Source organism: Eptatretus burgeri, chromosome 11 (assembly GCF_056783735.1).
Source record: "Eptatretus burgeri isolate ZD-2024b chromosome 11, Ebu_testis_v1, whole genome shotgun sequence".
NCBI lineage: Eukaryota > Metazoa > Chordata > Myxini > Myxiniformes > Myxinidae > Eptatretus > Eptatretus burgeri.
Genome location: NC_140971.1, coordinates 47616686 through 47741250, shown reverse-complemented (window position 1 = coordinate 47741250; position 124565 = coordinate 47616686). Strand labels below are relative to the sequence as shown.

Sequence of the window (124565 nt, the reverse complement as noted above, 5' to 3'; positions counted from 1 at the left end):
GAGAGAGAGGAGAGAGAGAGAGAGAGGAGAGAGAGGAGAGAGAGAGAGAGAGAGAGAGAGAGAGGAGAGAGAGGAGAGAGAGGAGAGAGAGAGAGAGAGAGAGAGAGAGAGGAGAGAGAGGAGAGAGAGGAGAGAGAGGAGAGAGAGGAGAGAGAGGAGAGAGAGGAGAGAGAGGAGAGAGAGGAGAGAGAGGAGAGAGAGGAGAGAGAGGAGAGAGAGGAGAGAGAGGAGAGAGAGAGAGAGAGAGAGAGAGGAGAGAGAGGAGAGAGAGGAGAGAGAGGAGAGAGAGGAGAGAGAGAGAGAGAGGAGAGAGAGGAGAGAGAGGAGAGAGAGAGAGAGAGAGAGAGAGAGAGAGAGAGAGAGAGAGAGAGAGAGAGAGAGAGAGAGAGAGAGAGAGAGAGAGAGAGAGAGAGAGGTCGCCTTACTGCAAATAGAGTGTCACACTGGCAGGCGAGAGAAGCACAAAACTCACGTTCCAGCTTTCTATGTCCGGGTTTTGGCAGGACATCAAGGACAGTTTCCACTGCTGCTTGAAACATTGAGTGGCTCAAGGCCACCTTCAACTATGACCTCTCTGAGGATTACGGCAGCATAAAGCCTTCCTTCCATAAATCTGAGGAATAAAAGAAGCCTTGATAATTTTCTCAATACAACTAATGCCTCAGTTTAACTTGCGTGAGGATAATAGGGCAAATTTCCCGGGTATTACCGGGTACTTCAGCTAGATATTAATAAATATACTGAACATTTTCATGAGCGTTTCCATTTTTTACTTACAAAATCTTTATGACAACTTCCATCCTCTGTTTGTGTGTTTGTTTGTTTGTGTGTGTGTGTGTGTATGTGTGTGTGTGTGTGTGTGTTTGTGCGTTTGTGTGTAGGCACGATAATTCGAGAACGATAGAAGCTACCAATGTCAAATTACACCACCACGTGATTCAGGACGGTGATGGCTAGCGATGATTAGATTTTGGTCAAAATCGGTCAAAGGTCAAGGTCACAGTGAGGGCAAACATTCGATCTTTGATGGTTTGGTACAGAATCATCGTAGAAACTTCTGGTTTGCGTCGCTACCTTCTCCAGAGACAGCTTTTATTAGACAAGGTCAGAGGTCAAGTTGACGATTTCGTAAGTACCAGTCTATGACTGCTTTTTTTTTGTCCAACCCCTGAGCATCCTCAAAGGGTTACACGATTATGGAATATGAGTTTTTAACAGGAATTTGAGACTATTACAGGTTGTACCAACGTAAACACTACATGACTTCAATGAGAGTTGGTTTACACAATACGATGCAAGAAGAATACCTGTACTTGCAAAATTGTTGTGACAAACCAACAATGTTTTTGCAGATAGGTCGAACAAACATAAATATTGGTCTTAACTATGTAAAAATAAAAAGTTTTAACAATGTGAGAATACAGTGCCTGCAAAAGTATTCACCCCCAACCAATAATGCCATATTTAGATGAATTGCAAATTACGTGGAAACAATTTTTCCAATTGAACTTTTTATTCATAACTGATGAGATCAAACTAAACATTGTTATTGTTGTAGGAAGTTGCATGTCAGAAATTCCGACAAAAACCATGCACAAGTAAAAATTCATTGGTCGCAAAAGTATTTAGCCCTGAAGGTCAGTACTTGGTGGAAGCATCTTTTGCAGCAATGACTGCATTGAGTCTTTTAGGGTAGGTCTCCACCAGCTTTGCACAGTGAGATGGTGAAATCTTTTCCCATTTTTCATGTGAAAATTGCTCTAGTTCTGCCAAGTTTAATGGGGATCATCGATGGACTGCAATCTTCATGTCTCCCCATAAATGTTCACTTGGGTTCTCATCAGGACTTTGACTGGGCCGCTCAATAACATTTATTTTATTCTTCGGCCACTCCAGTGTAGCTTTAGGTTTGTGTTTCGGATCATTATCCTGCTGAAATGTGAATCACCTACAGTTTCATATACATAGCTGACTCAAGCAGGTTTTCATAAAGGATTCTCTTGTACTTTGCACCGTCCATTGTCCCTTCTATCCTGACAAGCTTGCCAGTCCCTGCTGATGAAAAGCAGCCCCATAACATTATCCTGCCATCACTATGCTTGATAGCATGGATGGTGTTGACTGGGTGATGTGCAGTGTTAGGCTTGTGCCAGATGCAACGCTTAGAATTTAGACCAAAATGTTCAATTTTTGTCTTGTCCCCCTCACAAAACTTTTCTCCATATGCCTGCAGTATCATTAAGATGCTTTTTCGTGAACTTCATATGACCTTTCAGAAAGATCTTTTTTCAGTAAATGGCTTCTTTCTTGCCACCTGTCCATGGAGGCCAGCTTTGTGAAGGGAATATGATATTGATGGATGAACACTGACCCCCATCATGGACATAGAACCTTGTAGGTTTTTCATAGTCATTGTGGGATTTACACTGAAACAGTTTCCTGCTTGCCGGGCTGCTGCGTTTGGATGGGCTACATGATATGGGTTGAATCGGGGTGGAATGATACATCTTCCACTTCTTAATGATACATTTCCCCATACTCAAAGTGATAAGGAGTGACTTTAAAATCTTCTTTAGAACCCTCTCATGAACAATGCTTCTCCACCACTTTATGTCTGACTTATTTGGAAAGTTCCTTGGTCTTCATATTTGCTTTGTTGGTTGATAAAGTGAGTTACACCTTAAAACTCCTTAGATTAGTGGGGAAGCTTAATTCGCTCACCTGGAACATAGTTCCAGGAAGCTTATGGTATGGCACGTCGTCTGTCCATCCACAAACACTTGCAACCTCTTCTCTGAAACTACACACACATTTTCGATGAAACTTCAACACAACTTTCACCAACTGTGATGTACCAAATATTGTTCATACCATTAGAAAAAAACCCATAAAAGCTGAGGTCTAAGGAGATCTATGGAGTGTGGGGGGGGGGATTGCCCCCCAAAATAAGTATTCGCTTTCTTCTCAGAAACTACACATGCAATTCTGATGAAACTTGAACACAATCTTCATCACCCATGATGTCCCAAACATTTTTCACGGCATTAAAAAAAAAGAAAATCCATATGTTTTTTTATCCGTTACATATTTTGTGGGTCATCCACGCCGAACAGTGTTTCCCTGATTTTCTTATCCAGCTGCTACCAAGTGAGCACCCATGGGCATTGCTCCTTTTTTTTTAAAGTTAAACCACTGATTACATACAGGTGAAACCTATAACAATTCTTTTGTAAGCAAACAAATAATTTACTCCTGAAGTGATTTTGGGTTAATTAGGTAAAGTGGTTGAATACTTATGCAACTGCAACTAAGAATCATCTGATTTTTCTCTGTTAATTTAACTTGTTTACATTTTACCTACATGTGATTTTTAGCTTTATCACTTTGGAGTAGTTTGTGAAGACTAGACATTAAGTTTGATTTGAAAGTGCCATGAAATAAGCTCAAGTGGCATCAAAATGTGAAAAACTTGGAGGAGGGTGAATACTTTTGCAGGCCACTGAATAAATTCTTAACCATGTAAAAATTGACATTTTTGTCATATAATAACATGGAAGCTCTCCAAAGCACTAGAGTTATCCACCACATTTATTTAAACTGAAGCAAGCATCACACTTCAAAAATTGACAATTCATACATCTGGTCATTGCAGAACTTATAGCTTCACATCCACATGTGACAAAATGCACAATTAAGCAGAAAATCCAACTACTGTGAATTTCTAGGCAATTTGTGTGGACAGCCATTGTCTAATCGCAGTAATTATAGCAACTGATTGCCCAATTACAAGTGTAGATACGACCTTCAAATAATTGAAATAAAAGTACATTATAGATATTAGATCAGCAAATTCCAAATGAGAATGAAAAAATTAATTAAAGACACCAAAACTATGAACCGATCAATTTTTCGTAATTAGTCTTCACAGTCCGTTGAAGGGTTGAGACAGTATTATAATCGGTCTGCGTGTGTGTGTGTGTGTGTGTGTGTGTGTGTGTGTGTGTGTGTGTGTGTGTGTGTGTGTGTGTGTGTGTGTGTGTGTGTGTGTGTGTGTGTGTGTGTGTGTGTGTGTGTGTGTGTGTGTGTGTGTGTAGATGTGACCCATATATGCGTGTGTTTGCGTCAGTCAATGTATATCGGTCAGTGTTTCCACACGCAGACCAATTTTAATATTGGATCCTGAAGTGAGCTAAAGCAGACATCTATTTTAACCACAAATTGAATTTGTACCTTAAATGTGGATCATGTCAATGATATCCATGCCTGTTCCTGAGTGTGTGTTTGCCTGTCCTTCCTGTGGTTTATGATAAGTTGCAAGGCCTGTGGGCTCGACTTGCTTGGCTAATCAGCCTGGAGGTACGGTTCACCAAAGTTTTCCAATGTAACCTGAACGCTCTGGCCTCTAATTTAAGCACAAGTCATTTTTATATGTTGAATGGGCATCATGTCCAAGTTTAAGACTACCTTCTGGAATCTATATAATACATATTCCTGTGTTGGCTTCACAGTTAAGGTGGTTGGCGTAATATCTTAGAGTCTCGAGTTAAAACCCAAGTTGTGCTTAAATAAAACGAGATGGGTCATCTCAGCCTGTCATCCTTTAAAGATCAGTAAATGGAGTACCTTTTTGAGGGTAAAGAGCTGATCTGGGGGGGGGGGGAATGGGGGAGTAGTGGTACACCCTCATACCGAAGTGGTAGAAACATACCTTCAATGGCACTTAAAAATTGCATCACATGCCATTTTGCACAACAATGAAATGCAATTTTAAAAGGATATGAATTCTTCATCATACCAAAATACGCAATTGGATGTCTCGTCTGTTTGGGTGTCTTTTTGACCACAATACATTCGGTCATTACTTATCCAAACTCAAACTTGACAAGAGAACTAAGGGTCACACAATGGAGGTTGTAGCAACTTCATTTCCTCCCCCTCCCCAAGGGGTTTTTTTTTCCACCTTGGGTGAAATCTGTGTTGCCCTCCCAAAAATCCATTTTGTTTTGGAGACCAAGAAGGTCTTACACTTCAAAGTGAAAACAAGTTTACACCTCAAATCAAATACAAAAACATGCATGAACATTTTGAATGGTGTATATCAGTGTTAAGATAGCTAATCATGGTGTTTTACCAAGGCCACTTCGAACAACAAAAGTAATAACACCAATGATAATAGATAATATTAATGTTATTAATAATAATAATAATACCATTCCTTTCATGCCGTAAAAATGCATAGGGATGCCGCAGCAGTTTCATTGGCAAGGAGTACAGTCCTGGATGGGTCGCCACTCCCACGCAGGTTACGCTGAATGGTTATTACCCCAGTACACTGGTCACTGGTACATATTTTGTTGACCTCAGAAGGATGACAGGCTGAGTCAACCTTACCTGGTGTTAATTTAATGTCCGACAAGGGCTCAAACTTAGGACCCTTAGGTCCCAAGCCAGCCACCTTAACCGTGAAGCCAACACCAAGCTTATTAAATGTTATCACAAAACAATGTTAATGTCCCCCCCTCCACAAAGGGTTTTCCTTCTTGGAGAAACTACGTGTTAACGTGCATAAACAGCTTATTTTGGGGCACCCCTACTGGAAGTAAAAATATTATTAACCACAAACACATATGATACCCTTTTTAAACAATCGCTTCTGCTGTTGAGCACTCAACTGAAAGGGAGTAAATCTGATGTTCTTGAGGCCTGAGTCTCGATCTACTGTAATCGATATTCCCGAGAGAGGATAATAACATGACCATTCCTGACGCTCCCTTCGGAAGTGGATGTACTGGTCTACTTAATGTCAAAATGGGTTGACTAGGGTAGCCAAAAATAAATTTGAGAACTGCTGTCCTCAGGGGTTTCCCATTCATTTTCCTTGAGCCAAACCCATTTCAGTAGAGTTCTGTGAATCAGTGAGGGAGTGAGTCCACACTGGTTCTCAGATCTATTGTAGTCTATGTTCAAAGTGAGGCTCGACATTGCTAAATGATTAGTGTTGTTTTGAGAACGTCATAGTAACTTAACCAGGTTTTTTGGAGTGAAGTGGGGGAAGGGGGAAAATGCAAAAAAAAGTTTAATTCAGACATAATTTATCTACAAATGAAAATGGAAAAACTCATTTTGATATTTAAGGAACTTGGCCAAAATAACTCGAATTGTACAAAACAGTGAAAGAAATTGTTTATATACAAATATATTTATTTAAAGCAATTTGTCAAACCACAACTACACAGTGATTTATTTATTTATTTATTTTTTGTGATGTGAGGCTCATGGAAGAGCTTGTGCATATCATCACATGCAGAACAAAGACATTTGGAGACATCAGTGTACTTTAACATGAATTACAAGGGCATTAGACAATGGACAAACATAAATGATGTATGGGATTTGAACCTACACCATTAGTCAGGTATTCTCATGAGAACATCAACAGGCCAACCCAAGTTATAGAAGCTTCTTTTTTTTGCATTTTGGTTTGACATCCCAATGTCATTAGCATCCAGTTTGGAGGCCTGTTGTTAGCCACGGTTCATTTTCAGGATCTGCAGAAGAGCTTCCTGAACATCTGCATCCATTTCCCCCTGAAAATACAAAGCATTACAACCGTACACACATCAGAAGCTACAACTGGAGCCACAAGTACTCATTTCAATGAGTAGAACCAATTGGCTGACCTTCACAGCACAGAGTAGATGCTTTCGGTAGTTAAGGACAACATTCCTGTGGCGCTCTTCCATGTCCTGCGGCAAAAACAAAACGTTTAATTGATTAACAATGCTGCACATGAACTGAAAAGCAAACAAACAAAAACAAAAAAAACAATCTTGAAGCATCTAAAAAAAAACAAAATATTTTTAAATCCCCAAAAAATGCACCACAAATTTTCAAGAGGAAACTACTATCCTATATCTCACCCTGCACACACTATTACACAATCAGGCTTGATGGCCAACCATCAAGACCCAAAATCTGACCATGGGAGAGCAGTTTGTTCCAAGTGCAGGAGCCTGGATCACTAAGCTATCGGTCCATCTCACTCGAGCCTTGGCATCTCAAGGCAATCACGACTCATAGCATGTCTCTCTGTGTCTGTCTCTAGCGGATGATAATGAACCACAGAAGCACTCAGTCAGTGCAGGCCAACGATTTGATGCACGAACTATGGCACAATAACTCTCGTGGCTTGTAGTAAAATAATTGCTGGGCACTCCCTTTCAACCTGGTGCCCTTAGCTTTTATGTGGTGCCATCCATCATGCAGGAAATGTAGTATGATGCATCCGATTCTTAAATCGGATGAGTAATGATCGTATAGCATAGAACTAAAGAGCAATACCTATTCGAGCATTGAGACTGCAACACATAAAAGCCATTAGCTGAAATAAATTTGCTTATAGCAGAAAATGGGTACAAAAACAATGACCAATGACTGAAGGCAAATGGCACGCAAACCGATTAGGCTGTATTTGGTGAACTTTGCAAGAATTAAGCAGGGATGATAGCAAGAAAGCTTTTCATGGCATGCAAACATCAAAACAAGTTTAAACTTCAAATCAAATCAAATATCTTCTGAAAAACACCCAGGTATCATTAAAAACAACAAAATGCTGAAATAAATAATATTGGAGTTAAAGTAACATGACTAAATAGAACAGCAATTGGTTGAGCGCATACCTCCGCCAGCTGAACGGTTTACATTTTGTATCTTGCTGTTCGACCGGATCTGAACCGAAATCGAATCAGCTTGTTCTCGTCACCAAACCAACTCATCCGCCTAGATTTGTCACAACATGTCCACAACTTTTTGAAATATCATGCAATACAGTAAACCCTCAAATATTACGGGTTCTAATATTGTTGCGGAAATGGGCCCTTAGTGGGTTATTAAATATAGGATTAGCCCAGATCCCCCCTTAAATGCATGTTTAGCCAGGTTGTTCGGTAATCGGACGTTACATGTGTGTCGGGAGGTGTAGCAGTCAATTGTTCATACAGTGGTGGTGTGCCGAGAGGCGTATTCTTCTTCCTTCCCCCTCCTAACCAGCCCCCCCTGGCACCCTGACAGTCAGTAAACAAGACGTGCCAGCAACCCATTGGTGGAGAGCTGCTGCAATCTCGAACGATGGACCAATCACGGGTCCCCGGAGGCGGTCCAAAAGGCCGGCCCCGAAAAGCAAAGTAAGGGACTGCTGTGTCAGTCTGGGAACAGCTTGAGTGAGTGGCATCTGCTTTATGAGGAGTGACTCGATGAGCTGTTGCTCCTCGGCCATGGATTCAGCCTGCAGGACCTCCACAGGTTCATCCTGAGTCTAACCACGGAGCCTCTGACTGTCCTTACTCCCTGCACGGCTCGACACGTCTTTTCATCCCATCGATCCACCTGCGGAGTCCAACACCTCGATTTGGCCGAGTCTGGTGTACAGGCCAGGCCAGGATTCGCATACTGGACCTTGTGAGAAACCAGCTGGAACATACCATAGATCTTCCTCTCCTGTGCCGTCGATCTTACAGGGGCTGGACGCACCGACGCTGCGTGCGCAAGCGGTGCCGATAGGAGGACATCGCGGCCATCTTGCCACACGGCGTGCTCGAGCTGGGCGCTCGAATCTGATGACATTGGCTTGTCACGAGCCGCATTCGTGCCTTTGACACTTTTCCTCTAGTCCATGAGGCATCACCAAGTACTCCGTGTCTTGTCTGCATGTTGGCCAGGCCTAAGGTTTTTCTCGCTAGGGCTCCCTTCGAAACCCGTATCCATAGCTCCCTAGTTAAGAGTGGGTTATAGATTAATTATAACGTTTGTGAATGCTTTGCTTGTGCTGTGTTTTCCTCGATGTGTCCACAATAAATCTGGCTGATTTATACGAAAGTTGCCGCCTTGAATTTATTCGTGCCGTGCTGAGGAACAATCGCTCGATTTGTAAATAAAACCAAAACGGGCTACGGACTGGCAGACTTCGCTCGGTCTCTGACAAACCCAGTCTATAGCCGGGGTCTATATCCCCAACTGGTAAGGGTACTTTGGTATCGTGATCTGAGGCACGTGACCCGAGACCTGTACCGAACTAGCCGGCGTTATAACCCCTGAGACGGCGGTGCTGTTAAGCACCGCTGAATCTTCAACAATATTGCGGGTTTCGACCAATCGAGGAAACCTATTATGTTCCGATTTAGTTATCACAGTCTTTTATTTTGGCCAATCGTGGTTTTTGAGCTGAGGTGAGTCATTGTTTGTGTTTGCGTATACGATTACCTTCGATTATGAGCCTTTTGTTTTTCCTCGCTCACCGTTAATTGGAGTAATTAGACCAGCATCCTGGAATGAAGCTAAATTTAATGATGAATCGTCAAACAGGAAATGACATATGGAGATCCTGTACTACGATATCTACAAGATCTTGTAGAAATACAACAGTAAATAATGGCGACCAGACATTAAACAAAGGACAAAATTAATCGTGCCAAAAGGCAGAGAAAGGTTATGACAATATAATAAAAAAAAATTGAGTTGTGAGATTGGCAAGAAGTGAAAGTGCGGCATCTGTCGGCCACCATTATGAGATCAATGAATCAACTACATGGTAAAACAAATGTGAGTCAAATATCTGTGCAACAGTTCCTGCCAGCGAAGCACAAAAGGCTCATTCAAGTCCCGTGATCATCATGTTGAAAGGATGGAAAAGCGCTCAATGTTTGGATCAAGGACCAAACAGAAAAAAAATGCCTTTGAGTGAACTGGTGTACAAGAGAAACCATTGCAGATTTACTAATGTTTCTATGAGGCAACTGGGACTGAAGGCTACAGTTCAACCATGGCTCATGGAACTAATCGAGGTGAAAGAATTTTTGCCAGAGCAGGTTTTTTAATGCTGAAGAGACAGGATTATTTTGGAATACAATGCCATCTTGTACCTTTCTCTCCAAGCAGGGTAGATTTGCTCTGGATCAAAGTAGCTAAGGATCGTTTTAACCTTCTTCTATGTGGCAATGCAGCAGGTGACTTTGTCGTGCTCCCAAAGCTGTTGCGAACAGCCATCGCAAGTTTGACATCCAATTCTTTCTAGCCTCCACCCTTTCCCCTTTAACAGCATCATCATCATCCCGAGGTAATTTTCTCTAAACACGGCAGAGTACAGGTCAAACAAATACATAATAGGTTTACCCTCATCCATGTCACTGTTTTGTAATAAACTAGCAGAGTATCTGTTGTAATAAACTGGCAGAGTATCCATCCCATGGACAATCTTGGTCCAAGCATGCAACACGTTTTTCTGATGCATACCTTTTTTTGGGTGGTCGATCGGCAATTAACAGCTCTGATTAGGCAAAAAAAAATTTTTTAACCCGGGTTACGTGCATGGAGCAAAAACATACCTTCTACTTATTATTCAAAACACCTCACTACACTGGAAAACATGGGGACAGGAACACTGTACTGTAAAGGGTGGGACGTAATACCCTCCCCCACATGGAGGCGGCGCTGCACGATACACATTTACATAGAGAATTTGCAGCCCACCCACCCACCCTCAAGACCACTGGCAAAGATTAAAAAAAAACAACGCTATACATTAACTGAGACCATGCTGATCCCATGTAGCTAGTTTGTATGTAATCAGTCGAGAACTGTCGAAGTAGGACGACAAACAAACAAAAACACAAACACTGGTCCATTAATTATAGTAATGATTGAAGTCGTAAACTCGTGTTTTTGCTTCATTTTCACTATTTATTGCATTTTCATGTTTATATAAATGTTAACATGATTTTATATATATAGATAGATAGATGGAAAAATTATTACACATTTATTTCAATTGCGATGTGTATATTTCTGGCTACCACCGATATTCCTCTACATTTCCTCAAAGCCCAGGAACTGATCCCCCCCCCCCTTTCCCATTGGCCCTTGGTTTTCACAATTGCAGTTTTAACTATCGCAGTATTTTCCAGGAACCTAACCCCATGATATTTGAAGGTTTACTGCATATCGTTTTTGGCCCCATCTCTCAATGGTGAAGAATCACTTAAAAAAAAAAAATTAACATTTTCGGATCCAGATCTGGGTTTGGATCTGAACCAAAATCAAATTGGTTTGTCCTTGTTGCACACCCAATCTGTCCACCAAGTTTCATCTGAATTGTTCATAACCTTATGAGATATCGTGCTATTTATCGATTTTAGCCCCATCACTCAATGGTGGTGAATCACTTAAAAAAATTCTAGTATGCGGATTTGTATCCGGACCATCACCAAAATCTAATCAATTCATCCTCGCCACCAAACCTCCACCAATGTTCAGCAAAATCTGTCCACAGCTTTTTTTTTAGATATCCTGCTCACCAACAAACAGACAGACAAGAGTGAAAGCATAACCTTCCATCCACCTTCGGTGGTGGAGGTAACAATGAGAAAGGGGAACAAAGAACAGAAAGAGGAGAAAGAGGAATAATAATTCAGAAAGTTATGCAATAGTTACAAGAAAAGTAATTTATTATTAAATGAGCCTTTTTGCGGTCATTGAAACAGTGCAAGATGTAAAATTGATTTTGGGTAAGCATTAGGAGTTGGTATCGATCCTCCAATTATCGGGTGTGTCCCATTAGCACACCTGACATGTAGGATGCAATCATGGATAGTGAAGCATAAATAAAGGAAGAAGATTGACAGTTTTGATATGTGGTGCTGGAGATGAATGTTAAAAATTCCCTGGACTGCAAGAAAAACAAAAATCAGTACTTGAGTAAATTTAGCTCTCAATGTATATTCGAAGCGCTGATGAAAAAATAGAAACCGTCATATTTTGGACACATGCGTGCAGGAAACGAACATCTGGAGAAGGTTGAGAAGGAATAAGAGGAAGAGGCAGACCTTATATGTGCTGGATTGATGGGGGTAAAGGTCGCAATCAAGCTGTCCATCTCTATGAGAGATTTGGGAAGCAGTGCAACATAGGAATGTTTCGATAAATCTGATCATTAATGTCACCAGAAGTCGGACACAACTCGACGGAACTGGATGGAGGGATGACACCTAACATTGGCTGTAATACCAGCTCATGCTTATGTTTGAGCTGATGTTACATACAGTCAATGGCCAAATGATTTACTGAATCTGCTCATATTCTACTGTATGCACAACCTCATCATTGTGCTTCAATGACAATGGGTCAAGTGGGTGTTCCACATCACCATGGAGATACAAGAAGAGGCCACCAGGGAGAAGATCTTTATCTATCTATAATTCCAGCAATCTCTGTGTGTGTCTGTCTGTCTGTCTGTTTGTCTGTCTGCGACCGCCGTTTCTCGACGACCGCCAGTCCGATCTCATTGAAACTTGCCAGGAATATTGCCGGGGACCCGCGGATGTGCCTTTTCGAGGTTTGATATCGATCGGGCAAGTGGTTCCCAAGTTACGGCCATTTTACTGCTTTTTCAGTGTTGAAAAGGTGTATATATGGCAGCTGAAGGTGTCGTTCCACTTTCTCACCTTATCATGCCAATTTTTTTCCCAAATTATTAATAACCGGATGACCACCGGTCCGATCGGATTGAAACTTGCCAGGAATATTGCCGGGGACCCGCGGACGTGCGTTTTCGAGGTTTGATATCGATCGGACGAACGGTTCCCAAGTTACGGCCATGTATCTATGAACCAATGACAGGACACGGTGCTAGGACATCACGAATGACGTCACAATTAATGTAACTTTAATTAATAAATTTTTTTTGAAGGATTGACGTCACAATTATTCTTCTTAGTTTGGTATGACGTCACAATCGACACTGGGGACCTGGGTATGTGCCATACCTGGGTATGTGCCAGACTCCAAAGGTTTGATTATTATTCAAATTATTAATTAATCCCAAGGTTTGAATTTTCCCGAGGGAAACAGCTGTTTCCCAAAGGTTTGAAAGCTGTTTTTTCCCAAGGTTGGAATTAATCGTTGTGCTTGGTAGACATTTGTGAATATATTTACAGAGAGAGGGACGAGAGAGGAGGGGGAGAGAGGAGGAGGGAGAGAGGAGGAGGGAGAGAGGAGGGGGGAGAGAGGAGGGGGAGAGAGGAGGGGGAGAGAGGAGGGGGAGAGAGGAGGGGGAGAGAGGAGGGGGGGAGAGAGGGGCAAGAGAGAGGGGAAAGAGAGGAGAGGGAGAGAGGAGGGGACAGAGGAGGGGAGAGGGGGCGAGAGAGAGGAGATGGGGGAGAGAGGAGGGGGGAGAGAGAAGGGCGAGAGGGGGGTCAGAGGGGGGCAAGAGAAGGGAGAGAGGAGGGGGGAGAGAGAAGGGCGAGAGAGGGGGTGAGAGGGGGAAGAGAGGGGAGGGAGAGAGGAGGAGGGGGACAGAGGAGGGGGAGAGAGGAGGGGAGGGAGGGGGAAGAGGGGGGCAAGAGAGGGGAGGGAGAGAGGAGGGGGGGAGAGAGGGGGCGACACAATTCTTCTTCTTCGTTTTATAAGACGTCACAATTGATGCTGGGGACCTGATACTGCAGGCACGAAGCTGCACATACTGGCACACACCTACGGGCCCGCACTAGTATTCACAATACGCATAAGCAGAAGCCTCTTGCATGCATCATCTGCCAAGGATGATCTTCATTGAGATTTTTGTCGACTTCACCAAGTATTCCCATGCACTGCCAAAATTAGGTGCCTAAAGTGGGTTGTAATATTTGACCCTCTGCTTTGAGAGTCTATTTACTAAAAACTCTGATTAGTCTGGTGTGTTTTCTTATGATAAATATACCTTCAGGCAATAGAAACTGAATGTCTGGTCATTCAACTCCGGAGCATTACCGTGCTAACACCAAAAATGTCATTATTTTTGATGCATGCCAAGTGAAAAAAAAGGAAAATCACATTTTCTGCTCCTGCGATATAAAAATGGGCCCACGGTGCACATGTTGCACTGAAATGATGCTTACACATATCCTCAACCGAAGCTGGGGGTCTACAGTATATTAGCTGGTAACTTTTTGCAATTTCGGAAGTACACATTCCTGACCACAATCATTCATCTCAGCTTTGTTCTACCTTATCAGTGGCCTGCGTAGCTCCGAGTCAGATCAGTAGAATCAATTGTTACTATTGCTGTCGACTTCATTCAGCTGACCTTCAAGCAATGAACCATCACAAAACACGAATAAGTCCACTTCAAGGCAGCACCAGCCTTGATGTATGCTGCATATTTGGAGAAACGGGTGAATTGACAACCCACCGCTCTTCTTGGCATTAAATATGCATGAGGAACATCACACCAAGGTAGTCGACCTCGATTAATGATCAAGAAAAAAAAAGAGGATCCACAAATTCAATATATAATGGGAGAAGCAGACTTTGTTCTGTGGTGTTGGCAGTGGATTGAGACACTGATGAATTGCTCAATCAATGTACATTCCTTTATAATCCAGAATCATTGGCACAGGTAGGCAACAAAATGGTTGAAACCATTGCAGACTGACTAAACACATGCATCTGCAGCCATGAGTCATGACCATGGGTGCTTGTAGAGAAGCATCAACTGATGGAAGACCACAAAGAGAAGAGAAGCTCAATCAATCCAGCCACCGTCTGCCACCCCGTGAGTATCAAACACAAATGGGGTGTGCAGAGCCATGAGAGAGTCCTCAGACTCCTCTCAAACTACCAATTGTATCAACTCGACTGTACCACAATATCCAAATTACCAAATAAACGTAACTTTTGGAGATACAAGAAAATTTAGAGAAAATAAAGTTGCTAATGTCCACTCAACTCTATACATGCGTGTATATATATATATATATATATATATATATATATATATATATATATATATATATATATATATATATATATATATATATATATATATATATATATATATGTCTGTCTAAATCTTCTTCTTCTTCTTCTTTCGGCTGCTCCCGTTCGGGGTCGCCACAGCGGATCATCCATATGAACCGCATTGTGATTTGGCTGAAATTTAATCTTACATTTTATGAAATGTATTTGGCTTAAACATTATTTATCTTAAATTTAAAGTACAAAATCGTTTTTCATTTTGTCAACCACAATCAATCCATCATCGCAGTTCACTGACCCAGAGCAAGTTGGGAGTGATGACCTGATAATGCACAAACTTTCACCACTCCAAGGAAAAAAAACTTCTGTTTTGGCAAAATACAGTAATTTTAAAACAAGCTACAGGGCACTCACAACCAGCTTCTGCCGTGTGACAATGAGTTGCCGCTGCAGAGTGTCAGCCTGTAGAGACTTGCGTGTACCAGCCGAGTGACATGCAAGCTGAGACAAGCTGTGCACTGCCCCACGTAGCCGACTCATCTCGCACTGCAGATCTTCCACCTGTGTAGAATCACAATGTGAGAGTGGGGTAGGGCCAAAGTGAGTGTTTTTTTTTCTTGCAGATCAGTGGCATTAAATCCACTGTCATATCAAGTAATAATCAGAGGTTTAAAGGTCCTGCAGTTTATCCACCAAGAAAAAGACTATAGACCCGTTTTTGCTTCACATTGGCATCAAAAGAAGCCAAAAGGGCCCATCAAAATGGAGCATCGATAATATATCTACTTTGGGACTTTCAAGCTTCCCACCCAGGCCACTCACTGTATGGTTATGTCAACTTGTAGGTCAGAGTGGCGAAAATATATGGCATCTCATCCCCAAATTTGATCACACATCGTCATGCAGCCTTTTTTTCCAAATCGTGAAGCCATGAAAATGTGAAAGTATCTTCCTCTAAGCTTCAAATCTGTGTTGATGAAGTATCATTAAACACAAAGCCACATGCTGTTGTATTACCATTTCCCACACAAATAGAAAATATTTCAACTCGTTCAAACCTCATGATGAGAGCATGATGATCTCACAAAATTGTGTGAAGCAATTCCATCAATTGTTCACTTAATTACAAACAAGCGAGGCTCAATACGTGAAGAAAAAGTTTGCTATTTACGTGCAACACAATTCCTCAAAACAAGCTCATTTGCATGTAAATGGAGAAGAACTGTGTTGCATTTGCTTTATTGCCACGTATGGTCAAAATGTCAAAAGCATCTAGACAACACAAACATCTCGACAAATTACACTTTTGAAAAACAGCCTTGCATGTACTTGATAAAACAGACATTTTTACAATGAAAGATGTATCATTTTTCTGAACCCAGTCATTAACGTCACTTTTTTTTGGCATTTAACCGAGTCTGATCGGCTCAAACCAATCTCATTTAACAAAATCCGATTTAGACAGATGGATATTAAAGGCCGAGAATGATATCACATTATCATGTTTGAAGATTTTGCAATGATAACTTTTTGAATCATGGTGCAGAAGAACTGACAAAGACAAATCAACAAATATTTCATTTGGGAAGTCTTTTGCCTTATCTTCAGTAAAAAGAATCCACTAGATGTCACCAGATCATTATTATTAAATAACGAATCATGTGGGTTGTATGGCTGATGGGATGTACCTCGAGGTACTCAAATTTGAGCTCTCTGGCCTGGGTTCGAATCTCGACCCAACTATATACTGTCAAAATGGTGTTTTGAGGGCTGTGTGATTCATTAATCCTGCATGCTATCTATCAGAAGGATGTTAAGCTGCAGCACCCATCTGATAGCACAGTGGACATGAAAGATTCCTTTTATTTTGTGAAGAGCACATGAGCTATCGCTGGCATCCGAGCTAAACCAAATTCCTGCCTTGACTGCTTGGGAGGCATTGGAAAACTTCCCAGCATACCCCTAATCCAGGAGTAACATCAGCGGCACTGACACTGCCAATAATATTGTGCATTTTATTAACTGAAGGATTACAAAAAAACAAAAAACAAAATCAGAGTGTATCGTCATAGTAACTTTCAATATCATCACAAACAAACAGGAGTAAGCTTTGGGATTGTACTGATTGTTTGAGAACAGTATTGAGTGCAGGTGCTACCTATAATGCCAGTGGGAATTCAGATCATGAATTATGCTCTGCACAATGCGTCAGTGCTGCCGATGCAGTTTCTATGGCTCAGGTTACATTCCTGGATGGGTCCCACTCCTCTACAGTAAGTCAGGGCAGGAATTTGTTATTTGTTCATGGAGCCAGCAATACCTCACATACTCTTCATGAAAGACACCGTGGGATCTTTACTGTCCACCAACTAATGCTGGCAGATGGGAATGCACACACATTGATGAATCACCAATGAGAATTGGAAGGGAAAATAAATTGAGGCATATGGGTACATGAGTTAAAGAAACACGAAAGATCACTGGAAATTATCAAGTTGTCCACAATATGAATTTTCAACATTGATTTTTACTTTAAGAGTGCTTATCCATCAGTGTAAACAGAGCATTAGTGAGGTGGAATCATTTGTATTCAAATTAAAAAAAATAATGATAATTAATAATAATAATAATAATAATAATAATAATAAAAAGCCATTCCAGGCACATTCAACACAATGATATTTGTGAAACGACCGGAACTTCAGTCTTTTCAAACCATCATACAATCTTCACTAGATTTTTTATCAAGGTTGAAGAGGTCCAGGCAATGAGAGGTCAAATCATGTATTCAAAGTGACAACTTCTCAAAAGTATATGGATCCCTGAGAACTGTAATTTCCAAAATTTCATCTATTTTTAATGAATCTTTCAGCACCTTTAGACAACGCTTGGAAAAAACAAGATTGAATTGAATAAAATCTTGACATTAAAAATAAATATATTTTTGTTGTGTAATCCCAACCCCACTCCCCCCCCCACCCCCACATACACTCAAAAGGTTAGACTCCTTTGGGACAAAAGATGACAAATACAACCTGCCTCCATTTTTCACAAAATTGTTGATGACATTTGGAACCATTCATCCAAGATTGCTGAGCAGAATTGTGTCAAGCGTGATAGTATTTGAGGGTTTTGATGACATGGTCTAACACACCCAATTTTTTTTTTCGATTGCAGGAAAACCGGAAAGATTGTCTTGATTGACACTTTCATCAGTTCAGCAATTTTCTTGAGTGATAACTGAGCTGTTCCTGCTATCAATCCCCTTAAACAAACATTCTCATCGAACCTCTGTTTCCACATGTTGGGAAGTGAACAGAATCCTCTTTATATATGCTAACTAATCTTATATATTATTTCTGAGTTTGTGGTTTCATGTCGCGCTATCATCGACTTTGTTCTGCGCTCGAGTAATGTGATATTCGGCTTACATGATCTCAAAGACCATATGAGGTGCATGGTACAAAAAAGTAAATGAAATGGTTCTTAAACAGTGAAATCGTATCTTATATATTATTTCCGAGTCTGTGGTTTCGTGTCGCACTATCTTCGACTTTGTTCTGCGCTCGAGTAACGTGATATTCGGCTTACATTATCTCAAAGACCATATGAGGTGCATGGTACAAAAAAACGTAAATAAAATGGTTCTGAAACAGTGAAATCGTATTCCACATACTGCATTAAAGTAAAATTACTACTGATACTCTGCATCAGTTCCTTTCTCAAACACACCCACCCCAACATGTCGTGCAGATCGCGGGTTATGCTAGTCCCTATAATGATGCACATCATAAAATATTCATGGGGTAATCAATTTTAGCAAGATATTTAATTCTGCTCTTTTATTTAGCCTCTCAATATATGTTTGATCTCAGATTATTCTAATTTAATTTCATCAACAGGGAGATCCTAATAAAATGATTATGGTGAAAATGTACAGGACATAATATATAACATGAACACGCATATTGCCTGCAAACGAGGAAATGTCCTTGTATTTCCGTAACCAATGTGATTCCATGTTCCATAACCAATGTGATTACACAAAGCAATTCCATTATTCAAAGAGAAGTGAGAGCAGAAAAGATACAGGTACTCACTTCTCTATCTCGACTCTTAAGTGCATCACAAGAGTCTTTCTTGATCTTGAGGAGTTCTTGCACAGAATCCTGGGCCTTAAGGCTTCTTTGCTTCAACAAGGTCTTCTCTTGCTCGATAGATCTGATAGTTTCTTGAAGCTGACGTTTCTCCTGCTGTCCAACTTTCGACACTTGCTTCAAGTGATCCAGTTCATGACACATTTCCTTGTACAACCTTTGCGTCTCCATGAGGTCTTGTTTTAACGAATCAAGCTCGACTTTCAGTCCATGCACCGCATTGTTCCGGTCCTTGGAGATAAATTCTTCCTTCCCGTGTAGCAAAGTTCCATCGGGGCTTTCCGGAAGCAAGCAGCACATCTGTTGTAGTGTCCGTTCATAAGCTTCAACCTTATCTTTCAAGCATTCAATGACCTTGGAGTAGCTTGATGATACTGCTTGGTTCTTTGAGTCCACTTTCTCATTCTGCAGGATCAAATGTTCAGCCTCACACAATTCACAATTTCTCCCTCGATGAGCACACAATGATTCACCTGCACTTTCTTCTGGATATTCAATCTTGTTTTTATCCTCTTGAAATCTTGCAGGCAGAGATTGCTCAAATTTCCCTGCATTATCTGAAAGCATTCTGATTGGGACATCATCCGACCTTTCTCTGATTGGAGTGTCCACATGGGAACGTTCCCTACTATTGCGATTTGAAACGATTCCAGAAAGACATGTTGCACCGACTGGAATGTCGCCAGTATTCTGAACAAGTTGGCTTTCAGTGGAACAGACTGCCTTTGTTGTGCTGCCCTCAGCGACACCATGGTTTCCATGCACGCCTGCATTGCTGATATCACATAATCCCATTTTACTCTCAGTGTCTGCAATACGTGGTTCGGACACGGCTGGGATTCTCAGTAGTGGGCGTCTATTTTTGTGTGATGGAACTTCTGTATTAACCCGATCAAAAGCTTGTTTAGCATCACGTGATTTTTCTTCAATATTCACTGCATCATTGGAGTCTTTTGTATTTCCCAATTCCTGAGCAATGTTGGCTTGAACGTCCTGTTTTGGAGATTGCTCATTGCATCGCATACATTCAACTTGGCTTTTCAGCATCTCATTTGCTGTTTGAAGCATCTGTAAGGAAAAAAATACAGAATAGTAATGACGACTCACTAAACAACTACAGATGAATATTCTTGCAGGACCATATATATTATGCCAGAATATTTCTGCAGAGTTTCACCGGACTGAACTTGAATAATGTGGCCTACAACATGCCTGCAAAAGTAGAAGTATATTTTCCTTGAATGATTAGGAATATTCATCAGAGGCTCAACATTCATTGAGGACTCATGAGGCTGCTTTAACTGTAATAGATAAGGAACGTTCCTCGAAAGAGGCTAACCTATTATTTTATCAGAAGATTCCCTTTATTCACCCCATAGCACAATGGGACAGAAACGAAATTAAATAAGTTGCACAGAATTAAAAAAAAATAAATAAAAAAATAAAAATCTGTCGATCAAAATATTGCTGTTCTCATAAAGAAAATATTTAATTCCATACATTATTGTCAAAAACCATGCATATCCCTCTATTTTCTCGCAATAAAAACTTTGTGTACAGCACATGACTGATGGGGGTATGACTGTGCCACTGATGCTGACCCCCTGGGGGTTGGAGCAGGAATTGGTAATTTATTTAGGGTACTGGTGATAGCTCACCCACTCTTCACACAAGACACCATGCCATATTGACCGTCCAACAACTTGTGCCGTCAGATGGATCACACAGTTTAACATCCACCCAAGGTACGGCATACATATTGATGCCTCACCCCAACTGTGAAACACCAGGATGACAGTATAGAACTGGGTTGGGATTTGAACCCAGGATAGACAGCTTAGAGTTGAGTGTGAATACCTCTAGGCTATCCTGCCGGTTGATTACTTTATAGTGATCCGAGCTTTAGGGGACGAGTTAATACATAAATCACGTGTTGGAAAAAAGGTATGAGATATCAGTGTACATTAGCATGAATTACAAGGAGATTGGTCGACAATGGTCAAGGATCTCAGCTTCGTAAATCGTATGCTCAATTAGGAACATGAAACAGGCCAACTCAACATTTTCCTAAACACATTTTCCAGATGTTGGTCCGAATAGTTCTCTGAATTTATGAAAATGGCAATAATTGACCGCTGCTTGTAACTTAAAAAGCTTCCCAGCCTTTCCCAATTTCCATTTGCTTCGTTTTGGGGAACTTCTTATAGATCTCAATTCTTTGGAAACATTGCTTGTTAGTTTGCAAAAATTAAACACAAATTTGAAATGAACTAGAAAGAGCAATCGGAGATTGCAGACCCTCACCAGAACTTGTATCGTGTGGTGTTTGTGTAGTTTTGTGTGGTGTATTTTGTGTGGCGTTTGTCTGCTGGTATGTTACTTAATTAATAAGACATAATTAGAACTGCCACTTCATAACTCCTGGCAGTGATGACCTGGTACCAAGATGTCCTGCTTTGATGCAAACCCACTTTGATTGGAAACCTGACCCTGACCCTGACCCATGACATTTTTAATTATTATTCAATTGAATTTAGAAGGGGATTAAAATAAATTGAATTCAAATCAAATGGAAGACCAAATAGGTACAGTCCTGCATTGGAGTAATCAGAAGGAACCCAAACAAGCAAAAAGCAATGATGAAGTCATCAAGAGGAACCTGGATAGGATTAGCATTTCAGCTGCTACTCCTCTACCCTCAAACTCATCCAGGCAAAGACAAGTGAGCCTTATAAAAATAAATAAATAAATAAATAAATATGTATTTTAATAATTCTGGATGCCAGACCATGTGTCTGATCAAGTTGAAATTTTAAAAATATATTCCATATCACTACCAGATCACAATTGTGAAGTTTCATGTGGATTGATTAAGCAATTCCAGAGAAAACATTATTTAATTATTTCTTAAATTTAAACCGATCACATGTAACGTTCTACATATGCATTATGACGTCATAACAAAGGCACCAATGACATCGTGAAAATAAAAATAATCACACATTCCCCATGACAAGTACTTGCTTGTGTGCCAAGTTTGAATTGTTTCCTTGGTGCAGTTTCAGATACAGAGGTCAAAAGTTTTTTTTTTCCGTTTTTCCATCATGGCTGCCACACCACGTGACCAATTGACGTCATAATTATGATCAGTACATCCCACATGAGTAGTCGTACCAATGGTGAAAATTTCGTCTCAATCCTCCAAGCAATTGTGTAGAAAAACACGAAAGTTGTGTGTGGACAAACAAACAGACAAACAAACGGACAAACAAACGGACCCCAACGCCATACCCTCTCCTTTGGTGAGGGTAATCATGACAACTAGTTGTTACCAAGATTAACTGCAAGGCATTTTTTTATTTTATTCATGACAGCAAACTGAAGGATTTTTGGTCAGTCACCACAGAGAAGCTCCTCATATACGTGCCAAATCAATTAAATCTCCCTCGAGTTTGATTAACGTCCTCGTAGTGGGCGAGCCACTCAGTCAAAATAGCACCAGAAAACGTTTGAATGAAATTTCATGTGAAAAGCGGTCATCCGTGTTCAATATGCTTTTTATGGGATGGCGATGGAGATATGACTGGATGACATTCACACTTTTTTTTACCTTAAAGGCCATTTTTATATCATTAAAGGTCACGCTGCGTCAAACAACGAAGATTGATCTCATTTTTGCAATAGCCTCAGAATGGAAGACGAATGATGGCTCAAACTTTGTGATTCGATTGCTTCTTGCACTGTGTTTATTTTAAGACCATTTTCATATTAATAGGCAAAGAGAATCATGGGTAAATTCAAGATGGTGGCCAAAAAAAAACCTCGCTCTAAATTCGTGTTATGTACCATTTGTCTTGCTCTAAATCCTAATGCATACAGTTTGAAGTTCAAGCTCATCATATTTTGTAGCTGGATACAAGGCCATTCAGGACCACATTTGCATAATAGTCCAAGCAAAGGATCATGGGAAATTCAAATTTGCACTCATATAGTATTCACAGAATTTTGTATCAGTGGGTTTTACGATAAGTATTGAATGTTACATACATGCATGTCTCTATGCTATGGAACTATCTTACACACTTTTATTTCTCATCAGAACAGAGCTCAGGCCGATGGATGCAGTAGCTGCGTTTAAGCGTAAAAGGCAATCTGGCTACATACATCGTTTCTTCTGCCAGCAAGGTTCAGCAACATCTGCTGATCTGCAGACAGCGACTACAGACGAGAAACGCCGAACTCTGTGTTGGTTCACAGAGAAGGAGGCAAGATGATATTAACAATCTGGATGTGCTCGATTGATTGAACACAGTGTTGGAAGCTAATTTTCTTGCACAAAAAACAAAATGGCACAAGGCATGTTATGGTACCTTCATGTCAGAGACCCCAGATAACCATGTTTAAATCACATGTCAGTCATGTAAGCCTTCCAGTACCTGGACCTTCATTAGAAACTGGACCTATCCAGAGGCATAGTTCTCAACCTACAATTAGGAGGCGGAGCAAGCAGAGAAAGATTACTTCGGCATCACGGCTTGTGAGGGATGAGTGTGTATACGTCGTCACTGTATGGAGAGTTTATAATGGGATTCTCTCGTGGCCATATGTATGGCATGAGTGGTGTATGGCACAGATACGAGTGCATGTGTAAGGACAGTAGTACGGACATTCCTCAGATATACCTATCAAGGAGAAAGACATTCTATGAAGATATTCAGCAGTACATTGGGCATTAGAGCAATTATGTTAGGCCTTTGGACCCAAAGAAGTCAGATTTCATCATCTCTAAAACCCTTACAAAAGCAGCAATACAACCCATAGACAAGTCCTCCGATGATGAATTCACATTATCCTTTGGGCCTAGCAGTATATTCCAGGTGTGGGGTGCATGTTGCTTTGTGTGTCAGGCAAGACCAACTGGATAACCTGGGTCATTCAACTGCATGGCAAGATGTTGATCAAGTTCAGGTTGAAAGGCTGATTCCAGATAGTTTGTACATGTTCCTACGTTTGCATCGATTCTTCATGCATGTGAGGCAGCAGACTGTGGCTGTCAAAGACTTGGTTATCTTTAGAGATACTTAAGTCCTTGTGATGCATGTGTATTTATTTGCTGGCCAGGCAGTGGAGATATGGATAGTTTCAGGGACAGAAAAGAGCAGAAATTGCTACCCAGCATATCACATCGTCGATAACTTACCAATGAATGTGAAGGACATCATCATTGGCTTGCACGCAGACAGGTTGTGATATAACTTCATCATTCACTGGATATGGGAAGAAAACCTGCTGGAAACTATTTCAGAGAGAGCCTCATCTTCTGAGCATGTGGGACGTGGTGGGACAGATGCTGTAACTGAAAAGTTTGTCTGCCAGTTGTATGGTTCTTCTTAAAGAGTGAGACATTGACAAATTCAGATTCAACCTCTTCACAAAAGGGGATAAAAGACTTGGAAAAACTTCTGACTGAGGATGTCCTCCAGTCCATATTGCGATAGCTAACTACCAGGCGAAAATCTGGCTACAAGCCCACAATGAACAGATGGATGTCAACTATCCTGTTAGTGCTAACACATGGATAGCTGAAGCAGGTACCCTTCAAATTGTATGGAAGACACTTCCTTCTGTACCAGATGCCAGTCTGGAATTGATTACATATGGCTGTAAAGAAAATGTTCTGCATAGTACAGTTGTTTCAAGAAAAATTTAAGTTGCATTCCTACTTGTGGTTGTGATGCAGAGAATTGTAGCAATCCTGCAGGACACTTGACTGAATATGTGACTGAGTCAACATCACCCATTCACATGAGGCAAGAAAATAATAACTTCAACATTTTCCTTGGTTTGGCTGAAATTGTAGCGGGCATGCAAACAAAACTTTTGATGGCATTTCGTGTTTGAAGTTGTCATCCTGGTATTTAATCAACCTAATGACTCATAAATGACCTTTATGACCAAAAAGTGACCTCAAGAGTCTTAGGATGACTAATTATTAGAAATATCCTCAAAGGTCAAACGTTAGAATATCATCGACACGTAGTTACATGATGGTGGCTTATCGCTGTGAGAAAGTACACACATTTGCATGGCAAAGAACACCAAAACAAATTTTTGAGGACACTATATGACCACCATTGTGAATTTCTCATAATCCTTTGCTTGAATTATAATACAAAAAGGATTCCTAATGGCCCAATGTGATGAGTTTTGGAGCTGGGATGTTTCAAAATTGAGGGGTTTCAAATTTACAGCAAAGCAAATCATCATTATGCTACTTCAGAGTGAGTTTGTGATGGCCCCTTGTGGCTACCATATTTCATTTACCCATGATACTCTGCATCTATCAAAATGAAAATGCATTTAATATGTGAACAGTGAAATAAGCGATGAGGTCAGAAAGTTTCAGCCGTAACTTATCTTCCATTCTTGAGCTATTGGAAAAGTTAGATAAATCATGATGTTTTTTTTACCCTACGTGACCTTTAAGGCCCGGTCACACCTTGACGTTTTAGCCAACGTATGCCGATTTTTGATTTTTTTTTCTAAAACGTTGGCACACGTTGAATACGTTATGGGTAAGTTTTGATAACATTGAGAGCACGCTGAAAAACACTGCCATACGTCGTTGTACGTTGGCTTTAAACGTTGTACTTTTCGGTTGTCCTCAAATTTTTCATGCTTGAAATTTCATGACGCATGCCGGTGTATGACTCACACGTTCCGCTACGCTGGCCACAGGTTGTATGCACGGTCTGCGATCGTTGACAGACGTCAACACATGCTACTTGTAAGTTAATCATAAGTTGAGACACGCCGAGGTAATGTTTAGCGTACCCGAAACTTATTTCTAACCTATGATTAACGTGTTGTTGGCACGTTACGCGATCGTTGCCACACATCGACAGACGTTACTTTTAAGTTACTCATAGGCTGAAAGACGTCGGTATAATGGATCGTCCTTGTGTCAGCGTCCACGGCCATGGCCAGGACACTTATTTGCAGCATTCTTCAAACTTTTCTTCGGCATGACGAGGATGTCACACTTCGATGTCTAGCTTGGCTATGATTCCAATTGTCCATCGGCAGCGTCTATTTAAAATAGTCGAGTTTGAGCGTTTTAACACGTTCAGAAGAAACGCTTCAAATTTCCAAACCCCAGCGTCAAAAAACAAAGGCGAGTGACAGTAATTTAAATCGTTCATTGTAAACAATGAAAATGGCTGGGTGGTTCCGTTTAAAAGTCGTTGAGTGTAAAAAAAATCCAATTGTTGAGCGCAAGCGTCTACTTTCAATGGTGGGGTTTGAGCGATTTAGCACGTTCAACAGAAACGATTAAAATTTCCAAACCCCAGCGTCAAAAAACAAAGGCGAGTGACAGCAATTTAAATCGTTCATTGTAAACAATGAAACTAGCTGAGTGGTTCCGTTTAAAAGTCGTTGAGTGTAAAAAAAAATCCAATTGTTGAGCGCAAGCGTCTACTTTCAATAGTGGAGATGCAGCCATTTAAATCGTTGAGTTTATCATTTAAATCGTTAAATCGTTAAACGCAAGGACGATCCATCATAACCCACACCCTCCCCCTCACACTCACCTACTACTGCCAACATGAACAAACTACTACTAATACTAATACTAATACTAATACTAATACTGATACTGATACTGTTACTGCTGACATGGACATCGACTCAAAAAGGACTCGAAAACACTGTTGGGTTCCCCTTTTATGAACACCATTTTTATATACCAATTCCCAAAACCGGTGGGAACACGTCTTTATATGGCAGTTGTAAGCTAGAAACATTCCTTTTTTTTTGTCGACCGGATGACGTCATTGGAATACGTCTACATACGTCGATGTGTGTTGGGACTACGTAAAGAATTGGTTCAAAGCACGTCAAACATAAGTTAGAAATAAGTTTCGCGTAAAAAAGACATTACCGCGACGTGTTTCGACTTATGAGTAGCTTATAAGTAGCCTTTGTGGACGTGTGTAAGCGTCCGCATATCGTGTGTAAAACTTATCCCCATCGCATGCGGAACGTGTGTCATACGGCAAGTACGTCGTAAAATTTTGAACATGTTTAAAATTTCTTGACGTACTCTACTTACTACGACATATGATAGCATACTTTAGTGTTCTACTCACGTATACCAAACTTACTCATACCGTATTTGACGTGCCCCTAACGTTTTAGACACATTTTTCTTAGGTCGGCATATGCTGGCAAGATCGCCAAGGTGTGACCGCGATGTTGACACTTCCATTTCTACGGCAGTTATGATTCGAATCGTTGTGCGTCAGCCTTTTAATAGGCTACGTCACAACATCGTCGGCGATGCGTGCAACGCGCTATGCCGAAGTTAGACTATCGTTGGGCATAGGTTGTGTAGGCCAACAACAGGTTCAGCATTCGTTGGTATAAGTTATCTATAACACAACGAAACGTTCTGTGTCCATTACTAATATGTTATGCATACGACCAACTCGTTATGAATACGTCCGAATCTTAAAAAAAACATCAAAAGTTCAACGTCAGCCAGCGTTTTACATACATTTTAATACGTTGCCATCGCTGGCTAAAACGTCAAGGTGTGACTGGGCCTTTACTGACCTAAAAATGGCCTTTAAGGTCAAAAGTGAGTGTCACCTGGGCATATCGTAATTGCCACCCCATGTAGAGTTGATAAAGCATTGATGACTACCTTTGAGCACAAGCTGCCATCAAAAGTTTTTTTGCATCCCCAGGCTGGCCCACTATAGAACTCCCATTGACACTTTCAAGTGCAAGTTGTCTTAGTAGCTTCTCAATTTTTATGCCTCTGGTGACAGTCACCAGTGACATTATGTTTTCAGGTTGTCCGTCCGTCTGTAATAGAGTACGTAAGTACATGAGAATTTTCTGTTTTCTCTGCAACCGCTTATCCGATTGACACAAAATTTTGAACATTGATGCGAATCATCATGCAGAATTTTTGTTTAAGATAATGACGTCATAGATCACGTAGAGTGGCAACCACATTTTGAAAAACGGAAAAACAGGATCTCTGTATCTCCTAAACTGCAAGATGGAAAAAATTGAAACTTGGCACCCGGCAATTAATCTGCATGGGGAATAAGAGCGATTTGACGATGACATAATCGGTGAAGTGGTATCACGGTCAGAATTTGACAAATCGAATGCTGCATTCGATCAGCATGAAAATGTTAGGTTCATCTCGGTAAACATTTCAACACAGAAAAAATGACATTATCTGTCACATAGTTTGGCAGCCATATTGTGAAAAAAACAGGAAAAAAAATCTTCTCCAGAACCGCTTTACACATTAAAGTGAAACTGCACACAAATGATCGACTATCCATGCTGAATAAAGTTTGATAACTATGACATCATAGGTCACATGGTCTGGCAGCCATTTGTTATTTACCCTCAAACTGCAAAAATCTTCTTCTCCAGAACAGCTGGACAGATTGAGGGGAAACATCACAGACATGTTCCCCATCCATCCATCCATCCATCGTGACCATGCTCTGTACAGAGCGTTGGTGCTGCCTAAGCAGTCTCCTTGGTTATTGGACACAATCCTGGACGGGTCGCCACTCTGATACAGTATACCAGCATGCCGGCGCTCATTTTGCCGACCACAGAGGGATGACAGGCAGAGTCAACCCCACCTGGTATTAATTCAACAGCTGAGTGGGATTTGAACTCAGGATCCTGGGATCCCAAGCCCACCACCCTAACCATTAAGCCAACACCAGGCATATGATCCCAATGACTTGGGGATATGAGGATAATAAAGAATAATTAATGTCACGTGGTTCAGTAGCCACATTGGATTGAAGAAACATATTAAATAATGTTTTCTCTGGAACCGCTTGTCCGATCGGAGCAAAATTTACCAAGCATCATCAAACCATATACGTGCACACAGTTTGGAAATGATGCCATTGGTCACATGGTTTGGCAGCCATGTTGGTTTGAAAACCAAAAATTTTAAAACTGTTTTCTCCAAAACCACTTATCAGATCAATATGAAACATTTTGCTTTACATGGAGTGAGGGCAGTGAATCACAACTGCAAAGTTTCACATCAATTGCTATAGTGGTTTCTGCAATTAATTTTTAAAAATATTTTCCTTGACACCAATGTGGCTGCCACACCATGTGACTGATGATGTCTTTTTTAAGTCAAATGTTTGCAGCAATGGCAGTGGATCACAACTGCAAAGTCTGGTATTGATAGATTAAATTGTTTCAGAGAAATAGTTGTTTAATTATTCCTTTAAAACCAACGTGACTGCCACATCATGTGACTGATGAAAATATTTGTAGCAACAGTAAAGGATCATCACTGCAAAGTCTCACATCGAAAAGCTAAGCGGTTTCAGCAAAATAATTTTTCTTAATGCGATCGACTCGGCATGGAATATTGGTTGAATTTTTTTTTTACTTCATCGGTCACATGTTCTCCCAGCCATGTTGGACAAAAAGCCTGATCCTATCAATGCGAAACTCCAAAGACGTGATCGGCCACCCATTCTGAATTTGATTTGACAAAGGGGATGTCATGGTTCAGGTGTCTGATCAAAGCAGGACGGCATTGTTTTGATTTTTTTCCACCAGTGAAATTTCACGAAATTTTCACCCGAGATGCGACTACTCATGTGGAATGTTTTTGCGATAGCTTTATGATGTCATGGGTCACATGGTGTGGCAGCCATGTTGGAAAAAAGGAAAAACTTTGGACCTCTATCTCTGAAACCACTCCATGTTAAAAATAGAAACTTGGCACATGTGAAGTATTCCCCATGGGAAACAAGGGTAATTTTTGCAATGACGTCATATGTGGGTGGCTTTCTTATGACATCATAATTTCATATGTCAAATGCTTTATCTGGTCAGTATGAATATTGAGGGTCATCTGAGGCTAAATTGTAATTGGGAAAAAAATTGATGAAATCATCCGTCACGTGGTTTGGCAACCATGTTGCTTTTAACATAAAACCTTCAAAAATCTTCTCTGTAATGGCTGAACAGATCAGGACGAAAAACTTTACAGGTATGATCGCCTATCCATGAGGAAACAAAAGTTCTCCACCTATGACCTCATAGGTCACAGTTTGTCAGCAATGATTTCTTGAAGAATAAGCATTTTAAAATCTTCTGCAGAACGGCTTGACAGATCAAGGAGAAACTTCAATTACACATTCCCCAAGCCTTGGGGATACCAAGGCGTTCACAAATAATTAATCGGTCAAATGGTCTGGCAGCCATATTGGTTTGAACAAAATTCTTTAAAAATCCTTCTCTTGAACCACTTCAATCAATCGAAAAGACAGGGTTAAGATCTGATGGACATGTGGAATATTATATATATATATATATATATATATATATATATATATATATATATATATATATATATATATATATATATATATATATATATATTTTTTTAATTTCAACTTGATCGGACACATGGTCTGGGGGTCAGAACTATTTAATATTTTAAATCTGGGTTCAGGGATTTAAATCAAACTTGGTACAATTATGTATAATGATGCAATAATGTGGGTGGAGCAGGGCTGGCACTACCATAAGGCCAACTAGGCAGCCGCCGAGTGCACAGACCTCAGAGGGCCACATTACTGACCTTTAAGGGTCACAGTTTAATGCAAATTATTGTTTTAATTTGCAAAGGAAAAGGCATGCAAAGTGAGAATTTGGTGTGTCTGAAATTGACACTTTTATGAGACGTTTTTAACTCTGTCTGTTTTTTGTTTGTTTCTCTGTCTGACTGTAAGCAAAATATTGTGGTAAAATAAATTTAGCAGTTTCAAGTTTTGTGCTTTTCATTTTTTTCTACAAAACATCTGTTTTTAAAAATCGAAGTTGGAAATTTTTGGGGGGGATGCAAGTAGCTGGCCTTGACTTGGGCGCAAAATAGTCTGGCACCAGCCCTGGGGTGGAGGCATATCTGGTGACATCGTAGGTTGTTGTTCCAGTTTTTAATGTCCTGACAGGGGTCATGTAGAGGTATCACATTTACAAATGAGGTGTCTATACTCTGACTTCGATTGTCAGCCCAGCTACCAACTGTCTGATTAGTACTTTGCTGGGAGAGCATCTCAAAATGAGCCATCCCTCAGATGGACGTTAAGTTGGGGAAATATCTCGTAGCATTAGCTTGTGGTTGTTAAACATCCCATATTGTCTTTCGATAAGTCAAGGAGTTATTGCCAGCCACTGTTAAATTCCTATCATAACCTACAGAGACGACTGCATCAGCGTGAGAGTCACCGCTCTGGAGAACTTGTACAGTAATTAACTTCTGGTCCATTATGTATTCTGGATCAATACGATAGGCAAGTTTTGGATTATTTTTTAGTTTGAGTGTAAATAAGCCAAGTACCAAGGTGTTTTTCAAATTTATCATTCGTGTTTGAGAAGCATAATAGCTTTTTCAAAGACATAAGACTTTTGGCCAGCTTTTTAAATTTGAATAACTGTGCACAAAGTTTTCAGAATCTGGAGAGTGTTAATCTCCAAGCATATTCTTTGGAAATATAACATGGCAAAGGATCTTTAAAGGTCAATGGAAATTGAGCAGCTGAGGCCCACTGATAAGATTTTGGGGTGTAGGATCGATTTGGATTTGGAAAAATAATGTATCTTTTTGAGAATACTTTTAGTCAGTGTACATCACAACTTTATGATTTATTCACATCTGAATTTCATTATTGAGCTTGCTTTTGACATATGACACCTTTTATAAGAATATGTTTTATTGGTTTGATTGTATTTTTGGGAAGTAGTTAATGTTAAAAAGATTTTAATACAAGTAAAATGATCATCTGTTCCTTAGTTGAAATAAAGAAGGTCAATGTGGGGTTTTTTTTTAATATTTGGGAGAATTTAATAATAGGTAAACTGGATTTTCTTTATCTAATCCCAAGAAATTTACAGATAAATCATTCTGATTTTCAAACTTAGAAATATCATAATTGAACTGGATATTCTATTCCTTCCATATGCAATTTGTTTTCATCCTTTTTATAATTACCTGTTTATATTACTGAGAAAGGGGAGAATATAAATGGGCTAAAACAGACCAGAGGAAACATTGTTGTCCTTATTTTGTGTGGTGACTTCTGCCTATTTATAATTTATGGTTTTTAGGAAGGTCAATTTAAGACGATGCTGATAATGGGTTTGATTTTAAGATGCGTAAATCTACATGTTTTGTGTGTTTTATTACAAATCCTGAGACTTCTGTTTGGTCCTCTAATCTCTCTCCTAATTTAATCATTTTTTGTAAATGTAACTGTATAAAAAGTATGAAAATGTTGCTAAGTTGTATGGCTGAATACACATATAGACATTCTTAGAATCTTCCTCATTTTACAATTGTCTCAAATCTAAAGGTCTTAATATGTTTAGATTACATTATATTTATTTTTTTCTATGCAAGTTAGCTTTTACTAGAGCATGTGGAAGTTGCATTGTTGTTTTTTTAGGGATAAAAAAAAAATACATAAACATTCCCATTGTCGACACTATCTTTATGCTTTATTTCTACTTCAGGGTTTTTGTGTATTCCTTTTTGGTGTTTGTCACTCTTAAAGCTTAATTTCCTAATATATTCATTGCAGATGTTGCAGTATGTCATTTTGAAGGGAGGATGGTTTTCTCCAATGTTGATTTTGTGTTTCTGAGAAGAAATGTGTGTTGTTGTAGTTGTCATCCTTATTACAGACATCATAATGAGTTAAGTTCACCATATTTATAGAGGAGAATACTGTTTAAAATGATTTTTAGAGTAGTTTTCTCAATACTTATACACTCTCTGCCAGTAGAAAAACCGAACACGCGATTGCAGTTGTTGCAATTTATGTGACAACATTGGCCACAGATAAGGTGCAAACCTCAGACAGAGATAAATGCTGAATAATTACATGTCCATTTCATTGTGACCTATTTACATAAGGCTAATTTTGGTGAAAGTTTTCACATAGGGATCCAATGTGGAAGTAACAATCTCAGCATACGGTACATCTACATTTGGCAGCAATCACTGTATCGAGGTCCAGCCATTGTGTTTGCAGTACTCTGGGCAGCTTGTAACCAATTACGTCGATAGGTTGTGCGAATGTATTGGTTCAGAGTGAGAGTTATCCTGGGACATCCACTTCTTGGCATATTTCAATTTTAGGCAATGATAAGGTCTTCTGAGGTCATACATGGTTCCCTTCCTCAAGTTAAAGAGCCATGCAACATGACTAATGAAACACCCTGCTTGAACATGTCCAATGTTTTGATTACTCTCATTTTCTAACAGACGTGGAATTGGAATGGATGGTTAAAGAATGTAATCAGCGTGTTTTTTTGGATGCTCCACATGTTGGTGTCTCAGAAAGACCATTTTGAATTTGCTCAGAATGCCTCATGTTGCCTCTAAAAACCTAAGGGTGCAAAAGTTGCAGTTGCTGAATGATTATTGCAGGAGGTAATTATGATACGTGGAAACTTGCAATCCGGTGTTCTGCACATCCCTCATGTCGAAAAGGAACTTGGAAAGAATGCTGGAACAGTCCTTCAACAATTTCATAGGTTTGGTTTTTTTCTGGTGGAAAGTACACAAAGAAAGATTTTTTTTCATTATTGGAGTGATTTTCAATTGGCAGGATGGCCTGGAGGTATGTGCACTCGCCTTTAAGCTGTCTAGTGTGCATTCGCCATGTTCAAATCTCTGCCCAGTGATATAAACTGTCATCTCAGTGTTTCACAGGCAGGGTGATTCATCAATGTGTGTGCCGTCCCTCAGATGGACGTTAAACTGGATGTCCTGTCTGCCGATATTAGTTGGTGGATGTTAAAGATACCACAGTGCCCTTCACAAATAGTACATGAGCAATCTCTGGCACCATGGTTGAATTCTAAATTCATGCCTTAATCTTGGCAAACTGGTTAGTGAAAGACTTGAGCCAAGCTTCCACTGGGCAACCCCACACGAATGTGAGAATAATTGTGGCAGTTGAAGAAGATATTTTATTTCTGCTCCCTCTGGGATGGATTGTAATAATTCATTAATCAATTTCTTTAAAGAGCAGGTTGCAGGTCACCAAACATGTTATGAAAATTTATCAATATGATTATATGTGCATTAAATAGTTTGATACAAACTATTGTGGTTGCCCAACTATTGGGAAAATTAATGAAATTTAACTCCGAAGTTGTTATTTCTCGAGGCTGTTGAAAAAAACAGCCGCATGCCATATATGGATGTTGACATCACGTTCTCCAAAACAAAGCGGATGCTCACTTGTTCATTGAGGAAGTGTCCAGTTCAGCGGGCCGTTCTTTTGCTTTTTTTGAGCTTGCAACTGTCTATATTATCCTTTTTTATTTTGAATTATTGGAGAACAAAGTTATTTGGATATTTGTATATCATGCCTCATACGTGTCATGTTTTGCGAAAATGGCTGGAAAACGGGTAATCGCTCCCATCGATTCCTGAAGGAATCAAACATTCGCCGGCAGTGGATAAGATTTGTACAAACAAAACGGGCGAATTTTCCCCCAAAGAAAATGGGTAAAGATGACCCTTTGGATAGACTTGTCATTTGTGGTGACCATTTCACAGCCGAGGATTACGAAGGCATAAACACATCTGATCACCACTCTGTGAATGAGTTGTTGGTTGGCAAGTCCTCCAGATACTGCTCTGTCACAGAATCAATTGTTGAGTTTAAGTGAGAAAAACCTTGAAATGTATTCTTAAAGAGTACATGGAAAAACACATAAATAAACTTTCTGAAAAACACAAGCATGAAAAAATTTCTCAACAAATCAACTTATTGTTGATTAAATTACTTCTTTAACAGTATCAGCAAATTGGGCTATTTCATTTCAATTGTAAAAAATTCATCAATTTTCCACTTTTTTTTTCTAAATTTGGTAGAATATTTCCCAATGAGGCTAAATATGTTTTGGTATTTATTTGCCACAACAGTCTCTTGAAAGTTGGGGTTTGTTCAAACTGTTCACTTTCGCTGGGGTCAAGCTCAGCTGTCATAAAGACTTTAATGCCAAGGCTACGGTGTATAATATATTTGGTCCATTATTTATTCATCCTATTTCTGACTCTTGAGTGACTCGAGGGTTAAAAATTATTATATGAAGTCACAGACGAATCACACTTTACATTATTTTATGCATCGAACAAGAAAATGAAAATCTACAAACCAATCTGTCTGGTGGAGGCCCGTGTGAATTTCCGGGCAGTCAGTCCTGCCACTTGTACACGAAATAGGCCGTTTTCTGGCACTTGTAAGTTGCTCAAATTTATATGGCTCAGGGATAGAAACTCCATAGTATAAATTCCCATCATCCTCCGACTCGTCCTCGGCAATATCGGAATGAAAATACTCAATTTCATCGCCGCTGAAATCACTCTCTGATTCGCATCTCGCCATTGTTCACACGCTGTTTCCGAATGTTCACGAAGTTTTCGGAGAACGTGACGTCATAGCATCTTCGGTAAATTCCGGTCTGTTTTTCGATCACTGACAAAAGTTTTGACTTAAAAGTTAATTTTAGCATATTTTGAGTTTAAAATGTAAGAAAATAATTGCCCAACGATTATTAATGTGATTAGAACCTTCGAATCATGCGAAGTCATCAGCGACCCAAAACCTGCTGTTTAATGTATATCTCATAACTCTTTCATATTTTGTCTCTTCTCTGCTCTCTTTTACTCTTCTCTTTGCTGTGATATTGGTGTTCCATCACCCTTTAATTGTTTTTTTACAAGGTCAAACTATTTCACCTTGTTTTTTGCCCCAATTTATAGAGATTATAAAGAAATGATTTTTTGGTGAATGGGTATTTTGGCATAAAAGTTCTTGACTAATTCAGAGTGTGTATTTGGGGATAGTATTGATACTTTTAAAATCAATCTCTTCAAAAAAAATATTTAAAAAAAGTATCTCAGAAACCAACTCTTAATTATTACTGAAAATATCATAAAAACCAGTGATTCTTGAGAAGTGCATCTCAGAAACTGGTAAAGGGGGTGGGGGCAGGGGGGGTAGGGGCAAATTATTCAACTAATTTTGGTAGAGTGGCTGGAACCAACATTATTGGACAACTAACAGCAAAGCATTTTTGCCTTTTACTGAAATGGGTGAGCATTGAAAGAGTTTAAATGTTTTGTTTTTTTTAAATAATCAAGTTCAGTCCAATCTCTGCATTTGTTTTATGTGGTGAGATGTACTTAATGCTTGGTTGGTCTCCCATTTGATCATGTCAAACAGCATAGCTTCTTAATTCAGTCAAAACTCAGGCGAAAAATTGGAAAAGATCATAACAGTACGATTCTCCTGCTTCTTTTTCTCAAACAATTATTTTGCCAACAGCAAACCTGTAGAAGGGCACAACATGTGGAAACAGAACTTTCATTCCCGATAGCACACCCCTCCCTTGATGCAAAAAAGTGCAATTTATTGCTCTCACCCTGTTTTACTTGTAGCATATCATTTTATTACATTTTAAAAGGAGTCAAAAGTGTAGCGAATGATTCAACAGCATCAAGAAGCCTTGCTTCGCCAGCTTATCCACTCACAGTTTACCTTAATGGTTTCTTCGTGTTCACAAACCCCACACTCAGAGGAAATGCATGAGCCCTGTGAAAAAATTAATGCGCAAACCAACGTGATTAAGCATCGAGTGATGATTAAGATCACCACCAATGATATTTGTTATTGTTTATAAGTGCAAGCCTATCATTGCACAGCTTTCATATCAAGAGTAAAACAGACAAAACAGCAAATTTACAAAGCAGTGGAAGAGATGAGTGACAAGCTCAAATGACAAGCCCAGCACCAATGCCAAGACAAGAAACTAAAGGTGCAATTAAAATGAGGCAACATAAGCATCAAAATAAACGGGTATATATATATATATATAAGGGTGAAGATGGAAAAACGATCAAAGGATAATGGCAAAAATAAAATTCATACATCCAGTAATAATGACATGGCAAGCAAATTGAAATCACCTCCATGAAGGTATATCAACAAACAAACAAACGCAAAAGGAAGGATACTGAACCCTCAAATATCATGGTGTCCAATGTCATGGGTTTTTACCAATCGAAGGCATCCCATTGTGTTCCAATTTCTTTATCACAGAATTTCATTTCGGCCAATCGCAGTTATTGAGCTAAGATGAGTCATTGTTTGCATCTGTGTACATGATTACCTCTCATGAGCCTTTTCTTGTTTCTCATACACTGTTAATTGTCACAATCAGACCAGGATATGGGAACCAGCAATCAGACCAAAGGGCGGAGGAACTCCTTGTGAGCCAACGGCCATCCATATCTAGTGCCCAACTGTGTCTGCGAACGTCCTCCTGCAGTTGGGTTACTTCTTATTAGGAGGTTGGTGGCAGAATTTGCAGTCTGGCCAATGTAAAACCCTTCATTCCGCAAAACAATCCAGAAGCATAAAAAAACATCTGAAAACCCACTCGATTGGGAGTACCTCCTGTGCAGCTACCCTTCGCAGGGAAGCTCACCGGATGACATGATTGGGGCAAAGCCTTCGGGATCCCCAATCTTTGATGACAGGAGGAAAACCACGGGGTAACATTCCCGGGTCAGATTGCGGGAGAGTGTGGCGGGGTGATGCTGAGGTGTCATCTACCAGACAGCGGTCTCCTTGGGTTAAATCCTCCAATATCCAATAAACCCGCTGCCATCATAATCAATTGCAACCGTGGCCATGGCCGTAAAATCCCATTAAATATAAACTTCCATCTAAAATCCCGCCCTCCCCCCCCCCCCCCCCGTCGGAGGGCCTTGCCATCGAACCTATAACCTTCCCGGGGCCCGTCCCGACATTTTTTGCTGCAGAGGTTTCCTCCTATCTTTCACCATTCAGGAGATTCGTGCATGCAGACAAACAAACAAACAAAAACTTAAAATTATATATATATATATATATATATATATATATATATATATATATATATATATATATATATATATATATATATATATATATATATATATATATATATATACATACATATATACATACATATATATACACATATACATATATATATATACATATACATATATATATATATATATATATATATATATATATATATATATATATATATATATATATATATATATATATATATATATACATATACACATATACATATACATATACATATACATATATATAAACATACATATACATATACATATACATATACATACATATACATATACATATACATACATATACATATATACATATATATATATATATATAGTACTGTATGGGCGTAGCCCGAGTCGCGGTTGGTGGTGGTCACGTGGTTGGGGCTTCATATGTCACGACTCGCCCACTGGGGACTTGTAGCACGAGTAGCGTCAGAAGCAGCATGTACTGTCATTTGCAGTGGCCTATAGGTCGTGTGCCTGTAGAGTGCATCGATTACGTAATAAAGCGGAGTTACGGGCATCGTACGCTCACACTCTCGCTCGTGGCAATAAAGCAGGGTTGTGCTATCCCCTGGCTCGTGTCTGCCTCCGCGCACCTCTACAACGACATTACAGTTTGGCGACGAGTCTGTTTCGGATCGACGTGTGCAGAGTGCCTGGTTCTCATCGGTATTGACTTGGAGTCATTGCCGGAGCAATTGGATTGCAGTGCGCGCGGAGCGCCGGGAGAATAAGCACAGCTCGTGCGGTTGGAGTTCGACCACCTGGCGAGGAGCCCAGGGAAGCGCATCGCGAGTTTCGCGCGGCCGCACGCACAGTCTTCGGTGCGGGTCGAGTCCTGTAGCCAGACGTCTCGCCGTCGCCTGCGGCTCGCGTCGAGTGAATGACAGCCGCGCTTGGAGTTCGTTTTATTTCTGCTTTGCAAGCCTCGGGAATGGTTTCTGCGATGCCACGGCTAAAGGACGAGGACATTAAGTTCAGCTCAGACACGGCGTCGGCTGTCGCACAAGCTCTGAAAGATGTCCGGAGCCTCGATGGTCAATGCACGGCAGATGATCCGAAGGTCAGCGCGAGGTGTCAAGCGCGCACAGCCGCACGCACAGTCTTCGGTGCGGGTCGTGACCGAGCATTGCAATGCAGTCAGTCGGACGGCGGTCTGAACACTCGGGGACGTCTACGGTGTGTGTGCCGAGGGTCATTGCCCATCATAATGGTCATGAATGGCGGTGTGCGAAGCGACCCCTACGTCCCGGGTCGAGACCTACTGCCGGTACGGTGTTTTGTGCATGGCGTACACTTTTACGCTCCGGGTCGAGTTTGCAGCCTGGGCATAGTGATCTCGGCAACCCGGAGCAGGAGATGCTGCCGATGTTGAACCTGTTTTCAATTGGTCCGAAGGTGACAAGACCAATGACAGTGGAGGTCGAGATGATTGGGGCACCGATCGTGTTTCGAGTTGAGTGCGCTCGTGCACTCCCCAGTCTACGTATTTTTTAGGGCTACCCTCGCATTGCACACGTATACCGGTGAAGTGCTATCGGCAGTTGGCAGGGCACACGTCTTGGTCGCCCATCAAGGTCAGCGAGTTGCGCTCTCGCGGTTCGTGGTGCGAGGGGAGAGACTCGCCCTTTTGGGCCAGGACTGGCTGGCTCGCCTCAGGCTAGACTGGATGGCGACAGCTGGTGGCCTTGGACGGCCAGGCACAGGGGAGGGGGAGGAGGTTCCTGTTTCAGAGTTCGTACCTCCAGGTGCACATGTGCCTCCTTCGAGACCCGAGGGCGAGGTCCTGGCGGCAGGAGCCGCGACGATGCAACATGGGCTGCCGTTCATTGCTTCCGGCGACGACGATATACGGGTCTGGAGCAACGGGAGCCATGCCAGCGGTGACGGGCTCTCGCGCTCCCGCTGCGCTCATGATACAGTGCACACCCGTGTCGTGCAGGCGATTTCAGCGGGGGATTGGAGCGAGCCAGTTGCGTTCAAGAAGTTCGCGGAACGCGACCATCGACGGTGTCCTCTGCGACGTTTGGATGGAGACCGGCGAGCAAGTTGTCTCAACGTCGTGACATCCAAGAGTGGTACACACGATGTGATTCATAAATTGCTGATTGTTGTACGTTTGATTCTCACTACATGAGTGATTCGATTTAGCATTGTTAAAGCAAATGCCGACAGTCCACGTATGAGCATAATATGTTTGGTTGGGATCAATCAATGGGATGACCGATATGATCGATATGATGTGAAGGGCTTGCGGACGATCGTTGCGAATAAAGAGGTCTTTCTGATCTCCAGCTGCGAGGGCAGTCCACGGTTCACTACCCTCTCATGTGTGCGAATTATGCTGGGAGAACGCGCTGTACGTGAGGGGAAGGTTGCATCGGAGCAGATGATGTTTTTGCTGTTGTATAACACTGATATGTCTCCAGGCTACACTGATCGTCCGTGTGGACGTGCATGGTTTTCTCGATTGGGTTGGATGCGCGGTTTTGGTGTGGGACTGAGATCGACTCGGAGCCGGGGCAGGTTCGCTGTTCAGCGTCACCCCCACCCCTGATATTGCCAAGGTCAGACGGGCCTGGCGCCATGGAGCGCACACCTCTGTTCTCGCCAAGGTCAGACACGCTGGTGCCGCGGGGCTTGCAGGCTCAGGATGTTTACCTGATTCGGTCCTGTCTTAGGGAGATGTGCCAACTTGTCGACCGGGGGCATTTGTTGGTGCTGGGGGAGGGTCGCTTGGGGTGTCATCGCGACCTCGTCGGAAGGCGTGTAAGCATGAGCCGCCTGGGGACACTTCTGCTGCGTAGTGATGCTGTGCCTCCCAACTTACTTCTTTATATCTTTAACACGGCCAGGGTTTTGTGGACTGCAGCCATCAATGGGTTCGTCGTGCAACTCAGTTCTCGAGCACCTGTCCACTGCATTTTGGGATTCAACTCGAAAGGATGAATGATGGGCCAGGTTAACACAGCGGCATTGGGGTTGCAGGTTGTGCAGATGAAGCACGTTTTCTTTTGTGCCGTCTCATCTGGGTTTGATTCACGGCCACATGGTTGATGTCATTTTATTCCTCTTTGCTTGTTTATGTCATAGTTTTTTTCTTTTTGTTCGCCAGTTGTTTTTTTTGTATAATGGTGCCAGTGCGTTTGCTAAATGCCATTTTTGGCACTGGTTGCTTTCCGTGTTGTGGTGCCTATGATTTTTGATTAATGTCGTTTTGTTCCGCTTTGTTTTTAGTATGCCAAAGTTTAATTTGCCGATTTTGCTTATCATGATAATAGTCATTTTATACTCATGTTTTTAGTGGGGAGGAGTGTACTGTATGGGTGTAGCCCGAGTCGCGGTTGGTGGTGGTCACGTGGTTGGGGCTTCATATGTCACGACTCGCCCACTGGGGACTTGTAGCACGAGTAGCGTCAGAAGCAGCATGTACTGTCATTAGCAGTGGCCTGTAGGTCGTGTGCCTGTAGAGTGCATCGAGTACATAATAAAGCGGAGTTACGGGCATCGTACGCTCACACTCTCGCTCGTGGCAATAAAGCAGGGTTGTGCTATCCCCTGGCTCGTGTCTGCCTCTGCGCACCTCTACCACGACATTACATATTATATATATATATATATATATATATATATATATATATATATATATATATATATATATATATATATATATATATATATATATATATATATATATATATACACACCTCTTCAAGGGAATGCAATGGCGTGGCGATTGTGAATAGGAACGTACTGTACACCACTTACCGTAGCAGATAGCTTTGGCTTACCTCAGCACAAAAACAGTGAACATATTATTTATTTACCAAGGTTCCAATTGTGCTTGGAGTCAGGCCAGCTGTGCAGTGAGCCAAGGGGTTGAAGACACAGCTCGACTAATTAGGTATGCTGGTCTTTGGCAGTGTTATGTCACATGATACGTGTTAATCAATTATATTGCGTATAAATGAAAAAGCCAGAAAAGTGATCTTTAAAGACTCAGGTAGTGGATGAAAATACCCTGAGGATAATCCCCGGATAGGACCTTGGGCTGTGTGTCAAATTTGGTGGTTGTCTGTCCAGCAGTCCTTGCAAAAATCGGGGAGACAGACAGACAGACAGACAGACAGACAGACATCTGATGAATCTTATTTATTAGATACATTTACCTCTTTATTTCAATTGTAATGTGTTCATTTCTGGCTGCTGTCGATCTTCCTCTATATTTTATGGAAGTCCAGGAACCGAACCCCCTCTTCCCATTGGTCCTTGGTTTCCACAATCGTGGTTTTAACTATCATGGCATTTTCCAGGAACCAAACCCCCGTGATATTGGAGGGTTTATTGTACGAAGTAGCAGCCCAACCTAAAATAGTGGCTTGAAGAGTAATGTTGCAACCCAGGAAGCTTCCACAGATGTATGCCGGTCGAGTACATTTCCCGAGGTGAGGTGAATCCAAGTGAAAATACCAATGATAATTCCTGAGATGAGGTGGATGCAGGTGAAAATAGTGTTGTGGGAATGATCCTGAGGGGTTCATAAAACTGTTTTGTAGAATGATATTTATTTTGTAGCATTTGTTTAAAGAAGCATGATATGCGTTGTGTATGTACAGTGAGAAGTTTGTCTTCCCCACCTTAATGTTTTGTGCTCCTCAATTTAAACCTATTATATGGCTGTATGTTTTTAATGTTCTTATCTTCCGTTTACATGTCTTTACAAAGCAAACACGAGAGCTTTGTAGCTCAAGCCATGAGAATGTGCAGGTGGTTTAAATCTGCATTGAAGTAGCCAGACATTAGCTTCATTATGCCTGGTGTTGGCTTCATGGTTAGGGTGGTGGGCTTGGGATCCTGGGTCCTGAGTTAAAATCCCACTTTGCTGTTGAATTAATACCAGGTGGGGTTGACTCAGCCTGTCATCCTTCCGAGGTCAGCAAAATGAGTGCCAGCTTGCTGGTATCCTGCGTCGGAGTGGCAACACATCCAGGATTGTGCCCAATAGCCAAGGAGACTGCTTTGCGCCCTGTCACACCTCGACGTTTTAGCCAGCAATGGCAACGTATAAAAATGTATGTAAAACGTTGGCGTACGCTGAAATTTTGATGGTTTTTTTATTTTTGGCGTATTCATAACGTGTTGGTCGTTTGCATAACATATTAGTAACGGGCACAGAACGTTTCGTTGTGTTTTACATAACTTTTACCAACGAATGCTTACCTTGTGGTCGGCGTTCAAAACCTATGACAAACGATAGTTTAACTTACCCTTTGCGCGCTATACGTATCGCCGGCGAACTCGTGGTGTAGCCAGTTAAGAACTTGCCGGACGCCGATTGAAATCAAAACTGCCTGAGAATTTGAAGTGTCAACATCGCAGTCACACCTTGACGATTTTGCCAGCGTATGTCATTCTATGAAAAATGTGTTTACAACGCTAGGCACACGTCAAATACGCTATAGGTAAGTTGTGTATACGTTTAGAGTATGCTGGAAATCATTGAAGTACGCTGGCATATTACTTAGTCCGTTTGATACGTCGTGAAATTTCAAGCATGCTGAAAATTTTAAGACGTACTCGACGTAAGGCTCACACGTTTCGCATACGTTGGCATATGTTCCTAGCACGTTCCGCGATAGTTGAAACACGGCTAACACACTTTACTTGTGGGTTACTCATAAGTCGAAGCACGTCAAGGTAATGGCCAACATACTTGAAACCAAATTTCTAACCGATGAGTAACGTGCTTTGAACAAATGAGTAGCGTCAGCGTAGCCTATGTTTAACGTGCTTGGAAACTATGAGTAACGTGCATTGAAACTATGTATAATGACTATAAACCAATGACTAGCGTGCTATGAACGTAAGAGTAACGTGCATTTTCCCAATGAGTAGCATGTTTTGAACCTAAGTAAAACGTGCCACTAACCTTTGAGTAACATGCTATGAGCCTATTTGTAACGCATGTAAAACGCACATTGTCGTATGAAGACGAATTAAATTGACGTCTTCCGGACAACCATAGAACTTACTGAAAGCGTTTCTAACTTACATCTACCATGTACTGGTGTATTGGCAGCGTTTAGGGGAATTGGTATATACAAATGGGCTTCACAATAAAAACCCATCATTGTTCCAGACTCCATGGTGAGTAGATGTGAACGCCGGTAGTATCAATAGTAGCAGTACTATTACTAGTAGTAGGTGTGCATGACAGTAATAATAGTAGTAGTAGTAGTAGTAGTAGTAGTAGTAGTAGTAGTAGTAGTAGTAGGAGCATTGGTAGTAGCTGTATGTCTATGTCAGTAGTAGTATATGTGAGCGTTATGTGGAAGCTGTGGGGGATGATGGATCCTCGTTGCGTCCACGAATAGGAGAATACTTTGCACCATTGTTCGATGTTCTGTAAGGGCTAAATTTTTTTCCTCATTTCGAAGATGAAATATTTCTTTGTTTTACGATTGAAGTTATTAAAAAAGACTTTGACAAATGCATAATGTACTAGGAATGAACACAGAACGCTTCGATAACTTATCGATTAGTTATACCAACGATTGCTTATCATGTTTTAGGCGCCCACAGCCTATGCTCAACGATAGTCTAGCGTATGCATAACGTGGGAGCGCATCGTTTACGATTACGTGACGTTTGCTATCCATTGACTGCCACTAAACTATTTAAATAAATGCCTGTCACTCGGCAATTGTTTTTGGACGCTGGTTCTCGGCAATTGAAATCGTTTCCATTGAACGAGTTAAATCGCTTCCACTAGACTATTGAAATGATTTAATAATAATGCTTGGTTATCCTTGGACCCACTCTGGCTAGCAGCTTGTCGAACATCGCTGGGGGCATTTGCAGGAAGTTGATGAAGGATGCATGGTCCTCGTTCCAGAGTTCCACCATGAGCTGGTCATATATGCCATAATGGCATCGCCTCCCGATCCATGGTCTCACCCAGTTCCTTCTCCTCCGCTCACGTCTTCTTCTCCCGGCTCTATTGCACGCAACTGGTGCAGTGTCAACTCGATGAGGTCATGTTGATGTTCGAGGACAGGTCGGTATTGTCTCAGCGTTGCCGTATCCTCCATCTCTCGGAATGACATCGACATGTACTCACCACGAAGTCAAAAAAAAAGATGGGGTCTTCCTGCGAGGGCCCTTTTGATATACCAATTTCCCTAATCGCTGCGAATACGTCATTCTACGTCAGCTGTTTGTTAGAAACGCGTTCAGTAAGTTATGTGGTCGTCTTGAAGACGTCAAATACGTCGACATACTTATTTGTTCGTAGGACATGCTCCACAACTAATTCCCAAGCACGTTACTCATGGATTATAAATAAGTCACGGGTTCCCTAAACATTACTTTGATGTGCCTCGATGTATGAGAAACTTTCTAGTAGCGCGTTGCGAGCTGTGAACAACGTTCGTGTAGCATGCTTATAAAACGTCACCTATAGTTTATGAATAAGTTTCGGGTACGCAAATGTGACCTCAACCTGTTTCCACATATGAATAACATATAAATAACGTGAGTCAACGATCGCATAACGTGCCTAAACCTTATGGCCAGCGAAGCGGAACGTGTGAGCCAAACGCCGAGTACGTCGTAAAATTTTAAGCATTCGAAAATTTGAGAAAAACCACAAAGTTCAACGATTAAAGCCAGCGTACAATGACTTATGGCAGTGTTTTTCAGCGTGCTCTTAACATATATAAAACCTACCCATAACGTATTCGACGTGTGCCAGCGTTTTAGGCAAATTTTTCATAAATCGGCATAGGTTGGCTAAATTCTCAAGGTTTGACAGCCCCTTTAGGCAGCACAGAGTATGGCCCCACTGGATTGGATTGGATTAGTCTCATTGCAGCTGACGTCTTGTACATGTCAAATGTGTTCGACATAATCGATGATGGTAAATGCTGAAAATAACACATCCTCTTCAAGTGGTTGTAAAAAAAAAAAACAGACAGAGCTCGACCTCCATGGTGGGAGGACATGTTCTATGCAACAGCAGATAGTTTTGAAATCCATGGGAGAGTGAGGTACAGGGAAGACCTTGAACAAGAGTCATTTAAGCAACCTTTCTTTTCATCTCGACCTTTCAAGCGTTTGATCAACCAAGCTCTCCTTACCACAAGTCCTTAGGCCAATTCTGCACTCACATCTGTCTGTTCGAACCGTGAGAGCCACTAAGCAGAAGCTTGCACGTGGTCCGAGTTTACATGCCTCTGAGTTAGGTGGAAACGAGCCGTACCCATGCTCTGCTCTGCGCTCTATCTACTGTCTTCTTCCTCTCTACATTTCTCTTATTGTGATTCTGATTGCCCCGTGGCTCATGTGTTGGATAATTAAGATTGTAGAAAGAGCTCATAAGTGTAAAAGGAACAAGTTCTGCTCAGTCACTATTCTATTTGCTGTACACACATGCCCTACGAATTCCTCCAAGGTATGTGTCGCACCCTCATAAACACCCTGCATATGTGCTTTGATGAATATTGTGAATCTTTTCATATTTATGTGAAAGAAAGCTTGTGATTAAAAATAGGGGCATAATACCCGTGGGCACTCACTTGGTAGAATTATGATACCGAGGAGGAAGTCAACTTGGAACTGAATCAGAAAAATGTACCAATGAACCAATGCTAGAGCAAATACCTATTTTGTGGGGCAACCCCGATAAACCTCCCGAGACCCCGATTTTTTTAATGGTGTCAACAAACTTTGGTACATCATGGGTGATGAAGGTTGTGGTGAAGTTTCATTGAAATTTGTATGTGTAGTTTCAGCAAAGAAGTTGTAAGTATTTGTGGACGGACAGACGGACCATCCCATAAGCTCCCCAGAATTCCGTTCCATATGAGCTAAAAACTGAAGTAGCAAATCAAATTTACATTGCTTATCCCACCCTTGTTCGACAAAGCCCTGAGATTCTCTAATAATGACTCTCAATGACGACAAGCTGTTTAGGTTAGTTAGGGATTAAATAGGTAGTACAGGGATGGTAAGTGTGTGATTACCAAGTCGGTGTTAGTATGTAAATATATTTAAATTGAATAGATAGGAGATAAATAAAAGTTAGGATATAGAGAGTAAATAGAGCTGCAGAAAGTACAGCCATCTCTTGTCACAGAAAATTTTTTACAAACAGCATCACAATTCTGAAATTCTGTCTCGTCCATCCATTACATCATGAGATTCTAAACAATTGTATCATTGAGAAAATGCACAAAACTCACGAGTGTTCAAATGTTGCTGGCATGAGACGTTACGTAAATGCACACAAGGGAGAATTAAAAAAAAAATCAAAAAATTCAGAGTGAACTGCATGAACTCCCACCGCCCACCATCCGCACCCCCCACCCATCCCTCTGGAAGCCAAAGTTTATCTCCAAAACGAATCTGAGTTAAAAAAAAAAAATCACAGACTTTCATTCCTCCACTACAAATAAATTAATGTCACCTGACAGCAGCAGAATGTCTCGCAAAACATTCGTTTACGTACCTTGTTCTCACAGAGATCTGCGCTTTCCGACCCTGCAGATGAAAAACAAAATGGGGATCATATTATAATATAACGATGGTGAAGTTTTACCGTCACTGGTGCGCACTCAGGTTTAGGTGAATTATTATAATTTTTTGAAAACACATAAAAAGCTGAAGTTTGATTTACCAAGTGTTCTCGTATAAACGTTTTACAAAGTTATGATGCAGACATAGGCAATCACTTTTACAACTATTCAGATTCTCACTCAGACAATAAATGGTATGCGCGAATCTTTTTTTGACAACAAAATTAAACTAAACATCTGATTTTGTGTGCAAGTTTTGCACTGAACAACCAAGTTTGTCCCTGAATGGTTAATGATTTCCAATGATCAGATATGAGCAAAGATAATGTCTCCATGGTCTGAGAGTTACAGCCTGCAAAATAGTTTGAAGCTTTGAAAAGTACATTTGCTATGTAGAGAACTAGTACTACTACTACTACTACCTTGTGGGGTCAGCAGCAGAACATTTTTGGCTCAGGTATATTATAACCAGCTGGCCAGGCCTAAAGATGGTAGGAATCTGGAATTTATTCTACGTGCCCGCGATGCATCGCCTAATCTTCAGGAAAGATGCGGTCTGAAGATTAATGTCCACCAATGACCATTGTCGACAGACAGGTTCTCTGATGCAACGTCCTTCTGATGGATAGTGCACACATTGATGCTTCACACTGCTTGCGAAACACCTGGGTGGCGGTTAGCTGGGTGGAGATTCAACCCCTCTTTGAGCATTTTGAGCAAAGTTCAAAGGTGTTGCTGCGTAGAGAAGGAACTTATTGATTTCACCATTAAATAGTCTACATTCCAGAAATAATAATAGTTACAAACGTGTCATAAATTATGAGCTGTTAGGGATAAGCTGGGATGATCTTGTTGTTCTACCCAAGGCATGCAGATATAATTAAAGCTTTTCCACAACTTATGAACAACAAATTTACTTTTCAAAACAAATATATTGTGGAAGACAAATTGCACAAGTAGCATATAATGAACATTCATAATCAACAGGCAATCTGATCTTATGAGACCCAACACTGACATTTTCGTGCAACTTTGTTTTATCCACCGACAAGGCCTTCATCCGCAGCTTGTCGGAGTACTGCTCTCCCCTCTGGGCTGGCGGCCCTCCCTCACACCTTGCTCAGCTTTGCACCGTGGAATTGAATGCCTTCAACATTAGTGGAATCTCCTGTGATGAAGCTGAGTCTATGGGTTGATCAGTTTCACGTCACAAACAGGGTGGTTGTCTCTTCATATTCTACCATCTCCTTTCTGTTCTTGCACACTCTGCTATTTCCATGCATTTCCCCCCCCCTCCACCACTTCCTCCACCCCACCCCCAACCAGGCTTTTTTTCAGAGCACACGGTTCACCAGCAACCCCTTTCTGGTAAAACTCCCAAAACTGAGAATCACTGCTCACCTCAACTCATTTGATCCTAACCACCTGTAGAGCCAATTTCCACATTCTCTTCAAACAAATGATCATTCTTTTTTTTCCAACTTCAGTGCCAACTCACCCCCCTCACCCCTCACTCTCACTCTCAAAGCAACCATCCCACTCTTTCCCTCCAAGCCTTCCTCTCAGCTCTCTCAAAAATTCCCCCCTCACCTTTCTCTCACCTTTCATCCCCCTCACTCATCCACCAAGCTGCCTCCCTCCACTGCCCTCTCACCTCCATCTCTTCACTCCACCTCCTCAAATCCTCAACTGCCTTCTTCCTTCTCTCTTGTCCCCCCTCTCCTCCACCACCACAGAGCCTTTTCTCCTCCACATTCGGCCCCCTCCCCTAGCTCTTCTGCAATACCCCACACTCTTTCAACAATGCTCGGTACCTCCCCCCCTCGTCCCTTGTCCTACCCTACCCCTCCCCCTCCACCTCCTGCACCCAAAGCCTCCTCCCCTACCTCTTCATTAAAAGTGTGGACCTCAAATATTCGGGACCTTCGCTCAAACCTTTCAGATCTTTCCATACAGGTTGCCACTGACAAACCAGACATTATCTGCCTAACAGAAACTTTCCTCTCCCAAGACGTGTCTGACTCCCAAGTATCTCTCCCCGGTTACTCCCTCTTATGGTATGACAGACCTGAGCCTCGTCCTGGTGGAGGTGTTGCTCTCTTCATCAAAGACTCTATTCCTCACTCTCCATGCACTGCTCTCACTCCCCCACACTTCCAGGAACCTCCAGGAATCCAGGCTTCGGCTTACCCTCCATTCCACCTCATGTTTATATGTGTACTGTACCCTCCACCGAACAGTGATGACTCCATCTACACCTCACTATCCGCAAACATGGACCATCTTCTATCTTCTCATCCAAACTCTCTCTTCCTCTTATGTGGTGACTTCAATTGTCATCACGCCAGTTGGCTAGGTGTGGGTACCTCTCTCACCTGCCACGACACCTCAGCAAAAGCTTTCTGCGACTCATTAGGACTGACTCAATCGGTCAACTTCCCGACCCGGATCTCAACCAATGGTACTCCATCTCTTCTGGATCTGATTTTGACAAATTTCCCTGACAATATCTGCTGCTCTTCCTTTGCTCCAATCGGTTCTTCTGACCATGTCCTTGTCAAAGTCGACATCTCTCTGGCTGTTATCAGAGAACCACCTCACTGCCGTCGAGTCTGGCATTTCTCTCAAGCCGACTGGCAGGGTCTCCGAGCAGCCATCAAACTTACAGACTGGTCTCCTATCGCTCCTTTCTCAAACATCAACTCATCCTGGAAATTCTTTCAAAGAAACTTGCTCTCCCACATGCACAGATTTATCCCCTCTCGTCTTCAGTTGTCCTACGCTTCCTCCCGCCCTTGGTTTACTGAAGCTTGTGGCGAGGCAGTTGTCCTGAAACAACTTGCCTTTGCCTCATGGAAAGCAAGCCAAACTGAGGGCAATCTCAGTTCCTTCCACAAAGCTCGGAACAAGTGTGTATCTACCCTCAGGAGAGCCAGAAAACAACATCTTTCTCATCTGAAGTCTGAACTCTCAAACCTCTCTCCCTCCTCAAAATCCTGGTGGCATTTAATCAAATCTGTTTCTGGTGTGTGTTCCCCCCTCCATCCCTCCCTTACCTCAAATGGCCGCACTGCTGATACCACACGTGATAAAGCTGAATGTCTAAACTCGGTGTTTGCAGCTAAATCTTGTGTCCTAAACCCATCACTTTCTCTACCCACTTTACCCAGTCGCACCCAACTGTCCCTGGACTCTGTATCCTTTTCTCCTGACAAGGTGGAGAGCTTCCTTTCAAGCCTCGAGTCAGATTCTGCAACCGGTCCAGAGGGTATCAGCCCACGTGTCCTCAAAGCCTGCTCTTCTGCTCTTGCTCACCCTCTCTCTCTTCTATTCACCCTCTCATTTGCCCAAGGTCATCTGCCATCTGCTTGGGAATCTGCTAACATCACTGCCCTGCATAAAAAAGGTGCAAAAACAGATCCCTGTAACTACAGACCAATCAGCCTTCTCCCAATCATCAGCAAGGTGATGGAATCCATCATCGCCTCAGATATGAAATCCTTCCTCTTCTCCAATGGCTTGATTTCCGATCATCAATTTGGCTTCAGACCAGGTCACTCTACCCTGGATATGCTGCTTCTGCTCTCCCATCAATGGATGGAGGTCCTCAATGTCAGACAGGAAATCCGAGCTGTATCCCTGGACATATCACGTGCTTTTGATACAGTCTGGCACCCTGCACTACTCACCAAATTCTCTTCCCATGGTATTCAAGGCCATCTCCACTCATGGCTCACAGACTTCCTCTCCTATCGCAGTCAACGTGTGGCCCTAAATGGAGTTCTTTCATCCCCTCTTCCTGTGCAGGCTGGAGTTCCTCAAGGTAGCGTTCTGGGCCCTGTTCTTTTTCTGGTTTTCATCAATGATCTCTCCGACTCTCTGGAAAATCCTCTATTTCTCTTTGCCGACGACTCCACCCTCTGCCGTACCATCTGTCATCCCTCAGACCGGCAAGCAGCAGCTTCTTCGCTCACTGCAGATCTGGATAAAATCACAAACTGGTCCAACACGTGGAACATGTCTTTCAATCCAGACAAATCTCACACTCTCACTATGTCTCTTCGAAAGGACCGTTTAGAACCCCCCCCCATCCACTTTCTCAACAATCCTCTGGAAGAAGTCTTTTCTTTCAAGCTTTTGGGTCTCACTATCTGCCATGACCTTTCCTGGGAAAGTCACATTTCCAACCTCGCCTCAAAAGCCAGTCACCGACTGGGAATTCTCCATCGTGCAAAGTCCTTCCTCGGCCCTCTTGAGCTCCTGACCACTTACAAAGCTTTTGTCCGTAGCCTGATGGAGTACTGCTCTCCCTTCTGGGCTGGTGCTCCTGCTTCCCACCTTTCTCGGCTTCATGCTGTCGAAACCAGGGCATTTAAGATCATCGGCATCTCCCGCAATGAAGCTGAGTCTTTGGGCCTCTCACTCAATCACCGCAGGTTGGTCGGTGGTCTTTCTGTCTTCTACCGACTCCTCTCCAGCCTTGCCCCCCCCTGCTCTCTCTGCGATTTGTCCCCACCACATTTCCACAGGGCGCTCAAGGTCCGCCAACAACCCCCTTCTGGTAAAACTACCAAAATCACGAATCACTGCTCATCTTCATTCTTTCATTCCTCTTTTTTCCCACCTTTGGAATAAACTTCCTCACTCTATACTCTTTCCCATTCTTCCCTCCAGGCTTTCAAAACATCTGTTCACCACCACCTCTTATCTTCCCCCATCCAAATCCTCGATCTTTTCTACCCCGATAATCCACCCAAGCCCACTTCCTTCAATTCCCCTGCTTTCCTTCCTGAAAGTCCCTGTAATGTCCATCTTCTCTTCGCCATGTTCCCCGTCCCATCCCCATCCCTCTCCATTCCACAGTTCACCTAATGTGTCTGTTCCCCACTGTTTTGTCCCTTCCACTCCCGCCCCTCTTGTCTCATGCCCCCTTGCTGTGAGTTGTGTTAGCTCTCATACGAGCCTCGACAAGGTATACGAAAAAAATATAAAAAAATTAAAAATTAAAAAAAAAAATCTACAAAAATCAGAGAGGTTATCAGAGTGACCCTGAGAAAGGGCCTTGTCAAAGATAGCTCCCAGAGATAGTGAGACTGTGAGATTTGTCAGAATGAAAGTCATCCAGCAATTGTTTGACCATCTTGTGATTTTTTTTTCCAAGGTCTGAAGATAAGGAAGAGGGTGCATCCTGCCTGTATGATGGATTAGGGATGTCATGGCAGAGGGTGAAGTCATATGCAAAGACATAAGGAGGATTTTCTAGAGAGGCACAGAGATCATTGATGAAGAATAGGAATAGAACTGGTCCCAGAACACTGTTTTGGGGTACTCCAGCCTCGACAGGAAGAGGAGATGAAAGTAATCCGTTGAGTGACACACACTGGCTTTGAGAGTAGAGGAGTTGGCCTTGGATGATATAGGCAGACAGTTTGGAGAGCAAGATAGGATGCCAGACTGTATCAAAAGCACAAGATATTTCCAGAGAGACGGCCCTGATCTCATTTCTAATGTTGAGGGCTTCATTCCATTGGTGGGTGATGAGAACCAGCATGTCAAAGGTGGAATGACCTGGTCTGAAATCAAATTAGTCATCTGAGATGACGTTGTTGGAGAAAAGGAAGCATTTAATAGTAACTGTAATGATGGATTCCATGACCTTGCTGATTGGTAGTAAGCCGATAGGTCTGTAGTTAAGGGGATCCGTTTTTGCACATTTTCTATGGAGTGCAGTGATGTTAGTGGATTTTTCAGCAGACGGAAGATGACCTGGCACAAATGACAGGGTGAAAAGGGCAGAGAAAGGATGTGCAAGACCAGCAGAGTAGGTTTTTCAGACACGCGAGCTGATGCCATCCAGTCCAGCAGCAGGGTCAGAGTCGGGGGTTGAAAGAACCTTCTCCACCTTCTTCGGTGCAAAAGACACCAAGTCCAGGAGTTTAGTATGACAGAGAAGGATGGGTACCAAGTGTGAGGGGTTGGGGACACAGGATTTGGAAGCAGACACAGAATTGAGGCATTCAGCCTTCTCAGGAGCGGAGTTGGCTGTGGTGCCATTTTAAGTTGGAGAAGGGATGGAGGTGGAGCATTCGCGAGAGACAGACTTGACAAGGCACCACCAGGTTTTAGAGGAGGTTTTAGACAAGTTTGAAAGCTCATTCTTGAGATTGGGACAGATGTTGTTTTCTGGCTCGCCTGAGAGTGGGCACACATTTGTTGTGAACTTTTTGGAATGCACTGAGATTGCCTTAAGTTGGATTAGACTTCCAGGAAGAGAAGGCAAGTTTTTTCAAAGCAACTGCCTCACCACAGGATTCAGTGTACCATTGGCAGGAAGAAGGGTAGGATAACTGAAGATGAGATGGGATTAATCTGTGCACGATAGAGAACAGGTTTCTGTTGGCAGAATTCCCAGGCTGGATTAACATCAGGAGCAGTAAATAATGGAGACCAGTCCTGAAGACAGATGGCTGCTTGCAGTCCCTACCAATCTGCTTGAGTGAAATGCCAGACTCACCTGCGTTGAAGCAGCTCTCAGAATAGTCAGAGATGTTGACTTTCACAACCATATGATCAGATGAACCAATTAGAGCCGAGGAAGAGCAGGAGAAATTTGCAGGAAGGTTAGTCGTCACCAAGTCCAGAAGAGAGGATTTACTACAAGGAGAAATCTGGGTTGGAAAGTTCACAGATTGTCAGTCCCATGAAGTCACAGAAGTCCTTCGCTGAAGTGCTATGGCTGGTGAGAGAGGTGCCAACACCCAGCCCAGTTGCAAAGTGACAATTTAAATCACCACATATGAGGAAGAGCGAGTTGGGATGAGTGGCTAAGTTTGTCCATGTTGTCTGAGAGAGATGGAGATGGAGTCGTCACTGTTTCAACAAGATGTGGGAGTGGAGGGGAAGTTGCAGCCAGAGGTACTTCTGGGTGTGGAGAGGTATGAGATCAGTACAAGAGCAGTGAGAAATTGAGTTATTGATGTAAATTGTAACTCCACCACTGGAGGGTGGTTCAGGCCTATCAAATCAGACGAGACAATAACCGGGGAGAGAAATGAAGGAGTTGGGGACGTCCTGTGGGAGGAATGATTTTGTTAAACAGATGATGTCTGAATTATTGACAGCGGCCTGGATTGAGAGATCTATCAGGTTAAAGCGTAGACCTTGGATGTTTGAGGTCCACACAGTTACAGAAAGGGGGAGATGAGCCATTGGGATGGTGCAGGATGAGGGGGGGGGAGGCATTGCAGGGGAAAGGTTTGAGTGCGAGGCTTTGTGTGGAAGGTTTGAGTGTGAGGCCTTGCGGTGGAAAGGTTCGAGTGTGAGGCCTTGCGGGGGAAGGTTTGAGTGCGAGGCCTTGCGGTGGAAAGGTTTGAGTGTGAGGCCTTGCGGGGGAAGGTTTGAGTGTGAGGCCTTGCGGTGGAAAGATTCGAGTGCGAGGCCTTGCGGGGGGAAAACTGTTTTTGTGTAAATAGCATAATTAAAGGGTGTCAGTGTTATGCACACTCGCCTCTCTGTCTAGTCAGAGTTTGAATCCCGATCCAGCTATAACCTATCATCCCATTACATGCATGTTTTGCTTCATGTATGTACATCGGGTTATTTAAAATATCACATCGGTAGGGGACATGTATTGCAAAGCAATTCTCGCTCTCGTTATTTCTGCATTTCCTCTCAACCTTTCATGAGTTGATTGTTCTTTCACCTTGTCTCCCAATCCCTCACACTATATATTTTGTCCAAGACATGTACAGATTCAACACCAATATCACAGACAGGTCAGTGGTCTCTGTTTTTCACCGTAGATTCTGATATTATTACTGCACACGCGCAAAGCGAAAAGAAGGATTAAGCAATTGGTTTGTGTCTGTCCATCCGTCGTATCAGTTTATGATCAAGGAACAACTTGAAATGAATGTTATATTTTGAACATGGATTGGAACATGAAGAGGAAGAGAAGTTTGCCATTTTACAGAACCGGTACTTTGTTTTTGATTTCATTCCAATCACACGTGCGCAGATCGGAGTGAGATAATATTTTTACTTTGCCTGTCTGGCAATCAAAATTGAAATTCATTCAAAAGCGGAAACTTGCTGTTTTTAAGGACATTATAAAGAGCAGGGTTGGGTAAATATGATTGAAATTTTGCGCGTAGCATTTTCTACGGCCGGTTTCCATGCTGAATCCAAATCCGGTCGAATTTTTTTTACCTCCGATGACCTTTGATCCCCGGAGCCTTAATTTATTCAAAATGGCGGCCAAAATTGACCTTTTTCATGTTTTCCTTCGCTAATACGAGTAATAAGGCTTGTAATATATCATTTCATATGTTTTTCAGGTCAACGAATACGCTAATCAAATTTTCAAATTGATTGGATGTTGCATAGGACTGAAATCAAATAATTTAGGGCTGAAAATGTGATCTAAAATGATTTTTGACAAAAACTATCCTGATTATGAATATTTTAATTATCCATTTTGTCTTTCCAGATTCGGATGCTAACCAAACTGTTTAGTAAACACAATAAAAATGAAGTATACTTTTTTATCATTGCAGAATCATCAATAGTGACTGATGGACCAATATCCAGTGTTTCAAAAATGAGGAGCAGCGCTCAGAAAGAACTGTTTGGTGAAACGTACAAAGAAGTGCCTGAATATTAACTAAAATCGAAACTTCCCCCTGGAATATACTTGCTCGGTCGAATGATTCATTTATGCAGGACTGTAGAAAAGCGACAGAATCAAATTAGCAAGAATGATTCAAGTAATGTGGTAGCAGAAGAAGTGTGTGATGATTGGATTTCAAAGAATGTATGTCCCAAAAATTTACGTAGTGGGGCAAAACAAATCAAATCGGACTATGATACTTTCCTAACGATGGCTAAATATGAACGAAATAAAAGTAAACCAAAAACAGATTCGTGGTGTGAAAAGGCAAAATCATTTAATGATAGAATGACAATGAAGGCATATATTAGATCAAAAGCTAGAGATCAGCAAAAGAGTTTGGAAGAGCAATATGGTGTGAAAATGACCCAGGATGATGAGAACTTATGTTGATCTGAGAATGACAAAAACAGTTCAATTTTCGCAAAATATTGTGCTGTTTTCAAAAATTGTTTTAACAATCATCAAATCATTGCACAAGTGTCATTTTCGTATTTCCTGATCGGAAAAAAACCTATAAATTGATATATTACAAGCCTTATTTTCTCTCATTTGGTCAGAAATTCATTAAAAAAATATCATTTTTTTGGTCGCTATTTTGAATAAATTAAAGTTCCGGGGGTCAAAAGTCATCGGAGGTAAAAATAAATTCCAACGTTTTCAGATTCAGCATCGAAAATGGCCATAGAAAATGCTATGCGAAGACACTTAACCGAAAAAAAAAAAACTTCACTGTTTACCCAACCCTGACAACAGGCACGAACAATTAATGTAACATGTTGGATCAGGTGGTGTAATACAATGTGTAAAACCCAGAATTCATATTTTATATGCCACGAAACCTCTAAACATTTTTAAAAATTGAATTATTTACTTGAACACAGGAGAACACAAATCTCCTTAATACTTCCAAGAACCTCCAGTTTTGGAGCATTTGGACATGTTATATACAGTGCCTTCAGAAACTATGCCTGGTGATGGCTTCATGGTTAGGGTGGCAGGCTTTGGATCCAAGGGTCTTGAGTTCAAATTCCGCCCAGCTGTTGAATTAATACCCGGTGGGGTTAACTTGGCCCATCATCCTTCCAACGTCGGCAAAATGAGTGCCAGCATGCTGGTATACTGTGTCGGAGTGGCGACCTGTCTAGGATTGTGCCAAATAGCCAAGGAGACTGCTTAAGCAGCACCAACGCTCTGCACAGAGTATGGTCCCAATCTCCTCCTCCTCCTTCAGAAAGTATTCACACCGCTAGAATTTTGTCACTTTTTTGTGTTGCAGCCTGAATTTAAAAAGGATTAAATTTATTTATTTTTGTCACAGATCTCCACAAAATACCCCATAATGACAAAGTTATTAAAAAAGAAAAGCTGCAATGTCTTGCATCAACAAGTATTCAACTCCCTTGGTCAATACTTTTTAGAAGCACCTTTGGCAGCGATTGCAGCTTCGAGTATTCTTGAGTATGTCTTTGTCAGCTTTGCACATCTGGATTTGGGGATTTTATCCCATTATTCCTTGCAGAATTGCTCAAGTTCTGTTATGTTGGATGGGTAGCATCTGTAAACAGCAATCAAGTGTTTCCACAGATTATCAATGGGATTCAAGTCTGGGCTTTAGCTGGGCCACTCAAGGACTTTCAAATTCTTGTTCTGAAGCCATTCCAGTGTTGTTTTGGCTGCATGCTTGGGTTCATTGCCCTGTTAGAACCTAAATCTACAACACAGTTTAAGGTCTTCTGTACTCTGAAGCAGGTTCTCCTCAAGGATTTGCTTGTATTTGGCTCCAGTCATTGTTCCCTCTATCCTTGCAAGTCTCCCAGTCCCTGCCACCGAAAAGCATCCCCGTAGCATGATGCTGCCACCACCATGCTTCACAGTACAGATGGTGTTTGATGGGTGATGAGCTGTGCTCAGTTTCCGCCAGACATAGCGCTTTGCATTCAGGCGAAAGAGTTCAATTTTCATCTCATCAGACCACAGAATCTTTTGCCTCGTGCTCTTAGAGTCTTTCATGAGCCCTTTTGCAAACTTCAGGCATGCTGTCGTGTGCCTTTTTCTCAGGAATGGCTTCTGTGAGGCCACTCTCCCATAAAGCTGAGATTTGTTAAGTGCTGCAGAGACTGTTGTCCTTTCTGCAGGTTCTCACATCTCACCCAAGGAACTCTGGAGTTCAGTCAGAGTGGTCGTTGGGTTCTTGGTCACCTCCCTAATCAAGGACCTTCTTGCACAGTTGCTGAGTTTGGTTGGACGGCCAGCTCTAGGAAGAGTCTGGGTAGTTCCATATTCTTTCAATTTCCTTTTTTGGGAGGGACAGGAACTCACTGTGTTCTTGGGAACTTTCAACACTCGAGAAATTGTTTTATACTCTTCCCCAGATCTGTGCTTCCTCACAATTCTACAGACAGATGCTTGGACTTCATGGTCGAGTTTCTACTCTGACATGCACTGTCAACTGTGAGACCTCATACAGAAAGGTGTGTTTCTTTCTAAACCATGTCCAATCAATTGAATTGGCAACAGGTGGACTGGAATGAAGTTGTAGAGACATCTCAAGGATGATCAAAGGAAATTGGATGCACCTGAGCTCAATTTGGAGCGTCATAGCAAAGGGGTTGAATAGTCATTGACTCAAGACATTTCAGCTTTTCAGTTTTAATTAATTTGTAAAAATTTCTAAAGATATTTTTTCACTTTGTCATAATGGGGTATTTTGTGTCGATCAGTAACAAAGGAATATTAAATTTAATCAATTTTAAATTCAGGCTGGAACACAACAAAATGTGACAAAAGTAGAGGAGTGTGAATACTTTCCGAAGGCACTGGTGTAGAAGGTGGTGTACAAATGATTCTATAGTGCTAAACTTCCAGATTTTTTTTTTTTAAACAATCTTCAAAATCATTACTTTATTGAAATTTAAATATGTACATTTTAACACTGCAAAGGTATCATGTACTATGAACGTTCTAGTTCATTCTATTCTCTCACTCCTCCATCCATCCCTTTCTACTCCAGGATGCACAAGTTCTTCCGGTAACCCTCTCCTGGTTAAACTGACAAAATCCAGGCTGCCTGCACACCAACTCCTTTGTTTCTTGCTTCTTCCATCTCTGGAACTGTCTTCCAGAGGTAAATCATTCTCATCATTTCTTCCAAGGCTTCAAGCAAGCATTCCACCACCACTTCACGTCATCCCCCATCCTAACCAAATCTACTTATTGCCCCATTAACTGTTCCTAATCCAACCCTTTCACTTGCTCGTTTGTGTTTCCACCCCTTCTTTGTCATTTCCTTTCCCTTGCTGGCTTTGCCTAACTACCCCACCGTTAATTTAACCTCTCTTCCATGAAGCTCGCTCTTGTAGAAAAAAGGTGGGATTTATAAAGTTGGTTCCTGCAGTAGAGTCAGTGTTCCTCAATAGAACACACATTTCGGCTCTTTCTTTTCTTTTCAAGTGAAGGCAGAGGCACCTCCAACATTAAAGCATCACCATTGGTTGATATTCAGTATGAAATACTAAAAATGAGAAAAAAAAAACCCCTGCAATTATCAAGTGTCCATACTGTTCTCTCAGTGTCGACTCTCCCTATTCTTAGGGGTAATGCTATGTAGAGGTTTGTGACTCCAGAATCTGCTTGCCTTGTTGGGTGGGAGCTTTATGCAGAAGAAGTAGCATGGCCGCGTTTTCAGACTGCGAGGCATAATCTGCAACCCCACGGCCCGATGCATCACTCGAGTGGGAATCGGCTCCTCTCTCCAGGAGGGTGGCGACTACAGCCAGTGCACCAGCCTGGCACGCCAACATTAGCGGGCTCCTAAATGGAACACACATTTCAGCTCTTTCTTTTCTTTTCAAGTTCAATATATTTATGGTTATTCATGAAGCACATTTCATGTAAACAAGGGAAATGCATCCATTTAGCTCATTTATTATCCCCAAACTGGCACTCCATTGAAGATGTCTCCAAGAAAGCGTTAGCAAATGCAAAATTTTGGATTAAAAAAAACGTTTAATGTGTTGTGCAAATTATACAATCCGATCCCTTTTTGATCATCACCATCATGGAGATTCATGGAACTAACTTGTACAAGACTCAGCATGGGTGCTGCCAAATCAGCCTCTTGGTTAGTGTTATACTGGGTGGTTTGCCATTGCCTTCCCAGCAGTACTTAGGGCAGGAATTTGGAATTTGTTAATGGTGTTGGTGATAGCTTGCCAACTCTTTGCATCGGACACTGTGGGGTCTTTAACATCCGTCAACTAATACTGGCAGATGGGACGCCCAGCCAGTATAACATCCATCAGAGGGACAATACACATTGTTGAATCACCCTGCTTGTAGCTGTATCAGGGTTCAAATCTTGGGTGGATAGCTTTGAGATGAGTGTGTGTACCTCCAGGCCATCCTGCCAGCATATACTGTAAATATATAGGTATTAGAAAAAACAAATGGAAACACCAATGTAAAGTCACTGAAGAGGTGTTGGGCCACCACGAGCGGCCAGTACAGCCTGTATGCACTGTATGCACTGTGGTATAGGATCCACTATCATCTGGAATTCTGCAGGAGGTATGCGGCACCATTCTTCCACAAGAAAGTTAATCAACTCACACCTGTTTTGTGGAGGTCGAAAATGCTATCTCAGGCGTCATTCCAGAATATCCAATAAATGCTCGATTGGGTTCAGATGAGGTGACTGAGAAAGCCATGACATATGGATAACATCAGTGTTATTCTCATCAAACCATTGGGTGACCACACATGCTCTGTTGATGGGGGCATTGCCATCCTGGAAAACACCCCTACCAGCAAAAAAAAAAAGCTGCAACACGGGGTGAAGATGATCACTCAGTCTGATTAAGTCACGATTGGCATCGACCTTACCTTTGAAGGGAATGACTACACCCAAACCATGCCAATAAAATGCACCCCACAACATTACAAAATCACCAGAACCCTTCACTGTTGGAACCAAGCACTCAGGGTTGTAGGATTCTTTAGGTGGGCGCCACACATGCACTCATGTATTTGTTGAAAATGTGTTGAAGGATTATTAATCTGATCATATCGCATTTCTCCATTGCTCGATAGTCCATTGCCTGTGCTCTTGGCACCAGTGGACTCGCAAACATGCATTACTAGTTGCGATGGGCGGTTTGTACACTGCAATCTGACAATGGTATCCTGCTCTGTGGAGTTCTCAGTGGACTGTTTTTGATTAAACTAGTTACTCACGCCCCAGGTTGAAATTTACATTCAATTGATCTGCAGTTGCTCACCTGCTTTGCCTTGCATTTCAAATAAATGCACGTATATCGCAATCCGAAAGTATGAGCTTCTGCCCACTGTTGCCCTTTGATGATGACGTCTTTCCCTTGGAGTTTCATGCCAACATCACTTTCGACACCTTTGCTTGTGAAGCATCAGAAAGTTGAGTTGACATTGTCAATGAAGCTCCTTCCAAACGCACCGCAACAATCACCTCTTTTTCAAAGTCACTGAGGTCTCTCTTGCAGCCATTATTACAGGCAAACAGGCCTGTGCAGCACATTTATACATGAACCCAAGCATACTGGGATGATATTTGCTTAATTATCACATGGGCCACACCTGCGTGGAAGCCTTTCCTTTCAATATACTTGGTGTCCCTCATTTCTACAGTAGTTTCTATTTTATTCTGTTCACTACATGTGTGTGTCATATGTATATATTGTTGTGGGCCGGGGGACAGTGGCGAGGAATGACCGCAAGACGGAGCAGTAGGGCAGTCTCCCACCGAACACCCGGAATCGAAGGTCGTAACCCTTGGATAACTCCAAAGACCACGGGTCCCTTAGCGGACGCCAATATTTTGATGGCGTGGGGAAGAGTTAATTGTCCAATTCCAATAAACCTAAGTACCCATGTCATCTAACTACCAGGGAAACCACACCCTCGGCCGACTCTGTCCGAACCAAGTTGCATTTACCGACTCGGGTCCGGCGTACCGAGTGGAAATTACCAGAGCCGCACCGGTCCAAATGTCAACTTACAGCACAAACGGCCTCACTAATTCTTAAGCCCGAACCATGCTGGGTCAATGATAGAAACGACAGGCAACGAACTGGAACATCTAACAGGGGTTTATTTACAATAATCGGGAAGGGAGACACAGAGCAAACTTAATCACGAATATGCAGGCAATGTACAGTGAGCAAAAGCACTTAACATTTTTTACTTACAAGACCACAGACGCCACCACAGACACACACACACACACACACACACACACACACACACACACACACACACACACACCACAGACACACACACACACACACCAAAAGAAAAAGGACCCGGATTGTCTTTATTCGGACCTCCAGCCCGGGAGGATAGTCGAAATGGAGGGTAAGAGTTCTGCTGGTACCTGGCCGCGTTCGCACGGCTTGCCGACCTACCCTTGTGGAGCTCGGGATTCTTGTGGAAGGGCTTGGGAAGATCGGACGCTTCAACCACCATGGTGGGACTCAAACACACATGGACAACCTCGCACCAAGCGCCAAGGAACCAAGACGAAGCGGCAGACGCCAGCCAGCACCAAGACGGAAGATGGCCAGCAGACCAGACGAGATGACCCAGACGGATCGCACCGACAATTCTTCAACCCCTCCTGCCAGGCGGGAGGGATCCATCCTGAGGAAACTCTGCCTCCCATTGGACGGGTGGCGTGTCGGTGGCCCGCCCCCCGAAGAGGCTCTGTAGTTGTTTCTGGCCTTCTGGCTTCCCATTGGCTGGAGCACCTTGGCTTTGCTCGCTCTTCGTCCATTGGCTGGAGGAAACACTCCCTCCCCTTCTTCGGAGCAGAGCCTCGATCTGAGGCGACAGAGCAGAGCCACACCTTCAGCTAAAAACATGTGGATAATGAAATTGGTGCGCGAAGGTTTGGTTGGGTGGCGGAACAAAGCAGGATGTTGTTGTTGGGGAATATATTAAAAAAACACTAACTCCAAAATAACTCGCAACGCACACATGAAATTCCCATGAGACGCAGGGAATGGATTCTAACTATACACATATACATAACGAAATAACTAAACTTTGGGACTGCTGACTGTCTGTGTGCAAGAGGCTTCCAAATCCGTAACAATATACATATATTGTATATTATATTATATATATATTATATATACAATATATATACATATATTGTAATTTAACAATATACATATATTGTTACGGTTGTGGAAATTCGCATTACACCATAAAGGGTCCTCAGGTGAGATATATCGGTAAGTCCATGTGTAGTTAGCCCAAAACCGTTGTATAAAGGGAATATATGTGATCCATTTGGGCTGTGATTCTTCAGTTAGCCGTTTTTCTTTTGCTGTAGTTAATTTGGTGCAAGAACAACAAAGAACATCGTCGCAACCAACATCTCAACGATCACGCCATTCACTACACGACGCCAACAATCACGCCATTCACACCACGACGCCACCTTCCACAACTACGCTACCACATCTTCGCCACTTTCCATTCAACGAGCATCGTGCGGTCACCATCTCCGTGGGACGGATGAAACGGGGCGGAGTGGCAACAGCAACTCCTGCTTAAATATCTCCCGCCAAGATCTCCCGCCCAAAACGCCATGCTTTGGCATTGGGGAGGTGCGATTTGAGCCAGGGGTCAAAGGTGAAAAAAGGTGGGGGCCTGATTTTGGGGGAATGATTGCCTGGCCCCGAGCCAAAACTGACTTTCCCCGTCCCCCGCAGGGCGCAGTGAGGGGGGAACGCGAGGGCACGCCCCTTTTTGGGAAGCTTCCAGAAGGGAGGTGGAGACAGAAATGGGGTGGGGAAAAGGGCAGAGCCCGCCCCTACAAAAGGCGTGGGTGTGGAGAGTTGGACGCTGGAGGCTCTTGGTTCGTTCAAGCGGTTGACAAAAGGCGTGGGCGTAACGGTCGACGAGAACGTCGTTCCCTTTCCTGTTCCCTTGTCCCTGAAGGGGAATTGTGGAGAGTTGTGGTGATCGTTCCTGGTCGGAGGTTCTGTTCGTTCATCCGAGCTGACGGGCGGATGACAAGTGCAGGTGTGCGGCAGGATCCAGTGGACCACGCCGGAGGGACTCGGAGTTACGGTCACCAAGGACTTGACGCGCTCAGGGAAGTCGCGACTTCCATTTCTTTTGAGTTTTTGTATGAATGGTGTGGCGCAGTGTCCTGTAAAGTAGAATAGTGTAAGTGATTGTGCTGTGAATAATTGCTTATTCGGTTTTAACTCTTTCCCTGCTTTCTTTTGCTGTAAATACGTGCTCCCTTGTCTGAGTGTGCAATAAAAGTGCTTGCTTGTTGAACTGTTTCCCGTTTCATTGCGTCTTTTTCCTTTTATTTGAAAGCTCCATCTTGCATCACGTAAGGGATTGGTAGTGGGTTGAAACACCCGATAAGTAATCTGAACCGTCAAGGTCGACGATAACTCCGCTCGGTTATCCCTGTAGTACGGAACGAGCCGCTTAAGCGGTTTGTGTCCGGAGTCGACCTGTGGCGTGGTACAACTCCTCGGTACGCTATCCGCGCGAGTACTTAGGTAAATCGACCATTCGGCGATCGGACCCTATTTCGCGTGGGTAGAATGCAGACTAAGTTGTGATGAGGTTAAACCCCCACCCGTGACTGGCTTCTGGCGGTAGTTCCCGGAGGGTCACGACTGAATTGTCCATTCCGGTGGGCGAGGCGGCTGCTATTCGAGTTACGAGGTCGCTCGCATGCCAGACGGGCCAGAATTCGTCACAATATGTATATATACATATACATATACATATACATATACATATATTACACACACACACGAACAGGAAACAAACATTGTAAGTATGTGGCATTATGGGCCCAGACCAGGAATTTAACCCAGGTCTCTGGAAAACCATACCAGTGCTCTGCCATCTGAGCTGTCTGGGCTATCTGGGTGACCCACCGGCTGAGCATGCAATTCCTCCACATATAGAAATGCCACTCTCTTTCCCCTGCTGCTTCCAAGGCACTTACTGCCAACCATAATAGCAGTGAGAAATTGCATGGGTAGCATACAAATCAGAAATTGATCATCATGGATACATGCTCAGATGGGAATGACAGAGACCAACCAAATTTTAAGGAGAGAGAAAGAAAAAGGAACTTCTATTTCGGAAGAAGTTCCTTTCAGAATCAAAGATGGCTTTGTTGCAAATTTTCACCTTTGTTGAAGATCACTTATGTTCACGTCAGCCCCCAGAGCCAACAGAAGGTTGCAGATGTCCACATGGCAAGCCGTCACTGCTAAAAGCAGAGGTGTCTGACCATCCTAAAGATACCATCCCATGTGGGTTACATGAAAATTTTCACTGGATGTAAACTACACATTCCTAAATATCAAATATATAAAGCTCAATTTGTGTTTGTTTATTTATTTATGTACGTTTCAAAAACTACAAAAAAAACTCAACCAAATTTTGCATGTTTACTTAGGATATCCCAAGTGTGGTTTCTGTCTTGGTAATATATCTGGGGAAGGGTGTCCAAGGTGTGGGAGAAGACCCAAGGTGTGTGAGAAGACCCAAGGTGGGGGAGAAGAGAAGAATAATTCGAAATTTTCAAAATGTTTCATCTTATTCATTTTAAGCAGAGGTTCAAACCAAAGCATCCAACACTGAGCTTCGCAGCATAGCAGAAGTGATTTTTGCTCATGTCATATATAAGCAGAAAGTATGGTTGAGGAAGGTGAATAGATTAAAATAAACAAAAACAATGTGAATTTAAATATTTTTACATCTTAATATTCAGAATTTATTGCTCCAAGCAACTGATACTGCAACATAAATTGAGATCTGCTGAGTCTCTAATAAATGTGTGCGTGTGTGCGTGTGCGTGTGCGTGTGCGTGTGCGTGTGCGTGTGCGTGTGCGTGTGCGTGTGCGTGTGCGTGTGCGTGTGCGTGTGCGTGTGCGTGTGCGTGTGCGTGTGTGTGTGTGTGTGTGTGAGAGAGTGTGTGTGTGAGAGAGTGTGTGTGTGAGAGTGTGTGTGTGAGAGAGTGTGTGTGTGTGAGAGAGTGTGTGTGTGTGAGAGAGTGTGTGTGTGTGAGAGAGTGTGTGTGTGTGAGAGAGTGTGTGTGTGTGTGTGTGTGTGTGAGAGAGTGTGTGTGTGAGTGAGTGTGTGCATGTCCTCCATAACTCCAAAACCTTTAAACCTCGCAGCGTGAAACTTTGCATGCATGTTACATAAACGCCAAGGAATTGCAAGAGTGAAAGTTGGGTGTTCTGGTTCATTAAAACACCCCCTTTGAAGATAATTAACGGACATGTTTATGTCCTTTATCAGGCGCCATCCTTGGCAACCTCACTCTCTGGCGTCTTAAGGCATATCCTGGTTTACCTCGCCGGGGTCTGAAGCCACCAAGCTTTTTGGCCTGCTCAACCATGCCTTGACTTGGCACAGGCCGCAACGATTCCTTCACGCCAGTGGTTGTTTTCCCCCCCCTTTTCTCACTCATGTTATCAAAAGCCTGTTCATCGTAGCTACAAATCGCTGTATACATCGCTTTTGGCAATGCTTAACTTTTCAAATTAGGCGCTTGGAGCGATTTCATGCATTATAAGTCAACATCTGGAGTGAAATCAATAATTTTAAAAAAATAATGAGTCTTCGAACTAAGGCGATATACCGATTTACATTAAGCAAGCAAGTCTATGTTCCTTCTCCATAGATACACAAGAAAATGTGACATTTCCAAAACATTAAACTTACCTTCTTCTACCGTTTGTACAATTATAATCGAGTGAACAAAACATCTCGGAATGTGCCAAAATTAACCAGCTTCATCAAGCCATATGATTTAATGATTGACATCGTGCCCTGTTCCCCAAGAGGGACTGTTTATTCATCGCATCTGGCAGATCCATGTCTATCTTTTCGGAAGTTTCATGAGGTGCTCTACAGGGAATCAAATCTCAACAGGGAGAAAAACGGACATTTTAAAATAAAGTTATAATGTTTGCGTGGACCGCAAACCAATGTACGATGTGATGCGTGCACAGACAAGCAGGAAAGATGGTGGAATATCTGCAATATTTATTTAATGGGCGATTAAACTTTGTGATGTCTCGAGCGTTGTTCTCCATTAAACAGCAACTATTTTGTGGATAAAGTCATTATTTGAACGAATTCACTTTATTTCTTTAAGAGATGCGGATGAAGTGAAGACCGGCTTTAAAGTTAACGGGATCCTATATGGCATGCAACCACAGCCTGGCCAGCCGTTCATAATCAACCATTTAATGGGAGTGCTTGCTCGAGTGCTTAAGCCTCTTACCGAGCGTCCTACAGTCGATAGCGATACAGTTTGTGTCTCGATCGGGATGTACACTCGGCAGTTGCTACAACGTAGACGTGCATGATTTACAAAGGTAATTTGGTTTCTCTTTGTGAGTTTCAAAGCAAAATATATTTCAAAACACCCGCTATCCGAGCCGTTTGCCGTATCAACGTATTTTCTAAAAATTACAAAGCCAAATTTTCTTTCCACCAATCACATGACGATTGTCAGCTGTTTATTAAGATTAATGTTTCTGCACATCTCCCTGAAGCATCTATAATGCAAAGTTGTTTTTATAATTTGTTTGTTGAAGTTTCCCCAAAACAAGGGTGAAAGCTACTCATGGTTTTGTCTGTGGTGGATACTCAAGGTGTCCACCACACGTCTGCCTTCCTTTCCTCTCATCTCTCCCTCCCTCCTCGCTCTCCCCCCTCCACCTCTTCACTTTCTCCCTCCCCCCTTCAGTATACCAATCAGTGAAGCAACGGGTGGTATTTACTAGTGATACAATAATGGACAATGTATGCATCAAATATGCAGGTCGGGGCTGGTGGAGGCCTTGAATTGAGGAAATGAAAAAAAAGAGAAAAGGAAGAGAAAGTAGGATGATAGATGTAAGAAATGAGGGTAAAGGTTTGCGAGAGGAATGGGAAGATGAAAAACATGTGTGTATGGAACATATGCTGGTGAAGGGATTGGTTGGGGAGGGTGTGTGTGTCGGGTTGGTTTAAATGTCCACTATTAACATATATATAAAAAATTGATGGATAATTCCAAACAGGAGATAATCAGGATGAATATCATAAAGCGCAATAAATAGTCTTGCTGATGTAGGTTAGTGTCGGTCTGCATCAGAAGGTAGGTAGAACAATTGATGGAATCAATAGCATGTTGACCGAGGGACGTTAACTATCATAGGAAGTAAGAACAAGCTTACGTTTGGGGTCTTATCCCTTCATCAAAGCAACCCCCCCCCCCAAAAAAAACAAAAAAAACAAGAGCAAACACTCAAACGAAGGATCAATGCCCAAAATTGGCACAGCTTCTCCTTGCTTCCCATGGCAGTTTGTCTACCTCAAACTGCCTGTTGATTGCAGCCATAATCTTCAAGCCTAAATGAGATAAATGTGCAAATGCATCAAACACTTCCCTCCTCACTCCTCAGAGGCTGAAATGTTAACATACCTCATCTCTGGCATCAAGAGAGCTTTTTTGATCACAGAGCAAAAGGACAGACTGAAAACAGCCACAAAGCGCTGCAACAAAACAACAAAACCAAATGATGAGCCGACACTTCTGACACCGTTACTTTGAGTTCTTTATTTGGGTGAGGCTGAAAATACTGTTTTGTCTGAAATGTTTAAACTTACCTGCGTAATGCAGAGCTGTCTTTCCTGTATGATCTACCTTATCCGCAGGACACTTGTGCTGCAGATAACAACGCAAAACCAGCAAATGTCATACATAGCATATCACATGTGGAAGTACAATCTATATTAAAATATTGTCAGATGTTTTCAACTAAGATTGAAAAAGAAAATAAAAATACCATCTGGTGCCGACATGAGCTGGCTATCCCATATGACTGTGCTGACTTGATTTGAGTATCATGGTGCAAATGCTCTCAACATCTCGATGATTGATTATTCTCACATTTGAGATATAAAACAGCCATTGCCTATGCTCAAAGAAGCAAAATACACAGCATCATGTTATAAAAGGCAAGAACAATATACTGTTGGTTTAACTAGAATGGCACTCTTCGACATCACGACATCAACAGATATGCCTCGTCCCACCTTATTATTGAAGGCTTTTATATATTTTTTTTAAATGCCTGTTGAACCACATGGCCGATGAAGTCATCAATTCTTTTCCCCATACGACCATCAAAAATTATCATACTGATCAGATAAAGCTTTCACCATATGCAATTATGACATCATAATTTTCATGTTATGAAGCTACCTATGACATGAGTAAAATAAAAAAAGAAAATAAAAAACACTTATTTCTCATGGGGAGTAATTCACATGTGCCAGGTTTTCATTTTTTTCCAGGGAGTGGTTTTGGAGATACAGATGTCCAAAGTTTTTCCTTTTTTTGCAAAATGGCTGCAACACAATGTGACCTTTGACATCATTATTTTCATTAAAACATTTCAGATGAGTGGTCGCACCTATGGTGAAAATTTTGTATCAATCAGTTAAGTGGTTGCAGAGAAAACAGAGAAAATTATCACAGACAGATGTATGGACGCACAGAAAACCCAAAAACATAATGCCTCCGCCTACTTCGTCAGCGGAGGCATAACAACAGTGATCAAAGGAGGGACTCTTAAAAGTTTTAACTACTTCAATTTCTTTTGTTTTGGTGCAAACTTTTAAGATTATTTTTTAAATTTAGGTCACCAAATATCTGTTGGTGACTCGGATTAGTTATTTACTTTTGTACATTATATATTTACACTAGAAGGGCACTCTTCAATTTTCGAGACATCGCTAGATATGCCTTCACCCACATTATTACATCACATTGCTGCCAAACCATGTGACCCATGACATCGTAAGTGGAGAGGGTTTTGTTCCTCATGGACAGGCGATCGTACCTGTAAAAGTTTTGCCTCGATCTGTTCAGCCGTTTGAGAAGATTTTTGAAGGCTTTCATGTTGGGATTTTTTTTTTTTTTTTGCCAAACCACATGACCGATTATGTCTTCTATTGCCTCCCCCCCCCCCATACAATCTAGCCCTATATGACCATCAAAAATTTTCATACTGGTCGGATAAAGCGTTCGACGTGTGCAATTATGATATCAGAACTAAGCCACATGACATTTCAAAAAAAATCATATATTTTCCCATGGGGAGTGCTTGACATGTGCCAGGTTTCAATTTTTGCCATGGAGCGGTTTCAGATATACAGAGGTCCAAAGTTTTTCCCTTATTACAACATGGCAATCACACCACATGACCTATGATGTCATAATTATCATTAAAACATTCGACACGAGTAGTTGCTCCGATGGCGAAAAATTAGTTTCAATCGGAGAAGCAGTTGCAGTGCAAACAGAAAATTATCGGACGATCAACCCAAAAATATAATGCCTCCAGTGACTTCGTCAGTGGAGGCATAATGAAATATAGAGGCAATACCCCTGGGTGCTCACCTGTTAGTGGGATAAGATAACCAGGGAACCACTGGTGGGCATGGATGACCCACATAATATATAATGGAGAAGAAAGTAAATACCTATGGATTTCTTTTTATGCCGTGAACAAACTTTGACACATCATGGATGATGAACGTTGTGGTCAAGTTTCGTCGAAATTGTGTGGTGTGGTTTCAGAGAAGAAAACAAACACATATTTTGGGGGACAACCCTGCCTTACACCTCCTTAGACCCCGATTTTTCTAATGTCACGAACAAACTTTGGTACGTCATGGATGGTGAAGGTTGTCATCAAGTTTCATCAGAATTGCATTTGTAGTTTCGAAGAAGAAAGCAAATACCGATTTTGGGGCCAACTGATGGTGAAGGTTGTCATCAAGTTTCATCAGAATTGCATGTGTAGTTTCGAAGAAGAAAGCAAATACCGATTTTGGGGGGCAACCCCCGCCGACTCCTTTAGGGCTGTAATATTTTTTAATGCCATGAACAAACTTTGGTACATAGATGGTGATGAACGTTGTGATAAAGTTTCATCAAAATTGTACGTGTAGTTTCAGGCAAGTTGCTGCAAGTTTTTGTGGACAGATGGACGGATTGATAGACAGATGATATCCCATCCCATAAGCTCCCTGGAACTATGTTTCATGGAACTCCTTGGAATACCCCTGGTGGAATAATGACACTGAGGAGGAAATCAACATGGGACAGCATCAGCAAAATGTACCAATGAACCAATGTTATGAGCCCAATTTTTTTCATGTCATGAACAACATTTGGTGCATCAAAGGTGATGAAGGTTGTGGTCAAGTTTCATCAAAATTCTGTGTGTAGTTTCTAAGAAGAGAGCAAATACCTATTTGGGGGGGGGGGGCAACACCAACCTCCCACCCCCACCACCCCATAAACCTCCGAATACCTCAAGCTTTTTTAATGGCGTGAAAAAAGAAAATTTTGGTACATACGGGTGATGAAAGTTGTGGTCAAGTTTCATCGAAATTGTGTGTTAGTTTCAAAGCAGTTGCTTAAGTTTGTGGACGGATGGATGGATAGATGGACTGACGACGTGCCATCCTACAAGCTCCCCAGAACTATTTTCCAAGTGAGATAAACATAAATAATTTAGTTTAACCAAAGTAGTTTTGTTCCTTTTTCTTGAACCTATGTTCTCAAGTGGCTGGCAGGATAGCTTGGAATTAGATATATGCACACTTATGTCGAAGCTGTCTAACCTGGGTTGGAATCCCGACCCAGCTATAAACAGTCATCCTGGGGTTTCACAGGTAGGTCAAGGCATCAATGCGTGTGCCAATCCTCGGATTGATGATAAGCTGAGTGTCCCATCTGTTCGCATTATTTTGTCGATGTTGAAGATCTAATGGTTTCCTTCGTGAAGAGTTGGAAAGTTATTTCCGGCACCCTGAACAAAATTACTTACTCCAACAGCTTCATGCTTGCTCAGGAATTGCTTCTGCATCACAGACGCTCTGTAAAGAGTATGGAATATTGATGACGACGATATTCTCTCAATTATTGCTTTGCTTTATTTCCAAAATAATGGCATTACAACAAAATTGGCACACAATCACCAATTCACCATTGGACAATCTCTGACACTCATCCCGGTGTTTCACACGCAGAGCAAGCATCAATGTGTTTGCCATTCCTCAGCTCACCTTTCAATCAGATGTCCCAGCATTAGTTGGTGGACAATAAAGATCCCATGGTGTCCTTCATGAAGGGTAGGTCAGTTATCACTGGCACCCTGAACAAATTACAAATTCTTGCTCTAACCTACTTCGTCGATCATCAGGCTGGGCCAGCCATTTCATGTGAAAAGCTTGAATCTAAAACCTTCCCCGGCCAACCCCACGAGGCGGGAATAATTGTGGCCGTGAAAGGAAAACAATATTTTTATTGGCAAAGTACCATGAACACTTACTACCTAAATTATTGGAACAACTCACCCAAACTTCAAATGAATCCTTTCAATCCCTGTATGTGCATCGTTTTCTCCAAATGCAAAGCAGTACATACTATATACAGATCCACTGCAGGTATTAAAACTCGGTTGCAATATAAATGCTATGAAAGAAAGAGCAAATCGACATTTAAAGTGGAATCACTATCATGTGACAGGGTTTATCACATTTCCATCATTTTGGGGAACATCCACAGAAAAATGGAAGGTACTGTGGGATGCTTCCAGAGGACCAAAGTCACCAGACCAAATCAACCACTGCTATTGGACTGGCTTTGAAGGAGGATAGATGTTATATTACGCTTCGTATGTTTCAACGTTTGTTACAAAGTGTTTGTGACTTGTGACAGCAAAGTGCGATTCCATATTGGAAATTGAATGTATATTGGTTGTGTATGAATAACCCTGCATATTTCCTTACTGTCCCAACAGTTTTGGTAATGCAAGGAATCCCTCCAAGGGCAGTGTGTGCTGCTGTAGCTCACCTCATATGTAACATTTTCTGCCATTATTTGTAATCGTCCAACATACCTGGAGAAGTCTGTGCACACAATCGGTTCGCTTATGCTTCGCTGCTAAATGCAGAGGAGTTCGGCCTAAAAGCACAAAAACTCAGAAATGTTAAAAATGTTGGAAAACCTATTCTATCTGTTTTATTGCATTTTTTGCTTTGCAATGTCATTGCTAAGCCAACTTGGCACTTCTAGTCTTCAACGCCTTGGGACAGATGGATCTGGATGAATGGACCTCTTTTGCTCATACATACTATGCACTTAGAATAAGTTTAAAACTTAATAAAAAAAAACTACCAAACTATGCACAGCCTTTAGTGAAAACAAATTTTTAGAAAACAAATTTTAACTTTTAAAAACTTGAAAAACACACAAGAAAACAAATGTTAACTAATTATACATTTACGATCAAATTTATGTTTCAATAACTGGGTTTAGGTAAGCCTTCAATAACTGGGTTTGGGTACCAATCACCTTTGGGTAGGCCTCAAAGTCCGAGATATCAACCACCAAGTGGTCTTTATCTGGGACTTTGCAACAATGTGCACCAGGTGTTAAATATCCACATAATCCGACATATTACGAAATGAAAATCAATCCGTGGTTGAAAGATCAGACCTGAAATGGATCCGGAGATTAGCGCTTCATTGGTGGTACTTTTTTGTATCCTTGAGTAAGAATTAATTCAACCGCAAGTTGTTCTTCAAAGGAATTGGCAATGTTGTTGTTATGAAGGCGGTGTGGAGAGGGTGGTTGGTGGTTGACGTGGTGGTTGGTGGGTGGCGTGGTGGAGAAGGTGGTTGGTGGTTGGTCCAAAATAACGATAGTAAAGAAAAACGGCTAACTCAAAGACCACAGCCCTGTCCACACGGATAATCCCCATTTAACAACAGTGGGGAAATCTAACTGAGCACGGACTTATCGGCATAAATGAACTAAGGACCTATATGGTGTTCTGCGAATTTCCACAGCCGTAACACTACCCCCTCCCCTTTTTACAGACTTGTCCCGAGTCGTCGAATTTTCGTGTGCCATCATGTGTAAGTTTCCCCAAGTACCTTTTATCTTCGGATCTCTGAGTGCGATATTTAGTGTATTCGTGTCCCAAAAATAAATAACCTATGGGCTGAGTAACTAACTAAACAAACCCACTCATGCAGCCGGCTTAAACAAATTGCTGGCGCTATGACACACATGCAGGGGGAAGCAACTCATTTACAAATTTTACACTAAACCATGGCCCAAGACTGATAGACTCTGCGGGAAAAGAAGCAGGGAGCCAGGCTGCTCACACACAGTCTCTGGCTCATGAAACAAATGCAGGTGAGAGGGATTATTTACTGTCACCCTACGGTCTCTATCCCAACCTATCGCCTTTGCCTGTCTCTGTCCATACCCACTCCCTTAGTTTGCAAAAAAATCCAAATTTAGCCCCATCTTATTTTTTTGTTTTATTTTATTTTTATTTCCCCTTCTATAAATCGTCTCCCTGACTCCCTTTATTGTCTCTGTCCGGCTAACCTGTCATGTCTCCTAGCTGACTCCCAACCACTACATTCCCTTCCTCGAGGGGAATAAGGGAGAGCTTGCGTCCTGTGGCGAGGCCCAATGAAGCCTCAGAATGGCCTCCTCAGATTTCAGTGATCTTTTTACCCAAAGTGGGTCCAGCGGCCCACAACAAGAGCAAAGGGATGGATGGTGCAGAGGGGTACACTTCCTAATCTACCCTAACATTAAACTACCCTGGGGCTTTCCAAAAACGCCTCTCGCTTAAACTGCTGGTTCTATAAACCAAGATTCCTGTCGCCTGTGTTGGTGTCCTCACAATTTTGGGCCTCGACCTCGAATTTTCCCTCATGCCCTCACACAGTTTCGTGGCTGGGATGCGTGGCTCCCTTGGCAGGAACTACCCTTTGCCAATTCTTCAACGATGGCACCCCCAGGCCCTGCAACTGCCTCTGAGCCTACCAGCTCCCTAAACACTGGGGAGTGCCCTCCATGGCTACTCCCCTGAAATGCTCACGTGGCAGGCTGGCGGCCCGGGCCCCTTCCCTGGGTGCCCGTGCCCAATGGCGCCCCGGGCCCCGCATCGTGCGGGCCCACCCATGCACACTACACTATCCTGGCCCCCCATGGACCCTTTGCCTACCGCGGCCGACTAGCCCGGTGCCCGGGGTACCCAATAAGCGATACTCACCATTCGTAGCCACGCTCCCAGCCCGTCCACAGGGCTCCTTCACCCCTCCAAACGGGTTTCGAGCCTACGTTCCCACCAACAGCAAAACGACCTCCATTTTGTCAATTTGACTAACCCACTAACTAACATTATACTGACCCCAGGGTCCCTTGGGTGGGAATCACTCCTCCCCCCAATCACTCATCGCACCATGCATTCCACATTCACTCCATTCACTCAGGTCTGCTGGCCCTCACTCATTCACCAAGTACATTTTCCATTTCATTTCACTCCATTGCTGATCACTGCCATTCTTCTCACTAAATTCCCGATCTACTTCGTGCTCCCTCGTCATCCTTTAAACTATAGCACATTCCATTTAATCTACGTGTGTCTGTAATGAAGTGTGTAGTGAAGCTCCGACGAGCAGAGCACATGTGTCCAGAGCACACAATCCATGACACTCACAGTCTGTCCATGTCTCCAAAATGGAAATCCATTTCCCATCCTAAATCTGAACTGCAATCCCTCGAACTAATCCATTCCACGGGCCCCATGAGGACTTATCCCTGTCCCATGAAGCCGGTCTAGCTAAGCAAACCCTTTCCCATAACCAGTGGTATCCTGTGCCCGGGCCAAGGGGGTCTTCCACCCCTTGCCCGGGAATCCTGTTCACCCGAAGCGAGGCTTGCTTTTTTTTTAAGCGCACACCAGTGTGGCAACTCGCAACCAGCGCTCTTTTCTCCGTGACGGCAGCTGTTCACGCACCTCGTCCCTCCTTGGACGGTACCATCCGGCAGGGATTTCCATCCTGCCGGATTCCGACCATGCAGCCACGACGTCACCTTGCGCATCCCAAGCAAGCCTCGCGTTTTGAGGGGTTCCCCACGCGAACACATGTGCTCTGCTCGTCGGAGCTTCACAAACATGCTCGCATGGAGAACCCGTCCAGTCCAAATCCATATCCAGCCTACCTTCTGACCGTCCGCGGGATCGGCTAATCCACCGTGTGCGTTTCCGGATCGGGCTTCACTCCCGCATGTGCGCACGTGGCGGCCTCGTGTGTAGCAAAGCACGGACCTCACGAGCGCTACCGTCCAAACCCGGCATGGTCCCCAAAACAGCTACGGCCGCTACTCAGCCTTTGTCCACCGTCAGGCACAGTCTTCATTGCACGCTCGCGCACAATGCTCACACACCTTGAGATAACATTCACACCGGGACATGCGGTTGCATGTTTCCGCATGCCAATCGCCATCTCCTCACATACAGCGACGTCACTCACACGGTCTCTCTCACACTCGGCCGTTCACTCACGCATGCCCTTTCACTCACACACGTGGTTGCACTCACACAGGGGATTTCACTCACGCATGCCATTTGACTCGCACACGCTGTCTCTTCCACACACGGTACTTCACACACACACACACACACACACACACACACACACACACACACACACACACACACACACACACACACACACACACACACACACACACGGTGTACTGGGAGGCACGCACTTCGGCTCACTCGCAACCTCGCACACCATTTTACTCACACACGCGGTCTCTTTCACACACAACCTTTCACCCAGGCTATGCGTGCTTTTCAGCACACATTTCGCCACACTTGTAAACACACACACCGGGCCAACCACGCTGGGGATTTGTGCCACTACAAGGGGTCCCGGGGTCTCCAAACCCCCCAAGCTCTGTGTGCACCCGCCAACAGCACTCGCCCCGTCTACCTCGCAAAGCTCGACCGGACCCACTGGGTCGAGATCCGCTTCAAGGGAGCATAGCGTCTCCCTCCATTCCTGAAGGAGGCTATCCGGCTGCTTGCACCAGGTCACGACACATTCCCCGAGCTCCCCCTCACTGTACTCCACTACCTCCATGTGTGTGTGCTCGTCTTTCACCCCGTCTTTATCGTGTAGTCTCTCCTCTACCGTTTCCACCTCCCGCGTCTCTGTTCATTATTTTACTTCCGTCTCTTCCCTTTTTATCCGTGTCTCTGTCACCATTAATTTTTCCATCGTAGTCACCTCCACGTGTCTCGTCCTACACGTCTCACGAATTATTGTGACCTCCCCCGCCTCCATTGCGGGGCCGACAGCCATTGCACTCCCTCCCAGTTCGTTCGCTCCAACACGTGGTGCCGCCATTATGCCCGCCTGCAGGCATCGCCCCACGCGCTGAATTTCACCCCGCAGTGCTTGCATATTTTCATCTATGGTGTTATTCATGCGATTTTTCATTTCCTTCATTTCATTTTTTATTTCGTCTTGCATGCCATCCATCTTGTTTTCCATCCTGCACGCATTTTCATTTATTTCGTTCTTCATCTCCTTTGCATTTTCTTTCATTTTGTGCGCATTGATATCCAATCTTGCCAGTATTGCCAATATCTGGGCCACTCCGCCTGCACCCAACGTAACCGATCCGCCCTCATCGGTCGCAGTTTCGCTGGGAACCAGGGAAGAATTTTGACGGAGGAGGGGTGGGGGAGGGGGTGTTATACACCACGGCCCCCGCCGCTGCGCCCAATTCGGGCTCTGGGTTCATTTGCGGGGGAAATTCAACCTGCATCATAGGCATGTTCTGCATGGTCATTTCGTCCTGGGCCATAGAATCTAACATTTCTAAATCTAATACCCCCTGCTCCCGTTCGCCTTGAACCGCCATTTTGCTTCTCGGAATTAACTTTAAACGCTCAAAATTTAATGGGAATTGAGGGTCGCTCTACACACCCTTGATCCAATTCCCGTTAATTTTGTTTGGAGACGGGAGAGTTTGTTTCCCACTCCTTGACACCAGTGTTACGAATCTGCGCCCGCCGGCGTGTGGACAGCCGCCTTTTAGCCGAATCGCGACGTACGCCCACCGGACGGACAATTCAGTCGCGACTTTCCGGAACAATTCCGAAAACCAGTCACAGGTGTGTTCCAAGCACGCACCACGGCCTAATCAACATTCTACCCGTGTGGGACAGGGTCAATCGCTGAATTGTCGATATACCTAATTATTCGCGCGGGTAGCCTACCGAGAGACCGTACCTCAGCGAGGTCTGCTTGGACACCAACCGCATAAGTGGTTCGTTCCATTCTGGGATAACCGAGCGGGGTATTATCGCGAGACCTCGCTGGACCCGATTCTTTTATCGGCTATCAAAAAGCCCGCTATTATTCCGAAGGCAAGATGGCAGTTTAATTGGGGAAAGAGAACACAATGAACGGGTGACATTTAAACAAGCACATTTATTATTTACAAGCACTTAACAACAATTCTACTTAACGGGACACGGCGCCACAACGTCCACACAAATAAACAAGGAAAGACCCCCTCAAAGACAAGGGGGTCAGACTAGACCCGTAGGACTTCATTACGTGGAGCTTGGCGGACCGAAGGAGTTCCACGAGACCGTTGCAGGTTACCTCCACCCTCGTGGTGCCTCGATGGGGCGACCCGCGACGTCCCGTCCCACGGTAGATAGCGTAGCGGCAGTTGAGCCCAGGCCTTGCCAAGCGGCCGGGTGATTTGGGCTTCAGCCGGCGACGCGGTGAGAGGAACGAATTGGTCTTGATGCTCTTCCAAAGTTGATGCTCTTTGTAAGAACCCCTCAGTTCCTCAGCGATGCTTGGACTGTCCCGAAGCCCGATCACCTCAGACCATTTGGCGCTGGCTGGCGAGCTCTCTCCGGCTCTCTCCACATGAACGCGCAGGTCTGTGTGGCACTGCAGGTTTGGCCACGCTCTCAACTCGCGTGTCCTCCACTCTACTGGACTTCTCCCCCGACTGTGTTCTCCAGACTCCAGACTTCACTGACTGACTCCACCGACTGACCCACTTCGAACTGGCGCTCCGCTTGGCCTTTTATAGGGCCCGAGAGACGAGATCTGACCTCCACTCTCTGACCTTCGACCCCCACAGGCCCCACCCCTTTTTCTCTTTTGATCCGAATTCCGAGGCGAAGCTTCCACAGAGCGGACATGCGTGAGATCAACGAACGTGCGCAGAGAGCGGACGTGCGCGAGATCACCAAACTTGCTCGGTGAGCAAACCCCCGCATGTGCCTGCAGCGATGCCGTTCGATGCGGACTCGCCGCGGCTGGTGCAAAGATGGCGTCGCTTCGGGCATGAAGGTGAGTCGATGTTATTCGGGTTGGTCTATTGGGGGAGATGTGGTTTAGGCAATGGTGGGGAGATGTCGTTGTTATGAAGGCGGTGTGAAGAGGGTGGTTGGTGGTTGATGTGGTGGTTGGTGGGTGGCGTGGAGAAGGTGGTTGGTGGTTGGCATGGTGGTTGGTGGGTGGCGTGGAGAAGGTGGTTGGTGGTTGGCATTGTGGTTGGTCCAAAATAACGATAATAAAGAAAAACGGCTAACTCAAAGATCACAGCCCTGTCCACACGGATAAATTCCATTAAACAACGGTGGGGAAATATAACTGAACACTGACTTATCGGAATAACTGAACTAAGGACCTCTATGGTGTTCAGCGAATTTCCACAGCCGTAACAATATATATATATATATATATATATATATATATATATATATATATATATATATATATATATATATATATATATATATATATATATATATATATATAGTTACGGTTGTGGAGATTCACAGAGCAGCATTCAGGTTCCCCGAAGATCAGTTATTTCGATAAGTGTGTGTCCAGGTTAGAATTCCCCACCAATGTATAAAAGGAATTATTCTTGTGCCGGGCTGTGCATCTTTGAGTTAGCCATTATTATGTTCTATCTTTTATTTCAAACAAACAGCATCTCTTCAAGGACACCACTACAACCATGCCACCTCCACCACCACAACAGCATCTCAGCAACCACGCCATCCCCACCACAGCGACAACCACGACATCTCAACCACCACACCATCTCCACAAACACTGCCATTAGGTGCCACATTCTCCAGAAGGATGACCCTCCTCTACAAACAAAAAGAACAACTCGCCAACTCCCGCCCCGATATTCTGGAACGGGTAAACAGAAGTGACGGTTGGGGCAGGTCCCTCAGAACGGCATAAACAAGGATGACGGTTATTACAACAACAAAAGATACAAGCCCGATGACGCCTGGGATTTCCCCCCCCCCCGCGGGCTGGGAAGGGAGGGGCGAACGCCCCGGACCCGATAAAGGGCCGCGTTGGAATGCCGAGAAGGGAGTTGGTGAGAGAGTCGAGTTGGTGAGAGAGTTGGTGAGTTGGTGAGGGAGGCAGTTGGCACGTTGGCGAGAGAGTCGGTTGGCGGTTGGGGGGCAATTCGTTGGAGATTCGGGAGACGGCCGTGGAAAGTCGGGCAAGCTGCTAGGCCCTGGACCAACCAAGCCGCTGTTACAACAGCTGCCGCGTTGACAATAGAGACATACAGAGGGTCGCCGACAAAAGGATCCTTCAAGTCACCACAAAGGTGGAGAGGTAACCTGCACGGTCTCCCAGCTCCGAGAAATTATAAAGGCTTACGAGCCCAGTTCTCTTCTTTCTTTTCTGGGGTTTTTGCATGAAAGTCTGTGGCGCCTAGTCTGGATAAGTAGAAATTGTTGTAAGTGCATGTACATAATAAAGACATCAGCTGTAGATCTTTTTGCTTGTCTCTTGTCCTCTACCCCCATTCATTGCCTTGCTTGCATATGTGCATTGGAAATAAATGTTCCCCATTGCTTGAATATTCACCTGCTTGTTGCGTCCCTTCCTCCATTGAAGTGCCGTAATTGCATTCGGAATAAGTAGCTGGCTGATTAATAGCCGAGAAAACGTACATCTGGTCCGACGGGGCTTGGCGATATAAAACACAAACAAATCGGCAAATCACAAACGGAATGAGCTGCTTAAAGCGGCTTGTTTTTGTGCAGGCTCCCTCGAGGTGTAAATCCCCGGCATTTCTGTCTGCGTGAATAATTAGGTACATCGACAATTCGGCGATCAACCCTGTAGCGCATGGACAGAAGAGTTGGCCGATCTATGGTGTGGTTCACAACACCCGTAGCTAGGTTTCGGCGTTGATCCGAAAGCTGCGACTGGATTGCCACGTTCGGTGGGCGCGCGCGGCCACAATCGGGAAAAGGCGGCCGTCCGCACGCCGGAGTGGCGAGAATCCACAAGAATATATTTTTTTACTATTTCAATGTCACTGGGCATAGCAGACTTTTGCAAAATGCAGAAATGAACTAGTAAGAGGTTTTCTACATTTTGATACATAGTAAATGTAGTGTATGAAAATGTTTTGACCTTCACCTCTTTTGCAGTAAAATGCTCATATTATATTCAAACATGCAGAGAAAGAGAAGGGGATAAAATTGCAAAGAAAACTGAATAAAAAGTCCAAAAAAAAAAGAATATATTTTACAATAAAATTAAAGCAACCTGTGGGAACTTCGTACCAGAAGTATCGATTGCCGTGACATCAGCCCCATGGCTCAACATCACGTCCAGACAGTCAACTTTACCCAAACTGGCCGCAAGATGTAGGCTGTGGACACAAGCACACACGAGTACGCACGTCAATGAGATGTCTTCGTAAAAGATGTTCGTCATTTAACTTGGTAGCAATACTGAGGAAACTTCAAATTAACTACCTACACAGACCCCATCTGATTATTTTTTTTACCTTTGTGACCTGCTTTGAATTCAACACAGCAATAACCTGAGAGATCATAGAACATCTTACCACATACGGTGTTCAGTATGTAATTCAACTTGAAATTAAATAATGATTTTAAAGGTCGGAAAAAAAACAACAAAACAAAATGGAAGTTCACCACCGTTGATGCAGCGTTTAATACTCCACCTTATTTAATATGTCCAAGTACAGTATTGCAAAACTGGAGGTTTTTGGAAGTGGAAAGAAGGTGATTTGTGTTCTACAGTGTGCAAATATACAATTAAATTGAAACAAAATCAAGATTTTAAAGGTCATATAAAAAATATTAATTCTGGAAGTTTAACGTTGTTGTTGCAGAGTATTTTAAACCACCTTATTCAACACATTGCATTAGTTATTCGTGCCTGTTGTTTGTGTCCTTTTATGATGTCCGTAAAAACAGTATTTCCTGTTTGCAATGATATTAAATGTTGTTTAACTGCCAGACAGATTTTTGTTTTTTTTTTTCTTTTTAAAGCATCTCATTACTCCCTGTGCATGTGTGGTTGGGTCAAATTCGGAGCCAAAGTACTGCTAAACGACAGATTTATTTTCCAATTCATATTCAAAACATAATATTCAATTGAAACAAAGTTGTTAATTGATCATAAGCAGATTTTGTAGATGGACAGATGTGAACCTATTGCTTAGCCCTGCTTTTCGCTTAGTGTGTATGGGTTAATAACTTTTATGGAGGCAGATGCTTGCCAAATCAAATTCAATCATTCTAATAGGGGGCTGTGATATCATGCTCACCAATTCAAATATGTCGAGATATTTTAAGTTGGAGCTATTGCTTTTAAAGCGTAGCATATATGGCAAGGACATCCCACATTCCAATCATTTGTGCAACTTTACTGGACTGTACAGCACATCCAAACTGGCTAGAGTCGACTTGGAGCCTCCAATAATTCACGATGATGAATGGCAAATTTAACAAAATGGAATGAAAAATAAAATTACTCCGTAGAGAAGATCTATGAAGTCATAAACCAGCTCAGCAATTTAAGTCGTTCATTATTACCATAAAACAGCCAACCCTCATGTTGACGTGGATTTGGCAGACTCACTGCGAATCAAACGCACATCGGCCTGTGGCAAAGGGACATGTCGTTAACCCCTCAACTAAAGATCCAGCTCTTTAAAAATAAAAGAAAGATGATAACTCCGGTGCTTGTGCAGTGTATCCATCAGACTCATTGTGAGTTAGTGGAAGCGTCGAGTTGACTGGCGACAATTCAAATGCACAGTAAAGTACCCTGAGCAAATGGAAATGGGTTTCAGTTGCCATATGTCATGAAATAGAAGGGACAGATCCAACCTCAAAATAAATACATAAATAAATAAATAATCACCAATTTTAATTGGATCTTGAATGTATCCATTTATAAATGGAGAGATTCCAATTCATATCATAATGCTGATTTCACAAGAGGTACAAGTAGTTTTCGAAAACAGCAGCAAAATAATTGATTGAAAACTGTCTTGCAATTTTAAACAACTAATAATGTCAGTTAATTTGATTCAAGAACAAGAATCAAAAGAGTGGACCTTCATCGAAGCACGTCATTCGATAAGTTCTAGGCCGGGGACAAATCAAGGAAAGCTTATAATTAGTGTATTGGATGTTGTATGTGGGTGAGGTTTGGGTTGATGGAGACCATTAGAGTTTCTTTCTTGTTGCAAATGCTTGGTGGTAGCTCGTTTAAGAGCTTTGGTGGGTGAACTGAGAAAAGTATTAATACATTTCCTGGATTTAGAGGGTGGGAGATCAGATCTGTGACTTGCTACAGGTATCATGTAAACCTAAACTAACCTGTTTCAAGGTCTGGTCATTAGCGACTAAACTGTCTCCCCCACCGGGTTTTCTTGTGAGGAGGGTATATGATATGGACACCCAGCAGGATTTAAAACAAAACCTGTCAAAGGGCGGAGGAGCTCCATGGACTTAGGGTGGCTGGTTCATGGTTTCAGCACTGCACCCACAAGCTCATTGCTGGACTTGGTATTCCAACACTGGTGGCGCAGCAAAGGAGATTGACCACGTTCTCATTGATGGTCACTGGAGGATGATCCAGAACCACAGGGTCGACTGGAGGAGTGCTTAGTTCCTCAATACGAAGCACAGGCTTGTGGTAGCAACCCTGAAGTTGCAGCTTAAGTCTGAGAAAATGGTACCATCCCAGCATAAGCAGGATGTTGGCAAGCTCAAGGGTGAGACGGTAGCTTCGTTGCTTGCGAACAGGCTGAGTGGAGATTTGAGAGATCTGAATACTTTGGAGAATACTGAAGAGTTGGGGAGTGTCTTCAAGACCACCATCCTTGATGTTGCCAGTGGATGTCTTGGAACTCACTGTCGGATGAAGAAGAATTTTGTCTCTCAAGGGACACTGGATACCATTGACCAGTCGCAGGGCCAGGCTTATTGTCAGATCTTAGCTGTTCACGGAGTTTAATTGAAAAAAAACCTGTACATGTGCTGAGGGTGGATAAGGAGGCATATGTATGAGGAATCTGAGGGGGAGAGCATCACCTGCAGTCAATCGATTCTCATCCTGTTTACAGGGGAATTCGCACATTGCGTTCCTCCAAGCCCGTCCCTCGGTGTACTGCAGTTAGAGTAGAGGGAGAGGGCTCTTGGCAGAGGCATCCAAAGTGAAGGCCTGCTGTTCCAGTTACTTTGAGCTGCTGTACCAGGCTGATCCACCAACTGTCAAGTTGGATGTCAAGGGTGTTACTATCCCTATTGCTGACCCTCCAATCAACTGTGATCCACCTGTGTTTGTGGGAACACAGAATGTGGTGAACCAGTTAAAATGGGGGTAAAGCTCCTGGGATCTGTGGCATCCATGCTGAACTTCTCAAGGCTGGTGGAAATGCTGTACTCGCATCGTTGCATGTAGTTCTGTGCTCTGTCTGGAATACAGGAATCATCCCAAATGATGGGAATAGGGGCCTTGTTGTCACCCTCTCAAAAGGGAAGGGTGATCGCCAAGACTGCAACAACGACAGAGGGGTGACGCTGCTCTCAGTGCCGGGCGAGATTTTTGCTCAGATAATTCTTGATTGGGTTCACCACCATCTGCTTGAGCACCAGCACCCAGAGCAGTCAGGCTGTACACCAGAGAGTTCAACAATTGACCGTATCCTTACTCTTCGGGTCATCGCCGAGCGCAGATGAGAGTTTCGGCAGGGGCTGCTTGCAGTCTTTGTTGGTCTCTGTAAAGCGTTTGATTCAGTGAATCGGGATGCCTGCTGGAGGATTCTTGGTCTTTGTAGGGTGCCACCAAAACTGATCAATCTAATGTTTGAAGTATACTTTGGGACTGAGAGTGCTGTGAGATGTGGCGGTACCATATCCGGCTTATTTCCAGTTGTTACTGGAGTTCGTCAGGGATGTGTACTGGCCCCCACGTTTGAGTGCTTGTATTTTTTGGACTGTATTGTGGGGAGGATGTCGCACATATCAAGCTTTGGTGCATCATTTGAGAATGTAAAGATCTCTTACCTTGATTTCAAAGATGATGCAGTCATCTTTGCGGAGACACTAGATATCCTTTTGGGGGCCTTCGAGGTGCTGAATTAGGAGTCTGAGCCGCTGAGATTACGGGTTTCCTTGGCCAAAAATAAGATCCAGGCTTTCAATGACATCTTGGATGCTGCTATCTTGTTTGGACCTCTTTCTGGTGAGGATGTTGAGCTAATGAAGGTATTCACTTTCCTTGGTAGTGATATTCATGTCTCTGCTGGCTGTGAACCAGAAGTCAATAGATATCTGGGTCAGGCCTGGGGAGTCATGGATTCATTGGGTCATAGGGTGTGGCACTGTCGGTACCTGTGCAGGACAACAAAAGTCTGAGTTTTCAGGTCCTTGGTGCATCCAGTCTTGCTCTACAGATGTCAGACTTGGACTCTGACCAGGGATCTGAGATGGAGACTTAATTCCTTTGGGATCACATCTCTTCAGAGAATCCTTGGCTATCACTGGTTGGACTTTGTGTTCAACGAGAAGTTGTTGAGACAGACTCAAATGATATTTGTTGCCTGCATTGTCCGTGAGTATCAGTTACGGCTGAATGGACACGTGTGTCATTTTCCTGACCCTGATAATGCTCACCAGATTCTCTCAGCAAGGGAGCCTCGTGAGTGGAGGAGGCCAATGTGTCGACCACCATTGGGTCGACCACATGCCTCATGGATGAAGCAGGTTAATCAGCTTCTCAAGTAGATGGGGATTGCCAGACGGAGTCCCCTGAAGTACTGACAGCAAGTTGTCGCAGTGATACACTGCTCCGGTGCATGCGCCCATACCTAACCTGACCTAAACCTCACAGGAGCCTACTCGGAAGGGTGCATCCAATTTGGAGCAGGACTTTGATCGATGGAAATTAGTCTCCATATTATACCACAAGGAAACAATCCTGCAGACCTATCCTGTTGTTCCTCCTCTGTAGTTCTCGTATGGTCTGTCGCACTGACAGACAAAAGGGAGTTGGTAATCTTCCTCTTTTTTTTTTGGACCTTCAATGACACTCACTCATTTTGTCTGAAAGCAACGTTAGTGATACAATGATAAAATCCAAACGATTTATCCCTACGTAGACATCATTGACCAAGTTCGTGGGCACTCAGCACGATCGGGTCGACGAGTCCACTAACACAATCAATAAGGAGTCTTGGGTTGACAATGGCACATGCATATCCTGGTACAGAACAGCGCTTACAAATTACTCACTACAACCTGACACACAGTGTATGTACACATATCAACACTGACATGTGGTGGGCCCTGCATTGCTTGTGGTACTGTATATGCTGACAAAATGGAAATAAGAGATGGGGTTTTTTTTTCAATAATTTGGGGATAAAAATTAGGGTGAAAATATCAGTTTGTGTAAAAGTGAAACTGGAACATGGATAAAGTCTGAATGGGGGGAGGGTGGAACTCCCCTGGATCCATCCTTGGGTGGGGGTGGGGATGTTGGATGAAGTTTTGTCAGATTGTAAGCTGGTAACATTAGTGGTGATACATGTGAGGGAGGAAGGGGGACGATGTTGAGAAGGCCTCTGGAGCTTTTGAAGAGGAGGTACGTGTTTGTGGGGAGGATTTGAAGAATTTGGCATGTGAAGTGTTTTTTTTCAGGGATTCTACCAAGAGTGGGAGTCAGTGCAACTTTTTGTAGTCGAGCAATAAATGTGAACCAGTGGTTGGAGGAAGGGATTTGGGTTTGTAAATACATGCAGATACCTGCATGGTCTTAGCGAGTGCATGCGGTCAGGTTGCAGGGTGTTTAATAGAATTGGGATGGGGTGGAAGGCGAGATTTGTGGTGCTTATTGAGAAATAAATTAGGACTTTTCAGCACAAACTGAGGATGAGCTGGGTGCTTTGGGGCAGCAGTGGGTGGTTAATGGAAGTGAAAAGGTTTAAGTTGTTGTGTACGAATTCCTGGAGCTTGAATGAGGTCGATGTGGTTGTGGAGTTGGAGCATCATGGTTGAGTGAGTCAAGGTGGATTGTGGTAGAAGCCTGGGAAGGAGAGCTTGAATGGTGCTGCTTGAATGGAAATAAAGTCCAGTGTGTATTTGAAGTGGGCAGGGTGGTTATTGCTGGCATGGTGGGAGAATTGTGGTGAATAAAGCGACAATTGTTGAGATGGCAATTTGTTTGTGGCACAAAGATTCAAATAAGTTTTGGTGCACGTATATAAACCACAATCACTGCTCTCCTCCACTCCCACACCGGTGGAACAAACATCCACATTTTCTTCAATCTTATTCTTCCTGCCAGGTTTTCAAGACAGCTCTTCACCACCATCTCAGTTCATCCCACATCCACAAACATGACCTTTTCTACCCCTATTAGCCTTCACTAAGTCCACATCTTTCCTTCTTGAAAGGTTGTGGCTGTATCCTTCTTGCTAACCTTATTTCTCCAAGTCTCACTCTACCTTGACCCTTAACCCTGCTGTTGGTGCCCTCCCCCCACCCTCTTTCTTCTGTTCCATTACATCATTATGTTCTTGCTCCTCCACCAACCTTAACATTGTCTACAAAAATAATTAATTAATAATGCCACCAAGTAACAAGCAAAATTAAAATAAAATCAGAGTGAGTTAACTTTAGCACAAATAACAACTTTGAGTAATGTTTGTTCCTGTAAAAAATGTTCTTATTCTCTCCTCCCACCCACAGTAAGCAATTTACACACCCACTCCACCATTTATTCTTAACGGTCAGACACAAAATGTTCTAAAATAAGTCTTGTACTTCTTATTTAGGAAAAAAAACCATCGAAACAAGGAAACAAAAATGTCAGCTGTGAACTTGAAAATGCAGCAATTCTTTGATTGAGAACTCTGAAGAGGATAATAAAAAGGCCAAAAAGGTCATTCACAGTCCAGCAAAACATACATACGTACTTACTTACTTGCAAAGAAGATGTATTCAGAAAAGGATGATAATATGGAAAGAACAGAAAAGAAAATGTGTTTCACACTTTACACATCAAGCATCCCAACTCTCAAATATTTATTGATGCTTCCAATAAGGGGAAATCATAATAATAATAATAATAATAATAATGAAGCATCTTTAAACTTATTATCTACTTTCTGTACACAACCCATTTTACATGTTTTGCAGCTGAACAGAAAACTTGGTGATTTGAGATATTTTAATTTAGTTTGTCAAAGATAAGTCATCTGAATAACATAATCATCATATTTGGTCAGTCTAAGTCAATTCATTCTGCAAGTCCGAGAGCCAATCAGACAAAGTGTGTGTGTGTGTGTGTGTGTGTGTGTGTGTGTGTGTGTGTGTGTGTGTGTGTGTGTGTGTGTGTGTGTGTGTGTGTGTGTGTGTGTGTGTGTGTGTGTGTGTGTGTGTGTGTGGTGTGTGTGTGTGTGTGTGTGTGTGTGTGTGTGTAGTGATTCTACTGGCCTAAGAAGAATAATAATTAACCGGAGAGTTGGTGTCAAAGCCACCCAATGCTCGCCTGTTTATACATTTATCGTTTTTATAAGACGAGTCTAATAATATTTTTTTATAAAGCATTGCAGTGAAGTCTGATCCAAATAATTTTAAAGCAATATATGTATTTGTATATTGTAATCAGTAAAAAATAGTGTGGTCGATCAAAACATTAGAAAGGAAAAAAACTTGCACCAAAAACTTTAACATTTTCACGCTCAAGCTGACGCTGACGCTCACGCCGGGGGTATCGCTATCGCTCTCTGTTCTTCAAACAGGCGAGCTAACAAATGATACTATTGGAAAGCTAATAATCTATTTACTTGGAACAAAAATTTCAAAGTTTAAAAACATCATGTCCATATATATATATAATCTCAAAATGCCCTTTCCACAGTAGTTGGAGCTTAATGTAGCGGTTCAAACTGTACCATTTCAGGTCATCTCATCTCGAAGAGATTGAACTTAAATGGGTTGTGATGTCCGGATGTCTGTCCGTCCGGTCGGCCATTAACTCTGTTATTTTTGCTACTCCTCCCTTATCTCTCGACTGATTGTTCTGAAACTTGACACATTAGTACAAGACAGTAGCCCACACAATCACTTCGATTTTATGATTTCAGATCATGGGAGTTCACGGGAGAGGGGAGGGGCATATCCCTTCTCCTCGATGGTCTGCACGATTGCTCGCTCTTAGATTTTTTGATTTCGGATCAAGGGGGCAACCAGGGTAGTTCCCCCAAATGTCGCCCTGTAACTTTCGGTACCAGGAGATCGAGTCAGAGTTGGATTTAATCTCGGTCTGAACTACAACCTCAAGAGGTGACAGTCAGCCCACTCTGTGGTACTTATTAATGATATATTTATTAAATTTATATAAAAATATACATGAAAAATAAATTTCTTCCTCTTTAATACAATCCCACTTAACCATGTGAGGCCCTCTTTAACTTTGGGATAAACTAAAAAAAAAAGTGAGCCAAAATAATCCCAAAAATCCATGAGCTTCATCAAGGTTTAAATTTTAGCCTTTTTGCAACATCTTGGGTATTTAGTAAGGTCAGTTCAAGGACAGAAACCTCACTTTATGCAATCTTTAGTCATGCACATGATATTAGAGCAGAAGAAAATGCTGGCAGAATTGTCAAACTGAGAGCCTTGGATGTGGACTTGTGGATGGGAACAAGTCATACTTTCCGTAACTGACGATTTAGACACCATGACAATGTTGCCATTCATGGTTCTGTGATGGTCCATAAAAATAACCAAAGATGGTGAAACATCTCTACGGTGCAGCTTTGATTTCCAGTTTATGGATGCGATACCAAACCACGCACGCGCTTGTTCCATCAGAGTCGAGCTTGCTGGCAGCAACGTTCCGCTTGCCAATGATCGATAGAGTTCTCTCAACATCTCCCAGCTCCACTGCACGTAGAAGTCTCTCATCATTTTTGGTCCATTCTGTCCACTACAAAAACCACAGCAATGGGGGGGGGGGTGAAATGACGAAATTAATTTTTTAACAATACAGAATGGCTTGTAGAAGAGTGCACACGCATAGTTATTTCAAGGATTTCTTGAAGACAAAGACCACACCTTCAAATCAAGGAATTACAGATAGATCCCCAACAATTATTGAGAGATAATTGCACCTAGCGAAGCTTGCAAACTCAGATTTTGAAATGTATGCGAGCAAGTTTTTATTATATTTTATAACATTGTCATGCAATCGATAAAGCAATTAATTTACCATGTAAGATGCGACAACTGACAACCTCTTTTATTGACTGAATAAAGAACCCACTGGTGCTAAAACAAAGTTGTGCTGTTTTTTTATCATATGATCAACACAATCAAGTAACTGACCAAATATAGCAATGGAGTATCAGGATGAACCAAGTAGACAAACATGGAGTCATCAGGAGGAACCTGAATAGGAATCAGGTTTCGGTTGTGACTCCTCTAACCTCAAACCCATCCAGGCGCAGCCAGGTGAACCTTATTCAAGATCTTCAGAAATCATTGCATATATATATATATGACTTATTTATATAATAACAAGCCGGTAGTCGACGAGGGATTCGCTAGGAACGAAGCGCTGGATGCGATGCTTTTCATTCTGACCGATCCACTGACGAAGATTCATTGGCAAGACCTATTGGTTCACATACAATTGTTCCTCTGCCTGGCAAGATTTTTCCTCTTGCGTATTTTGCCAACTGGCACTCATCATAAAAAATGACGGTAAATAGACACCCTATTTTTGAAGGACTACCATTTGAAAAATAATCGGTTTGCTGGTTTGTGCTGTGGAGCCTCACGTTGCAGACACACACACACCCCGACAATAAGGGATATATATATATATATATATATATATATATATATATATATATATATATATATATATATATATATATATATATATATATATATATATATATATATATACATATATATATATATATATATATATATATAGATATATAGATATATACACATACATACATATATATATATATATATATATACATATATATACATATATATATATATATATATATATATATATATATATATATATACACACACACACATCGAATCCAATAAATATAATAATAAATACACCCTTGTTTATTTTTCTTTTCTTTCATTATTTCACACAACTTTCAATGCTATGGGAACCTATTTAAACAAACTTAAACAAGAGTTTACAATGACGTCTGAAAACACTCACATGACCTAATCAAACTATAAGCAGAACAAGAAGGGCACTTGGTGGAGCTCATACCTCCACCATGCGATCGGGTCCAATACTTTTTTGAAATGTCATGCTCTATATAGTTTTTGGCCAAATATCTCAATGGTGTAGAATCACTTTGAAAAATAAAAACAATCTCATAACCTGATCTGGATTCGGATCTTCACCAAAATGTAATCGTTATCCTTGTCACACACCCAAAGCGTCCACCAAGTTTCATCTGAATCCATCCATAACTTGTTGAGATATAGTGCTGTATATCATTTTTGGCCCTATCTCTCAATGACGAAGAATCACAAAAAAATTGTAATGGCTGGATCTGAATCTTCACCAAAATTGAATCATTTCATCCTTATCACACACCCAACCTGTCCACCAAATTTAATCAGACTCAGTCCACTACTATTTGAGATATCCCACACGCAAACAAACAAGTGAAGAGAAACAGACAAACAGACAAACAGACAGACAGGGTTGAAAACACAACCTCCTTCCACCTTCAGTGGCAGAGGTAATAACAGCTCCTCTCTTACAATGGAATAAATCTTCTTTGCACAAACCACAAAATCATCCTTCACAGAAAAAATTCCAGCAAATCAAATAAGCTGAGATGAAAACACATTGTGGCCTATCTTAACTGGTACATTCCCAGACAGAAAAGTATACAAGACAACAGGAAAACTAAAATAGTCATATCAACTTTATGATACACATTTGTATTAAAAGAATTATTTCCAACTTTAACTAACACATCCAGAGATACCATTACACAATCATCATTACTACTCTTATCGGCTATTTGGCTTTCTGAATAAATCCCATCGATCAGTCCATCAAATAACAATTAATCACACAAATATCATCAATATAACAACATGTAGAAGACATTTTAGCTCAGCCCAACTTTTTCACAGCTTAAGATCTTAGGGTCCTGAGTCTGAGCTCCTGCCATTCCATTGAAATAACACTAGGTGGGTCGACTCAGCCCGTCATCCTTCTGAGGAAGGGGGGGGAGGGGAAGAGGAAAGAAAGGAGAAAAAAAAAGGGAGTACCAGCTTAATGATAACAGGGCACCATATCAGTGATCCATGCTTCCAGAAAATGCAGCCATAGGTTGCATAAGAAACATCAACTTCTGCACAATTGAAAACTCACAATAAACAAGGAAAATGTCTCCCAAAATGGGGCTACAGTTCCCACCCATTGGAATGCTTTTTATTTGTTGAAATTTTTCCCACAAAAATATAGAATAGTGTTAAACAAAATAAAATTACCAGAATCTTTAAATTTTTGTTGGTTTAAAAATAAACAAAACAATTAAAACCTCAATATTTTTTTCTTCGAACAGAATGACCTTTCAAACCTGAAAGATAAAAATTTATTGTAAGAGCTAAAAACTTTATCAATAACACGAAAGAGTGCATCCTTAACCAGTGCTAAACCCACATTTGTATGCAAGGTAGAAAAATCAAAAACACCAACAGATTTAATGTTGAGAAATCTAATCCAAAGAACTCTAAAGTGGAACTAATACTCCAAAAAGTGTTCATACGAGAATTCTTACTAATTGCTAAACAATATTTCCTAAATTGCTCCCGAAGCACTCGTAGACAAGAGTTAACCATAACTGACAATTGCTTCAAAGTGCATTCCTGAGCTCCCACTATAAAATTAAACTGATATGGGCTTTATGAAGCTTAGGGATCCAGAAAAAATTGGGGAATACATAAATTTAGCTCTTTACATTTAATGTTAAAATTATTATTCAAAACTTCCTGATGCCCAGCTATGTCTTGGAGAGGTTTTTGACATGGACCATATGTGCTATTTCCTGTACTAGCAAAAGTAACTCCATGAATACTGAACTCCCTTCATAAAACCTCCATGAAAAACTTTCACAAACCACCTCAAATGTGTTAGCTGCTTTATCTGCCAGAGCTATGACATATTTCTCATGCAGATCCTGAATATCCTTCCAAACATTAAGCTAACTCAACAATAAGGAACACAGCCTCGCTAATCATAGAGATAAGTGGCAATTTCAATCATCACCATGCAAACTGGCTGGGTGTTGGTACCTCTATCACCAATCATGAAACTTCAGTGAAAGACTTCTGTGACTCTGTGGAATTGACTCGATTTCTTCCAATGGAAAAATCTTACCTTCTGGAAGTGGTGATGACAAACTTGCTCACAAATATTTTTTGCTCCAATTGGTTCATCTTTCGATATGCTTGTGAAAGTCAACATCTCTCTGGATATTCTCAGAGAGGTGCCTCAGCACAGGTGAATCTGGCAGTTCACGCAGGCAGATTGGGAAGGACAGCAAGCAGCCATCTCACTTCATGGCTGGTCTCCTATCATCGACCACCCCGAATATCAACTCAGCTTGGGTGGGAATTCTTCCACAGAAACATGCCCTCTCTTATGCACAAATCAATCTCATCTCATCTTCAGTTATCCCACCCTTCCTCCGACCTATTGTCCACTGAATCTTGTAGTGAGGAAATTGCCTTGAAACAACTTGCCTGCTCTTCCTAGAAACCAAACCCAACTGAAGACAATCTCAGATAATTCCAGAGTGTGTCCACTCTCAGGAGGGCCAGAAAAGAACATCCATCCAAACTCAAGATTGAACTTTGAAACTTGTTGACCTCTTCTAAAACCTGGTGGTGCCTTGTTGAGTTTGTCTTTGGTGTATGCTCCACTTCCATCCCTTACTTCTCTTCAAATGGCACCACAGCCGACTCCACTCTTGAGAGGGCTGAATGCCTCAATTCTGTTTGATTCCAAATCTTGTCCTGAACCCGTTGCTCTCTGTACCCACCCTATGCAGTCATACTCAACTGCTCCTGAACTCTGTCGTTTGCACCTGAGAAGGTAGAGAAGTTTCAGGCAACCCTCAACTTTGATTCTGCAACTGGACCGAATGGCATCAGCTCATATGTACTAGCAACCTGCTGTGCTGCACTTGCACTTCCACTCTCTGCCCTTTTCACCATATTCCATCTGCTTGGGAGTAAACCAACATGACTGCATTGCATGAAAAAGGTGCAAAAACCAATCCCCTTAACTACAGACCCTTCAACATACTTACAATGAGCAAGGTCATGGAATTCATCATCACAGTTGATATTAAATTCTTATTTTTCTCCAACTACCTCATCTCAGATCACCAATTTGGTTTCAGACCAGGTCACGCCACATTGGACATGCTGCTTCTACTCACCCAACAATGTATGGAGGCCCTCAATGTCAGACATGAGTTCAGGGCTGTCTCTCTGGACATATATCATGCTTTTGATACAGTCTGGCATCCCACATTACTCTCCAAACTCTCTGCCTATGACATCCAAGGCCAACTCCACATATAGATTAGCGACTTCCTCCACTCTTGGAGACAACATGTGGCTCTCAACAAAATCCTTTCATCTCCTTCCCTGTCAAGGCTGGAGTGCTCCAAGGCAGTGTTCTGGGCCCAGTCATATTCCTCATCTTCGTTTATGATCTCTCTGACTGTGGAAAAATCTTCTTTATCGATTTAGTGACAACTCTACCCTCTGCTATTTTTTTTTTACAAACAACAACAACAACAAAAAAAAACATATTTTACATTGGTAAAATGAATGGATCTGTCTGCATAAAATTGCATTCATGGTTTTTTTAAGTTTCAGACCCCAATTACAATTTTGAAAATACAAGAGACTCATGGAAGAGCTAAGCAAAGGGTGGACAGTTATGGGATGAGTGCAGGCTAGCAAGTGTAGAAAAGACTGGAGGATCAATCCAGGATCGGTCACTACCCTCAACACTTGAAAGATAATTAAAATTGCAATGGCAAGATTCTTTGTGAAGCAAAATGGATGACATTTAAAACTGGAGGCAAATATGGATGTTGACATAAAAAAAAACCCCAAAAAAAACCTTCACTGATGAATGAGCAGAACTATGATCTACCAATCGATAACCATACCGTGATCTTTTCTACCCTCGTTAACCCCACCCAAATCCATCCTTCTTCCAGTTTTCCAGTTTGCCCACCTTGGAGTTTCCTTCTGCGTCCATCTTGCCCATCCCTTGTATGTGCGTTTTGCCTCCTGTTTATGTATGTCACATCCTGGTCCGTTCAGTGTACCAGCTCTTCCACGAGCCTCGAGTATGTATACCAAAGAATAAAATAAAAACAAGTGGCATCTGCCCTTGGAAGTCATTTCATCAGCAATTAATCACTTCCAAAGAGGTTAGAATGCTGTTATATTTAAAGTAGGAATGGATAGGTTATATTTGTTGTGAAAAGGAACTTAGGTTTTGGCAGTCAGAAGGATGGGAAATGGCAGAAATAAAAGCCCTTCTTATTATTATTCTTCTTCCACCTCCATTTATTGGACTATGGACTGAGGTTGAGGAAACAGGCTTTCAGGAGTCAAGGCTCTGCCCTCAGCACCGAATACCTCACGCTCAATATCTTTGCTCTTTTATTTTGTTACAAATCCAACAGAAGTGCCAAGGGATGAGGCCCGACTTGAGATGACCAATGGGACAGCCCGAGATAATCGTTCTCACCAACACGCATTCTGTAGGTGGGATCACCTCCGAGCCAAACAATATCATTCTGGATGAAACTAGTGCACATTATCCACTCATAGTGTTCCAATTCACGCAAACGCATCGTATGCCTACAATTTCAGATTTGGCCTTCAACACCCATAAGGTTCATGGGGAGAATAGACGCAAGATTGACAAAAACACAATGAAGCAGACAAAGAAAGCACATAAGAAGCCATTTAAAATCAACGTTCCAACACTCCCCACATCGATAATACAGCATATGCCGGTCAATGTGCACCCAGCTCCCATTCCTCAACCCAGCCCCTGCCAGTTCAGAACCCCAACAAATAAATATATACGTTTAATGAAGCACAAATTAAAAGGCCTCAGTCCTGCTTTGTCCTGGTTAAAAAAAAAACTTTCAGGGAGTTTTGAAGTTCTGTAAAACTTGCTATGAAAATGAAATTCCCTCAACCAGTCATTTTCACCTTTGCTAAGCTATATTGCATGAATGGACTTAAAATGCACTTTCATTTTACGATTTATTTTCATCGCTGAGGCCCATACAACAAACTTTTCCAAAGGTTAAAACATAAACACTCTAAACTGTTTAAAAGAAAAGGTAATTTGCTATTTGTCTCAGTCCACTGTTTATTGCACATGTAAATATTTATTTCATCCACAATTTCCTGGACCTATTTCATACATTTACTCATAATTGGACAGGTTCAAAGGTCAAACAAATCTTTCGCCAATTCCAAGACATTTCATATACTCAGTTCCTCGTTATTGTTCCATCAGCTGCAAAGTCAGCCTTGCTGTGACAAATAATATTTGCACTTGCAGACATTTCACTTTATTTGACAAGACAGCTGGTTCTTTACGACCTCTTTTCTGGTCTAGCTCTATCGTCGCTACATATTTCTACAGCTGCTCCTGGTTAAACCCCCAAGATCTAAGCTCACTGCACACTTTCACACCTTCGGCCCTCTTGTATCCCATTTATGGAACTGCTTTCCTGAAGCTGTTCATTCCCACTCTTCCCTCTGAGGCTTCAAAACAAGTGACGCACCATAATCTCATACCACCCCCATGACATTTCCTACTGCCATTATGTCTACCTAACCCAAGCTGCTTACTTACAGGTCACTGTGTTTCCTCCACTCTTTTCTTTTCTTTTTTTCCTGTTCTTTCATTCCCTTGCTTATTGCATTTCAAATTGGCCCTACTGACAGTCTGTTTGTTTCCCTGTTACCCTCTTGTCATCTCTTTCTCTCTTCCATGAACTTCAATCCTAACCAGACAAAGTGATGTAATGGTTGGAGCACCTGCTCAGAGTGTGGAAGGTCGACGGTTCAAATCCTAACAGCCGAGTTGTACCAAAGAGTTGAATAAAACTGGTACTTGCTGCTTCCTCGATTGATGCTCAGCAATTAAAAAGGATATAGCACAGATAAACAACAGTAGGTTGGCCACCATTGCATATGCTTAATGGGCCTAATAGCCTCTTGCTATATTGAAGTTCCTTACAAGCTTAAACTAGTATTTCACTTTGCTCATCAGAATCAATATAATACCGCTTCATATTTCTGACAAATTTTCTTGTCCTAAAAAACAAACAAATAAATAAATAAATCACTCATTGATTATACTTTCGAAGTTTGGTTTATTTAAATCAAGATTTCACATTTCTTGAACAGAAAACAAGCCTTTTTAAACATCGAATACATTTTATTTTTAGCCAGCTAAAAAGCCCAGACCACAAATTACATCATCCTCCAGGTGCTGCTTGACGAAGACTGCCTGTGATGCAATTGCTGCCAAGCAGCTTGCCTTGGCTAAAACAACTCAAGATACTACTTCAGAGAAAAATAGATTTGTCTCACATGCTAACCTTCAGAGAACAAATGTACATCCTACATGGACCAAACAGACAATTACAAAGGACACACAAATCGATTTGTGTTAAATAGGCGATAAGAGTGAAAAAGGAAAACAAAAAAAAAAACACAAGGTGAGCTTTATGGGAGTTAATAGGTGCCATCTGCCATTGACAAACTAGAATTGTGATTAAGCAAGTGTAACCCTGAACTTGGTATTTGTCAAACATCAGACTTGCAGGTTGGGAAAATAAATAAATAAAGAAATAAGAAACTGGTTTCCCTGGTCCGCTATTCCAGCCATCTGCCCGTTACCATCCTCTCCAGGTTGCATGCGTCCGAGGTATATCCTCTTTATAGAACCCTTAAATCGAGGCTTGCAGTTCACCCCCACTCGTTTGTTCATCTTTTTAATGGGATGGCGTGATGTGGTGGCTTACTACCCACCTTGTGGAGCCACCTTCATTCTTTTCAATCTCAATCTTTTCTCCAGGGATTCAAGTTAGTGATACACCACCACATCATAAGGCTATCCCCATTCCTATATGTGATCTTCTCAACCAAAACCAACCCTCACTGAAATTTCCCCTTTTACTTGTACATTTCACTGTTTCCTTCCACATCTTCCTCATTCATTCTTCCCCCTTCTTAGTTTCATCTGCATGTTGTTACATTGCCCCACTGTCAGTGTGCTGCCTTACATGAGCCTGACTGAAGAACTGAAAAGTAGGACAAGAGGCCTGAAAACCTCTAGCACTTTCCCCATCACAGACAGGTCAGTAGTCTCTGTCTTCTACCACCTCCTTTCTGGTCTTGCACACTCTACTCTTTCTGTTCTTTGTCCCTCACCTCTCCCCAAGGTTTCTGGAGGGCACACACAGTCAACCATCAACCCCCTTCTGGGGAAACTGAAAATCCAGGATCACTGCTCACCTCAACTCATTTGTTCCTCTTTTTTTCACAGCTGTGGAGCCAACTTCCACACTCCCTTCAATCTCATTCCTCCTTTGAGGTCTTCAAAACAGCTGTTCACCACCATCTCAGATCATCCTCAATCCAAAACCATTATCTTTTTCTTTTCTACCCTTGTTAACCCCACCGCAATCCCTTCTTCGAGTTTCCTTCTGAATACATCTTGTCCACCACATACATCTTCTATTGTCTCCCGTTCCTCACCACACCCATCATTTGTCCAAGTCTCCCTCTATCTTGTCCTTCAACTCCGCTGTTGGTGTCCCCCCCCCACCACTAAATCCTCCTCCTCTATCGTTCCTCTTGTTCTGTTACATCCTGATCCATTGAATGTTCTTGCTCTTCCACAAGCCTTAACTGTGTTTAAAAAAAAAAGTTATAGATACACTCAAAGAGTAGATAAAATCCAACAGATGCAAGAATAAAAAGGTAAAAGCTTTTTCCATCACCTTTTGCATCTACATAGTTTTATTGTAGATTTATTTTATAGTGGGTGTTACAGGAAGCCATTTAAGCACAAGCCACTGCTTATGCTTCATGTGCTCATTTTCTATGTCTGTTCTCCAACAGAGCAACATTTTTTTCTGCAAATACCCATTGAAAAGTACCGTAGTGAAGTACTTTGGCCAATTCAACACTATTACCAACAAAGCCTTCATGATTATCTTTCGCAATTAGCGTTTATCAAAAATTTGGGAAATAAAAATTTTCAAAATCATATCTTGATCATTACACATTGCATCGATGCCTTGTCCCCAAATCCCATAACCTGACCCCCCCCCACAACCCCCCCCCCACCCAATCACATTTTGATATACATTCTTCCTCTTCCCTACATTCAATTCAAAGCCCCTCTCCCCAATCCCAAAAATATCAATCTTCACCCCCGAAACATTTACCATCAAAATCCAAGGAAACACATCCTGCCTCGAACATGTTGTAATGGCTAACTTCTTATGATGTAGAATAAAAATGAAAATCTACAGGAAATGATGGATAAAATGAAGGAAGAGAAGAGGGTGAGGGAGGGAGGGGTGGATAAAGGGGATATGACTAACGTGTAGAAGTGGAGGGGAAGGGGTTCAAAAGAAAAGTAAATCTGCCATCTTTGCGATGTAATATGTGGATTTTCAAACTACTGTTTTTTTGTTGTTGAGCAGACAGAAAATGCCAGAACAACAACAAAAAATTTAAACTTGAAATTTCCTACGCTTCTGGGATTTGCAACAGGAAGACAGCCGCCGCCGCCAGATGCACAAAGCTATTTAAACGGTGGAAAAAAAGAATAACAAACAAACTCAACACAGGAAATGATCTTTGGATGATAAAGCATATTTAACTCCAAAAGTTATAATTTCTTGGGCATCATAATACACCAGAAGCATGATCGTTGAGCTCAGCTCTTTAGGATTACAGTGAAAAGCCCCAAAAAACCATTTCATTCCATAATATACATCCAAGTCTGTATCATGCGATCCCGAGTTGTTCAACATTACATTGGAATGCTGGCAACATATAGTTATACATCATGGACCACCATTCAAAAGGACAGTGTGAATGCTTATGTGATTTATCTATACACATATATATATCAGCAAGTACTACATAATGTTCACAGCAACATCTGTTTGTGGCGTTTTCAAACCGGGCTGATCTTGTCCCATCCCTGGCACCAAAATGCTCGCTATGGATGTCCTTTCTCTTCTGTCCCTCAATTCCTGGTTCACTTCCAAACCTTGTCCTTCCACAGTCTCCAAAGCTTCCCTCTCCCATAGTCTCCAAAGCTTCCCTCTCCCACTGTCCCTCTCCTTTTCTCAATTTAGATTTTCTCCCCAATTTCACCCCCCCCAAATACATATTTGCCCTCCCCAATACCGTGTGCACATAATACATATTTGCCCCCCCAAAACCGTGTGCACATAATACATATTTGCCCCCCAAATACCGTGTGCACATAATACACATTTCCTCCCCTTCCCCAAATACCGTGTGCACATAATACCTTTTGCCCCCCCCCCAATACTGTGTGCACATAATACATATTTACCCCCCCCCAAATACCGTGTGCACATAATACATATTTCCCCCCCCCCAAATACCATGTGCACATAATACATATACCCCCCAAATACCGTGTGTACATAATACATATATGCCCCCTCCCCAAATAACGTGTGCACATAATACATATATGCCCCTCCCCAAATAACGTGTGCACATAATACATATATGCCCCCTCCCCAAATAACGTGTGCACATAATACATATTCCCCCCCCCCAAATACCGTGTGCACATAATACATATTTAACCCCCGCCCCCAAATACCGTGTGCACATAATACATATTCCCCAAATACCGTGTGCACATAATACATATTCCCCCAAATACCGTGTGCACATAATACATATCCCCCCCAAATACCGTGTGCACATAATACATACCCCCCAAATACCGTGTCCACATAATACATATTTCCCCCCCCCAAATACCATGTGCACATAATACATATCCCCCCCAAATACCGTGTGTACATAATACATATATGCCCCCTCCCCAAATAACGTGTGCACATAATACATATATGCCCCCTCCCCAAATAACGTGTGCACATAATACATATTCCCCCCCAAATACCATGTGCACATAATACATATTTAACACCCGCCCCCCAAATACGGTGTGCACATAATACATATTCCCCCCAAATACCGTGTGCACATAATACATATTCCCCCCAAATACCGTGTCCACATAATACATGCTTCCCCGCCCCCAAATACGGTGTCCACATAATGCATATTCCCCCCCCCCCAAATACCGTGGCCACATAATACATATTTGCCCCCCCCCCCCATCACATTCAGCTTTTGCATATTTTGCTTTAGGAAGAATGAACATGATTTTTCCAAACTTACATCAGTTCGTTTAAACTTCGCTTTCAGGCTTTTCATTTCTTGGAAAGCAGATCTTGAACAAACAGAAGAAAAACAAAGAAACATCAGTTTCAAATGAGCACATTTTCAACAAAGTCCGCATTAAATGTAACAACCAAACGAGTTTGGAGAAAGTGAATTTCCTTTTGGAACACTTGAGCTTCCATTCCTCGAAAGTAACAAATATACACATCTCCAAGAAGAGTTGTCCGAAACTCCATATTCCAGTAAATAAACTCAATCAAAAGTTTAAGTTTGATGCCGTTCGTGCGTACATATACAAAGCACCTGGAAATGCTTTACAACCTTTAAACAGGTTTGTTGTATAAAATAATCTGTGCGTTTATAAGAGTCATGCACTGAGGTGTGCTCAGCAGGTATAATCATTACAGCGTCGACATTCATCTTAGGGGGGTACTCTCCATTTGCAGGTTTGAGTTGATTATATGAACTGCATTCACGTGATAAACATCACAATAAAATTAACAAAACTTAATAATCCAATAATCTGAACCCACATGCAGCACCGCTTCAATCACTTAAACTTCAAAAAAAAAAAGCACACCTGGGCGCAATTGGGACACTCGCTTGGTGGTCCGCTGAAAATGACGAAAATTCGGACAAACCAAAAGGACCTCGAACAGGACCAAAAGCTATCGGATCAGGATTCCTACCCAACTGGAGATTCCAAATCACTTCTACTTACTCCTCCCTTCCCAAAACTGCACAAAGCTCACTTTACTCCTCCCACGGATATCTAACCACGTCCCCTCACTCCCATCTCGCCTCCCGTTTTATCTCTTTTTTTTTTCTCCGCCCCTTATATTTTGTCCCGTCCCTGCTGCAAACTCAATACCCTGCTTTTCTTGGCATAAGGTACTTGTTGATGGAGTCTGGCGCAGATCTCGGAAAGTAAGGAGGGAATGGGCGTGAGTTGTGACCACAGCCTTGATGCCCGATTGAGGACATTCTAATCGTTGACATTGAGGACATTCTAATCGATAACCAAGGACTGTGGATATTAATGTGGATTTGCTTCAATTCCTTCTTTCCGCAAGAGAGTTCGAGCGATGCACGTCTTGTACATTTGCCTTCCTCCCATGACGTCACAATGAGCAGCGGCGATCTTGTGAATTGTGATGCGACAATAGTTTCTAACACGAGGCTTCTTCGGGTTAACCCACCACAATAATTAATTCGTTCTTGATAATTTTGGTCATAAAATATTAAGATATCAGTTAAATGCTCCCACGTACTTGTACTACTAGTATTAAGCTATAATAGACGGTCAACATACAGAAAGAGCGAGAGGACTGAGGAAAAAAAAAAAAAAACTATTAAAATATACAGGTGTAAATGAGCTTCATGATAAATATTGCAATTTCTGTTTGTCCCAAAACAAAGATTTCACAAATCTCTGTTTTATACAGGTTCTAACCCAGAGAGAGAGAGAGAGAGAGAGAGAGAGAGAGAGAGAGAGAGAGAGAGAGAGAGAGAGAGAGAGAGAGAGAGAGAGAGAGAGAGAGAGAGAGAGAGAGAGAGAGAGAGAGAGAGAGAGAGAGATGGTGCTGCCAAAGCATGCAGTCTCTTGGGGGAGCGTTATTCCATGTGGTTTGATACCTGGTGATCTTTTTATGCCGAGTGGTTTATTGACACCTGGTGTTTTGATACTGTGTGATTGACACCAGGTATGCCTGGTGTTGGCTTAATGGTTAGGGTGGTGGGCTTGGGATCCTCAGATCCTGAGTTCAAATCCCATTCAGCTATTGAATTAATACCAGGTGGAGTTGACTCTACCTGTCATCCTTCTAATGTTGGCAAAATGAGTACTCGCTTGTTGGTATCCTGTGGCGGAGTGGCGACTTGTCCAGGATTGTGCCCAATAGCCATGGAGACTGCTTAGGCAGCACCAATGCTCTGCACAGAGTATGGTCCCAGTGGATGGATGGATACCCAGTGGTTTATTGATACCTGGTGATTTATTGATATCTGGTGATTTATTGATACCTGGTGTTTTGATATTGTGTGGTTTGATACCTGGTGATTTCTTGATACCTGGTGTTTTGAGTCCATGTGGTTTAATACCGTGTGGTTTGATGCCTGGTGATTTATTGATACCTGGTGGTTTAATACCATGTGGCTTCATACCTGGTGGTTTGATACATGGTGGTTTCATACCGTGTGGTTTGATTCCTGGTGATTTATTGATACCTGTTGGTTTGATAACATGTGGTCTGATACCATATAGTTTGATACCATATGGTTTGATATGTGGTGGTTTGATAACGTGCAGTTTGATACCTTGTGGTTTGATACTTGGTCATTTATTGATACCTGGTGGTTTGATAACATATGGTTTGATACCTTGTGGTTTGATACCATATGGTTTGATACCTTGTGGTTTGATACCTTGTGGTTTCATACTTGGTGATTTATTGATAGCTGGTGTTTTGAGAACATGTGGTTTAATACCATGTGGTTTGATAACTGGTGATTTATTGATACCTGGTGGTGTAATACCATGTGGCTTCATACCTGGTGGTTTGATACATGGTGGTTTCACACGGTGTGGTTTGATACCTGGTGATTTATTGATACCTGTTTGTTTGATAACGTAATTTGATACCATATGGTTTGATATGTGGTGGTTTGATAACATGCAGTTTGATAACTTGTGGTTTGATACTTGGTGATTTATTGATACCTGGTGGTTTGATAACATATGGTTTGATACCTTGTGGTTTGATACTTGGTGATTTATTGATACCTGGTGGGTTGATAACATGTGGTTTGATACCATATGGTTTGATACGTGGTGGTTTGATAACGTGCGGTTTGATACCTTGTGGTTTGATACCTTGTGGTTTGATACCTTGTGGTTTGATACTTGGTGATTTATTGATACCACGTGGGTTGATACCTTGTGGTTTGATAACGTGTGGTTTGATACCTTGTGGTTTGATACTTGGTGGTTTTTAACACCTGGTGGTTTGACACCAAGTGGTTTATGGATACCTGGTGGTTTAACACCATGTTGTTTGCTTTGATAGTGATGGCTTCCTGTCTCTGAAATGCTTTGACCTGATGTTTATGCTGAGTGGTTTGCCTTGATACTGAATGGTTTGATAACGTGTGGTGGACTGAAATGGATATTTTTCAAGAAGAAGCAGCAGCTTCTTCACTCTCTGCGTATCTGGATAAAATCACAAACTGGTCCATCATGTGGAACATGTCTTTCAATCCTGACAAATCTCACACTCTCACTGTCTCTCCGACAGGACCGTTTGGAACCCCCCCCCCCCCCGCACATATGCTTTCTCAACAATCCTCTGGAAGAAGTCCTTTCATTCAAGCTTCTGGGTCTCACGATCTGCCATGATCTTTCATGGGAAAGCCACATTTCCGACCTGGCCTCCAAAGCCAGTCACCGACTGGAAATCCTCCATCGTGCAAAGTCCTTCCTTGGCCCACCTGAGTTCCTGACCACATACAAAGCTTTCATCTGCAGCCTGATGGAGTACTTCTCTCCCCTCAAGGGCTGGTGCTCCTGCCTCTCACCTTTCTTGGCTTCACGCTGTGGAAACCAAGGCATTTAGGAATATTTGTATCTCCCGTGGTGAGGCTGAGTCTTTGGGCCTCTCATTCTCTCACCGCAGGCAGGTTGGTGGTCTTTCCGTCTCCTACCGTCTCCTCTCCAGTCTCCCCCTGCCCCCCTGGGCTCTGTCGCGATTTGTCCCCACCATATTTCTGCAGGGCACTCAAGATCTGCTAACAAATCCCTTCTGGTAAAACTACCAAAATCACAAATTACCTTCGCTCTTTCATTCCTCTTCTTTCCTGCCTTTGGAATAAACTACAACACCCTTTTCAATTTCATTCTTCCCTCCAGGCCTTCAAAACAGCTGTTCACCACCACCTCTTATCGTCCCCCATCCAAAACCTCGATCTTTTCTACCCCTGTTAATCCACCCCAAACCCACATCCTTCAATTTCCCTGCTTTCCTTCCTGAAAGTCCCTGTAATGTCCATCTTGTGTACCCTGTGTTCCCTGCCCCATCCCTCTCCCTTCAACAGATCTCCTAATGTCTCTGTTCCCCACTATTTTGTCCTTCCCACTTCTGTCCCTCTTGTCTCGTGCCCCCCTTTCTGTGCGTTGTGTGTTCGCTCTTATATGAGCCTCGACAAGGTATACACAAAAAGAAGGCACTGATTGAATTGCACCTCCATGAATACTTCAGGAATTGTTGCTCCATTCTCATGCTGGCCCACCTTGCTGATGTATTTGCTGTGCTCTATCAACTCAACATTTCCATACAATAAGCAGGTGTTACCATTGGCGAGGTTGGAGAGAAAATAAAGGTTTTCTAAGTGAAACTAGAGCTGTGACAGAGAGGTGATGTTGGGATTTTTGGAAACTTTCCTCTCCTGGACGAACTTCTCATGCAAGGCAAGGAACAGATTCCGGAGGTCCTTTTCATGAATATTGAAGCAAACTTGGAGTCGCAGCAGAACAATTTTGATGACCATTTTCATGCAGATGCATCGCCAGCAGAGACTTGGGTCAGGAACCCTTTCACCATACCTCTACTTGATATCGACAATGGCGATATGACAAAATACGAGATGATCGATCTGAGAAACAACCAAAAACGACCTCCAATTTGATCGTCCAAAAAATCGTCAATTCACTGACAGGAAAACCAGGAGAGGTGACAGGTGAGAGTGAGAGGTTGGAGAGAGAGATAGAGATAGAGATAGAGATAGAGACAGATATAGAGATAGAGATAGAGATAGAGATAGAGATAGAGATAGAGAGAGAGAGACAGACAGAGAGAGAGAGAGAGAGAGAGAGAGAGAGAGAGAGAGAGAGAGAGAGAGAGAGAGAGATATGGGCATGAGTGAGGAAGGAGGGGAGAGCCAGGAAGGGGTGGGGGGGAGTGATGCCTCACCACACATCACTATACACTCCGGGAGGGAAGGAGTGCGGGGAGATATATATATATATATATATATATATATATATATATATATATATATATATATATATATATATATATATATATATATATATATATATATATAATATATACTGTATATGGGTGGACAGTGCTGCACTTTATTAGTAGGGGGAGTGAGGAGGGGACAGGGACAAAGAGAGGTAGGGTGGGGGGGGGAGAGATTTAGATGAAAGCAGATCACGCAAAAAGGGGAAACAGTGCGATCTCATGTTAAAAAAAAATTGCACCAGATGACACCGAGGAACCCCACAACACCACGGGGCCTGCAGGTGGGTGTGGCCTGAACTTTGCACTTTGATCCATTGGCCAGTTATTGCAAAGGAGAATAGGATGCATTTTTGTTGTGTTTGGCACTTTTGCCCATGAATTAATACTGTACCGTAACAAGCAAACATCAAAGAATACCACTCAAAGTTGAGCAACAGTCATCACAAATATTTAAGCAAAAAGTCAAATAAAGCAAATGGTAAGGTCAGAGAATGGTGAAATGGATGTGTTCCATTACAAAGCAGCTTGTCGAGTGCTCGCCAGTGGCAGAAGCACTCAAGCAAGCATTCCAATGAAACAGTTGATAAGGAACGACTGGCTTGGCAAGCGATAGCAAGCTAATTGGTAATGAGACATATCCCTGTGCCTTCATGAACGCAAAAACAAAAACTGGCATAAAATATGGAGAAGAAGGGATCATAGCCTTGATTAATGTAAATATGGATATAGTTTTAAAAATTGCAAATTTCTTTAAAATTTCAGATTTCATGACAGATTTTGACCTGAGCAACCAATAAATCCTGTAGTTTTGTTCCCATTTACTTTCTAATATGGATTATGTTTACATAATTTTATATCAATTTTTAGCTCAACTGGAGCTTCGTTCTGGGGAGCTGATGGGATGGTGAGTCTTCCGTCAGTCCATCCATCCACAAACACTCGCAACTTCTTCTCTGAAACTACACACAATTTCGATGAAACTTGACCACAAGCTTCATCACCCATGATGTACCAAAGCTTGTTCACACCATGAAAAAAATCGGGGTCGAAGGAGATTTACAGGGGGTTCCCCCCCAAAAAAATATGTATTTGCTTTCTTCTCCATGAAATATTTTGTGGGTTATCCAAGCCCAGCAGTGGTTCCCTGGTTTAAAGTAAAATCGTTTGTCATTTTTCACTTTTAAGTGCTCTATTGTGAATTCTTATGATATCTCTACACTTGCCTTTTTAAAGGTTTTTATTACTTGCAAAATCGAAGATTTTTCACGTCTGTCTATTTTGTTATTCTGTCTGTGTGTCTGTCTGTTTCTCACCTACAGGTCACAATTCTAAAACAATCTTCACGAAACTTCACCACATGGTAGAGTTTGTCATAAGCAAGAAGCCTGTTTTTTTTTTGAGGTTAAAAGGTCAAAAGGTCAACAAATTTTTCTAATTACAAAAATCCTCAATTTTCATTCGATTGATGAGAAATTTGAAAAGGATTTTCACATCAGCTTACTGAATTCAACCATCAATTATTTTTGAGGTCAACCTCAGCCAAAAGGTCAACATAGGCTAAAGGTAAACAACGTAGGTGAGATTTCTAAAATATTCAATTTTCATCCCATTGACTTGAAATTTGAAGATGATTTGCATATCAGGTCACTGAATTCATCCACCAATTATTTTTTAGGTTAACATTGGCTGAATTTATAAAATTGTCAATTTTCATCCAATTGACTTAAAATTTGAAGATGATTTGCATATCAGGTCACTGAATTCATCCACCAATTATTTTTTAGGTTAACATTGGCCGAATTTATAAAATTGTCAATTTTCATCCAATTGACTTGAAATTTGAAGAGCAATTGCATATTTGATCATTGAATTCAACCACAAATGATTTTTGAGGTCAAATTTGTTTTATGGATTTTGTAGGTATCGTGCTATGCACGACGTCATCTTCTTGTTTTAGTTATTTGAAAGCAGATTGTGGCTGCTTGGCTATATCATTTTTCTGGGGGCACGGCTACGCCGCTGATGCAATTCCCCCCTGATATCAGCAAGCTGGTACTCATTTTGCCAACCTCAGGAGTATGACAGGCTGAGTTAATCCACATGGTGTTGATTCAACGAAACAACGAGGCTTGAACTCAACACCCTAACATCTTAAGCCAGCCACCTTAATCGTTATGCCAACACCAGGCTAAGCTTTTTTAGGACCTTAACATGAGGACTGTAATTATCACAATGAAATCAAGCAAAACTATTGAAGTTTCCAACTCTGTGTTGAGTTTTGGAAGGCCGATGGAACTGTGGGTACACAGCCGAACAGGTTGCTGTGAAGGAATATACAACCCCAAAAAAGTTGGGAACCATTATTTATTCCAACCATAACCTACCAACTAACTCTTCTAACTCTTCTAACTTCCAGTTCGCCCAGTACAGAAACTCCTGATCAACCTGAGCTCAAGCATTCGCATATTTAATTACATATTATGAAACTAGAACAGGCACTCGTAGAGCGCATACCTTCGCCGCAGCCACTAGTTACCTTTGTATTAAATTGTCCACAACGCATCTCAATACAAATATGCATTTCGTGACCCCCTTGACCTTTGACCCACAACCGCTACCAAGGGTGACAATAGTACTATACCTTGTGTCATTTCAGAAGATGGGGAATTGAACACTGAACAATTTGGAGTTAATTTAATGTAAATCGGAAACATATTAACCGTTTTCATCATGAAAAAACGATGTTGACCTTTTTGTGACCTTGACCTTTGATCCGATCGCTCCCAAAATCTAATGGATTTGTCCTTTCATGATGCCAAACAAATCCAAAACAATTAAAGCCTCTCTGCGTTTTTGTTTTTTTGCGTTAAGTTGTCCACAACGCTTTCCGAATATAAATGTGAATTTGTGTGACCCCCTTGACCTTTGACCCCCAACCGCTGCCTTGGGTGACAAAAGTACTATACCATGTGTCATATTATAGGAAGGGGAATTTAATTTTGAACATTTTGGAGTTAATTTGCTGTAAATCAAAACAAAATTGACAATTTAATCGCGAAAAAACGATTTTGACCTTTTTGTGACCTTGACCTTAACCTTTGATCCGATTGCTCCCAAAATCTAATCGATGTGTCCTCTCGTGATGTCAAACACATCCACAATATTTCATGACAATCTGCGTGGTGTTTTTTGTGTAATGTTATCCACAACGCTTCCCAATCAAAAACTCCATTTTCGTGACCCCCTTGACCTTTGACTTCCACAGACTAACTAGGGTTGCAAACACTATACCATACGCTATATCATTGGATCGGGATTTGAATACTGAACATTTTCGACTCAATTTGATGTAAATCGAAACAAAATTGACACTTTAATCACAAAAAAACGATTTTGACCTTTTTGTGACCTTGACCTTGACCTTGACCTTTGATCCGATCGCTCCCAAAAGCTTCGCCTGGTGTCCTTGAGTAACTGCACATCATCTCTGAAAATTTCATGCAAATCGGTCCAGCAGTTTTTGCGCAATGTTGTCCGCACACATATTTACCAATAAATAAATACACAGGGGTCAATACAATACCTTCGTCAAACGAAGTTTGCGAAGGTAATCAAGCGGAAAATGATGCTGCAATAGTATCCCCCCTCTGAGTGTGTTAATCGAACGGAGGGTGCAAACATAATCCATAATGTTGTGGAATAAGAGATGTTGACTGCCCATGCAAAAATAAAAGTCCCAGCAAAATGTACTCTCAGAAATATCATGCTGGGAAGTGTACATTATGCTCAGAGCAAGTCGTACACGACGGTAAGGGTATTGTTGGAGTAGGTTTCGACCCCTTGGTCAGCAGGAGGGTCGGCTCTGGTGCTGCAGCAAGAAAAGATGGCTTAAAGTGATCTATAGAGACTGTATCACAACCACCGTTAATATCGAGAATGAAGGTCTTCTCGGAGTGTTGTAGAACTTTGTGATGTCCGTGATATGGTTGCTGCAAGGGTTTCCAGACAGCGTCATGCCGTACGAATATGTGGGTGCACATCGAAAATTTCTGGGGAATAAAAATCGGGTGGGCTGAAGGAGTATGTGTTGGTGTTGCAAGGAAATTCTGCATGGTCGTACAAAGTTAGTTGGCTCAGTTGGTGGCATCGGGTAAGGTGTCATAATTCATAGTTGGTTGGTATAGTTGGTGGCATCGGGTAAGGTGTCACTTAGAATAATTATCCTGGGAGACGGAGCAGCGCACCATACACTAGCTCTGTAGTGGAGCATCCAAGATCGACTTTTCAAGCAGCTCTCATACCAAGCAAGACCATAGTATGACGTCCGTCCAGTGCGTGGAGATGTCATGCGCTTTCAGGGAAGACTTGAGTTGGCGGTGGAAATGCTCCACCATACCATTTGCTGCTGGATGGTAAGCGACAGTTCGTACATGGTCGGTATGCAGGAGTTGAGTCAGTTTGCGAAATAGAGCCGATTCAAACTGGCTACCGCAATCTGTAGTGATGGTTGACAGAACACCAAAGCATGCGATGCAAGTATGGACAAAGGCCCTGGCAATGGTCAATGTGGTGATGTCAGCTATCAGTGTAGCCTTTGGCTAACGGGTGAAGTGGTCAACACAAGTCAGTACATACCAGTGCCCATTTGAATGTGGTAGGGGACCGACAAGATCTACATGGACCTTGTCAAAATGCCTATCTGGTGTTGAGAAGATACCGAGTGGTGCAACAGTATGATGTTGGATCTTGGAGTGTTGGCATTGAAGCCAATGCTTGACCCAACGCTGCACATCGATGCTCGTGCATGACCAGACATAAAACATGGTCATGAGTCACTGGGTTGCTCGAATACCTGGGTGTGCGAGTATGTGCAAAGTGTTGAAGACTGCATGAAGGAGAAAAGAAGGGGTGAGTAAGGACTATGTCCCATCAACATATCACACACAAGAGTAATATTTGTCCTGGGAAATGGTACTTGTGAAATGTAAGCAAACTGGCTGCAGACTGTAGACGGTGGAGCTCAGTGTTGTCCTGCTGTGCTGCTGCAAGTGCATTAAGAATGATGGCTAGTGTGTTGATAGAAGACAACACCAATACCTCGATTCGGGAGAGAGCGTTGACAACTGAGTTCATGATTCCTTTGATGTGCCAGATGTTGATGGCGAATTGCAAGGATATAACTGAGTTGGCAAAGTGTGTGAGGAGAGTGAGAGTCTGAATGGATGGATAGAGTGAAAGTTCAAGGTTTGTGGTTAGTCAGGACTGAGAATTGTCTGGCCTCTAAGAAGTGGAAGAAGTGCTTGATGATGAGGTATGCAGAGAGTAATTCCCAATTGAAGGTGCTGTACTTGCGCTCTGTTAGTTTCAGTGTTTTAGAGAAGAAGACCAGTGGACGCCAATAGGCATCGATGAACTGGTGAAAGGCCGCACCCACCGCATCTCCCATCGGGCATGTTGGCGGCTCTGGCTTTGGATGAAGCAGGAGTCAGGCATTGGCCATTGTCTCTTTGATGGTGTAGAAGGCTGACAAAGTTGGCTCCACCATCGGATCACTTCAGGGTGCTTACCAGTTGCGAGTAATTTGTTCAGCTGCGGCAGTGTTGTGGCTGCGTTTGGAAGAAATCTATGGTAAAAGTTGATGAGGCCAAAAACTCTCGCAGTGTGCATCGAGATGAAGGTAATGGGAAATCCAGAACAAATATGCACCTTCTCCTCGAGTGGATGGATACCTGAGCAGTTAACACAGTGGCTGAGGAAATTCAACTCCGGACCGCCGAATATGCACTTTGTGGGATTGATGATGCTGAAGTCCTGCAAATGGGTGAATAGGAGATGTAGGTGTTGCTGATGTTCTTCTGTGTTTGCACTGGCAATTAGAATATAATCTATATAAACGTAGCAGAAGTGTAACCCCAGAGAACCTGATCGATGAAACGTTGAAAGGTTTGGTGTGGCATTGCGTATGCCGAATGGCATCCAAAGGAATTAAAACAGGCTAAAAGGCAGAGTGACTGCTGTCTTTGGGATGTCATCTTGATCCACAGGAATCTGATGGTATGCCTGAATGAGGTCGACCTTGAAGAAGATTGTAGCTCCATGGAGGTAGCTGGAAAATCGTGAATTTTCCAGACCGTTACCCTGTTCCACACAGTCGTGTTGTATAAGGACTGGTAATCAATCCCCACCAGGATGTCAATTCTCAGGTTTATTTTTGGGTACTATGTGAGGTGGTGAAGCCCAACCACTGGATGATGGTCTGATGATCCCATGTTGTAACATATAGTCAAATTCCTGGCGGACAATATGGAATTTCTCCGGTGCTAGTCAGCGTGCATGCACGAAAACAGGGGGTTCCATGGTCTAGATGTGATGTGTGATCTGGTATTTGATGGGCTGGATTTTCACCGATGGGCGCATTGTGAACAGGAAGTCACAAAGTACTTTCTGAAAAGGGCACGTGGGTGTGGATGGAAGATACGTGATATTCAGTGATGTAACAGTTGATTCTTTACTAAGAACACTAAGCTGTGTTAAAGCTTCCAATAGACGGCGATGTTTCGTGTCGACAAGGAGAATGAAATGACAAAAAAAAAAAAAATGCGCACCAAGGATAGAGTATGTGGTGTTGGTAACAGGAAACACCCGCTGAAATGACAGACGTAAACCCAAGTCAAGCTGGAGGAAATGTTCTCCAAAAGCAGGAAAAGAATGGTGGATAGCAGCATGTAATGAACATTCCTGTAAATCTTTCCATTCAGGAGCAGACAGCAGCACATTGCTCACCTCTGCCCTTGTATCCACTAGAAATTGAAGTCCACTAATGTGATCCATGAGGGAGAGAAGGTGACTGCCCAGGTGAAGTTATCTCCATTAGTTGTGGGCCTCGTAGTTTTCTTGGGGCTGGTACGAGCACAGTGCTCTCCATTGAGGAACATTAGCACTGAAGGTCACGTGATACCAACACCAACCTGGAGTGTTCATGGAAGGTGAAGGTGAACGGTAGCTCGAGGAACAGTGTTTCTCTCTGCCTCCACAAAGTGTACATGAAATTGGAATGACTGTCATAGCACAGTGTGGAACTACAGGATAAGCTTCTAAAGGTCTGCCATTTCAGATTGTAGCCGTGTGACATGCTGTGATGGAAGTGTCACATTAGCCATGTTTGGTGTAATTGTGCCAATGAGATGATCAGCCAGATCCGCAGCAGCGGGTGGTGCCAGCTCTTCATTAGCTGCAAGTATCATGCGGATGTGTGGTGTTAAACATTGCAAAAACTCATGAAGGAGCCACTGGTCGAAGGTGGCATGGCAGTCACCGAGAATCTTCTGCAGAGGGCACAGTAGTGCGAGTTTTCAATCTCCTAAATCCTCGGCTGTAAGAAGTTGTTGAAAGCGGTGGTGCTCAGAGGGGGTTGTGCGCTTTATAAGTGCAACCTTCAAAATTGTGTGCAGGTTGGTTGTTGGAGGTTGTAGTAAAACATATTTCACCTCCATGCATACTCGAGTGACAAGTTGCCAACAATGTACTTGAACCACATCAACTGACCCATTGTCAGGTCTGGCCAGATAAGATCCGTGACTTGCTATAGGAACTATGTAAACCTACAGGTTTACCTCCAGGTTAATCTGTTTCATGGTCGGGTTGGCGGTGACTAAACTGTCTCCCCCACCAGGTTTCCTGGTGAGGAGGGTGTATGGGTATGGACAGCCAGGAGGATTAAAAACAAAATTGTCAAAGGACGGAGGAGATCCTTGTTGCCAACGGCCATCCATCCATATCTGGTGCACAAATGTGTCTAGGGATGTCCTCCTGCAGTTGGGTTCACTCTTTCTTGGAGGTTGGTGCCAGGATTTGCACTTCATTCCGCAAAACACACAAAAACACAAATAAAACAAAAAACCCACTCTTTAGGAGTATCTCTTGTGCAGCTGCCCTTTTCAGGGCAGCTCCCCAAATGACAGAATTAGGGCAAAGCATTTGCGACCCCCATTCTTTGATGAAAGGAGGAAAAGCATGGGGTAACTTCCCTGGGTCAGGTTGTGGTGGAGTGTGTCGGGTGGTGCTGAGGCGTCGTCCGACAGAAGGCGGTCTTCTCAGGTTAATCTGAGGCGGTGCTTTCAGGTGAGTGCCTGGAATGTCCTCACTCTAAGACAGGATGATCACCTGTGTTTGTCGTCATCTGAGCTCCAGCGTTTGGACATCGGTATTGCAACACTCTCTGTGCCCTGTGGGTCGGAGACCAGATATTGGTGAGATCATGGCAGGAGGTTACACGTACATCTGATCTGGTTACTCTGATGGTTACCATGCCCAAAATAGCTGCTGGAGCTGTGTCCAATAAGCTGGCTCAAATGATAATCGAGATAACACCGGTCAACGAGCGTATTATGACACCGAGGATTCGTCACTCGTTTGTTGTCATTTCCCTCATCTCTGTATATTTCTCTCAGTCTAGCCTAGGTTTGAATCCCGACCCAGCTATAAACTTTCATCCTGGTGTTTCATGGGCAGGGTGATTCATCAGTGTGTGTGCCTTCGTTTGCATCAATAATGCATCCTTTAAGGAATGTCAAATTGCATTTAAAAGTGGCTTTGGTGGTCGTGCAAAACATTCCAAATCAGTGATATGGAAACTGGTGAAGCAGTTCAGAGAAACAGGCTGTGTGAAAGTTAAAAAGCACATGTGCCAGCTCAGTGTTGTTAACCCAGAGAAAGTGATTGAAGCATGGGAAAGAATGGAAGCAAGCCCGAAGAAATCTCTGATACCTTCAGCGCAACAAGCTCACTGTTCAGGGCCGGATGTAGACACGTGGTGGCACCTGGGCAGCCTTCAGTAGTGGAGGCCCACTCTACCTTAGAATACTAAAAATGTGACAAGACATATTTACACTCATCCATAAAGTATATTTTTCAAGAACAAAGAATCTGAACTTCGATATAAAATAGAGAATGAGATAAGATAAATATCTTATATCTGTTCTAGATGAATATCTTATATCTGTTCCACGAACTACCAACTACCATCCAGGCACTCACAAATACATTTTTCCTTACAATTTTTTTTTCATGAAATATGTGGAGGCCCCCTGGTTGTGGAGTCCCCTGGGCAACTGCCCAGCTTGCCGATGCCTAAACCCGGCCCTGTCACTGTTCATATAACAGTGCAAGGAAGGTGGTCAAGACACTTAAACTTTATCCCTACAAAATTCATTCAATGCATCAGTTACTGGAGCCAGATAAAGAGGTGGTGGCCACTTTCAGCACTTCATTTAAGGTTCATCAATTGTGTGGATCACATCATGTCTTTCTGTAACATTCGGCTTGATTGAGGGAAAATATTCGGTTCTGAACTAATATAATTTTTAGTGCATGGGAATTATTTAGGATTCTCGAATAAAAATTTAACAACGAACGGAACAGGAAGATTATCACTTCCTGCTCAGAAAATCGACTTCCGGCATCACACAGAAAACGATTCAGCACAAAAAACGTCGCTCTTCCGCATTAACCCCGCCCACAATTCACCCGGCAATCTCTGCCCACAATCCACCCGGCAACCTCCGCCCACAATCCACCCGGCAACCTCCGCCCACAATCCACCCGGCAATCTCTACGCACAATCCACCCGGCAATCTCTGCCCACAATCCACCCGGCAATCTCCGCCCACAATCCACCCGGCAATCTCCGCCCACAATACACCCGGCAATCTCCGCCCACAATACACCCGGCAATCTCCACCCACAATTCACCCAGCAATCTCCGCCCACAATTCAACCGGTAATCTCCACCCACAATCCACCCGGCAATCTCCGCCCACAATCCACCCGGCAATCTCCGCCCACAATCCACCCGGCAATCTCCGCCCACAATTCACCTGGCAATTTCCACCCACAATTCACCCGGCAATCTCCGCCTACAATTCACCCGGCAATCTCCGCCCACAATCCACCCAGCAATCTCCGCCCACAATGCACACGGCAATCTCCGCCCACAATCCACCCGGCAATCTCCGTCTACAATCCACCTGGCAATCTCTGCCCACAATTCACCCGGCAATCTCCGCCCACAATGGACCCGGCAATCTCCGCCCGCAATTCACCCGGCAATCTCCACCTACAATCCACCCGGCAATCTCCGCCCACAATCCACCTGGCAATCTCCGCCCACAATCCACCCGGCAATCTCCGCCCACAATTCACCCGGCAATCTCTGCCCACAATTCACCCGGCAATCTCCGTCCACAATCCACCGAGCAATCTCCACCCACAATACACACGGCAATCTCCGCCTACAATACACCCCACAATCTCCGCCCACAATGGACCCGGCAATCTCCGCCCACAATTCACCCGGTAATCTCCACCCACAATCCACCGGGCAATCTCCACCCACAATCCACCCGGCAATCTTCGCCCACAATACACCCGGCAATCTCCGCCCACAATACACCCGGCAATCTCCACCCACAATTCACCCAGCAATCTCCGCCCACAATTCAACCGGTAATCTCCACCCACAATCCACCCGGCAATCTCCGCCCACAATCCACCCAGCAATCTACGCCCACAATTCACCTGGCAATTTCCACCCACAATTCACCCGGCAATCTCCGCCTACAATTCACCCGGCAATCTCTGCCCACAATCCACCCAGCAATCTCCGCCCACAATACACACGGCAATCTCCGCCCACAATCCACCCGGCAATCTCCGCCTACAATCCACCTGGCAATCTCTGCCCACAATTCACCCGGCAATCTCCGCCCACAATGGACCCGGCAATCTCCGCCCGCAATCCACCCGGCAATCTCCGCCCACAATCCACCCGGCAATCTCCGCCCACAATCCACCCGGCAATCTCCGCCCACAATTCACCCGGCAATCTCTGCCCACAATTCACCCGGCAATCTCCGCCCACAATTCACCCGGCAATCTCCGCCCACAATCCACCGAGCAATCTCCGCCCACAATACACACGGCAATCTCCGCCTACAATACACCCCACAATCTCCGCCCACAATGGACCCGGCAATCTCCGCCCACAATACACACGGCAATCTCCGCCCACAATCCACCCGGCAATCTCCGCCTACAATCCACCTGGCAATCTCTGCCCACAATTCACCCGGCAATCTCCACCCACAATCCACCCGGCAATCTCCACCTACAATCCACCCGGCAATCTCCGCCCACAATGCACACAGCAATCTCCGCCCACAATCCACCCGGCAATCTCCGCCTACAATCCACCTGGCAATCTCTGCCCACAATTCACCCGGCAATCTCCGCCCACAATTGACCCGGCAATCTCCGCCCGCAATTCACCCGGCAATCTCCGCCCACAATCCACCCGGCAATCTCCGCCCACAATCCACCTGGCAATCTCCGCCCACAATCCACCCGGCAATCTCCGCCCACAACTCACCCGGCAATCTCCGCCCACAATCCACCGAGCAATCTCCGCCCACAATACACACGGCAATCTCCGCCTACAATACACCCCACAATCTCCGCCCACAATGGACCGGGCAATCTCCGCCCACAATCCACCCGGCAATCTCCGCCCACAATTCACCCGGCAATCTCTGCCCACAATTCACCCGGCAATCTCCGCCCACAATCCACCGAGCAATCTCCGCCCACAATCCACCCGGCAATCTCCGCCCACAATCCACCCGGCAATCTCCGCCCACAATACACCCGGCAATCTCCGCCCACAATCCACCCGGCAATCTCCGCCCACAATTCACCCGGCAATCTCTGCCCACAATTCACCCGGCAATCTCTGCCCACAATACACACGGCAATCTCCGCCTACAATACACCCCACAATGTCCGCCCACAATTCACCCGGTAATCTCCTCCCACAATTCACCGGGCAATCTCCGCCCACAATCCACCGAGCAATCTCCGCCCACAATACACACGGCAATCTCCGCCTACAATACACCCCACAATCTCCGCCCACAATTCACCCGGTAATCTCCTCCCACAATTCACCGGGCAATCTCCGCCCACAATCCACCCGGCAATCTCCGCCCACAATACACCCGGCAATCTCCGCCCACAATACACCCCACAATCTCCGCCCACAATTCACCCGGCAATCTCTGCCCACAATTCACCCGGCAATCTCCGTCCACAATCCACCGAGCAATCTCCGCCCACAATTCACCCGGCAATCTCCGCCCACAATCCACCGAGCAATCTCCGCCCACAATACACCCGGCAATCTCCGCCCACAATCCACCCGGCAATCTCCGCCCACAATACACCCGGCAATCTCCGCCCACAATCCACCCGGCAATCTCCGCCCACAATTCACCCGGCAATCTCTGCCCACAATTCACCCGGCAATCTCCGCCCACAATCCACCGAGCAATCTCCGCCCACAATACACACGGCAATCTCCGCCTACAATACACCCCACAATCTCCGCCCACAATTCACCCGGTAATCTCCTCCCACAATCCACCGGGCAATCTCCGCCCACAATCCACCCGGCAATCTCCGCCCACAATACACCCGGCAATCTCCGCCCACAATACACCCGGCAATCTCCACCCACAATTCACCCAGCAATCTCCGCCCACAATTCAACCGGTAATCTCCACCCACAATCCACCCGGCAATCTCTGCCCACAATCCACCCGGCAATCTCCGCCCACAATCCACCCGGCAATCTCCGCCCACAATTCACCTGGCAATTTCCACCCACAATTCACCCGGCAATCTCCGCCTACAATACACCCCACAATCTCCGCCCACAATGGACCCGGCAATCTCCGCCCACAATTCACCCGGTAATCTCCACCCACAATCCACCGGGCAATCTCCGCCCACAATCCAGCCGGCAATCTCCGCCCACAATCCACCTGGCAATCTCCGCCCACAATTCACCCGGCAATCTCCACCCACAATCCACCCGGCAATCTCCACCTACAATCCACCCAGCAATCTCCGCCCACAATCCACCCGGCAATCTCCGCCCACAATACACCCGGCAATCTCCGCCCACAATTCACCCGGCAATCTCTGCCCACAATTCACCCGGCAATCTCCGCCCACAATTCACCCGGCAATCTCCGCCCACAATCCACCGAGCAATCTCCGCCCACAATACACACGGCAATCTCCGCCTACAATACACCCCACAATCTCCGCCCACAATGGACCCGGCAATCTCCGCCCACAATTCACCCGGTAATCTCCACCCACAATCCACCCGGCAATCTCCGCCCACAATCCAGCCGGCAATCTCCGCCCCCAATCCACCTGGCAATCTCCGCCCACAATTCACCCGGCAATCTCCACCCACAATCCACCCGGCAATCTCCGCCCACAATCCACCCGGCAATCTCTGCCCACAATCCAGCCAGCAATCTCCGCCCACAATCCATCCGGCAATCTCCGCCCACAATCCACCCGGCAATCTCCGCCCACAATTCACCCGGCAATCTACGCCCACAATTCACCCGGCAATCTCCGCCTACAATTCACCCGGCAATCTCCGCCCACAATCCACCCAGCAATCTCCGCCCACAATACACATGGCAATCTCCGCCCACAATCCACCCTGCAATCGCCGCCTACAATCCACCTGTCAATCTATGCCCACAATTCACCCGGCAATCTCCGCCCACAATGGACCCGGCAATCTCCGCCCGCAATCCACCCGGCAATCTCCGCCCACAATCCACCCGGCAATCTCCGCCCACAATCCACCCGGCAATCTCCGCCCACAATTCACCCGGCAATCTCTGCCCACAATTCACCCGGCAATCTCCGCCCACAATTCACCCGGCAATCTCCGCCCACAATCCACCGAGCAATCTCCGCCCACAATACACACGGCAATCTCCGCCTACAATACACCCCACAATCTCCGCCCACAATGGACCCGGCAATCTCCGCCCACAATTCACCCGGCAATCTCCACCCACAATCCACCCGGCAATCTCCACCTACAATCCACCCAGCAATCTCCGCCCACAATCCACCCGGCAATCTCCGCCCACAATCCACCCGGCAATCTCCGCCCACAATTCACCCGGCAATCTCTGCCCACAATTCACCCGGCAATCTCCGCCCACAATTCACCCGGCAATCTCCGCCCACAATCCACCGAGCAATCTCCGCCCACAATACACACGGCAATCTCCGCCTACAATACACCCCACAATCTCCGCCCACAATGGACCCGGCAATCTCCGCCCACAATTCACCCGGTAATCTCCACCCACAATCCACCCGGCAATCTCCGCCCACAATCCAGCCGGCAATCTCCGCCCCCAATCCACCTGGCAATCTCCGCCCACAATTCACCCGGCAATCTCCACCCACAATCCACCCGGCAATCTCCGCCCACAATCCACCCGGCAATCTCCGCCCACAATACACCCGGCAATCTCCGCCCACAATCCATCCGGCAATCTCCGCCCACAATCCACCCGGCAATCTCCGCCCACAATTCACCCGGCAATCTACGCCCACAATTCACCCGGCAATCTCCGCCCACATCACACCCAACAATAAGTGTGGTGAATTGAGGTGAATTGAGGGACATGACGCGGGATCACATGTTGTGCGTCTCGCGTATAAGGGGAGGTCTCTGCGGCACGAGTGGTTGGCCCCGGGGCATTGCCATTTACATCGGCTGTTCACTTGATGCTCGTTAACTGAAGGTGCTCATTGACTGGTGAGAATGGAGATTATATCGAACTCCGTGCTTACGCGAATTTATTCTGCAATGATTAACTGCACATGTATACGTTACTGCTTATGTACTCCTAGCTGAACCTGTATTCCCCGGTGTGCCCGTAGAAGCGGCTCCAATCAAATGGAATAAAGCCTAGACTCTGAAGGTTCATCTCTCGCTCTCATTTCAATTTATTCCATTTGATTTTCTCGGCTCTCTCAACCAAAGATGGACAAGATCTACAAACCAGAGAGGTTCGACGCAGACCCAAACGCGACTGACGCAGAAATGAAATGGTCGCATTGGTTCTGTTCCTTCTCACACTATCTGACCATCATCGAGGAGGGAGCTGACAAATTTGCCGCCCTCGTGAATCATGTCTCGCCCAGCGTGTACAGGCTCTTCTCGGAGTGCGACACTTACGAAGCAGTGATCGAGGTGCTGCAAGCGCTCTACGTGAAGCCCAAGAACGAGGTATACATACGACATCTTCTCAACACACGCAAGCAAGCAGCCGGGGAGACAATCGATCAGTTCCTGCAAGCTCTGAATCAGCTGGGAAAAGACGGCAGCTTCCGGGCCGTAAGCGCCGAGGAACACCGAAAGGAAGCCACACGGGAGGCATTCATCCAAGGACTCAGATCAGCCCACATACGGCAACGCTTACTAGAGAAAGCGCAACCCACTCTTGACAAGGTAGTCGATCAGGCACGAGCGATGGATACGGCTCAGCAGCAATCTGAGTCATTTGGGACACCGATCCTGCTAATGAACGCTGCTACGGTGGGAACTCAAGGAACCCCACTGGCACAGACACAGCCAGACATAGGGGATGGAGAAACACCCGAGGAGCCGGATACCCAGGCCACGTCAAACTCCTCAGCAACTGCTCCGGTTGGTAAATGCTTCTTTTGTGGGTACAAAAGGCATCCTCGTCAAAAATGTCCCGCCAGAGATGCCACATGCATGAATTGCGACAAGAAAGGGCATTATGCCAGGGTATGTAAATCTACTCTAAGGAGAAATAAACCCACTTCTGCGGCTCTCTACTCGCAGAATAAATTGACTGCAGCCTCCCCGGGGAATCTATCCAAGGCTATCATCAACGTACGAATTAACGGGCATATGGCTGAGGCACTGATTGATACCGGTAGCTCTGAAAGTTTCGTCAACAGCTCGCTAGTGAAGGGCAGGAAATGGGTAATCCACCCGACTGACAATACGGTATGCATGGCCGCCACCTCACTACAATCCCGCGTACGAGGGTACTGCAATGTTGAATTGGACGTAAAAGGGTACACGCATCGGGATGTAAGGGTACTGGTGCTTCGTGATTTGTGCGCAGACGTAATTCTGGGTCATAATGTCCTCAAGCAGCACACGAGCGTCGAAATACCCTTTGGAGGAAGCAAACCTCGTCTAATTTTAAATGCTTTGACCACCGCGGAGGTGACGTCCCCCCAGCTGTTCGCTAACTTGTCGCCGGTCTGTAAACCGATAGCGATCAAATCGCGGCGATATACCACTGCTGACATGAATTTCATCACTTCGGAAACCAAGCGATTACTGGAAGAGGGAATTATAGAACCGAGCGATTCGCCATGGCGCGCACAGGTATTAGTAACCAGCAGTCAGAACCATAAGAAACGAATGGTTGTCGATTATTCCCAAACGGTCAATCGCTTCACCCAACTCGACGCCTACCCCCTGCCGCGCATAGATGAGATGGTCGAACGCGTGGCCAATTATAAGCTATTCAGTACCATCGACTTGCGAAGCGCCTATCATCAAATTCCCATCCGAGAGGAAGACAAACCTTACACTGCATTCCAGGCAGGGAGGCGCCTCTACCAATTCAGGAGAATACCTTTCGGTGTCACGAATGGGGTAGCTTGCTTCCAACGGGTTATGGACGACATCATCTCAAATGAAAACCTCAAAGACACTTTTGTTTACGTGGATAATGTCACAGTGTGCGGTAGGGATCAGAGGGAACATGATAGGAATCTGGACAGATTCTTGAGCATTGCTAGAAAATATAATCTGACTCTCAACTACGAGAAATGCGTATTCTCGGCAAGGTCAATTGACCTTCTCGGCTACACAATAGCCGACGGCACAATTAAGCCTGATCCTGAGCGATTGCGCCCGCTCCGTGAGCTTCCACCACCTCAGGACTTGCAGACAATGCGCCGGGTGATTGGGATGTTCGCTTACTATGCAAGATGGATTTCGCAATACTCCGAGAAAATACATCCCCTAGTGCATTGCAAAAACTTTCCACCAGATGCCGCTGTTGTAAGAGCTTTCCACAACCTCAAGGATGATATCAGTAAGTCCGTGGTTTTATCGATCGACAGCTCGGTGCCCTTCGTGGTGGAAACCGACGCTTCAAATCACGCCATAGCTGCTACACTTAATCAGTCTGGGCGGCCGGTCGCGTTCTTCTCGAGAACTCTCTCTAGAAGCGAACAGAGACACTCAGCGATAGAGAAGGAAGCGTACGCCATCGTTGAAGCGCTGCGGAAATGGAGACATTATTTACTGGGAAACCACTTCACGCTCGTTACGGACCAACGATCCGTGGCATTCATGTTTGATGGGAAAAATAACGGGAAAATTAAGAATGAAAAAATTATGAGATGGCGGATAGACCTAGCTTGCTACAGTTACGACATTGTTTACCGGCCCGGGAAAGAAAACCCTGCTGCAGATACCTTCTCCCGGGTCTACAGTTCGGCAACAATCAGTCAG

At 43.2% G+C, this 124565-nt stretch overlaps 1 protein-coding gene across 2 annotated transcripts; it reads right to left on the bottom strand.

Moving 5' to 3' along the window:
* Positions 1-3570: 3570 nt before the first annotated feature.
* On the bottom strand, positions 3571-102858 carry LOC147017015 (uncharacterized). 2 transcript variants are annotated; one of them, XM_085846354.1, is made up of 15 exons: positions 102673-102858; positions 102090-102141; positions 90350-90480; positions 81783-81871; positions 73215-73279; positions 68905-68962; positions 68720-68790; positions 65422-65528; positions 59852-60027; positions 47480-47511; positions 36578-36631; positions 18885-20009; positions 15199-15345; positions 6681-6746; positions 3571-6587 (listed from the first exon to the last, which is right to left on the bottom strand). In XM_085846354.1, exons 2-15 carry the CDS (start codon positions 102123-102125, stop codon positions 6525-6527), a joined length of 2220 nt encoding a protein of 739 aa, XP_085702480.1. In that variant the 5' UTR covers positions 102126-102141; positions 102673-102858; the 3' UTR covers positions 3571-6524. The 2 variants fall into 2 exon arrangements, with proteins under 2 accessions (XP_085702480.1, XP_085702481.1); XM_085846355.1 differs by lacking the exons at positions 90350-90480; positions 102090-102141; positions 102673-102858 and adding an exon at positions 72141-72189 and having other exon boundaries at positions 81783-81858.
* Positions 102859-124565: the final 21707 nt, after the last annotated feature.

Excerpts from the sequence above, each read along its gene's own strand:
- LOC147017015 (XM_085846354.1), bottom strand. The coding sequence starts at position 102,125 with ATGAAAAGCCTGAAAGCGAAGTTTAAACGAACTGAT. Across the intron at positions 68,791-68,904 it reads GACAGCTCTGCATTACGCAG|CGCTTTGTGGCTGTTTTCAG; the intron begins GTAAGTTTAAAC and ends GTTTTGTTGCAG. Across the intron at positions 20,010-36,577 it reads AACACGAAGAAACCATTAAG|ATGCTTCAAACAGCAAATGA; the intron begins GTAAACTGTGAG and ends TTTTCCTTACAG.